Here is a 144,179-nt window from a genome sequence, read left to right as displayed (position 1 = left end):
TGGGAATAATGTCCAGGTGCAGTGGCATATACTTGAAATCTCAGAAGCTTAGGGGACTGAGGCAGAAGGATTGTGGGTTCAAAGCCACCCTCAGCAATTTAGTGAGGTCCTAAGAAATTTAGCAAAACCCTGTCTCTAAATAAAAATATTAAAAAAGGGATGAGGATGTGTCTAGGTTTAATGTTTAGTACCAAAAAAAAAAAAAGAAAGAAAATAGAAAAGAATAATGAAATAGAGAATAGGAAAACATTGATAGAATCCATGAAATCCAAATTTGATTTTTTTGAAAAGATCAGCAAAATTAACCAACCTTCACCTTGAAGCAACAAGAACAAAAGGTATGACCCAAAATATAAGATTTGAACATGGGGTCATTCTGCCTAACAGAAAGAAAAGGCATCCCAATAGAGGACTGTGAATAATTTAGATGAAAAGATTCAATTTTCTGCCAGTTAATCAGCAGGAGGCCACAGGGGAGCACAAGTTCACCTTGCACAATGAAGGCAAGGATACTGCCCTGAGCTCCTATGGCCACTAGAGGATGCCGAATCCCGCTTACTGCCCCAGGTGGTGCACAGGCCTGTGGAGCCTGGGCCTGGTTTCCTTAGAACCCAGCTCTGGAAGCTTGTCCTCCACTTGTGTAGAGGGAGCCTCATCTTTGCCAAGGAGGTGGTATTTTGGAGGCTCTGATCCCCAAGGAAGGTGCTTTTGTTCGCCGCTGCTTGTGGACGATTTCTTAAGTAGGCCATTCCCAAAGGTTTGTTCTTTCCTTCCTCACATTGCATTCAGCAGCATTTGGACGAAATGACCCATTTATTTCAGGTGGAGGCTCGTCATAGCAGAGGAGGGAGGTGAGGTTTTGTGCACATGCAGGTGGTTTCTGGGGAGAAATCCCCAGGACACATGCAGAAAAAGGGACACCTCCAATTGGGGACAGAATGGACCCAGTCCTGTAGCTGTACTGATGAGCTGTGAACATAGGACTTTCCAGGGTGAGGGGTGAGGAAGGCCAGGGGGAAGTGTCAATGGGTGGTGACCCACTTATTTTTATAATTAATTAGAGTTTATCTTGTCCCCCAGGTGAAAGCAGTTGAAAAACAAGTGGCGAATTTAAAGGGGGTCAAGTAAAACTCATGACATTTTTTTTGTTTCAATATTGCATTTATATCAAAACTATAATTCAATACAATTTTACTTTCCTGGGTTTTATGAAAGCAAATAATATGTTTTAAAAGGATACTTATTAGTTCTTCTCCTTTTCAATGGAGAGAATTATCATGTTTGACAATTGCTCATGACCCTGTGATGACTTTAAATAATTTTATTTAATTGGCACTGGGTAAAAAGCATCTTTCTCAGGACACTTCTGTGACTGTGATGCTCAAAAATAATATGTCAGAATGATTTCCAGGTGTGAAATGTATTGCACTAAGCAAAATTTGTCAATCACTTTTAGAAGATTCCCAAAATGATGGTGGTACTTTAATAACAACTATTGATATTTTATGTCAATAAAGGCCATTCATATGAAATGCTTACAGAATTTAATACAAAATCCAGTGATGGAGTATTTTGCACGAGATGTTTTTTGAATTAATTTTTTAATTATTCAATATCTGAAGATACTTTAATTTTATGTATCTCTAATGCAATGGGGGAAATTAGGATGCCTTAACATTCTTTAAAAATTTTCCGTATGCAAAAAAAAAAAAAAATTTGTTGGCTGTGGTTGTGGCTCAGGGATAGAATGCTTCCTAGCATGTGTGAGGCACTGGGTTCTATCCTTGCACCACATTAAATATAAATAAATAAATAAAGTTATTGTGTCCATCAACAACTGAAAAAAACAATATTAAAAATTAAGTTTATCTAATTTCACCATCTTTCCTGTTCCCATGCCCCCTCCCCTCCCATCATTACCCTAGGTACATGTATGACTGAACATCTGGTGTGACTCTATGTTGTGTACTAGCAGAGATATGAAAAATTGTGCTCCGTTGTGTACAATGAATCAAAATTCATTCTGTGTCATGTATAACTAAATAGAACAAATTTTTGAAAAGAAAAAATCATGTTTATCTCCCTAAATAATTGGAACTTTGAGCCTTGGATCCTACATTATCAATTTTTATTTGCATTTGTCTTTGTTCATTTTCTAATTTGGAAAGTATATTATGTCTTGTAACAGTTCTTCTTCAAACATTCTTGAAGTTACTTTCTTTTCCTGTTAGCAAAAGCCTTCTAATAAGGAATGCAGATTTATTTTTTGGAAATTATTTTGTTGTTATTGGAAAGCCTATTTGACTTCCTCTACTTTTCCCCTAAAATACCAGCCCATATTGATGAATCGCAGAAATTATTAATTTGCCCAAAGAAGGATTGGATTTGGTGTAGGGGATTTCTTCAATTGATATGTCTAATGTTATTCCATACAATTAGATGGAATTTAATATATATTTCATTTGTTTAATATATATTTCATGTATATGAGCATGGATCAGTGTTGTTAATTTTGGGGGAAATGTTTTGATTACAGTGACTGTCTCCTGGTGCCACCCAGTTGGGTAAATCCCAGCCTCTCATAATCCCTGAGCACTTTCCATCCTGTAAATCTCTACCAGATCAAGTGATTTCCTTGCACCTCCAGTCACTAAAACATGCCAGTAGAATCCCATAGAGCAGAGATCTGAGAATGAACACACAAACTCTGTCCAATTATCTTTCTGCTGTCCTCTGATGAACACAGGTGTGAACAGTCTCAATCAAGTTAAGCCTAGGATGAAAGTCAGAACCAATGCTGGAACCATCTTTTGGGGTCATGGACAGTGAACTGAAGGAGACATTCCAGTGTGGTGTGCAGCTTATCAGGAAGAGGGAGAGATGTGAGTGAATGCCCTTTTCCACAGAGTTGGGAATGGGGCAAAAGGCAGACAATGTCAGGGTACCTAGCAGAAGAAGTGCTTTATGTGGAAAAGTAGAAATGAGATAACCCTGTGTCTCCACAGCTGAGAGATCAGAGAAGTTTAGGGGAAAAAAATTTCCTCCAAGAAAGTCATGTTCCAATATTGTTTTGGTTCCAAAAGAAGGACTTCAAATACTAATTAAAGTATGAAGAGGTCATTGTTAATTTTAGGATCACAGTCACCCCTTATGCTGGAGGATCTGTTCCAACATCCTCAGTGGATGCCTGAAACAGTGCAATTCCCCCCAGTTTATCTCATGGCCTAATGGTTGTCAAGGTACTGATGGGTGGGTAGCCTATAGAGCATGAATCCATTGGACAAAGGTATGATTCACTTCATGGTCAGGATGGAGAGTGATATTGCCTGATTTCATCATTCTATTCAGAATGGTGAGCAATTTTAAAAGTATACATTGTTTATTTCTACAATCTTGAATTACATAGGTAATTCATGGATAAGTGAAAGAATAGAAAGTGAAATCACTTTTTATTTTAATTGATCTTAGATATACATGATGGTAGATTATATTTTAATATATTGTCTGCACATGGAAAAGCAAAATCTTTGATAAGAGGGAACTGGTGCACTTTAGGCTTTTCCTTGCTATGACCAAAAGACATGACATGAAAAATGGACCAGGGATATAGCTCAGTGGTAAAGAGTACCCCTGGGTTCAACACCCAGCAACAGAAAATAAAAAAGCCAATAAACATAGACCTGTATGGCATTTACCCTGCTAAATAAACTTCTTCAGTCCCTTCCAACGTTATGTGATCAAAGAGAAATGAGACTGCACTGATTTGAAAAATGCAGACTAGGCATATCCCAGGGCTACAATGATGAGGGGTTGCTGGGAGGGGAGATGGGAGTGGTTGTGGGTACCAGATTCAGGAAAATGTTCTGGAACTACATAGTGGAGATAGGTGCAGTGTTCTGAGAATGTACTTCATGCCAATAAACTGAATCTTTAACAAATAAATATTTAATTTGAAAAAGCTAATATTAAAAAAATATATAAGTAAATAATACAATAAAAAGAATGAAAAAATAAATGCCAGGAGAGGGCAAGAGCACCTCTGGCATGGGAATAGGTATAAGAGGGAGCTCAGTGGGTTTCGCTGGCGGAGGGGTCACCAGGAGCTGCTGGCCTGGAGATGACATTTCAGGCATTTCCAGCTGTAGTGCTCTCCCAGATGGTGAAAATTGGCCAGTTGTCTCCTCAGTCACCAGAAGTGGCCCTGCATGTGCAAGCAGAGTAAAAGTTGCCAACTATCCATGTTCCTTCCAGGGACAAAATGCTTTCCACTGCCTTCCTCAGAGATCCACACACAAACCCACCCCTTGAGAGTGTCCCCAGAATGCATGCAGAGAATGACAGCTCTGCTTCTCATTGTTTCTGTCCTTCCCATGTTTCTGGAAGATGTGCTCTGCATGTCCAGCCCCGTCCCATCTCCATATGCTCACAGCCACCACCCAGACCTTCTCACATTTGGCCTTTCTCTCCATGGGCTCTGGGTTTTCAATAAAGCCCAGGATGTGGTGGTCTTCACCTTCCAAGTCATGGCCTGTCACATAGACATGGCAATGGATGTTCCGAGCAGGATTATGAAGCTGCTGTAATCCAATGAGTGAGGACACCACCCTAGAGGAATGTGGGCGGGGGGAAACAGCAGCCTGAGAGGCCTGGCCTTTCTGACCATGAGGTTGATACTCTTGTCACCCCACTGTTCAAAGGAGCAGGCTGGGCTCAGAGAGGTGCAGGGCCAGTACCAGGACTCACATCTGTATATGACCCTGTCACCCTGTGCAGGGCTTACCTTCCCCACATTAAGTCCATCTCCTCTTCGGTAGAGGGACCGGAGGTGCTGGATGTGAAAGAGGAGTCATCATCTAGGCAGTCTGGCTCTAGGGTGTCCTCCAAGCTCTCTAGGGACTGTGCCTGGAACATATATAACATGCTGCTATCATCTACCTCTAGCCACCTCTCCCTTCTGGAATGGGACATGGAAGAGATGGAGAGTCAATGGCTGAAGTGTGACCCACCAGATGTATCTGGGGATGGTGTTCAGTGCAAAATCCAAAGCCCTAAGGGATTTGTCCCAGAGGGGGACAGGAGAGCCCCAGCACAACAATGGCTGGCAGAGTTCAAGTGGAATTGCTGAGGGAATAGTTGGCTACTTTAGCAGCTTCAGGCCAGTTTGTTTTATTTCAAGATGTGGCAGCTCTGTGCATTAGGAGCATTATCCCCTGAGTCCCACCAGCACATCACCTTCTGGAGGTGAGAAAACAGGCTCATCCCGGATAGTTCTTGTGTGAGGACACCCAGGACATCATTCTCTGTGATGCTGTCAAAGTGGCTCCAGGAGGGAATGAGGTCCAGGTCCCAATGCTGGGAAAGGCTGAATGGCTGTGGAAACTGAGTCTGCCTGGAAGGTGGTAAAGTGCTGGGACCCCCAACACCTGTTCTGAGACTGTGGGGTGTGTTCCTTGATACAGCAAGTGACATAGAAATGGACTAAGTAGCAAAGTTCCTCGGATGTTTTGGCTAAATGTCCCCCTACTAATCCTGTTAATGTGTAAGACTTGGAGAGTGTGTGGAAGGACAGGCAGTTCACTGCCTCCTGGACACCTGGGTCTAGGAGTTATAATCAGCTGAATGGTGGGATGTAAATCTTCAGAGAAAGGAAGTGAGAGTGTCAATGTTACTGTTGTGATGTTGTCTCTAATATGGGGACAGTGACCTTGCATGTGGCCAAGGCCAAGGCTGGCAGAGAAGGTGGGGGTGGGTGAGGAGTTGGTGCTCAGATTCCTTATGGTTCAGGACTCTGCCCCTCCACCTTCCAGCCCCACAAGGAATGTGTTCAGGGTGGTGTCTGGGCTCAGTATGGTCTTCTGTTCTTCTCTAGGCCTGGTCTGTGCAGGCCTCCCTGCTCCCACACTCACCCTGAGGCCAAGCTTGTTCCCACAGGTGCTTGGCCCTGGCACTTCCAGCACCGCTCTTGAGTGGAAGCCCCTCTTGCTGTCCTCCTTGAGAACCTGTGGAGAGCAGGTAAACAGAGAGCCTGGTAGCTGGCAGGGAGCCCCTGGTCCTGCCTAGCCTCTGTTCAGGGTGTTTCTGCCCCTAGTGGTGTTCTCCCCAAATCTCTCGCAGACCCCGTGTCCCAGAGTTCTACCTTAGGAAGACAAGAGATGGCACTGGGGGCCAGAATGAGGCCTAGACACTCCCAATACCCACCTCCATCCCTGTCCTGGGGATGACCATGACAGGACACCTGGCTCACAATCTTCCACTAGCTAATCCTGCCTCAGCTCCCTGTTCCCCCAAACTCAGGAGGAAGGCATTTCAGGATTACTCACGGTGGTGGATGGTCTCTGCTCAGCGGCCCTCGATTGTTGCATGTGGGCCTGCCTTGTCTGTTTATGCAAGGGCAGAGGTGCTGGGAGCAGGATCTTAACCAGCACCCCATTCTCACCATGATGTTTCGTCTGCGGGGCGTCCTGGGGTTGGGGTCTGGGGAAGGGGCCGTGCAGCCATAGGGAGAGCTCTGGCGGCGTGGCCTCTTAAAGAGTTGGCCTCCACAGGGGAAGCAAGAACACATCCTTTTGCATCCAAAGTATTTCACCAAATGATCTGGGGAGGAGGCTGTTGCTAGAATATGGGTGCCTGGTTACTGGGTTCCAAGTTCTGTTTGCATCTATCGCCAAGGAAGGGAGGCCATGTCTTGGGGTCCGTGGTCTGACCCCTCCTCCAGAGAAGCCCACATATGTCCCTCTGGGCTATTGTTGCCCCTCCTCTAGCCCCATGACATTTCCATATGTGTCCACAGCCATCCCCTACACTGACCCCCACATCCCTTGGAAGTTTTATTCCCACCACTCCCGCCAACCCCTGCTTTTCACCCCCCTCTGCCATGGACCAGCATCCACTTAACAGACAAAAGATTCAGACTTTGTTTTTTTTTGGGATATGTTTGGTTTACTGAGCGTGATATCCTCCAACTCTAAGTATTTACTTGCAAATACCATGATTTTATTCTCTTTTAATGCTGAGTATTATTTCATTGTGTATATTTACCACAGTTTCTTTATCCATTTATCTATTAAAGGGCATTTAAGTTGGTTTTATGAATTGTGCTGCTATAAACATTAATGTGGTTTGCTGTTTTTTAAGTCCTTTTCATATAAACCAAGCATTGTGATAGCTGGGTCAAATGGTGGTTCCATTCCAAGTTTTCTAAGGAATCTCCATAATGCTTTCCAGATTGTTTGCACTAATTTGCAGTCTCACCTGCAATGTACGAGTGTGCCTTTCCCCCAACACCCTCACCAACCCTTATTTTTGTTTGTATCCTTAATAACTGCCATTCTGACTGGAGATGAAATCTTAAGACTAGTTTTGATTTGCATTTCTCTATTTGCTAGAGATGTTGAGCATTTTTTTTCATGTATTTATAGATAGATTATATATATTCTTCTGGGAAGTGTCTGTTCAGCTCAATAAATAGAACATTTATTGGTTGGTTTATTTGTTTTTTTTTTTTTTTAGTGTTTTTGAATTCTTTATATGTTCTGGAGATTAGTGCTCTATCTGATGTGCATGTGGTAAAAATTTTCTCCCATTCTTAAGTCTCTATTTACCTTAGTGATTGTTTCTTTTGTTGAGAAGAAGTTTTTCAGTTTGAAACCATCTCATTTATTTATTCTTGATTTTATTTCTTGAACTTTAGGAGTCTTGTTAAGGTAGTAGGGGCCTAATCTGACATGATGAAGATTTGGGCCATCTTTTTTTCTAGTAGGCGTAGGGTCTCTTGTCTAATACCTAGGTTCTTGATCCACATTGAGTAGAGTTTTGTTCATGGTGAGAGATAGGGGCTAATTTCATTTTGCTGCATATGGATTTCCAGTTTTCTCAGCACCATTTGTTGAAGAAGCTATCTTTTCTCCAATACATGTTTTTGGCTCCTTTGTCTACTATGAGGTAACTGTGTTTATGTGTGTTTATCTCTGTATCCTCTATTCTGTACGATTGTGTACAAGCCTATTTTGATGCCAATACCATGCCATTATTGTTACTATTGCTGTAGTATACATAGTTTAAGGTCTAGTATTGTGAAGGAACCAGCTTCAGCCTCCTTGCTAAGGATTGCTTTGGCTATTCTGGGTCCCTCATTTTTCTGGATGAATTTCCTGACAGCTTTTTCTATTTCTATGAGGAATGTCATTGATATTTTGATTGGAATTGCATTAAATCTGTATAGTGCTTTTGGTAGTATGGTCATTTTGACAATATTAATTCTGTATATCCAAGAACAAGGGAGATCTTTCCATCTTCTAAGATCTTCTTTAATTTCTTTCTTTAGTGTTCTTTAGTTTTCATTGTAGAGATCTTTCACCTCTTTCATTAAGTTGATTCCCAAGTATTTTATTTTATTTTTTGAAGCTATTATAAATGGGATAGTTCTCATTAGTGATGTACAGAAATGCATTTGATTTATGGGTATTGACTTTATACCTTGCTAATTTGCTGAATTTATTTATTAATTCTAGAGTTTTCTGGTGGAATTTTTCAAATTGTCTAAGTATAGATTCATGTGATTAGCAAATAGTGATTTAATTTTAATTTTAATTTAATTTTTAGTTTAATTTTAATTTCTTTCATCTGTCTAATTGCTCTGGCTAGAGTTTCAAGGGCTATGTTAAATAGAAGTGGTGAATGAGGGCATCCCTGTCTTGTTCCAATTTTTAGAGAGAATGCTTTCAATTTTTTTTCCATTTGGAATGGTGTTGAACTTAGGCTTATTATTGGCTAATAGTGTCCCTGCAGGTTTCCAATACCTCTCATTTAAGGGGGAGAACAATATTAACAGATCCCAATACAAACAATATGTAGACTTAAATAGCTCCTATTAAGATTTTTATGGTTTTGTCACAATATACAGAAATGGTGAGTTCAATTATTAGCTAGAAAATAAACAGTAGGTTTGCAAAAAGATCTACAGTTTCTGATGCTGGGCAGAGACAGAACTGGGGGTGAGGTGTAGGATCAGATGTTAAGGGGGTAGGAGATGAGGATACAGAGTTATTTATTAGTTATTTTTAAATTATTATTAGTTATTTATTAGATCTTAGAAAGAGGAATCTAAAGAAGTTGGTTAATAGCAGAAGAGAGAGAAAGTGATTTGGGGGAGACAAGTAAGTGGGAAGACAATAGAGAGAGTACAAAAACCAAACATAAATGTTAGGAAAAATAAAAAAAATGTAAAAATAAAAAAATAAACATATATAGCCCAACTGTAATATACTATTCAGACATCTCAGTCCTCAGTAACCTAATCCATGAAAAATAATTGGTTTTGCAAGTGTTGGGGATGTGAGGGCAGGAGAAGAGAGAAAAAGAAAAGAACAAAAAAAAAAAAAAAAAAGAAAAGAAAGAAAACAAAAAACATCTGGAAAGAAAAATCTCATGACTGTTTCTGTTGGAGTTCATTATCTTTCTTGCTTCCCTTCTCATCCACTAGGTGGGGTTGTCTGTTGTTTGTTGGTATCTCCACCCTCAGGGTGCTGAAGGTTACTAGGGTGGGAGGGTTAGTTTTGGTGGTGGAACTCCTGGAGGTGGAGTATAGCACTTGTTGGTCCTCATTGGGAGACTGATGTCGGCGCCTGGTCTGACCTCTTTATATCACCTGTGGGCCTCACAATTCCTGGTCTTTACCCTCTAAACTGTATCACTCACCTCCTCCCTATCTACTTCCCAATCAGGAGCTGATCTTTCCAGAGGTCTTGTGGGCTGTGCTCTGAGGCCTTCACACCTGTCGCACTAGTCACAGAGCTGTTTTATATTGGACATATCTGGACCAGTCTTTGGGAGCTACTGACCAGCCACATAGCTGCAAGCACTGTTCCCAATTAGTGGCTGCGGGGGAGAGTGAAAGTTGGGGACTATAGTTAAATTGATATTGCTTCTACCACCCTGCCAGTGTTCCAAGCTGAGTGTTGCCCTGATTAAATATGGTGTCAAAGGTGTCCCAAGCTGGAGGTGGCTGGTTTCAGAGATGGGGTGTCAGGTTGGGCTGGGTGGTGGCATTGAGAGGCATTGAATATGCAGCTCTGGGTGTGCAGTGTTGTGGCTGGAAGCTATCTCCAGAACCTGTCCTGTGTCCCCAAGTGCAGGGAACTATGGCAGTGGTTGCAGTGTTCCAAAATGGAGGCTACTGGGGGAGCCCCACGCTGGTATATGGGGGTCCACGCAGAAGTGGCTGCCAGGGGCCTGCGTGAGAGTGGTGGATGGGGGTCCTGCATGGGAGAGGTGGCCAAATGTATTCTCTAATATGCAGATGCTAATTCACAATAAGTGGTTGGGGGGCTCTAGAGAAGAAGTTTTGTTTAACCTTTGATAGAGCTGAGGGTCTAAATCATGTGTCTTAGATTAGGTAGAGGAAAGTGAAGGGAGGGGAGGGGAGGGGATGTAGGGATAGGAAAGATAGTAGAACAAAACTCACATTTTTACTGTATGCATATATGTGGCTGCATGACCAATACGATTCTACAACATGTACACTGAGAAAAATGAGAAATTGTATCACATCTATGTATGATATATCAAGTGCATAAATCCATTCTACTCTCATGTATAACTAATTAAAACAAAGAAAAAATTTAAAAAAAGCCTTGGAAATCAATCTAACAAAAGAAGTGAAAGACCTCTACAATGTAAACTATAGAACACTAAGAAAAAGTATTGAATAATACCTTAGAAGATGGAAAGACCTCTCATGTTCTTGGACAGAAAGAATTAATATTGTCAAAATAGCCATACTTCCCAAAGCTTTATACAGATTCAGTGCAATTTCCATCAAAATTCCAATGATGTTCTTCATACAACTGGAAATATTAGTTATGAAATTCATTTAGAAAAATAAGAAACCAGGAATAGCCAAAGCAATCCTTAGTGAGAACAGCACAGCAGGAAGCATCACAATACAGGACCTCAAATTATGCTACAGAGCTATTATGCTACATAGTAAGAAAGAGAGACTGTCACCAAAACAGGCATGAAGACCAATGGAGTAATGACACAGAGAGAAACCCACATAAATATGATTATTGCATACTAGATAAAGATGCCAAAAACATATATTGGAAAAAAGATAGCCTTTTTAACCAAAGGTGCTGGGAACCCTGGAAATCCATATGTAGTGGAATGAAATTTAACCCCTGTCCTTCACCCTGTACAAAAAAAGTGGATCAAAGACCTAGGATTTTGACCAGAAACCCTGCAACTCTTAGAAGATAATATAGTCCCAATACTCCAACATGTATGTTTGTTCAGGAACCGAGTTCCCTAAAAGACTCTTAAAAGTGAAAAAAGGAAAATAAATAAATAAACAAATGGAATGTCATCAAATGAAAAATCTTTTTCATGGAGTTGCCAGTGTAGCTCAGTGGTAGAGTGCTTTCCTAGCACATGTGAAGCTCTGGGTTCAATCCCCAGCACCACAAGGTCTTCTGGCCAGCTATTCAGACATGTCAGTCCTCAGTAACCTAATCCATGAAACAATTAAGTGTGTGAAAAGAGAGCCAACTGGATGGGAGAAAAATTGTGCCACCTGCTTCTCAGATGGAGCATTAATATCCAGGACATACAAAGAACTCAAAAAAGTTAACACCAAAATAAAACAACAACAGCAGCAACAGGCAAATAATCCAATCAATAAATGGGCAAAAGAAGAAATGCAAAGGTCAACAAATTTATGAAGAAGTGTTCAACTTTTGTAGCAATTAGAGCACTGAAAATTAAAACTACACTGAGATACCATCTCACTCCAGTCAGAATGGCAATTATCAAGAATACAAACAACAACAAATGTTGGTGAATATGTGGGGAAAATGGTACACTCACACATTGTTCATGGGGACTGCAGAATAGCACAATCTCTTGAAAGCAGTAGGAAAAAAATAAAAAATGGAACCCCTCATATGACCCAGTTACCCTACTCCTCAGTATATATATGCAAAAAAATTTAAATCAGCATACTACAGGGAGCAGCCACACCAATGTTTATAGCAACACAATTCACAATAGCCAAGGTATGGAGCCAACCTAGGTGCCTTTCAACAGATGAATGGATAAAGAAAACATGGCATATATACACAACGGATTTTTATTCAGCCATAAAGAAGAATGACTTTGTGGTCTTTGCCAGTTAATTGATGGAACTGGAGACTATCATACCAAGGGAAATAAGTTAGTCCCCAAAAGTAAGAGGTAAAATATTCTTTTTCTGATATGCAGAAGCTAATCCAAAATAAGGAGGGCTGAAGAAAAAAATAATAATAGAAGAAAGAGCAGTGGAGTAGACAAAGGGGACTGAAGGGGAGGGCTGGGATAGGGAAAGACAGTGCGGTGAATCTGACCTAGCTTTCCTATGTTCATGTGAGATTATACCACAGTGAATCTCATTATCATGCACATGCACAGGCAGTAATTAAATAAAACTATAAATTGCAGAAATATCAGTCAAGTAGAAGGAAGGGAACATGGAGAGGGAGAAGGACAGGAGGAGAGAAGAGGAAGTACTGGGGACTGAATTAGAACAAATTATATTCCATTGCTTTCATAATTAGGTCAAAATGAATCCTATTGTCATGGATAACTGAAAAGAACCAATGAAAAAGTAATATGTATATGGAACATTTTTTGTGTACTATATAAACAATTTCAGGGAGATTTGGCATAGCACCCATAATCAAATTGATTTTATAGTAAAATATCTTAAATATGTATATACAAAACTATTAGTTTAGGTTAGGTTTTGCTTCCAAGTCAATTCAGATCATGTCAGTGTCTTCCATCAAATGAATCCCCCCATTCCACCCCACAAATGGATTTTAACACTTCTGAGATTTCAAATTATAAATAAGAGTGTATGGGTCTGCAGTTATTCACTCCACATCACGTAAAAGAATCATCTTAGGCTTTGCTGACACTGAGTCCTGGGAAAAGAATTTTCAACATCACCCTTTTTAGGCCTTAGAGTTAGCAGGTTTGTTGAAATTCAAGTCAGGGAGAACCAGAACCAAGGACTTGGCCTTGGATCAGAAGCATGTGGGAGCAAAGAGAATGCAGAGCAAAGTGTGTCTGCCATGGAGATGCAGGAGCTGGCACCATTGAGCCTTGGCTCTGAGCACTTCAACACTGGAGCTTCAGCTGGAAGATGCAGGTCTTCTTTTAAATCTGTTAGCTCCACAGGAGGCAGCTTACAGGGAGTTTCTGCATGTCAATCAAGCAACCAAAGTCTTGCTTCTCTGATTGTGAAATTTCTTCAAGAAGAGAAAGCACCATTCTGCAGTCTTCAGCAAGTCCCTGATGTGAAGTTAATAGTGGAAATTCAGTCTCGAGCTCTGGCTGTCAGCCCCAGAACTGTGCAGTGGGTGCCGCAGTCTCTGCATGCATCTCTTTTCTAAAAAGTGATTTTCTCAATCAGTCATATTGGTGCTGCTGACAGAAAGATCCTTCCCAGCTTCATGGGGTTGGAGTGGTTTCCAGAGCTCCATCCTGGTTCTCTTGGACTAAGGGTGTTGCAGGAAAAGCCTCAGTATTGGAACTCAGTGGCCCAGAGGCCTCAGCTCTCCAATCCTCGGGGACAAAGCCTCTCACAAGTTCCTTTGTTAGGAAGAAGTTTGGCTTGTTTAAGCAATTTGTAACCCCCAACCACGCTTACCACCTCCATCTTTCCTCTGAGGAGACTCTTGGGAGCTGTGTGCAGAGGCTGGATCTGGTGTAACACAACGGTGAGGAAGAGCTGGGTTGGTGGCATCACCATGCTCTTCACAGGTACTTCACCCTCTGCTGTAGCTGGAGCTTCTGGCCTCTGAAGGTGCAGCACTGGGGTAAGTAAACTTGGCCTAGATACCACTGAAGCCAAAGATTTGGAGCCTTGGGACCCAGGGTGATGCCTGCACAGATGGGAGAGGGACTCAAAGAATCCAGTTACTGAAATCTTTAAAAAAAAAAAAAGTCTTTTCCCTTGCCCACCTCCCACCAAAGCACAAATAAAAATCATATCAGAAAACATTTTATTCTCATTAAAGATCATATATTGATATTTGTAGGAGTGTTGGGGACTGGACCAGGATTTCATGCTCTGTCACTGGGCTACACTCCCATCCCTGAAACTGCCTTTTAAGTTGACAGTTTTCTGTAAAATTTCATGGCATTACTATAAATGAAGATTGATTGTTTGAACTTTCTTCAAAGAATCTTATCCCTAGTGGGGTTTTTCTAATATAACCTATTATTCAAGACAGCTGTCCCAATGATATTTTTACCCCTATAAAAATGCATTTTAAAAACAAGACTAAAGTACATCACACTACACTAATCCATGCAACAGCTTTTAGGTGTAACCATAAGACTTTTTCAAACTCAAAAATGAGGGAAAGAACACAGAGATAAGAGTGAATTCTGGATAGGATAGAATTTTGGCTCTAGTGAAGAGTCAATTTAATTTTGGGGGTGGGAGGTATATGGATATTTGATTGACTTTTTCTAAAATAAAATTATGTATTCTTAGTTTTCTCAATATTTCTAGTTGTAATTTTTTTTTAATGATTTGTAGTGCTGGTGATGGAATGAGAAGCCTTTTGCATTCTAACCAAGCACTCTAGCTCAGTGATGGAAAAATATCTGCTATAAACATATTTAGCATGGTTTAAGATTTATTCTCTCAATTGGTTAAATGATTTGAAAAATAAAATCTCATGAATGATCATAAATTATGAATAATCTAGGATTAGTTACTAAGGAAGTCTTGTAGATATTATTTCATGAAGGAATCATTAAAAGAGGTATTCAATTATTAGAAATAGTTTCAAAATGTTGTGTTTACAATAATTATAATCATTAATTCATATTAATTATGCCAAATAATGAGATTCACTATGAGATTTCCATATATGCATATAACATGCTTTGATCACATCCTCCTTCGCTATTATCTTCGGTAACCCCTTCACTGTAACCGTGGTCCTCTTCCCCTTACCTGAAGGTCCACCTACTACTTTCATGTTGTCTTCCCCGGTGCTCAGAGTCCACAGGAAAGAACATCAACACTTGTCTTTCTGCGTGTGACTTCCTTAGACATGATGATGACCAGTTCCATTCACTTTCCTGCAAATGACCTTTCGTCTTCTTAATGGATGGGGCTGGGGATATAGCTCAGTTGGTAGAGTGCTTGCCTTGCATCCACAAGGCCCTGGGTTTGTGGGTTTGATTCCCAGCACACACACACACACATACACACACACACACACACACACACACACAAAAAAAAGCCCACCTCTGGCCTGACAGTTCCTCTATCTGGCTTCCTGTGGGCTAGACCAGAAGATCTGGCTCCTCCCCTACGGCCAGGCCATGCCGAAAGTCCCAGCCACTTGCTTCTAGCCCCGCCCTGTGCCATCCTGGCCTCTGTGCTGCTGAAATGAGTTTTTTCCTGTGGAACCGCTGTGAGAGCTGGGAGTTTCTTCCTTCTACCATGGTTGCTGATGTGAAGTGTGCTCCGGTGTCCACACCCATTCCTATGGTAAATACATGGTGTGCTCATATGATGAATCCTAAAAAGTGAATGGATATTATAGCTCAAACTATTCCCATATATCCAAAAGAATGGAATTAGAATGTATACTTCCAGATGTCCAAAGAAACAGAATAGGTGTTGATAAAGCATAGGTTCCCCCTCTGGCAGGTTTGAAAAACGTCGTTTTTAGGTTTGGATCTGTGAGGAGTATGGACATTCCTGCTGCAGGAACTGGGAGGGATGGGAGGAGTAGCACAACTGTAATTATTACTGCTCATACAAATAGTGGAGTCTGGAATTGTGATACGGCAGGGGGTTTTATGTTCATAATGGTAGTAATATGATTAATTGCCCCTAGGATGGATGAAACACCTGCCCAGTGGAGTGAGAAAATAGTGAGATCTACAGAGGCTCCTGCGTGTGCAAGGTTCCCAGCTAGTGGGGGATATACTGCTCAACCGGTTCCTGGGCCTGCTTCAACTACAGAGGAGACGAGAAGGAGAAGAAATGATGGAGGTAGGAGTCAGAAGCTTATGTTATTTATTCGAGGAAATGCTATATCACGGCTACAGTGATCAGGGGTACTAGTCAGTTTCTGAACCTACCAATCATAACAGGTATAAGTATAAATAAAATTATTACGAATACATGTGCAGTTACAATTACATTATAAATTTGATCATCCCCTAGCAAGTCTTAGGGTTGACCTAGTTCACCTGGAATCAATAGACTAAGTGCTGTTCCTCCTATACCAGCTTAGGTGTCAAATAGGAAGTTAAGTGTTCTGATGTAAGGGTTTATGAACATAGGTAGGAGGTAAAATGGCTGAGCAGGCATTAGACTGTAAATCTAATGACAGAGGTTGAGCCCTCTTTTACCAAGTCCTGAGGTGAATTATCATATTGAATTGCAAGTTCAAAGGAGCAGCTTCAAAAAAAGGTGGGCTTCTCCCACCTTTTTTTCTGAAGCCAGTTGAGGTAGGCATTTAGCTGTTAACTAAATTTTTATGGGTTCAAATCCTATCAGTCTAGTGAAATGGGTTAATTAAGGGCTTAGCTTAATAAAAGTAATTGATTTGCATTTAGTTGATGTAAGATAAAGTCTTTCAGTCCTTACTGCAGGAACTTACTTATTGCTCTGAAGGCTCTTATTCTAAGTTTAACCTAAATTGCTAGCTTAAGATTGATAATAGGGGTGTAAGGGGGAGGAAGAGGGTAGATAGAATTATAAGGGTTGGTATAAAGGGGGTTGTTTTTGTACTTTCAAATTGTCATTTTATTTTAGTATTATTGGAGGATGGAAATAATGTTAGGAATGGTAAGTAGATAAGTCATCTGTAGAAATATAGATTTAGCAGGGCTGTTACTGCTGTTTATGGGTATAATAAAGTTGACTAATTTACAGCTTAATAATACTGAGTTTTCTGACCTATAAACAGAATATTTCTCCTTATAGTTTTCATTTTACTGATCCTTCACATTTTTTGAAAGATTTCTATGTATTTGGTATTGTTTGATGTTACCATAAGTAGTAATTTTTAAACTTTAATTTTGATTATTCATTGCTAGTTTATGGCAATTGATCTTGTATACTTCGCCTTCATAAACTAACTTATTCATTCTGTGTTTGTTCCAGTAGGGTTTTGTCTTGTAGATCCTATAGTATTTTCATGTCAACAATTATGTTGTACATAAATAAAAACAGCTTTTTGGTTTCTTAAAAAAATTATTATTTGATACAAGTTCCTTAATAATAACTCATTTTGGGGTGAACCCAGCTAATGGAGGAAGTCCATTAGGGATATAAGTACATTAAGAATTATTGAAATTAGTAGAGAAAATTTATATCATATATTGGAGAGTGAGAGGGTGGTAGTTTTTTAATTGTAATGGAATAACATGAATATGTTGATTATAAGCATAATATAAGTAATTAAATTAAACATAGTTAATGTGGGGTTGAATGTGATGATTGTTATTATTCAGTCTATGTGAGTGAGTGATGAACATGCTAAGATTTTTCGTAGTTGGGTCTAGTTAAGTCCTCTTCATCCTCCTGATATAAGGACAGTATCATTATTGTTATTATTAAGGAAAAATTGATAGAGGGAGCAAGTTGAATGATAATTTAAATTGGTGCATTTTTTTGTCATGTTAGTGAAATTAATCCTGAATATAAGTGTGACTTCTTAACTTCTTGGACTCATAGATGGAATGAGGTTAATCCCATTTTTATTGATAGCACTACAGCAAATATTAGGGAAGAGATTTGGTTGTTGAAGTTGATTTTAACGTTGGTAATAGTGCCTATTATTAAAATTATCTATGCTGTGGCCTGGCTTAAGAAATATTTGGTTGCAGCTTCTGTTGACCAGGGGTTCGCTTTGTTAATTAAACTGGAATAATCTCTAATATGCTTATTTCTAATCCTACTCAGATGTGTAGTCAGAGGGAACTAAATAGTGTAATAGAAATTCCTGAAAATATGGTGAGATAAATGGTAGCGAGTTAAGGGGTTAATTAGTATGGGAAGGATATAAACTAACATTATAAGGTATGGGCCCGATAGCTTATTTAACTAACTTTACTAGTAGGACATGGTGTATCAGGTAGCACAAAGAATTTTGGTGCATATCCTATGATTCTAGAAATAAGAGGATTTAATCCTCTGTTGTTTCCTCTTTCAAAGTTCCTTTTATGTTGTCACATTTCTTTAGGTTTGAAGGGTACACATGCTACAATAATGGGTGGGGAGATGTGTCACATACATAAAGCTAATGTTGGGGTAAGAAGTTTTTTGATAATAAGTGCATGAGTTGGTCGTATCAGAATCTTGGGTATGATAATTGAATTCATAAGAATATCGAAGATTAAGTTCTTTAGGGCAAAACAAAATGTAAAGATTTCAGTGATTGGTGGATTGAAGAGTGTCCCTATAAAAAAGAGTTGTAAAGCTTTTATTATAATAATATTGGTATATTCAGCTACAAAAAAATAAAGCAAAGGGGCCCATGGCATATTCTACATTGAATCCTGATACGTGTTCTGATTTTCCTTCTATCAGGTCAAAAGGAGCTTGCACTGTTTCTGCCAGTGTTGAGATAAATCATATTGTTGCTAAGGGTCACATTGGCAATATGAATGAATCATATAAATGTTGAGTTGTGGTTAGGGTTGATAGAGTAGATGATCCATGTATAAGCAGGAGTTACTTCATAGGAGATGGTTTGTGCTACAGCTCCTAGTGCTCCAATTAAGGCATATTTGGAATTAGATGTCATCCTGATTATAAAATTGCATGTCCAGCTAAGCTTGATGTTGCAAGGATAAAGAGTATTCCTCTGTTTATATTAGTGAGGGTTGTGGCATGGGTAGAGGATTCATATTGCAAATGCCAGAGTTAGGGCTAGGGAGGGAGCAATAATAAATAAAATGATGGCAGATGTTAGAGGTTTGAGTGGCTCTCTAATAAGTAATTTTACTGCATCAGCAAACATTTGAAGTAAGCCATAGGGTCCTTCAACATTTGGGCCTTTTTGAAGTTGTGTATTTTTTGTTCTGTTAGAGTTAAGAAAGCCACGGCCTCTAAGAGTGGGACAATAAGGAGGAGTAAATCTACTAAAAACATACATGGTAATGAAGTTTGAAGTCATTTGCAATTGAAAGCTGCTGTTCTAGGGCAGGGTGGATAATAATTACTAGAATTAGATTATTTCTTCTATTAAGGCGTATGTGTAGAATTGGCCTTATTTCTCTCGTCCTTTCATTCAGGGAGAAATATTATAAACCTGGATTTCTGTGGTCTGAACTTAGGACTTTAATTGTTGAACAAAGGAACCATTAATATTGGTTATACCATTTGGATGTCCTGATCCAACATCAAGGTAGTAAACCTTAACTGTGGATATGACCTCTTGACTGGGATTGCACTGTTATCTCTATGGTAATTTGTTCTGTTGATCAAATAGTTTGGGTCAATTAATGAGTTAAAATTTAGATAGGTTGGTGTCTGGATTACAATCATTCACAGGTTGATTTATACTCTGAATTCACCCTAACCAAAATTTTTGGCCCTTAGGAAGAGTTTTAGGCCTCCGAGTGGTTATTGTTGAGAGTGCTTAGGCTATTAAATTCAAGCTCCCTGAGGTCTTCTCCTCTTATTAATTCATTCCTGCCTCTTCATGGGAAGGTCAGTTTCACTGATTACAAGTAAGAGACAATTAAACCATGTCATACCATTCATACAAGTCCCTATTTAAGGAACAAGTGATTATGCTACCTTTGCAAGGTCAGGATACTTCGACAGTTAAATATATGTCACTGGGCAGGCAATGCCTTTAACAGTGTTCATGCTAGAAGTGATGTTTTTGGTAAACAGGCAGGGTTAGTGTTTGCCAATTTCCTTTTGCTTTTGTTTTATATATATATATATTTTTTTTCAATGGACTTTTATTTTATTTATATATATGTGGTGCTGAGAATTGAACCCAGGGCCTCAAACATGCTAGGAAAGTGCTCTACCACTGAGCCACAACCCCAGCCCTCCTTTTACTTTTTAAAATATTTTTCTTAAGTGCATGCCAGTATTGGGTTAACAATATAGTCAAAATGGTTGAGTTGTTTGTGTTATATAGTTGTTAATATCAGTGAATTATTTGGTCTGATATAAACTTCCGTAGGGAGAAGTTGTTTCTTGTTACTTATGTTAACATTATTTCTTCTATATATTAATAGATCAGTTCAATTTAGGGTTAGGAAGTCATTTCAAGTATTGGTATTAAGTTTGAGTTGAATTTGAGTTAAGTTTAAATTAATGCTTTTTTTAATTGATGTCTGCTTTTAGGTGAACTATAGTAGTTTAAAGTTTTACTCCCTAATTAAGGTTATTTCCTCTTCTTAAGAGCTGTCCCTCTTCAGATCATCAGTTAAATTTACATTGAGATTACTAATATTCTGGGTAAATTTAAGGTTGAACTAGTATTCTAATCTGGACAACCAGCCATCACCAGGCTTGGTAGGCTTATCACTTTTACTTATAACTTATTTCACTAGTTTGCTACATAGGAGCATTGGCTCTAACTAGCTGGTCTGGTTTCAGGGTCTTGGCTTAAATTCTTTTTCTAAAGTTATTTCTAGTTAAATCATTACACAAAAGGTGAAAATTTTAGTCTTTGCTTTTTTATACTTTTAGTTAATCTTTCTTCTTTCCCTGTATGGTACTGTCTCTATAGCTCTAGTTAACAATTTCTATCCCTGTACGTTTATTAGGTAGATATTTTATTCTATTGATACATTGTTGTTAAGGTTTTAGGCTCAGGGGCTAGCATTAATTCAAAATGTCCACAGTTAAGTGGAATCTTCTGGGTGTAAGTTGGGTGCTTTAGGTTGTTAAGCTACATTTTGGTTATTCGAAATACACTTTCCAGTATGCTTACATTTTTATGACTTATCTCTTCTCATGTTATTAGTAGAATAAAATCAGATATCATGTTATAGTTAACAGTCCTTGAAGAGGGTGACGGGAAGTGTTGGGTGGTGTCACTGTGTGTACTTTATTGCCCAGTTCAGCTAAGCTCTCCATTCTTAGCTTACTACTAAATCCTCCTTGAACTTTGAAGTTTCATAAAAGCTATTGTAAGTGTTGTTTTAGCAGATGGAAAATGTAGCCCATTTCTTTCCACTTTATAGGCTACACCTTGACCTAACATTTTTATGTAACTTTCTTGTGCTCACTATGAGGCCTTGTTAGGTTTTGCTGGAGAAGGTGGTATATAGGGTGATATTGCGAAAGGAGGTAAGGTATATCTGGGTTGGTCGACCATAGGACAGGCTCCTCTAGAAGGATATAAAGCACCACCAAGTCTTTTGAGTTTTAAGCTGTGCTGGAAGTATTCTGGTGAATAATCTCGTTTGTTGATTACTTAGGGTTAAGCATAGTGGGATATCTAATCCCAGTTTGGGCCTTAGCTGTCGTGAATTCATGTTTTAAGGCTACTTTTGTATACAATTTTTATTATCATTAGGACTTTCTACAGCTTAATAAAGGGTCAGTCTTATTTAGTTGTTTTCTTAATCATGCTTTATGCAATACTTTATTAATCGTATGACTATTTTAATCGTATGACTATTGTGGCTGTCCATGAAATTTACCCACCCTCTTATAGTATGCTTAGTCAAACATTCATTTATATACCTAATTTTAATTACTGCTGTGTCCCATGGGGGTGTGGTTGAGCAAGGCTTTGTGAGCTACATATAGTGAACCTGATACCTGCATCTTTTGATTGTATTTTGATATAGAGGACATTCTCACTGGGGTGAGGACCCTTGCATGTGTAAGTTTACCATAAGCCAATAAAAAGGCTAGGACCAAACCTCTGTGTTTATGGAGTGTGTGTGTATACACACACATACCCACACACACACACACACCCACACACACACACACACTCATCTAAGCATTTTCAGTGCTTTGCTTTATTTAAGCTACATTAACAGATCATGGGCTTGTTCTTATTTAGGGTGTGTTAAATTATTATGTAAGTAAAATTTATGTAAGAGTTGTAAGATGCTGGGAACTCTTGTCAAATTGTGTTTTGAAAGATTTTTTGTCCATCAAGCATGAATATATTAACACCTTATAGTTAATGTGCTAGATGGAAATATTGACTAATAAGTGCAGCTACAATTGAATTGACAGGGTTGGAGCCTCTGACGACCAGTGGGGAGTGAAAGCATACCCCCAAAATAAAACCACTAAAGTCATAACAGTGCAGTTATGTTGGGTCATGGGCTCATATATGGCTTTAATCCATCATGTATCTTATTTAAGGGCACTAAGTAGGCTAATTTACAAATTATGGCTCTGAGGTAGAGCCAGATGCCAGATACAGTTTCATGTTAGCTACCCCCAAGTTTTATGGGATCAGAGCAAGAAGAGGGACATGAATTGGGCAGGCTGATGATTTCATGGAGGATGGTAGGTTAAGAGACCATCATTGGAAGGGTATAGTCATTTGGACGAGGAAGGTTTATGACAGAATGGGGCACATATCACTAGTGAATTTAATGTGCCTTGCAGTACTAGAATTGCTGTTGGGTGGGGATACCCATGTTCTTGAAAGGTTGGTCATTTTTGAACTTAGATGTTATGTTTTATGTATTATGTGAGTATTGATTGCACTTGCTTATATGCATGGGTCAGGTATTAGTGTTGACTAAACACATAATGTACTGTGTACTGTTGAGGATTATTTATGGGTTGTACGTTATTAATGAGGTTGAGCATTAATGCACTGTATACATAGGAGTTATTAGATTTATAGCTGAGTGGAGAGTAGTCATGTAGGAATCAAATTTAGAGGATGTGGTCAAGTATTAATGCAAGGGGTAGTTTAAGTTAGTAATACCAGCTTTGGGAGTTGAAGGTGGAATTTGTAATATCTTCCCTGAATATTGCTCGAAGAATATTTAAGGCTTCATAAACCAGACCAAAGTAACATTTATACGATTAGGACTTTTCATTTAAGGAGTTTATTTTCAATTAAACTGATGATTGGGGAAAATAAGTAGAATAAGAGCGAAATAGAAGACAGATGCTAGTTGACCCATAATGATAAATGGTTGTTCTACTGGTTGGTTTCCAGTTCAAGTCAGAGTAAAGAGTTTGGCAACTAGGACTCAGAAGAAACGTTGGCTTAAGGGTCGGAATATTATGCTTTGTAGTTTAGATGCATGAAGGATGAGAAATAGTATGAGGATTAGGAGAGAGAATACTAGTGCCAGGACTCTGCCTGGTTTATTAGAATAGATCCGAGGATAGCATCGGCAAATAGGAAACATCACTGTGGTTTAATGTGGGGAGGAGCATTTAGGGGATTATAATTGTCAGGGTATAATTGTCAGGGTCTCCTAGGAGGTCGGGGGAGAACACTACTAGGACTGTGAAGACTAATCCTAGAGTGAGTAGGCCTGGGACATCTGTAATTGTGTAATATGGGTGGAAGGGACTTTATCGGAGTCAGAGATGAGTCCAGATGGGTTGCTGGATCCTGCTTCATAGAGAAAGAGTGAGTGGATTCTTGCTAGGACTTCGATAAGAAATGGTGGAACAAAGTGGAATGTGAAGAATCATGTAGAGTGGCTTTGTCAACTGAGAATCCCCCTCAGATTCACTCGTCTAAGCTGGTTCCAATATAGGGGATAGCAGATGGGAGGTTTGCAGTGACAGTGGCACCTCAGAAAGGTGTTTGTCTGCAGTGTAAAATGTAGCAATGAACACTGCAGCTGTGACTGCAAACAGGAGAGGGACTCCCGTAGTCCAGGTTTCAAAGTAAGCATATGATCCGTAGTAAAGGCCTTGGCCTGCAGGAAGGAATAAGCAAATGAAGAATGTGCCATTTGCATGTATGTATTGAATTAGCTTCTCCAGGTATAAGTTGCAGAGGAAAAAGCTGTTATTGTGTCAGATGTATAGTGTATGGCTAGAAAATGTCCACTGAGAATTTGGATAATAAGGAAGAGCCTTGAAGGGAGCCAAAATTTCATCATGCTGAGATGTTGGATGCTGTTGGGAGATTGATGAATGAATGGTTAACAATTTTAGTTAAGGGATGGGTTTTGTGGATAATCTTTTTATAGTTGAATTACAATGATGATTTTTCATGTTATTGGTCATGGTTAAATTCCATGTAAAAATAATGACACATATTACATATTTATTAAGTATGCTGTTTGTTTTAGGATTGTTATCACTAATAAAGAAATAAGCCTTTGTTTTTTGATGCCTTTTTGTTGACAGACTACTTAAGTTCCATATGCCAATCATTGGAACTCAGTGAGGTGAAGGTTTATTCATTAAAATTAATATATATATTAGTTGTTGGTGATACAATACCTTTATTTTATTTTTTATGTGGTGCAGAGTATTGAACAAGTGCCTCACACCTGCTAGGTGAGCACTCTACTACTGAGCCACAGCCCAGCCCTTCAACGCACTTTTGATGAGCCTCTGTCAAGTGCTAGGTGCTGTTCTAGGCACTGGGTATATGGTATAAAATAGTAAAAACTTTTCTGTCTGGAGTTTAGATTCTGATGGGGGAACTGTATACCAGGTTTCTCTCCCTGTTTTCTTGAAGGGAAAGACTTCGACCTAGGGATATGCCACAGGCCTGGTGGCATAATTTGGAAGGCAAGCCCAAGCCTTCACCCACCTCCACCAGTCATCTGCAGATAGAAGAGTATTACACAGTAGGAAAATGGTATAATTCTGTGCCAGTCTTGTTCATCTCCAATATGAATCATCACACAGGGTCACCAATGTTTTTAAAAAGGGTAGTTTTTAAATTATTTTCCTGTGATGCTGGGGATCTAACCCAGAGCCTCACATGTACTAAGCAAGCATTCTACCACTGAGGTACACCCCTGGGATTTAGGATGATTGGTGTTGAAATGACTGCTAGTCTGTCCATGGCAGGTGATCTCTTGCAGTGTGGTTTAATTCAGGAAACTTAGCAGACTCTCAAACCTCATTCAGAGAGGAGTATGATTTGTACTTTAAAAGATGCAAATATTCTCTGGAAAGGATGGATTTTCACACATGCTGTAAATAATTATTATACATTCTAGAGTAGATTTAGGATAAACATAAAAGGAACTGTAGCTTATGGGGGGAAAGTGGTAATGTTTTTATTCTCTATTTCACACTAAAACCTGAACTGATGAGTCTCCTACCATCCCATACTGTCATGTTTTTGAGGATATCCTTTAAAACTCACTTTTTTTGAGGTGGTAAAGAACACAACTGGAATTTTCAATAGGAGAAAGGAGAATTAAAACTAGAAAAAGAATTATTCTATGTGAGTAATTTGTGCAATGAATAGTCACAGGGTGTGACTGTATTGATAGTCATTTCCAAATGGATGCCTCACCCCCACACTGTGCCATTTTGAAAATGGTTTGACATTAGGATTTTTTTTAAGTACTGCCCCAACCCAGAGTGGTACATACTCTCTCTACTAGTTAGCAACTCCCCCAACCCTTACATTAGAATTTGATTATAGTCTAAAAGTTGAAGACTGGAATTTAAGGGACCATAGTTGAGATGATATAGGGCATTTGAGCCATTGAGCTAAGGAAAGGCTTCATGAAATATCACAAAGAAGGGAATACACAGGATCAAGGGAACTGTCTTGAGATAGGGTGGGGGCTGTCCTGTGAACAAGGAATCTGATGTTTCCTATAAATTTTCAAAGGACAAGAAGCAATGGATAGAGGGTGAAGGGAAAGGAGTCTCAGAATGTTCTGAGGAAGAGTTTGAAATAATGAGCCCTTGGTGTGGGCTTCAGACTGTTCAAGCACCTGGTGTAGCAGTTCCTTGGCAAGAATCCTGCAGATAGGATTAAGGAAAGATGGGCTGAATGATTTCTATGGTATTTTCATATCTAGAAAATATTTTAATTCTGTTCCAAGTACTATTGAGAACTCTGTTGTACTATTAGGAGCTTATTTGAAGGTGAGAGGGTACAGAAAGATGGCTGCCCCATAACTATTACTGTATTTAATAGATATCCAAGGTGTTGGAAGTGGATTTGCATATGCATGTGTCCAATGTCCATGTGTTAAATGCTTGGCAGAAATTTTACAGTAACGCTGTGGGACCAGTTTTCCAATTTGCATGGATGAGGGAACTCAAGCTAAGAGATCTTTAAAAACTTAGCAAGGCCTTGCTGTCAATTAAGGGGAATTAGAAGCGAAAATGCAAACATGAGTTTTGACTCATAAACCTAAATTTGTGACTTCTGAAGAAAGTCTGCTTTCTTCCTGAACCTCTACCCTTTTTGTAAACACATTGATAGATGGTATAAGATCTCTTCCCACCCAGTATTGGTGATGATGCAGTATTTCTTTCATTTACATTAACCTGTCTGCCAGATTCTCCTCCTTTGCAGATGCTGTGCTCTCTTGTAAAGCAGGAGTCAGTCACCCTTTGATGTAAAGGGCCAGGTAATATTTTTGGCTTTGTGGTTATGCCCAGTCTGCAGGTGCATCCAGGATCAATTTGTGAATGAAGGAGCATGGCTCAGATTTTGTAAAAAGTGGCTTTGGAGGGACTTGATTTGGCTCGTGGCTGTATTTGCTGATCCCTGCTTCAAAGCCATGGTAGACATCAGTGTTCCTCCTTGGTCTCTTCAGGACTTTGATCATCCCATATACATTTCTGTTTAGGGTCAAGGTTAATTGCATTGTAGTTCCACATGTTTTCTGGTTTGGAATCATGGGCTGTCCTAATTGGAAAGCCTCTTGAGGGCACTTGGCTGGAGGTATACTTCCTAGCCCTCTGGTGGGACTATCCACTGAGCTCCCTGAGACCAGATGGTTCCATGGCATGTGTGCACTTTGAGAACTCTTGCAGATGGTGACCTGTCTAAAAGTGGTGTGTTCACAGAATGCAAGACTTGGCAGCAGCTAGGAAGAACTTAGTAACTTAGCAAGGCTGTATTTTCTAACCCCGCTTGTCAAAATATATTGTTTGGTAAAAAAACAAAGTATGGATGTGTGCAATGATACATTTTTGTGCTGGAAACATTGAACGTATGTTTTGTCTATATATTTTGTAAGGGTCAGGCCTGTGAGTGCATGGAAAAGGCCTGAGGTATCCAGGAGCCCTCACTTCTGGGGGACCAGTCTGGTGTTGGGGCTGGTGATTTTTGCCTAACTATGGTGTTGAAGATCTTGACAAGGAGGATGTGTTTGCATGTTACTTGCTTAATTAAAATTTAAGAATAACAAAAAGGATCAGCTGAGTTTCAGCCTGTTTATAATCACTAGGGGCCCCAAGCAAACACTGAATGGAAGAAGTGCACTAGGCTTTCTGGGAGGGGGTCCCTTCATGGCCTGCTGGATTATTGATACTCCATGCAATGCAGCATCCTCTTTACATAATAGGGACACGCAGCCCAAAATAAATGGGATGAGAACCTCAGCTCTGACGACCTCTAGACTTTTGTCCTGCTGCCTGTCAATTGGGTGGTCACTTAACATTCCTTAAGGTTATTTTCTAGTCAGCCTCATGTTCCAGTTGAGGAAAAGGAAGATGACAAGATCAGTTTTATGCTTGACTCAGGCATCTGTGAGGCAGCTGAAAGGTCACAGGGAGGTTTATGGGAAACAGTTTTTACAGGAAAAGCTGGGTGTAGGTGGGTCACTTATTTTTTGTTTAAGGATCGATGAGTGCACATCCTTGCTCATGGCTCTGACATTTTTCTGTGTGTTAATCCAGGAGAAATTTGATGTCAGAGAATAAAAGGAGGTCATCCACAATTGACTTTAAGCAGAAAACAGTAAAGAATTGGGCTCTTGAGCTCCACCTTTCTTGTAAGTTCATCATTTATTCCCAGTGGTTGTGACAATTAGTTTAACTCCTTTGACTTATTTCCATCAATTTGGAACCCTAAAACCCAACGAACTTTCTGTTAACCCACATAAGTATGTATCTCTGTCCAACATAAAAGACACCATTATGGTGAAAACTGTTTTCCTTCAGCTGAAGTTATTTGCTATTTATAAAATATCATTTGGGAAAAAAAGCAAAAAAAAAATCCTTTGAGGTATATTTTATATCATGGCAATTCTTTATGTATATTGTATCCTTCTAGGCTCTGAGAATTAGAAAACCAAAAGGCTTTGAAGTTTTGTGTGATGCCACCTGAATTGGAAACCAAGATGAACATAATGGAAGGAGGCCTGTTGTTATTTTCAGCAAATTCTAATTCATCATGTATGGAGCTTTCAAAGAAAATTGCTGAGTGAGTTATAATTTTACCATTAAATTCTAGATGGATTATGTGATATAAATTTGACAATAAGATATGCAGTGATTGTCAAGCTTGAACACGGTTAAGTTGTAGTTCATCTATGTATCATTCACATAAATTAAAGGCTAACCTTTAGATAAAATGTCCTACCTCCCTACATATTCATCCAGCACACATTCATAAGTGCCAGAGATTGTGTTAGGTGCTTTGTGTTCATAGAATTATTTTAGTATGATGAAAAACTAAAGCATATTAGTAAATAAGAAGAGTTCACAGCTTGCACTTCAGTATAATTTTAGATGTCTATTTAATGAATATTAAACCTCTGCTCTGTATTGGGGCTTAGCAGGGAGCAGGCCAATCAACTTTCTTCTTTCTTACAAAGTTTACATTTACATTTCAGCTGCCTCTCAGATGCCTGAGTTATGCATAAAACATAAGTGCAGAGTTTTGAGAATGTACTTAATGCCTATAAATGGAATCTCATTTTAACAAAATATAAATAATTAAAATAAAAAGAATAAAAGCAATGGCAGGGTAGGGTAAGGGCAGCTCTGGGGTGCAAACAGTTGTAAAGGTGTGCTCCATGGGTGTTGCTGGAGAGGGGCCCCTAGGAGCTGCTGGCCTGGAGCTGCCATTGCAGGTGTTTCCAGCTCCAGCTCTCTCTCAGGTGGTGTAAGTGGTGGAACTTGAGCAGGAGTCTCTATAAGCACCAGAGGTGGTCCTGCATGTGCCAGAGTAAAGGTTGCCAATTATCCCTGTTCCTCCCAGGGACAAAATACTTCCCACTGCCTTTCACAGAGCTCCACCCAGGAACCCACACTTGGAAGTGTTCCCAGAATGCATGCAGACAAAGCCAGCTCTGCTTCTCATTGTTCTTGCCCTGCCCTTATTTCTGGAAGATCTGCTCTGCAAGTCCAGCCCTCCTCCTCCCCACATGCTCATATCCCGCCACTGCAGACCTCTTCCTCCTTCACTCTGGATTTTCTGTCAAGGCCGGGACCCAGTGGCCTTTGTTGTTCATGTGGGAGTCTGTGATACTGACTTGGCTGTGGATATTACCAGATGAATTTTGAAGTGAGGGCATATCAAGGAGTGAGGAGACCACCCTAGAGGGACGGGGACAGTATCATGAGAGGCCTGGCCTTTTCTACCATGAGGTGGGTTTTCTTGGCACCCCACTGTTCAGGCTGATGCTCCAAGAGGTACAGGGCCAGTTCCAGGACTCACAGCTCTATGTGACTCTGTCACCCTGGGCATGACTAACCTACCCAACACTAGGTCCAGCTCCTGTTGGATGGAGGATCTCAAGATGTTAGACATAGAAGAGGGGGTTCATAGAGAAAGGCTGGCTCCAAGGTCTCCAGTAGGCATTCCAGCGAGTTTACCTGGAACACAAACCAAATGCTGGTATCATCCACCTGTATCACCACCTCTCCCATCTGGGGTGGGACACTGAGGAGATAGAGTCAGTGCCAAACTGTGACCCACCTGAAGTGTCTGGGGATGGAATCCTGGGCAATATTGACAGCTCACAGGGGCTTGTCCCTCAGAGGGACAGGAGAGCCCAGCAGAACAACCTTAGACAAGTCATCATGTCTCTCGAGTCTTCCCATTCTCCATCACACTGGGTGGTCATCCTAGCCTTTGTTTCCTAGTGATGTCACCAGGTGAATGTGAGATAGCACTTAGAAAACCTGCTGCCTCATGTGTAATGCACAGAAGTAGAGATCAAATATAGGAACAGGTGGGATGTCACATAGTAGAGCTAAAAACAGACCTAACCTCCTTCCTTATGACATGAGTTCTCTTCATGGTCTTTTAATATCTTTTCTCCATTGTGCTTTTACCTTTAGCATCAGGAATTTTTAACATGTCATAGAATGATGTGAAAGAAAAACTCCACTAAATGTATATTTGGGCATTCATTTCAAAGCATGTAAAGGAATCATAATTTATTTCATTTTGATGTATGGATATAGTGCCACAGTCTATAGCACATAGATATTTCCAGAGGGTTTGGTACACATTTGGAGTTTCTATGCTAGTATATGCTATTCCTGTATTTTATGGTGACATAAGAGACAAATTAATCTATTTATATTCTGCCAGGTTTCATAGAATTTTATTAGAGCCTAGCACTTTTAAAATCCCATGTCTCTTGAGTGCATAATAATGTGTGTAAATAAAGCTACTTCAAAAAGATCAACAAAATTGAAATTTCATATCTGGGTGGATACTAAAAAAGACTCAGATTACTAAAATGAGAAATTAAAATATTACTGTCAGTTTTACATTAATTATAAAATGTAATCAGGTTTAATGGCACACACCTGTAGTCATGGTTACTCCAGAATCAAAGGCAGGAAGATCAGTTTAGCCCAGGAGTTCAAGGTCAGTGTATTTAATATCACTGAACTGCACCCTTAGAAATGGTAATGATGGTTAAATTTTAAAATAAGAAAATTTTAGTAAGTAAATGTCTTGGAACATAGACTGGATCCTGAAAGCTCTGCAGTTTTAGAGTTGACCTGAGTGTTTGGTTTTAGCATAAGTCCATTCTTCATATTCTTAAAAGCTTTGTACCTTGCAACAGTATCTCCTTGTCATTATGTTCAAAGAGCCACACATCTTCTTTTTTTGTAGTTGAATTGTGAGGATTTAGCAACACAGGTGTCATCACTTTCCTTCTTTTGAGAGCCTGCTCCCTTTACCTCCATGTGCAGTCAGCTTGATGGGAACCTAGAGAAGCCAGTGGACATGGAAATCAGGGGCTGCCTGCATCTCAGATGTTTGTAATGAGAGGGGCTTACGTATATGAAATCATGTCATCTGCAAACAGGGATAATTAGATCTCCTTCTAACTAGTTATGCATGACAGCAGAATGCGTTTTGATTCATTGTATACAAATGAAGCACAGCATTGCATTTCTCTGGTTTTCCACGAAATCACTCCATTTGTGCAGTATACCATTCGTGCAGTTGTCCATGTACCTAGGATAATGATACTGTCTCATTCTACTATCTTTCCTACCCCATGCCCACCTGTCCCCTCACTTTCCTCTGCCCCAATCCAAAGTTCCTCAGTTCTTCCCTTACCCACCCCCATTATGGATCAGCATCCACATATCAGAGAAAACATTTACCCTTTGGTTTTGGGGGATTGGCTTATTTGCTTAACATAAAATTCTCTAGCTTCATCCATTTACCTGCAAATGTATGGCCAGTTCTTCTAATGATATATTGAACAAGAGTTTTGTCTTGTTCCTGATCTTACAGGAAATGGTTTCACCTCTTCACCTTTCAGTGTGATATTGTTTGGGGTTTGTCATCCATTGCCTTTATTTGGTTGAGGCACATTTCTCTTATTTCTAATTTTTGAGGGTTTTCATGATAAAGGGAAGTAGAATTTTACTGAATGGTTATTCTCTAATGATTTCAATGGAGTTGTGATTTTTAGTTTGGATTCCTTTACTGCAGCATATCACCTTTTTGTATTTACGAGGTTGAAACATCTTTGCCTCCCTGGGATGAATCTCATTTGATGGTGGTGAATGATCTCTTTGGTGTGCTATTGGACTAGATTTGGTAGCATTTTGTTGAATATTTATGCATCTAGGTTCATCAGGTTTATTAGGTCTGTCGTAGTTTTTGGCTGTGGCATCAGAATAATTCTGTGCTCAGAAGATGAATTTGGAAAGATTTCCTCTTCTTCAGTATTTTAGCAGAATTTGAGAAGACTTTGTGCTCTTTGTTTTCTTTTTCTGTTTTTTTTCAGACATGGGGATTGAACCTCGGCCTTATCCATGCAAGGCCAGCACATTACCACTGAGCTACTGCCCTCTCCCTGAATACTTCTTTAAAGGGTTGTTAGAATTCAGCACAGAAACCACCAAGTCTTGACTTCGTCTTTACTAGGAGACTCTTCATTATTTATTCAGCATCTTTACTCACCATTGCACTAAGATTTTCCATTTCTTCATAATTTCCTCATGGTAGATTGGATATGTCGAGGTATGTATCCTGCTAGATTATCGATTTACTGGCACATGTTCGTGGTCTCTTCATAGGAGTTTCTTATGATTCTATTTATTTTGTGTCAGTTGCAGTGTCTCCTATTTCACTTGAATCTTCTTTCTTTGTTTTCCCCCTTCATCTAGCTAAGTGTTTGCTGATTTTATTTCTAAACACGTGGTCTGAGTTTCATTGATTTTTTTTATTGTTTCTGTAGTTTTAATTTTACTTATTTCTGCTCTGATATTTATTATTTTTGTTTAAAATCAACTCTTGGTTTAGTTTGTTCTTCTTTCTTTAGTTCCTAGAGGTGTTGCTTTAGCTTGTTGTCATCTTTGATCTGTTCTGATGTGGGTGTTCACTGCTATAAACGTCTCTCATTGACCTTATTTTGCTGCATAGTATAGGTTTTCATGCAGGGCGAGGGCACTAGGTAGGAGGCTGAGTGCTGGGGCTGCCTTCCTTGGTGGATTCTCAATTGGTGGGGCTTTTGGGGGGACCAGCAGGTTGGGTGAGCCCAAGGCCACAGAAAGGAATTATGCTGAGCTTTCTGACAAAGTTTCTGTTTTCTGTCTGAGAAACAGCATTCTAAACCCACCTTGGCTGTGCTTTGAACGGCCCAGGCTTTAATATTTTGAATTAATTGAAGGTGGAATCTAGATCTGTTTTCCAACATATGCACCAGCAGAAACTCCAGAATGCCTTCCTCCATCACCAGAGCAGCTGGCCCCAGATGGTCTCAGGTGTTCATGTTTCCTCTTGGTCAATTCTAAGTATTAGAGTTATTAACATAAAGATCCTAACATCCATTTTAGGAGGTAGGACTTTCAAAATATTAGAACTTATGGAAGTAAAGTTTAATGACAAGAAATAATTTGCAAAACACTTACATTGTCAAGTACAATAACAAATGCCTGTCTCTCTCTCTCCTTTTCTGTTTTCTTTTTGAAACAAAGTCTCAGTAAGTTCCCCAGGTCTTGCTAAGTTGTTCAGGTTGACTTTGAACTTGTGATCCTTATGTCTCAGCCTCCTGAGTCCTGGTCTTACAGGTGTGTGCCAGCATACCTAAATACATAGCTATGTCTCAGTGGTACTATTTTCTTTTAATTTTAATTTTTTATTTGTTTTAATTAGTTACACATGACAGTACAGTGATCTTGACATATCATACATTTGAATCATATGGGGTATAATTTCTCATTTTTCTGAATGTACGGGTCGCAGAATCACATTGGTCATGCAGTCACGTATATACATACAGCAATAATAATGAGTGGTACTATTTTCATTGAACAATTTGTTTTAAAGTAAAATCTCCTGAAATAATTATATTTTTCAGAAAATTGAGCATGCCTGGTGATTTTTTTCCTTTTTCTGAGGTGTAGTCAAAATCCTGATCTTGTATAAGAAGAGAAATAAGTTATGTAGTTATATATTAAATAATAGAAATGAACATAGATTACACGATCATTCTGAAAACTGTGATTATCTTATTTTGCTAGTCTGAAACAAGAAGGTAAATCTATTTGTCTTTATAATTTCTTTTACTTTGGAAAAGATGGTATATGTTTAAAATGTACAACTGAATGTTCTGTTATCCATGTACATTGTGAAACGATTACACCATCAATCTATTTTACATACATATCACCTCCATTACCAAACACTTTTTGTGTTATAAAAATTATAAATGTACACTTTAACAATGTTAGCTGCACCTTACATTATTCTTTTTTTATTTGTATATAATAGCAGAATGCATTACAATTCTTATTTTATATATATGGAGCACAACTTTTCATATCTCTGGTTGTATACATAGTATATTCACACCAATTTGTGTCTTCATACATGTACTTTGGATAATAATGATCATCACATTTCACCATCATTAATTACCCCATGCCCCCTTTCTTCCCCCTCCCACCCCTCTTACTCTATCTAGAGTTCGTCTATTCCTCCCATGCTCCCTCTCCCTATCCCACTATGAATCAGCCTCCTTATATCAGAGAAAACATTCGGCATTTGGTTTTTTGGGGTTGGATAACTTCACTTAGCATTATCTTCTGTAACTCTGACCATTTACCTGAAAATGCCATGATTTTATTCTCTTTTATTGCTGAGTAATATTCCATTGTGTATATATGCCACATATTTTTCATCCATTCATCTACTGAAGGGCATCTAGGTTGGTTCCACAGTGTAGTTATTGTGAATCGTACTGCTAAAAACATTGATGTGGCTGTGTCCCTGTAGTATGCTGTTTTTAAGTCCTTTGGGTATAGTCTGAGGAGAGGAATAGCTGGGTCAAATGGTGGTTCCATTTCCAGATTTCCACGGAATCTCCATGCTGCTTTCCATATTGGCTGCACCAATTTGCAGTCCCACCAGCAGTGGCACCGTACACCATTCTTAAGTATATTTACTTATGTAGGTTTGATCTGTTATTGAATTGTATGAGCTCCTTATATAGTTTTGGTGTTAGCCCCCATCAGATACATGCTTTGCAGATGTGACTCCCCCTGTATCTGTGGCCTTCTCATCTTGGTACTTGTTTGTTTTCCTTGCTGTGCAGAAGCTTGTCAGTGTGATGTCCTATCATTTGGTTATTCTTGCTCTCCTGAATGTGCTTTCAGAGTCATATTTATAAAGTCATTGCTCAGAGCTTTCTCCTAGTTTTTCTCTTAGAATTTAAGAAAAAATTTTTTTGCAGTTGTGTATGGACAGAATGCCTTTATTTTATGTGATGCTGAGGATCGAGCCCTGTGCCTCAGACATGCTAGGCAAGCTACACCCCCACCTTCTTAGAGTTTTTATAATTATAGCTTATAGGCTTAAATATCTCATGAATTTATTTATTCATTTATTTTTGAATTGATGCTTTATAATTACATATAAAGTTGGAATGAATTGTGACACATTCATAAATGTACTTCAATTTTCTTTCCTAGTTCTTTCCCTTTGCCTCCTGTCCTACCTCACCCTCGATTTTCTGATTCTACTCTATCACACTCTAGTCTATTTTTGTGAGATTTCCCCCTGTTTTCCTTTTTTCTCTCTATATTCCACTTATGAGAGAAACCATTTGACCCTTGACTTTCTGAGAATGGCTTATTTCACTTGACACGATGTTCTCCAGTTGTATCCCTTTACCAGCAAATGACAAAATTTTATTTTTCCTCATGGCTGAGTAGAACTCTTTTGTGTTTATACACCACATTTTCTTTATTCTTTCATCTATTGGAAGGCACCTAGGCTGGTTACATAACTTGCCTGTTGTGTATTGTGCTACTATATACTTTATTATGCATATATCTCTTTAGTATGTTGATTTTACATCTTTTGTATAAATACCAAGGAGTGGGATGGCTGATTGCAGATCCATTTCTTGTCTTTTTAGGAATCACCATACTGCTTTAGTTTGCAGTCCCATCAACAATTTATGAACCCACGTTTCCTCCCCTATCTTCACGAACAATTATCATTTGTGTGAAAATTAGTATGATAATTGTCATTCTGAGTGGGGTGAGATGAAATCTCAGTGTGGGTTTGTTTTTGTTTTGTTTTTTGTTTTTTGCACCAGAGATTAAAGCCAGAGGTTCTTAACCACTTAGACACATACTCAGCCTCTTTTTAAAGTTGTTTTTTTTTTTTTTTTGAGACAGTGTTTTTCCAAGTATCTGAGGTTGTTGTTGAACTTGCAGTCCTCCTGCAGCCTCCAAAGTCACTGGGATTATAGGTGTGTGCCTATGTGCCTGGTTTCAATTTAGTTTGATTTTCATCTCCCTGATGGCTAAGGATGTTGAACATATTTTTATATATTAGTTGACCATTTGATTTTCTTCTTTGAATTTCTTCTTCTTTCCCATTTATAGGGCTCATTAAGGTTTTTTGATTATTAATATGTAATATTTATATACTATTTTCTGATTATTAATACCCTGTTGGAAGGTTATCTGACATACATTTTCTCTGACTCTGGACTCTCTTTACACTCTTAATTGTTTTCTCTCCTGTACAGAATCTTTTTAGTTTGATTCTTTTACACTTATTAATTCTCACTTTTATTTCATGAATTTTAAGGATCTTTTCAAGGAAGTCAGTACCCCTGCAAGTGTGTTGGAATGTTTCCCGTATTCCTGTAGCAATTTGGTATTTCTGGCATAATTCCTAGGACTTTCATCCACTTTGAGTTAATTTTTTTGTGCAGAGTGAAATACAGGGATCTAGTTTCATCCTTCTACACATTGCTGTTGAGTTTTCCCTGCACCATTTGTTAAAGAGGCTCTTATTTCCCCAATGTGTGCTTTTGGCACCTTTGTCAGAAATCAGATTTATGTGGATTTGTCTCTGTCTTTAATCCATTTTTAATTCGTGTGTGTGTGTGTGTGTGTGTGTGGTGCTGGGAACTGAACCCAGGGCCTCGTACATGAGAGGCAAGCACTCTACCAACTTAGCTATGTCCTCAGCCCTAGTTCACTTGTATGTACTGTGTAAGATACACAGTATCTTCATTACTTTGCTTCATTACTTTGCATGTAAATATCCTGTTTTCCCAACACTGTACATGGATGAGACAGTCCATTCCCTATTGTAAGATCTTGGTGCCTTTTCAGTAATGCCTGGGTTTGTATCTGAGCTCTCTCCTGTGTTCCATGTTCATATGGTATCCTCTGTTCTCTTCTTTGTGTTAACTTTCATGTCAGTATCTGATTGGATTTTATTAGAGTCCTACAATATACTCTCAGTCACTTACTGTGATGCCTCTCCTTTGTCCTTTTTTGTCAGGAGGAGATGACTATTCATGACATTTTGTGGACTCATTGAATTAAAGGATTTTCTTTCTATACCAAGTAAGATTCATTGATAGATTGACAGGAATGCCACTGAATCTCTTGCTGTGGGTAACCTGGACATTTTAACAATATTTATTCTTCCATCCATAAGTGCACTGTATCTTTCCATCCATGTCTGTGTTCATTTTCTTTCATCAGTGTTTACTGATTTTCACTATGCAGATCAGTTTGCTTTCTTTGAATAATTTGGCTCAATTTGTCCCTAAGTATTTTGTTCCTTTGGGTGCTATTGTAAATGGAATATTATTATTTTTTTCTGGTAGATGATTATTAAGGACAAGGAAATGCATCTGATTTTCTCAGGTGGATTTTGTTTCCTGAACCTTGACTGAGCTTGTTAATTAGTTCTAACAGTTTTCATTGGAAAAGAGTGTAGCATTCTCTATGAAGAAGACTTGTCCTCTGCCAACAGAGGCGGCCCTTCCTTTTTCCTTCCTGGTTTGGATTCCTGTGGTTTCTTTTTCCTCACAGATTCCTCTGTCTGGGGTCTTCGGCACTACATGGAACAGACATTGCTTCAGTGTGGGCAGCCTCACCTTGGTCGTGATCTTAAGGAAAAGCTTTTTATTTTTCAGCCACTGCATACAATGTTTGATGTGGCACATCCTGTGTGACGTTTATTGTCCTGTGGTGCATTCCTTTTTACCTAATTTTTGGAGGACGTCCATCATGAAAAAGTGTTGATTTTTTTTCAGAATAATTTTTCTATTCCTATTGAGATAGTATGGTTTTTATCTTTCATTCTGTTTGTATGGTTTATCAGATTGAATTATTTATGTGTTTTACAGCATTCTTGCCCTCTGGGATGACTCTCACTTGGTCCTAGTTTATGATTTAGAATGTTCTAATGAATTTACTCTACCAGTATTTTGTTAAGGATGTTTGTGGCTACAGACATGAGGTATATTGGTCTGTACCTGTAGTTTTTGATGTGGTTTTTGTAATATTACATAAACTTTACAGTCTGGCCTATTTGAAGGTCATCTGAATTGTGTTTAGAATGCTGCTTCTCAGACAGGAAAGAGAAAGCTGAGCAGAAATCCCACCATAATTCCTTTCTGTGAACCTGAACTTGCTCTTCCTTGCTGCTCCAGGGGTGGACCCCACACATTGAGCAATCACTGTGGGAGGCCAGGCAGGCCTTAGCAATTAATCTATCTCCTGGTACCATTAGTCCTGCACCAAATCCTGTGGGAAAAAAACCACAGCAGTTCTCACTTGCATTCATTGCAGATTTACATCATTGATGTGTCCTCTATCAAATGAGGTATGAGGTACTCTATAGAGGCACCCTGAACACACCATTGTGTTCATGTAACAGCTTCCTTGACTTCTGTCCTTGTGGGTACAGATAGACCCACCTCAGCACCCACAGTGTTCCTTGGTACATGGGGAGCAGATGTGGCCATCCATCCCCTGTACATGACTCCAGTTCTGGCCATTTCCAACAGTGCTGGCAGGATAAGTACCTAGCTTTTGACATGCTGGATGAAGGAAGGGACACATGCTAAGAACTTGGAAGGGTGCTGCCAAATGATTCTGAGGAGTATCTGTGGCCACGTCTCCCAGGGGATCTGCCCAGGCCTCCATCTCCTGTATTCTCACCAGGGCTATTCAGCACCAGCCTTAAAACCTGCCCATCAATGGGGACAAAAGACATCTCAGTAATATACGTGTTGACATTCAGAGGTTGAACATCTTTGACAGTTACTCTGTGCAGTGATTCGCTTTTCAATTGCAGGGATTTGTTCTTTGTCTCCCTGAGGTTCTGTGTGTCCTTGGGATGTTAACCTTTGATTAGTCTAGAGTTTTAAGGAACACTTTGATAGTTGTGATTTGTCTTTTAAATATCTATATTCTTTTTTTTTCTCCATCAGGAGTTGGTCATATCTTATGTGACTTCTGACCCTTAGGTCAGAAGAAGATACTTTCAACTTCAATGTTATGAAAGTATTTTCTAAGAAACTCTACTTTTTACATATGAATGTAGAACTGCTAGGTGGGTGGCACATGACTACCCAAGTGACTCAGGAGGCTGAGGAAGGAGGATTCAAAGTTGGAGGCCAGTTTTCCTATCTTACATCCTCAGCAACTTAGTGAGACTCCATCTCAAAAAGAACTCGGAATGTGTCGTAGTGTTAAAGTGCTCATGGGTTCAATCTCTAGTACTTAAATAAAGAAAACAAAACAAACAAATAAAACAAAAATAAACAAATAATAGAAAACCTAAAAATCTTAGATCTATATGGGATTTACCATTCAGAGAAAATTCAAGTATAAACAGTCCCTTCTACTTTTATGTGGTCAAACAGAAGTTGGACTGCAGTGATGTGGCAAATCCCAGGGAGAGAATAATGACAATTCCCTGGAGACTAGCAGGAGGGAGAAGGGGAGGGAGTAGCAATGGGTACTAGATACAGGACAATGGGATGCAATTAAAGCTAAAAAGCTGGATTTTTTAAAAACAATATAGTCTTAAATTTTAAAATGTTAGTTTGAACAAAAATACAAAAAAATAGAAAAAAATGAAAGGTGGAGAGGGAAAGGGCAGTTCTGGGGTGGGAACAGGTGCAGGGGGCGCTCAGTGGGTGGGGCTGGCTGTGGGGCCACTAGGAGGTACAGGCCTGAAGCTGCTGTTGAAGGTGGTTCTGACCCTGGTGCTCTCTCAGGTGGTGGAGGTGGTATTGGAAGTTGAGCTGGGGTTTCTTATCTCTTCCTTTATCCTAACTTACGTGTCCGTACAGTCTACTATATGTATGTTTGTAAGTGCTTTATTATTCTTCTTGGCTTGTTGTTGGTATTACCATAAAGGATGCCTCTGTATATCTTCTGTTCTGTTCAGCACTAGTGTTGAGATTTATCTGCCTGATGACATGGAGCTGGATGTTGTTGTTTTTTCCTGTGGGATGTGTTCCCTGTTACAAAGCAAATTTATCTTTTCTCCAGCCTTTGAACTTAAGAGGTATGTGTGTGTGTATGTGTGTGTGTCTGCGTTTCCAAATAAAACTGCTTTAAGTTTTAAAAGGTTTAGGTTTAGGCCAGGCTTAGCAATGGAGCAAGCCCCTGTCCCAATGAAAAAGGAAAAGACCATGGATGTAGCTCAGTGGTAAAGTGCCCCTGGGTTCCAGCCCAGTAACAAAGAAATAAGAATAAAAACATAAAAAAATTTTTAGACCTGTATGGCATTTGCCTTTCTGAGGAAACATAATTAGTCTCTCAAAACTTTATGCAGCCCAGAAGAAATCAGACTGCACTGGTTTCAAAAATACAGACTCAGCATATTGCAGGACTAGAAGCTAAGGGGTTGCTGGGGACTAGCGGGAGAGTGGGGAGGCAGTGGTCATGGTTATCGAATTCTGGAAAATGTTCTGGAACTCGATAGTGGTGACTAGTGCACAGTTTAGAGAAGGCACTTGATGCCAAATAACTGAGTCTTTTAACAATGAAAACAAATCTTTAATTCTAAATAATAAAATAATAAACACATACAATAAAAACGAATAAACCAATGGCCTGGGAGAACAGAGGCTCAGGGTTCCTCTCAGGATGCAGTGCTGACTGAAGGGCCAGCAGGGGGTGTTGGCCTTGATGGTCCACTGCAGGTTCGTCCAGCTCCAGTTTTCTATCAGATGGTGGAGATGTTTGACCTCGAACTGGAGCTTCCACAAGCACCAGAGCTGCTAGAGGAGTAAAGGTCCACAGACTATCCATGTTAGGTCCAGGGACAGAATATTCCCTACTGCCTTTCATACAATTCCACGCACAAACCCAACACCGGGCAGTGTTCCCAGAATGTATGAAGACAATGACAGCTCTGCCTCTCATTGTTCCTGCCCCGCCCCAGTTCCTATGCAGTATGCTCTGCTTGTACCTCCCTGTCCCATTCTGACATACTCATACCCCACCTCAGTCCTCCTCACCTTCAGCCTGTTCCTCCATGGGCTCAGGGTTTTCGGTCAAGGCTGGGACCTGCTGTCCTTGGTCCTCCTCCTCGGGGCCTGTGACAGTGACCTGGCTGTGGACATTACCAAGTGGGTAGTGAGGCAAATGCAAGTGAGGGAGTGAGGAGACCACCCAAGAGGGATGGGGGGGCAACAGTATGAGAGGCCTGGCCTTTCCTACCATGAGGTCAGTGATCTTGGCACCCCACAGTTCAGAGGAGAGGGCTGAAGCTCAGAGAATCACAGGGCCAGTATCAGGACTCACAGCTGTATGTGACCCTGTCACCCTGGGCAGGGCTTACCTTCCCAACATTTGGCCCATCTCTTGTTGGGTGGAGGAACTCAAGATGTTTGAGGCCGAAGAGGATGATTGAAAGAAGAAGATGGGCTCCAGGGTCTCCTCCAGGTTCCCCAGGGAGTACGCCTGGAACACATATCCAATGCTGGTATCATCCCCTCTGTAGCCACCTTCTTGGTTGGGACATTGAAGAAACAGAGTCAGTGCCAAACTGACCCACCAGAAGTGTCTGGGGATGGAGTCCAGTGCAATAGCCAAAGCACATAGGGGCTTGTCCCACAGAGGGACAGGAGAGCTCCAGCAGAGCAATGGCTGGCAGAGTTCACAGTGGAATTGCTGAGAGGATAGTTAGAAACACAGCAGCTTCAGGCCAGTGTGTTAGCTGAGCAGAGGTGGCAGCTCTGTGCATTAGGAGCTTATCCCCTGAGTCCCACCAGCACACCACCTTCTGGAGATGGGAAAACGGGCTCATCCCAGACAGGAGGGTCCCTGTGTGAGGACACCCAGAACATCATTCTCTGTGGTGCTGTTGAAATGGCTCCAGAACGGAATGAGGTCCAGGTCCCATAGCCCTGAAAGGCTGAATGGCTGTGGAACCTGGGTCCCCCTGGAAGGTGGTCAGGTCCTGGGGGCTCAGCTCCTACTTTTCCAGTCTGTGTTCCTTGAGACAGCAAGTACCAGAGAAATGGACTAATTGGCACGAGCCTTGTGATGTTTCAGCTAAACTCATCCCTAGTAATCCTGATGATGTGTAAGACTTGGAGAGTGTGTGGAAGGACCGTCAGGCCATTGTCACCTGGACACCTGGGTGTTGGAGTTATAGTCAGTTGGGTGGCAGAGTACAAATCATCAGAGAATTAAAATGAAATAATGTCCATGTCATTGTTCTGATGTTGTCAAAATTATGGGAACAGTGACCTTGGATGAGTCCAAGAACGAGGCAGGCAGAGAGGGTGAGGAGGATGGGTGAGGATTTGTTGCTCAGATTCCTCGTGGTGGGGACTCTCCCCTCCATCTCCCAGCCCTACCAGGAAGGTGGTCTTGGTGGTGTCTTTGCTTTTATTCACTTTTATTCTGCTCTGTCCCCTGCCAGTAGAGTCCCCCCTGTCCCGCACTTACCCTGAGGCCCAGCTCCTGCCCATTGGTGCTTGGCTCTGGATATTCCTCAGTGGATGTGGGGTTGGAGCTGAAGCTGCAGCTCCAGTGCTTATTGAGGATAAACTGTGGAAAGAATGGAAGACAGTGCCTGGTAGCTGGCCGGGAGCCCCAGCCCCTGCTCGCCTCCATTCAGGGTGTTTGTGTCTCTTGTGGCCTTCTGCTCCCCCGACCTAATACAGACCCTGTGTCTCAGGTTTTACCCTGTAGGACAGGAAATGATACTGGGTGCCCAGGCCGTACCGTGGACACTTTCATTCCCCACCTTTTTCCCTGTCCTGGGGGTGACCATGATAGGACACGAGGCTCACAATCTCCCACCACCTTTTCCTGCCTCAGGTCCCTGTTCTCCCCTACTGAGGAGCAAGGTGGTGGGACTCTGCAGGGCTACTCACAGTGATGTTCTCTCGTGGATGTACCTCACCAGGGCTATCAGGTGTGGACCTAAAGCTACTCCTCCCACTTTCAGGAGTGCCAATTGGAGGAGGACCATCAGCGAGGCACAGGCAGCAGCACCTGAAGCAACTTCGCAGTTGTTTCCAAAAGTTTCTTCTTTGGGGTGTCCGGTGGATTGGGTCTGGGGAAGGGGCCGTGCAGCCATAGGGGGAGCTCTGGCGGCGGGGCCTCCTACGGAGTCGGCCTCCACAGGGGAAACAGGAAAACATGTTTTGGCTTTCAAAGTATTTCACCAAATGAGCTGGGAGGAGGCTGTTGCTAGAATGTGGGTGCCTGGTTACTGGGTTCCAAGTTCTGTTTGGCTCTATGACCAAGGAAGGGAGAGGCCATGTCTTGGGGTTCCTGGCCTAACCCATCCTCCAGATAAGCCCATGTTTGTCCCTCTGTTGGCTTTCCTCCAGCCCCTTGACTTTTTATGTGTGTACACAGCCAACCCCAACACTGGCCCCATATCCCTTGACAGGCCTGGGTGCACCAGGGTCCCAGCTCTGAGGAGACACAGCTAGGTTTCAACCCAGCTCCTCCTCCTGTCCTCTCATGGGACTTTGGACAAGTCATCATGTCTCTAAGGCTTAACCAGTGTTCCCCTGCACAGTGGTATCATCCTAGAATCTACTTCCTAGCAATATCACCAGGCATGTGTGAGATGACACAAACCATGTTGTCACATGTCTATAATGCACAAAAGTAGAGCTAAAATATGGAAACAGGTAAACTGTCACATAGAGTAGAGCCAAGAACAGGCCTAGTCTCCCACCTCATGACTTTGAAAATGCTGTTTTCCTTCCTGGCCTTCTTTCTCCGTCTGCATCTTGAGGGATTTGAAATGCGATTAGTGGGGATGTCCTCACCTCCCAGAGCCACCCACTTTGTTACCTTGTTCTCTTTGGGATGACTGAGAGTGAGCACATCCCTGGGCACCTTAGGGACCCCCAACAATGAAATTCTGGCCTTTTCCCCCTTTCCATTCTCTGTGTCCCAGTCAGGGTACATGGAGACGGACTGCCCTTATTTCATGGAAGTGCTGTCTCTCTCTTCTTTCTTCTTTTGTTTTTTGGTCTCAGGGAGTGATCCCAGGGGCGCTTAACCCCTAAGCCACATCACCAACCTGGTTTTCTGTGTTTTATTTTGAGGCAGGTTGTCACAGCGTGGCTGAGGTTAACTTTAAACTTGTGATCCTCCTTCCTCAGCCTCCCAAGCTGCTGGTATCACAGACGTGCACCACCATGCCTGGCCTCTTTCTCCTTTTCCATGTCACCTCATGGGGCCTCCATTTTCTCTAACCTACTCTCTGATCTCCACGTGTTTGCCTCTCTGTTTTTGTACCTATTGGGAGGCTGAAAAAAATACTGTCACATGGCAAAGGCAGGCAGGTGTCCCCAGGATCCTAGAAGTTCTTAATCCAAAGGAAACACTATGGGAGATGACTGAGCCCTGAGCTAGGAAGTGAGGACTCTGCCTTTTCCTCTGGAGTCTGTCCTTGTCCTAGTGTCTGGGCCAGTCCCTATGTGACACTGGGCCTCAGTTTCCCACTTGTCCAGTGAAGGGTTAGAGAGGAAGTGACACATAGGCCTTCTGGACACATAGGCCTTCTGCTGCATAGTTCCCCAGGCTGGGCAGTGTTGGGCAGGGTGGTGCTGCAGAATCCCAGGTTACTGTTTTCCCAGGTAGGTGCAGGTGTGCCCTGCTTGGTGCAGCCTGGCCTTGTGTTCCCAGCATGTATGTGCTTCCATTGGCACAGGCATGGAAACAGTGCCACGCACCACATACCTGGGTCTCTCATCCTTCCTCAAATGTGAGATCCTTTTGTCTCATCTCCCCAGAGTCAGAAAGTGTAATTAGCCTCTCTTCACTGCATGGATGTGGGGGGAGGAGTGGATCCCCAAAGCGAATGTGAGGTGCCATGACTAACAGAAGTGGGCTTGGTTGGGAGTCTGGTGAAGGCACCAGATCCACACAAATGTCTGTGACACTCTTGGTCCTGCCTCCTGATCAGACAGGAATAGGTATGTCCTAGAGGAGGGAAGGGTCTGGCCTGAGTTCACACGGTGAGTTAAGTAGATGCTGTGGCCTCAGTTGGGAGTCGATTTGCTCCCCCACTGCAGAATACCCAGCATCATGTTAGTTGGCCATTTGATTTTTTTCTTTTAAGGAATCTCCCTTTAGATTTTTTTATGACCATTTATTTGGCTCATTAAGGTTTTCCAATTGTTAGTGTATAATATTTATGTAATATTTCTGATTATTCATACCCTGTTGGAAGTGTATCTGACATACATTTTCTCTGATTCTGTAGGCTCTCTTTTACACTCTTAATTGTTTTTTCTCCTGTACAGAATATTTTACTTTGATGCTTTCACACTTATTCTCACTTTTATTTCATGAGTTTTAAGGATCTCATCAAGGAAGTCAGTACCCCTTCCAATGTGTTGGAATGTTTCCCGCATTCCTGTAGTAATTTGGTGTTTCTGGTCTAATTCCTAGGACAAGTGAAAGATAGGAATTTATTTTCATCCTTCTACACATTGCTATTGAATTTTCCCTGCCCCATTTATAAAGAGACTCTTGTTTTTCCAATGAGTGCTTTTGGCACCTTTGTCATAAATCAGATTTATGTGGATCTGTTTCTGTGTCTTTAATCCATTTTTAGTTTGTGTGTGTGTGTGCGCGCGCATCTGGTGCTAGGAATTGAACCCAGGGCCTCATGCATGCGAGGCAAGCACTCTACCAACTGAGCTATGTCCCAACCCTAGTTCAATTTTATGTACTGTGTAAGATACAGGTCCATCTTCATTCCTTTGCAAGTAAATATCCTGTTGTACCAGCACTGTACATGTAGGGTCTTGGTGCCTTTTCAGTAATGCCTGGGTTTGTATCTGAGCTCTCTCCTGTGTTCCATATTCATATGGTATCCTCTGTTCTCTTCTTGGTGTCATTTTTCATGTTAGCATCTGAGTGGATTTTATTAGAGTCCTGCAATATATTCGTAACCACTTAGTATGATGCCTCTTGTTTGTCCTTTTTTGTCAGGATGAGAGGACTATTCATGACCTTTTGTCTTATAGAATTAAAGGATTTTCTTTCTATACAAAGTAAGATTGTCATTGCTAGATTGACAGAAATGTCACTGAATCTCTTGCTTTGAGTAACCTGGACATTTTAACAATATTTATTCTTCTATCCATAAGCTCACTGTATCTTTCCATCCGTGTATGTGTTCATTTTCTTTCATCAGTGTTAACTAATTTACTCCTCTAGCAGCTCTGGTGCTTGTGGAAGCTCCCGTTCGTGGTCCACCAACTCCACCATCTGATAGAGAACTGGAGCTGGACAAACCTGCAGTGGACCATCAAGGCCAACACACCCTGCTGGCCATTCAGTCAGCATGGCATCCTGAGAGGAACCCTGAGCCTCTGTTCTTCTCCCAGGCCATTGGTTTATTTGTTTTTATTGTTTGTGTTTATTATTTTAGTATTATTTTAAATTAAAGATTTGTTTTCATTGTTAAAAGTCTCAGTCATTTGGCATCAAGTGCCTTCTCTAAACTGTGCACTAGTCACCACTATGCAGTTCCAGAACGTCTTCCGGAATTCGGTATCTATGATCACTGCCTCCCCACCCTCCTGCTAGTCCCCAGCGACCCCTTAGCTTCTAGTCCTGTGATATGCTGAGTCTGCATTTTTTAAACCAGTGCAGTCTGATTTCTTCTGGGCTGTGTAAAGTTGGAAGGGACTAATTATGTTTTCTTAGAAGGACAAATGCCATAGAGATCTATGTTTTTTATTTTTACTTTTTGTTACTGGGCTTCAGCCCAGGGGCACATTACCACTGAGTTACATCCATGGTCTTTTCCTTTTTCATTTTGTGTCAGCCTCTTGCTGGTTTACTGTGGCTTCCCTAAACTTAAACCCTTTGCCTCAAAGCAGTGTTATTTGGAAATAAAAACATACTACTACTACTACTACTACTACTGACTACTACTACTACTACTAATGTCCAATGCCTGGAGAAAACATAAATCTGCTTTGTAACAGGGACCATATCCAGCAGGCAAAACCAAAAATGTCCAGCTCCCTGTCATTAGAGTTTGTGATTCTCCACACCAGTGCTGAACAAGAGAGTATGTGGAGACATCATTTATAGTAATATCAACAAGCCAAGTAGAATAATAAAGCACTTAGAAACATACATACTTGCAGTAGATCGTAAACATAAGATAAAAGATACGAAAGTCCAGCTCATCTTGCATTACCAACTCACCACTTGAGAGACAGCTCCAGGTTCAGAAACAGATCTGTGGCTCCCAGTGGGAACACAGCCTGGACCACCGACTGAGCACCCCCATTGCACCAGCTCCCATCCCAGAACTGCCCTTTACCTCTCCTATTATTTTTTTCTTTTCTTTTTTTTTGTATTTTTATTGAAACTAATTTATTTTAAAATGTAAGATTTTTTTAAAAAAGTTCAGCTAATTGTCTTTAAGTGCATTACACTGTCCTGTGTCTGGTACCCACACCCACCCACACCTGCTCTCCCTCCTGCTTGTCTCCAGGGAACACCCTCCCTCTGATCTTTCTCTTCTGGCTTTTTCATGTCATTGTAGTCGGACTTTTGTGTTTGTCCACACAATATTGGCAGGGACTGTTAATTAATTTTCTTTGAATAGTAAATGCCATAGAGATCCAAGATTTTTAGTTTTTTTTTGTTTCATTAGTATTAGAAATTGAACCCAGGGGCATTTAGTGAGTGCCTCATCTCCAGTTTTTTTTTTTTTTCTTTATGAGATGGAGTCTCACTAAGTTCCTGAGGAGCTCCCTAGGTTGGGGAAACTGACCTCCAACTTTAAATCCTCCTTCCTCTGCCTCGTAAATCACTGGGATATCGTTATGTGCTACTCATCTAGCAGGTCTAAGTGTATATGTAAAAAGAAAGCTTCTTAGAAAATACTTTGATAACATTTAAGTTGAAAGCATTTTTTTTCTGACTCAAGGGTCAGAAGTCATAAAGGAAATGACTGACTCCTGATCAAAAAACAAAAAGAACATAGATACTTAGAAAGACAAATTACAACTAGCAAAGTGTTCCTTAAACAACCAGAGACATGAAAAATTGTGCTCTATATATGTAATAAGAATTTAATGCATTCTGCTGTGAAATATAAATAAAACTTTTTGGACCCTGCCTCCCAAAAACCTAGACTGATATAAGATTAACATCCCAGGGACACATCAAACTTCATGAGAAAATCATTTTTCTAGGGGGACAAAGAACAAATTCCTGTAATTCAAAAAGGAATCACTGCTCATAGTAACTGTGAACCTTTGAATGTTGACACACCATGGTCAACACACTTACTACTGAGAGGTTGTTTGTCCCCACTGAATGGGCAGGTTTTAAGGCTGGTGCTGAACAGCCCTGGTGAGAATACAGGAGACAGAGGCCTGGGCAGATCCCCTGAGAGATGTGACCACGGATACTCCTCAGAATCGTTTGGCAGCACCCTTCCAAGTCCTTAGCATGTGTCCCTACTTCATCCAGCATGTCCAAATCTAGGTACTTATCCTGCCAGCACTGTTGGAAATGCCCAGAATTGGAGCCCTCAGTAACTTCCATGCAGAGGGGGTAGATGGCCACATCTGCTCCCTACCCACCAAGGAACCCTGCGGCTGCTGAGGTGTGTCTATCTGTGCCACAAGGAGGGAAGTCAAGGAAGCTGTTACATAAACACATTGGTGTGTTCAGGGTGTCTCTACAGAGGACCTCATTTGATAAAGGACACATCAATGATGTAAATCTGCAATGAATGCAAGTGAGAACTGCTGTGGCTTTTCCACACAGGATTTGGTCCAGGACTAATGGTACCAGGTGACAGGCTGAGTGCTAAGGCCTAGCCTCCCACAGTGATTGCTCAATGTGTGGGTCCATCCCTGGAGCAGCAAGGAAGGGCAGGTTCAGGTTCACAGAAAGGAATTATGGTGGGATTTCTGCTCAGCTTTCTCTTTCCTGTATGAGAAGCAGCATTCTAAACACAACTTGGATGACCTTCGAATAGGCCAGACTGTAAAGTTTCTGTAATATTACAAAAACCACAACAAAAACTACAGATACAGACCAATATACCTCATGTCTGCAGCCACAAAAATCTTAACAAAATACTGGTAGAGCAAATTCAACAGAACATTCACTAAATTATATACTAGGACCAAGTGAGATTCATCCCAGAATGTCACGTTCCTCATGACTAAAACATTCAGGGTCACTCCAGGGGAACTGGGCTGCACGAAATCATCACACAAGAGACAAAGGTACCTTTTTCTTTGGGGTCCTGTGACGGCTCTTCTGACCTTAAGGGTCTGCAGGAAAAGAGAGAGAGAGAGCATGTGCTGAATGAACCTTTTTTATTAAGGAGAAGCCATTCAAATGAGGCAAGGGGTCAGGTTTCAGGGGGTTGAGTCTAGCTTCCTGATGTCAGCTGTCAGCAGGTTGACTGACATCTAGGAAGGCCACACCCAAGGGCAGAGCAAGAGAAGGGGACACACAAAGGGTGATTTCATGGAACATTCTATCCCAAACAGGGAAAAGGGGTAGTATTACAAAGCAATAGGTGAGTATAGCTCAACTCCATTGGTGACTGCCTAAGTCTGAAGACACGCCCTCAACTTCCTGGACTGGGACAATGTGAAATGCAGTGACCTGTCAAAGCCTCTTGCTTCAGGATGGAAGGCATGAATCATTCAGAGTGGCTCCCCACATATTCCCCCTTTCTTAATATTTAAAGGCAATTGGGAATTCTATCTATTAGTCACTGGATTCTTCGTACAAGGTCATTATGATCTCCTATTGAAACACAAAAGGAATTTGTAGAAAACATATCATTTCAATAACACAATCAACTTGGAAGATCCAGGTTATTATTATTACTTTGCCAAACTCTCATCAGAAGATTCTTAATCTTTTCCCAATTTTATTGGGACGCATTGCATTTGGCCATAGTAACACAGACATTTTTATTTGCCATGGCATATAAGCCTTTCCACAAACCATAGAGCAGAGGGCTCATTCACAATATTTATTACATTGTCTTTTAGAGCATTTTAACTTAGCCCCATCCTTCCATCAGCACTTATCTGACTATGAAGGATCTTTGAAGTAACTTAAGTCAAATTAAGAAAGTGTATCTGTTGTAAGTTCCACCAGGTGACCAGTACACTGGTTTCATTAAAGAGGTTCGTGGCACAGAAGTTAACTAGTGAGATCAAAATAAAACACACAGACTCAATTACCTTTTCCTATGACCAGGTCTGAGACGGCTCTCACCTCTCTGGCTCACACCTCGAACCACCCGGTGGGGCAGCAAGGCTTACTCAGGGCTCGCAGGAGAGAGAGAGAGAGCATGCCAGGGAGTGGCCTTTTATTGGGGAACAAGAAATTCAGGGAACTACAATAACAAACTGAAGTACACCATAAGATGAATGTTGATTTTGCTTTATGGAAAACTAAGTTGGGCCTATGAAATAACAAAATTCAAACACATTTTGGCTTAAGGTGGAGCCATCCTGTGAGGTATGACAAGAAGACTTCCCAGGTCTAAGAGCTATTTGGTGAACAGAATAAAGCACAGTGTGAACTGCTGGGATTGGTCTTACCAGGTGACTACTGACCTTCAATCCTCAACATCTCACTTTCAGCGTTTGTTTGTTTTTAGAGATGCAGGACTGTCAACTGTATTTTGACATACCATACATACTTGGGGTACAACCCATTATAATTTTGATCCCATTCTTGTGGTTGAATATGATGTGGAGTTACACTGGTCGTGTATTCGTATATTAGCATGGGAAAGTAATGTGTGCTTCATTCTACTGCCTTTCCTTTCCCCATCTCCCCTCTCTTCCCTTCATTTCCCTTTGCCTAATCCAGTGAACTTCTATACTTCCTGTGCCTACTGTACCTGATTATGGGTTAGCATCTACATAACAGAGAGAAGCCTTGACCTTTAGATTTTTGGGACTGGCTTACTTCACTTAGCATGATATTCTCCAGTTCTATCCATTTACCAGCAGATGCCATAATTTCATACTTCTTTATTGCTTATTAATATTCCATTGTGTATATATACCACATTTTTATTCATTTATCTGTTGAAGAGCACCTAGATTGGCTCCATAGTTTGGCTATTGTGAACTGATCTGCTATAAACATTGATGTGACTGTGTCACTGTAGTAGTCTGATTTTAAGTCCTTTGGGTATAAGCCAAGAAGTGGATAACTGGATCAAATGGTAGTTCCATTTCAACTTTTCTAAGGAATCTCCATACTGCTTTCCAGAGTGGTTGCACCAATTTGTAGTCCCTCCAGCAATGTATGAGTGTACCTGTTTTCCCACATCCTTGCAAACATTTACTGTTACTTGTATGGTTTTAGTTTAGTTTGCATTTCTCTAATTGCTAGAGATATTGAACATTTTCTCATATTTTTTATCAGATCATACTTCTTCTTTTGTGAAGTATCTGTTTAGTTCCTTTGATTATTTCCTTTTTTTTGATACTGGGAATTGAACTCAGGGGCACTCAACCACTGAGCCACATCCCCATACCTATTTTATATTTTCTTTAAAGATAGGGTCTCACTGAGTTGCTTAGCACCTTGCGGTTACTGAGGCTGGGCTTTGAACTTGTGATCCTCCCATCCCAGCCTCTCTAGATGCTGGATGCTTATTTCTTCATTGGGTTATTTTTGTTGTTGTTGTTGTTGAGTTTGTTGAGTTCTTTATGTATCCTGGAGAATAATGCTGTATTTGAGGTGCAGGTGCAAGTAAAGAGTTTTTCTGATTTTGTAGGCTCTCTCTTCATGTGCTTGATTGTTTGCTTTGCTGTGATGAAGGTTTTTAGTTTGATTCCATCCCATTTATTAATTCTTGATTTTACTCCTTGTGCTTTAGGAGTCTTGATAAGGAACTCAGTTCCTAAGCTGACATAGATTTCAGTCTCCTTTTTTCTTCTATTAGGTGTAGGGTCTCTGTTATAAAGCCTAAGTCCTTGGCCCACTTTGAGTTGAGTTTTGTGCAGGGAGAGAGGAGTTTAATTACATCTTGCATCATATGGATTTCTAGTTTTCCCAACACCATTTTTTGAAGAGGCTATCTTTTCTCCAATGTATGTTTTTGGCACCTTTGTCTAGTATGAGTAACTGTATTCTGTGGGTTTGTCTCAGAATGAGTGAATCTAACTGTATTTGGAAAAAGATCCTTGCACATGTAATTAAGGATCTCAAGATGAGATCATGATGATCATGCTGTATTATCTGAATGGGCTCTAAATCTAATGTCAAGTGTCCCTTCAAGAAGAGGAGAGGACACAGAATAAGGAGGAGGCTATGTGAAGATTGGAGGTGGAGTTTGGAGTGACACTGTCCTAAACCTGGGAAAACATAGGGCCATTAAAAATTGAAAAAGATCAGAAAGGATTGTTGTTTAGAGACTAGAGGGAACATGGCCCTGTGGCATGTTGAGATTTCTCACCTCCAGAACCATGAGAAAATAAATTTCTCTGTTTTAAGCCACAAAATTTCAGGTAATTTTGCTACAGAGTTACAAATACACATAGTTATAGATTTTTGAATATGTTCTATACCTACCTGGTATGGAGTTCTTCTCAGTGATCTTTTGAAGGGTTATTATTATTATTATTATTATTATTATTATTATTATTATTATTATTTTGATGGGACTTGAGTAGAAAGGGTGATGGAGGTGAAGGTATTCTTGCTCATTCATTTACTAAATGTGACTGTGCTTACTCTCATCCCAAAGAGAACAAGGTGGGTGGCTCTGGGAGATGAGGATATCCCCACTAATTGCATTTCAACCCCCTCAAGATGCAGACAGAGAAAGAAGGCCAGGAAGGAAAATGGCATTTTCAAAGTCAGCAGGCAGGAGACTAGGCCTGTCCTTAGCTCTATTCTATGTAAAATTTCACCTGTTTCCATATTTTATCTCTACTTTTGTGCATTACAGACATTTGACAACATCGTTTCTAAGTGTTATGTCAGATATGCCTGGTGACAGTGCTAGGAAGTAGACACTGTGCAGGGGGACACTGGGCAAGCCTTAGAGACACGGTGACTTGTCCAAGGTCACATGAGAGGACAGGAGGAGGAGCTGGGTTTAAACCTAGCTGTGTCTCCTCAGAGCTGGGACCCTGGCTGCACCCACGCCTGCCAAGGGATGTGGGGCCAGTGTTGGGGTTGGCTGTGTACACACATAAAAAGTCAAGGGGCTGGAGGAGAGCCAACAGAGGGACAAACATGGGCTTATCTGGAGGATGGGTTAGGCCAGGAACCCCAAGACATGGCCTCTCCCTTCCTTGGTCATAGAGCCAAACAGAACTTGGAACCCAGTAACCAGGCACCCACATTCTAGCAACAGCCTCCTCCCAGCTCATTTGGTGAAATACTTTGAAAGCCAAAACATGTTTTCCTGTTTCCCCTGTGGAGGCCGACTCCGTAGGAGGCCCCGCCGCCAGAGCTCCCCCTATGGCTGCACGGCCCCTTCCCCAGACCCAATCCACCGGACACCCCAAAGAAGAAACTTTTGGAAACAACTGCGAAGTTGCTTCAGGTGCTGCTGCCTGTGCCTCGCTGATGGTCCTCCTCCAATTGGCACTCCTGAAAGTGGGAGGAGTAGCTTTAGATCCACACCTGATAGCCCTGGTGAGGTACATCCAGGAGAGAACATCACTGTGAGTAGCCCTGCAGAGTCCCACCACCTTGCTCCTCAGTAGGGGAGAACAGGGACCTGAGACAGGAAAAGGTGGTGGGAGATTGTGAGCCTCGTGTCCTATCATGGTCACCCCCAGGACAGGGAAAAAGGTGGGGAATGAAAGTGTCCACGGTACGGCCTGGGCACCCAGTATCATTTCCTGTCCTACAGGGTAAAACCTGAGACACAGGGTCTGTATTAGGTCGGGGGAGCAGAAGGCCACAAGAGACACAAACACCCTGAATGGAGGCGAGCAGGGGCTGGGGCTCCCGGCCAGCTACCAGGCACTGTCTTCCATTCTTTCCACAGTTTATCCTCAATAAGCACTGGAGCTGCAGCTTCAGCTCCAACTCCACGTCCACTGAGGAATATCCAGAGCCAAGCACCAATGGGCAGGAGCTTGGCCTCAGGGTAAGTGCGGGACAGGGGGGACTCTACTGGCAGGGCACAGAGCAGAATAAAAGTGAATAAGAGCACAGACACCACCAGGACCACCTTCCTGGTAGGGATGGGAGGTGGAGGGGCAGAGTCCCCACCGTGAGGAATCTGAACAACAAATCCTCACCCATCCTCCTCACCCTCTCTGCCTGCCTCGTTCTTGGACTCATCCAAGGTCACAATTCCCATATTTGTAACAACAACAGAACAGCAACATGGACATTATTTCATTTTAATTCTCTGATGATTTGTACTCTGCCATCCAACTGACTATAACTCCTACACCCAGGTGTCCAGGTGGCAATGGCCTGACGGTCCTTCCACACTCTCTCCAAGTCTTACACATCATCAGGATTACTAGGGCTGCGTTTAGCTGAAATATCACAAGGCTCCTGCCAATTGGTCCACTTCTCTGATACTTGCTGCCTCAAGGAACACACCCCAGACTGTGGAAGCAGGAGCTGGGCCCCCAGGGCCTCACCACTTTCCAGGGGGACCCAGGTTCCACAGTCATTCAGCCTTTCAGGGCTATGGGACCTGGACCTCATTCCGTTCTGGAGCCATTTCAACAGCACCACAGAGAATGATGTTCTGGGTGTCCTCACACAGGGACCCTCCTGTCTGGGATGAGCCCGTTTTCCCATCTCCAGAAGGTGGTGTGCTGGTGGGACTCAGGGGATAAGCTCCTAATGCACAGAGCTGCCACCTCTGCTCAGATAACAAACTGGCCTGAAGCTGCTGTGTTTCTAACTATCCCCTCAGCAATTCCTCTTTGAACTCTGCCAGCCATTGCCCTGCTGGGGCTCTCCTGCCCCTCTGTGGGACAAGCCCCTATGTGCTTTGGATATTGCACTGGACTCCATCCCCAGACACTTCTGGTGGATCACTTTGGCACTGACTATATGTTTCCTCAATGTCCCAACCAAGAAGGTGGCTACAGAGGGGATGATACCAGCACTGGATATGTGTTCCAGGCGTATTCCCCAGGGGACCTGGAGGAGACCCTGGAGCCCGCCTTCTATGACTCTTTCTCTTCGGCCTCAAACATCTCGAATTCCTCCATCCAAGAGGAGATGGGCCAAATGTTGGGAAGGTAAGCCCTGCCCAGGGTGACAGGGTCACATACAGCTGTGAGTCCTGATACTGGCCCTGTGACTCTCTGAGCTTCAGCCCTCTCCTCTGAACTGTGGGGTGCCAAGATCACTGACCTCATGGTAGGAAAGTCCAGGCCTCTCATAGTGCTGGCCCCCCCCATCCCTCTTGGGTGGTCTCCTCACTCCCTCACTTGCATTTGCCTCACTACCCACTTGGTAATGTCCACAGCCAGGTCACTGTCACAGGCCCCGAGGAGGAGGACCAAGGACACCAGGTCCCAGCCTTGACAGAAAACCCTGAGCCCATGGAGGAACAGGCTGAAGGTGAGGAGGACTGAGGTGGGGTATGAGTATGTCACAATGGGACAGGGAGGGACAAGCAGAGCATACTGCACAGGAACTGGGGCGGGGCAGGAACAATGAGAGGCAGAGCTGTCATTTTCTGTGTGCATTCTGGGAACACTGCCTGGTGTTGGGTTTGTGTGGAATTGTATGAAAGGCAGTAGGGAATATTCTGTCCCTGGACCTAACGTGGATAGTCTGTGGACCTTTACTCCTCTAGCAGCTCTGGTGCTTGTGGAAGCTCCCGTTCGTGGTCCACCAACTCCACCATCTGATAGAGAACTGGAGCTGGATGAACCTGCAGTGGACCATCAAGGCCAACACACCCTGCTGGCCATTCAGTCAGCACTGTATCCTGAGAGGAACCCTGAGCCTCTGTTCTTCTTCCAGGCCATTAGTTTATTTGTTTTTATTGTTTGTGTTTATTATTTTAGTATTATTTTAAATTAAAGATTTGTTTTCATTGTTAAAAGTCTCAGTCATTTGGCATCAAGTGCCTTCTCTAAACTGTGCACTAGTCACCACTATGCAGTTCCAGAACGTCTTCCGGAATTCGGTATCTATGATCACTGCCTCCCCACCCTCCTGCTAGTCCCCAGCGACCCCTTAGCTTCTAGTCCTGTGATATGCTGAGTCTGCATTTTTTAAACCAGTGCAGTCTGATTTCTTCTGGGCTGTGTAAAGTTGGAAGGGACTAATTATGTTTTCTTAGAAGGACAAATGCCATAGAGATCTATGTTTTTTATTTTTACTTTTTGTTACTGGGCTTCAGCCCAGGGGCACATTACCACTGAGTTACATCCATGGTCTTTTCCTTTTTCATTTTGTGTCAGCCTCTTGCTGGTTTACTGTGGCTTCCCTAAACTTAAACCCTTTGCCTCAAAGCAGTGTTATTTGGAAATAAAAACATACTACTACTACTACTACTACTACTGACTACTACTACTACTACTAATGTCCAATGCCTGGAGAAAACATAAATCTGCTTTGTAACAGGGACCATATCCAGCAGGCAAAACCAAAAATGTCCAGCTCCCTGTCATTAGAGTTTGTGATTCTCCACACCAGTGCTGAACAAGAGAGTATGTGGAGACATCATTTATAGTAATATCAACAAGCCAAGTAGAATAATAAAGCACTTAGAAACATACATACTTGCAGTAGATCGTAAACATAAGATAAAAGATACGAAAGTCCAGCTCATCTTGCATTACCAACTCACCACTTGAGAGACAGCTCCAGGTTCAGAAACAGATCTGTGGCTCCCAGTGGGAACACAGCCTGGACCACCGACTGAGCACCCCCATTGCACCAGCTCCCATCCCAGAACTGCCCTTTACCTCTCCTATTATTTTTTTCTTTTCTTTTTTTTTGTATTTTTATTGAAACTAATTTATTTTAAAATGTAAGATTTTTTTAAAAAAGTTCAGCTAATTGTCTTTAAGTGCATTACACTGTCCTGTGTCTGGTACCCACACCCACCCACACCTGCTCTCCCTCCTGCTTGTCTCCAGGGAACACCCTCCCTCTGATCTTTCTCTTCTGGCTTTTTCATGTCATTGTAGTCGGACTTTTGTGTTTGTCCACACAATATTGGCAGGGACTGTTAATTAATTTTCTTTGAATAGTAAATGCCATAGAGATCCAAGATTTTTAGTTTTTTTTTTGTTTCATTAGTATTAGAAATTGAACCCAGGGGCATTTAGTGAGTGCCTCATCTCCAGTTTTTTTTTTTCTTTATGAGATGGAGTCTCACTAAGTTCCTGAGGAGCTCCCTAGGTTGGGGAAACTGACCTCCAACTTTAAATCCTCCTTCCTCTGCCTCGTAAATCACTGGGATATCGTTATGTGCTACTCATCTAGCAGGTCTAAGTGTATATGTAAAAAGAAAGCTTCTTAGAAAATACTTTGATAACATTTAAGTTGAAAGCATTTTTTTTCTGACTCAAGGGTCAGAAGTCATAAAGGAAATGACTGACTCCTGATCAAAAAACAAAAAGAACATAGATACTTAGAAAGACAAATTACAACTAGCAAAGTGTTCCTTAAACAACCAGAGACATGAAAAATTGTGCTCTATATATGTAATAAGAATTTAATGCATTCTGCTGTGAAATATAAATAAAACTTTTTGGACCCTGCCCCCCAAAAACCTAGACTGATATAAGATTAACATCCCAGGGACACATCAAACTTCATGAGAAAATCATTTTTCTAGGGGGACAAAGAACAAATTCCTGTAATTCAAAAAGGAATCACTGCTCATAGTAACTGTGAACCTTTGAATGTTGACACACCATGGTCAACACACTTACTACTGAGAGGTTGTTTGTCCCCACTGAATGGGCAGGTTTTAAGGCTGGTGCTGAACAGCCCTGGTGAGAATACAGGAGACAGAGGCCTGGGCAGATCCCCTGAGAGATGTGACCACGGATACTCCTCAGAATCGTTTGGCAGCACCCTTCCAAGTCCTTAGCATGTGTCCCTTCTTCATCCAGCATGTCCAAATCTAGGTACTTATCCTGCCAGCACTGTTGGAAATGGCCAGAACTGGAGCCTTCAATAACTTCCATGTAGAGGGGGTGGATGGCCGCATCTGCTCCCCACCCTCCAGGAAATGCTGTGGCTGCTGAGGTGGGTCTATCTGTGTCCACAAAGAGAGAAGTCAAGGAAGCTGTTACATGAACACATTGGTGTGTTCAGGGTGTCTCTACAGAGGATCTCATTTGATAAAGGACACATCAGTGATGTAAATCTGCAGTAAATGCAAATGAGAACTGCTGTGGCTTTTTCAAACAGGATTTGGTGCAGGACTAATGGTACCAGGTGACAAATTGAGTATTATGGCCTGGCCTCCCACAGCGATTGCTCAATGTGTGGGGTCCATCCCTGGAACAGCACAGAAGGGCGAGTTCAGGTTCATAGAAAGGAATTATGGTGGGGCTGTGCTTAGCTTTCTCTTTCCTATCTGAGAAGGAGGATTCTTAATACAACTTGGATGAGCTTTGAATAGGCAGATTGTAAAGTTACTGTAATATTAGCAAAACTTATAGGCACAGGGCAATATACCTCATTTCCATAGACAGAAAAATCCTTAATACTGGTAGAATAAATTCAACAGAACATGATTAAATCATACACTAGGACCAAATGAGATTTATCCCAGTTGCAAAAATGTTTCAAAGCACAAAAATAATTCAATGTGGTCAACTGTACTGACAGAATGAAAGATAAAATCATATTATCTCATTAGGTGTAGAACGATGATTCTGAAAAAAATCAACACTCTTTCATGATGGATGGACTACAAAAATTAGGTAAAAAGGAATGCACCACAGGACAATAAAGGTCACACAGGATCTACCACATCAAATGTTGTATGTAGTGGCCGAAAAATGGAAAGCTTTTCCTTAAGATCATGACCAAGGTGAGGCTGCCCACCCTGCAGCAATGTCTGTTCCATGTAGTGCTGAAGACCCCAGACAGAGGAATCTGAGAGGAAAAAGAAACCACAGGAATCCAAACCAGGAAGGAACAAGGAAGGGCCGCCTCTGTTGGCAGAGGACAAGTCCTCTTCATAGAGAATGCTACACTCTTTACCAATGAAAACTGTTAGAACTAATTAACAAGTTCAGTCAAGGTTCAGGAGACAAAATCCACCTGAGAAAAGCAGATGCATTTCTATATCCTTAATAATCATCTATCAAAAAAAACCCCAAATAGTAATATTCTTTTTACAATTGCACCAAAAAGAACAAAATACTTCGGAGCAAATTGAGCCAAATGAATTCAAAGAAAGCAAATTTACATGTATCATACAAATTATAAAACATTGATGAGAAAAACTGAAGACATACATGGATATAAAGATATAGTGTGCTTATGGATTAGAAAAATAAAGATAGTTAAGATGTCCAGGCTACCCAAAGCAAGAGATTCAGTGACGTTCCTGTCAATCTATCAATGGCAATTTTACTAGATATTGAAAGAAAATCCTTTAATTCATATGACACCACAAAAGGTAATAAATAGCCATCTCCTCCTGAGAAAAGAAGAACAAAGAAGAGGTTTTATAGTAATTATTTTCAAATATATTATAAGATTCTCATAATCCACTCAGATACTAACATGAAAACTGACACAAAGAAGAGAGTAGAGAATACCACATGAATATGGAACACAAGATAAAACTCAGATACAAACCCATGCACACATAGTCAATCACCAAAAGGCACCAAGAACTGACAATAGGGAAGGTAGAGTCTCATCCACGTATGGTGCTGGGAAAGAGGATATTTACATGCAAAGGAATGAAGCTGGACCTGTACAGTACATAAAAGTGAAAAGCTGGATCTTACACAGCACATAAAATTGAACTAGAAATGGATTAAAGGCACAGAGGAAAATCCACATTCAAAAGAGCTGGCTGCAACATCAAGCTAAGAAAATGGCAAACAGTTCATGCAACACACGACATGAGTTTCTCAGGGCCTCTAGGGTCCTCTTCCACGCTCAAAGGCAAGAGAGCACCAGGAACCCCTCTATTTATTAGGAAAAGACATTCAATGGAATATTCCAACCAAATAAGGTAGAGGATAAAATTTCAGAAGCGGGGTTGCCCAATCCCTTTGGGTAATGCTCAAGCCCAGAGCTGAAGCACTTCCCTGCAGAGCGAAGGTAAGGCCCACTTTGCTTCGCACAGTGTGTGGCTTGCGATGCCAGTTCAATACTTCATTATTCAAGGCTAAGGGGGTGTCCTTTGCTCCTGCGCAGGGTGGCCCCCGACACTGAGATTTCATACTACCACAGTCAGAATGGCAATTATCAAGAATATAAATAAGGATAATTGTTGAGGATGTGGGAGAAAAAGTATGTTAATACTTTGTTGATGGCACTGCAAACTAGTACTACCAATTTGGAAAGCAGTGTAGAGATGACTCTAAATGGAACCACATATGGTCCAGCTCTCCCACTTCTTGGTAATTATGTAAAAATCCAAAATCAGTATTCTATAGCACAATAGCCAAGTTATGAAACCAGCCTAGGTGCTGACCAATAGGATGAATGGATTAATAACATGTGATATATACACACACACAATGGAGTTCTACTCAGCCATAAAGAAAAATGAAATTATTTCATTTGCTGGTATATCAATGGAACATCATGCTAAGTTATATAAGTCAGATTCAGAAAGCAAGGATCAAATGCCTTCTCTCATAAATGTAAGTTAGGGAGACAAAAGGGAATAAAGTTGGGGGATCTTCCAAAAAATAGAAGGGACAGAAGTAGAAATAGGAAATAAAGGGTGAGGGAGGACAAGAGGCAAAGGGGAAGAATTTGGGGAATAAAGTTGATCATATTATACTATGTGCATGTGTGAATATATCACAATGCAGTCCAATTTTATATGTAACTATAATGCATCAATTAAAAGAAAATCAATGAGAGACTGGGAAGATGGTAGAGGGGAGCAAGACAGCAATTCCTGATCTCCTCACCACACAGAAAGGAGGCAGTGAAGGAAAATCAGAATTGAGAGATGAGTGACAACGGTTCAAAGACTCAGTGTTACCAAGTCTTAGTTCTGGAAATACTGGATACCACAGAAGAAAATCAGCATATGTTTCCCTGATCTGGAACCCAGGCCAGGATAGAGGAAGGGGTTAGGGGCAATAGAAAGAAAGACAGAGAGGGAGTAGAAATTTACTTAAACTCACCCACTAAAAACATTTGGAAAGGCAGATAAAAATTTAAGTGTGATGGGAACAGCAGGGCCCTTATAACATATCAAAGGTTAAAACCAAATTGTGAAAGGAAAGCTGAGCCAGGGGTTCACAGCCATCTCATGACAGGATATCTTACTATGTCCAGACAGCTGCAAATGTAACCAGAGGGAAGTCCCCTGGAGTGGGACCTCATAGGAATAGAGCCATAAAGAAGTTCTAGAGGAACCACTAGTCGCCCCCAAATCACTGAAACTCCCTCCCCCTCCCCTTCCCCCAAAAGAGGGGGAAGGGGCTGAGTGGACTGCACTGGGAAGTGCGCCTAGACCACCACTCTGCAACCCAGGCAGAGGCAGAGAAAGAAAAAAAAAACAGCAACAAGAGGAAAAAACAAACAAACAAACAAACAAACATAAAAACACTGAGCAGCATCCACTGACCCAGACAGCTTTGGCTCTGAGCAGAGGAAAATGGATCCATGAGGACCACAGCAGCACCAACCACTGACATAGAGGGGTAGCACTGTGAGAAGTTCAGGGACCATCATCTTTATAGTCCATACCAGAGGGAAGCTGTCTCAATATCCAGTGACATATCTGATTGCCAGGTGGTGGCAGCTATGGTAGAAGGCTGCTAGAACAAGTTCCCTGAATATCCCAGGAAACTTAAGCAGTAGGCACCTGCAAACATAGCCCAAGGGAGGTTAGTTAAGGTGGAAAATTGCATGATCCATGGCAATAGGGAATGTGTGCTCCCAGCCTGACCAGTGTTCACAAGTGGTGAAGGAAAAGGCATTGTTTAGACTCTGGCTGGACTTTGTATCAGTCAGAGTCAACAGAGGGAATCAATACCCTCCATTCATAACCTGGAGTAGTGGAAACTAGAACCCAAGTGAACCACCTGAGTCCCTTTACCTCAGTAACCCAGAGGGCAGCACTGGCCAGGGGGTACCTGCAGAAAATTCACATTCATGAAAAGGATCCTGTGTTGGGGAGCAGTAGACAGTGACCCATGGCAATCAGTGGGACTCTCCAGTCTGCCTCCTGAATTCCTGCTCACAATAGAAACAACTAGAACACAACACTGAACTCTCCAAGCATCAACTTCAGACCCCCGAGCTGATAAACCAGAACTGGCCAGTGGGAGGTTCACAGCAAACAGGGAAGTGGCTCCTGTGCCCCAGCAATGATGGAGGGACCCACAGCCAAAGAAGGATGCACATCTTTCATTTGGGTCTGAACTCCAATGAAACCCAAACCAAGATCCAAAAAGAATTTTTCTTCACCTTGGCATGATTTACTATAAATAACTCTAATGTCTACATTGAACTTTTTCAATTGAATAATAGTGGTTATGCTAATAGCCAAGATTCAACACATTTGACTGTTTTATCTACTGGTTTAACTGGAATCAATCTTCATATCCTTATTTGAGAGGCTCAGTTTACAGCTGCTCCTCTTACCCTTTATATTTATCTTCTTTGGTTATCTGCTACTACCTCAAACACATTCATTCATCCTTCATCCTTCCTTTTCCTTCCTTCCTCCCTCTCATCTCTTTCCCCAATCTTTCCTCTTCCCCAATTTTAGCCCTCATTTAAAATTATAGCATTTTAGTCAATTGAAAAACTAATTTTAACCTATTCCAGAACTTCACTACAGCTTAGACCTGGATTTGAGGAACTGTGGACAACAATGTCAACATTGTGTTTCTCATAAAGTTGAATAGCAGGAGGCTTGGTAATGAGTGATTATAGTAAACAGGGTTTGGTGGCATTTCTCAAAGTGGTGCTGATATTGGGATCAACAAAAGTCTCATATTGACTTAAAGTACCAATATCTGCATATTCACCCAACCGAGGGCTCACAAAGTAGTCCCTTTTAAAAAAAAAATGACAGCTATCACAACAGATGGGTAGACATACAAACAATATGAAAAGGCAAGGGAACCATCCCAAAAGCTTTAACAACCAATCCCATCAACTGATGATGCTTTAACAATTGATCCCATCAACACTGCAGTGGAGGAAATGTCAGAATAATTTAGAGAGTTCATAGTTAAATTGTTGTATGAACTAAAAGAAGATATATGGAGTAAAAGTAGAGAGAAAATATGGGAAGTAAAGTATCCCTCGAATAAAGAGATAGAGATTCTGAAAAAAAAAAAAAAGCTGAATGGAAATTCTGGAAGTGAAAGACACAATAAGCCACGTTAAAAATTCAATGGAAAACACCACCAGCAGACTAAAACACTTTGAAGACAGGTTTGAGGCCTCAAAGACAAAATAAATGATCTTGAAAATAAAGTGGACCATGAAGAAAGGATGTTCAGAGACCACGACCAAAGCAACATCACACTAACTAGAGAAGAGCTGAAATCATTTTCTGTAAGATTAGGAACAAAAGAACATGTATATTCAATATGCTTTTGAAAGTACTGGCCATAGAAATAAGAGGTGACAAGAAAATACAAGGCATCCAAACAGGAATGAAGGAGGTCTAAATATCCCTGTTTGCAGATGACATAATTTTATATACATAAACTCCCCTCATTATAAACATCTGGGCTGCAGGCAGCCCCTGATTTCCATGTCTCCTGGCTTCTCAAGGCTCCCATCAAGCTGGCTGCACATGGAGGTAACAGGAAGAGGCTCTCAAGAGACTAACTTCTTTGGGAAGGAAAGAGATGACCCCAATGTTGCTGAAACCAAAAAAATCAACCACAAATTACAGAAGACATGTGGATCTTTCAGCATAATCAAAATAATAGCAATGATCAGGTAGCACTGTTGCCAACTACCAAGCTGTTATGAATATGAATAACGTGCTGATGCAAAAACCAAACGCTCAGAATCAACTTTAGAGCTTTGAGGTCAAGTCTGTTTTCCAAGTCCTTTATTCAACATGAATTTTTAATTTTTAATTTTTTAAACTATGGGAAAAGCATGTGTTATAAAATTTAACCATCTTTATAATTTCTATGTTTTCAATAATATTAAATACATTATTGTGCAGTAACCACCTCTGCCCACCTCCAGAAACTTTCTACTTGTAAAGCTGAAATTCTGAACCAATAGTGTACAAGGGTCCCCCCTTTGATCCATAGCCATGCTAACGCTTGTTCTCTAGACTTCTTGCCAAGAGCCAGCCTAACAGGTGCTCAGTGACACCTCATTTTGGTTTTGAATCTGCATTCCCAGCCATTAGTGATGCTGAGCACCTTTTCATACCTATTGGTAACCTTTCACTTCCTTTGGGAAAATGCCAAGGCAGGCCATTTCCCCACTATTAGAGACATCTTAACTCCTGTCAGATATGCTTTGTAAATATGTCCCCCACTTTGGTCATTACCCTTTCATTTTATGGATGGATTCCTTTGCTTTTGTAGCCCTGCTTGTTTAGTTTTCTTCTGTTGCCCATCCTGTTGGTGTTATGTCCAAAAAATCATTGCTAATACCCAAATCAAGAGATTTCACCTCGGTTTTCTTCTGAGAGTTTCAGGGCTGATAAATATTTAACTCTGTCTTCCATTTCAAGTTCCTTTCTGTGTATGGAACATAAAATAAGGGTCCAATTTCATCCTTCTGTGTGTGGGTGCCCAGTCTTTCCTTGCCCTCTCATGCGCTTCTGGCCCCCAAACATGACTTGACCCCATGTGTGGGTTGAAGTCTGGGCTCTCAGCTCAGCTCTACTGGACTATGTGCCTGTTTTCTTGCCAGTCCCATGCTGTCTTGATATCCTGGCTTTTCATAGTTGAAATCAGCAAGTGTGATGCCTTGGAATTGTGTTTTCAATTTCCATTGGGATGTTACCCTTATATTCTGCAATTTTACTGAAATTATTAGTTCCAACACTTTTGTGTGACATCTTCAGGGTTTTCTACATATGTGTTATGTCTTCTGTGTTGGGACATACTTTTATTTCTTCCTTCCCCATTTGGATGCCTCAATTTCATTTTCTTTCCTTATGCTTCTGGCCAGAACTTTCAATATTATATTGAGTGGAAGGGGAAAGCAGGCATCCTGAACATTTTGCCAATTTTACCAAACAAGCTTTTACTACTAAGTATGGTGTTATCTGTGGCTTTTCATGTAATATCTTTGTTGAGGTAGTTTCCTTCTAGTTCAACTTTGTTAACCGTAATTTTTTTCTTCTTAAGGTGTTGAATGTTTTCAAACACTTCTTCTACTTTAGCAGAGATGATGATATTCCCCCTCTACTTCAGTCTGCTTATGTGGTTTATTGATTGATGGTCACATGTTGAGCTATTCCTGTGTTCCTAGAATAAACTGTACTTGGTCATATTATACAGTCACTTTAATAAGTTGCTGAATTGCACTTGCTATCATTGTGAACATTTCTGCACCAGGATTCATAAGGAATAATGATCTAGAATTTCCTTCTCCTGTCAGTTCTATGCCTGGCTTCAGTACCAGGTTATTCCTGGCCTTTCAGATGCATAAGGTGTGTTTTCTTTGAATTTTGGAAAAGTTTGGAAAAGAAAGCTGGTAATGCTTATATAAACATTTAAAAAAATTTTTTAGCTGTTGATGGTACACAATACCTTTTTTATTTATTTTTATGTGGTGTTGATACAACCCAGGGCCTCACACATGCTAGGTAAACACTCTGCCACTGAGCCACAATCCCAGCCCTTATTTAAACATTTGATAGATTTTTGTTTTTTAAATATTTATTTTTTAGTTATATGTGGACACAATCTATTTTACTTTATGTGGTGCTGAAGATCAAATTTAGTGCCTCATGCATGTTAGGTGAGTGCTCTACTTCTGAGCCACAACCCCAACCCTGATACACTTCTTTAGTGAAGTCATCTGGTTCAGAACCATCCATGTGGTTCAGAATCAACCATCTGGTACACTTGATATTCTGGTCTAGAACTTTTCATTGGAAAGTTGTTTTGGATTATTAGTTTAACCTCCTTGTGAGTTTTATGTGTATTCTCTTTTTTATCATTTCTCAAGATTTAGTCTTTAGAAGGTGATGTGTTTCTTAGAATTTCATATTTATTACCAGTTATTCAATTTATTTGAATATACTTTTTCATAGTTTTCTCTAATAATATATTTTTTTGAGTCAAGGTCCATATTGAACATGATGACCTTGAACTCCTGGGTTCAAGTGTTCTGTCTGCCTTAGATTCCTGAGTAGCTATGACTGCAACCATCCCCACTGTGCACAGATAATTTTTTTATGAATGTAAAGTGAATAGTAATGTTCTCACTTTCATAATTTAGTAATTTGAGTCTTCCTTTTTATTAAACACACAGATAAAGGACTTTCACTTTTGTTGATCTTTTTGAAAACCAATTTTGGTTCACTAGATTTATATGCATGCTCAGTATGCATTCAGAGTTGTGATATTTTAAAAATGCTAGGCTCTAACAAAATTCTTCAGTGAAATTTGGTAGAACATTAATAGATTAATTCGTTCCTTATATATCATCATAAAAATTGGAATAGCAAATCATAGCATGGAAACTTCAAAATGTGAACCAAAGCCCTTTGTAAATATTTATATGCTATAGATTATGGTATATAGCCACACACTGAAATGGAATAAATTATCAGATTCCTTTAAATATGCTCTCAAGGTATGCTTTAAAATAAATGACACAATATACATGTATTAAATTTCTTTTTTCACATCATTTTTTGGCATTTTTACAACTCCTGATGTAAAGATTAAAAATGCAATGGAGCAAGAAGTACTTCCATCGAAAATAGAAAGTTCCTTTTCTCTTTCAAATGCAAGGGTGAGATTTTGTCTGCTACAAAACTTGTTGTGCCTATGTGGTCCTGACAATGTTTAATTCCACAGGCCACAATCTTTTGGACCCTAAAGTAGAGCCCAAATTTCACTATCTTGCGGTTGAATCCACTAAGAACATCTACTGAAAAGTAGGAAAAAAACTTTGATGTGAAATAAAAGTTTCATTGTACTTTAGACTTCAGAGTATTTTTTTTTCGTAGAGAGGTTTTAATTTGCATGAATATGAAGAATATTATATGCATTTGCATATTAGCTTTGTCTTTTTAAAAATAATAGTTTTTAAAAAACTGATGTGTTTGCCTTTTGTTGTGCAGGATTAACATTCAAGAAACTCCATATTCATTTACTTGTTAATTGCATTGACAGATATTGTTATAAATGTGCCTTGGAAATGCTGGGTTACAATAGTTAGAAATGAAAATGGGTACTTGTTAATGATTATTTAGTATTTGGCTTCAAACATATTTTGATTCTCATTATTTAATAATATGTAGTAATCTATATATTCATGTCCTGTAAGTACTAAGCATTCTCTCATTTCTATCTATTATAAATAATTTTAATTTACATGGCTCTCTTCTATTTTGGGGGATGTAATATGTTGTTATTTTTAAATTTATTCTAACTATTTATACACAATGGTAGAAGGCATTTTGGACACATCATACATAGATGGAATAAAATTTCTCATTCTTCTGGTTGTACATGACAGAGTTATACCAGTTGTGTAATCATACATGCATATAGGGTAATACTGTTGCTGTTTTTAATAGGCTTCATTTGTTGGAGAAGTTTTAGGTGCACATCAAAATTGGGTAGAGATTTCCTGTACATCTCTTGGCTACCACAGGCTCCCAGTTGTCCACATCCCCCACCAAAGTGATATGTTTCTTACAACAAACATTCACTTATTTTTATCACCCAATGAAAGATTTTATTCTTGCTATCCTGCATTCAATGGGTTTGGACAAATGTATGATGATATGTATCCATTATTATTGTATCCTACAAAACAGTTTAACTGCCCCCAAAATCCTGTGCCTCACATATTTACCCCTCCCTCTGCCTAATCCTTGGCAACCACTGATCCTTTCCTTGTCCCTATACTTTTGCCTTTGATAGAATATCATATATCAGGGAACATATACTATGTATCTGTTCATATTTTATATACAGCTTGGATGTATTTGTAGATTTTTATATCACATTTAATCCAAGTAGCTTGTGAATTAACTAGTGAAAAATTAGACTTTACGACTCATATAAATTCTGTATATTTTTGTTCCTAATCATAAATTGATTTATGAATTTATGGGGTAATCTCTTATGGTTTTGTAAAGTCATTGAAGTATTATTGTCAAGAAGATGAGAAACATTTAACAGCTCATGTATCAGACAGTTTTTTATTACTAAGTGAAACATAAGTGATTGTTATCAGTTTACTTCAAGGGTCAACACGTCAGTGGGCCATAGGGGTCTCACATATTTAGAAAACCTGAGTAAGGGTGTGATTGTGAAGTTGTTTTCCATGAGAGAAACATGTGAGTCAGTAAACTAAGTAAAGCAGATTGTCCTGCCCATCAGGAGTGGTCTCATCCAATCAGTTGAAGGCCTGGATAGAGAAAAAACACTGAGTAATGGTGAACTGCTCTGCTCCTGCCCAAATGCCTTTGAGCCATGATGTGGATTTCATCTGCCTTCAGATATGAACTGGAACATCACTTCCTGGGTATCATCCAACCACCTTCTCACCTCAACTACAGTATTGGCTTTCTAGTGTTCAGGCCTTTAGGACAGGCTGGAATTCCACCATTGGTTCTCCTGAGCCACCAGCTTGCTGAAGACAGATCTTGGGACTCATCAGCTTTCAAGACCACATGAGCCAGTCCAGAGTCTATTTCTCTTCCTACAGGTACAGACCATAGTGTCCCAGGGATACAGAATTGCCAGCTCTGGGCAAGGCCTTCTCTTCTGGGAATCTGCCCCATAGTCAGAGGCACCATCCTCCTCCCTCCCTCACAGACAGGACAGTTCTTACCGATACCTTGTACCTCACAGGGTGCAAATTCAACATGTCTGGAAACAGCCCATCTGTGTGTTGCTACAGCCCCCTACCATGCACCCAGGTGACCAACTCAAGCAAGCACACTGGGAAACCTACTTGTCAATTCAAATTATGTCCCAATCCTGGACGGAGGGTCTTCTGGTAAACAATGGCAACTCCTACTTCAATGCACCTTTCACATCCCCTAGTGATTTCTATGGGTTGTACCCCATAGAGGCAATCCCTAAATAGACCAGCTTTCCTTTGTCCTTCTGCCTCATAATTTGGGCAGGTGACTGAGCCTGACTCCCATCAGTCAGGATAAAAACCAAATGCAGAGCAAACATCATGTTATTCAACCTACAAAGTTGATCTGCTTTTACCTTTTCTTAATTTCACTGCATGTGTGCTGCAGCCACCCAGAAACCAACCAGCTCTTTGCTTGTCGATCACTAGCTGTTCAAAGGGAAGAGTCCAAGTGGGGATAGAATCCCACAATTCCACAGGTTGCTCTAAAGTCAGTCCTAGGGAAAAGACCAAACTGCTCAGGAATATGTCAACTAACTCTGTCTCCTGAGAGTAGCTTTCTGCACAAGCCTTTTCATTTATTACCAGCCCTCCCCATTACACCATGCCTCCAACATCACCTAAGACATCATGCATATTTTGTGTTTCAGGGATATTTTCTGTTATTCAGTTACAGGGGCATTTTCAACTAATAGCAAGGGAGTAATTACCCTTTGAATGAACGCTCTCTTTGTCAAAGTTCTATCAGTTATCATTGGGAGGTGGCTCACAGCTTTTTGTGCAAGCACCCGGTTACACTTTACCCAGAACAATGTTATAAAGTATCTGTCCATTCCAGTACTCCAGATTCTAGCCTATGATCTTCAAATCCCATTCTCTGTGTGGACTCAAGCAATCATCTTGTTCAAATTTAGAATGTCTAATTAATATTGCTCATTACTAGATATAACAGGAACATATCTTAAGATCATGAAAGCTATCTGTGCTAAGCTCCAGGCCAACATCATTCTAAATGCAGAAAAATTGAAAGCATTTGCTCTAAAAACTGGAACAAGAAAAGGATGCCCTCTTTCACCACTTCTATTTAATATAGGTCTTGAAACACTGGCCAGAACAATTAGACATACAAAAGGAATTAAGGGATACAGAACTCAAATTAGCACTATTTCTCGACAATATGATTCTATACCTAGAAGATCCAAAAATTCCACCAGAAAACTTCTAGAACTAATAAATGAATTAGGCAAAACAGCAGGATACAAAATAAACATCCATAACTCAAAGATATTTCTGTACATTTGTGACAAATCCTCTGAAAGGGAAATGAGGAAAACTACACCATTTACAATAGCCTCAAAAAATTTAAAATACTTGGCAATCAACCTCTACAATGAAAACTACAGAATGCTAAAGAAAAAATTAAATAAGACCTTAGAAGACAGAATTATCTTCCTTCTTCCTGGATAGCCAGAATTAATATTGTCAAGATGACTGTACTACCAAAAGCACTATACAAACTTAATGCTTAATTCCAATCAAAATTCCAATGGCATTCCTCATAGAAATAGTAAAAGCAGTCATGATATTCATCTGGAAAAATAAGAAATGCAGAAAAGCTAATAAAGCAATCCTTAGCAAGAAGAGTGAAGCAGGTGGCATCATTATACAAGATCTTAACTATTCTACAGAGCAATAGTAACAAAAACAGTATGGTATTGGTACCAAAATAGGCTAGTAGAGTAATGGTACAGAATAGAAGACACAGAGACTAACCCACAAAATTACAATTATCTTATATTAGACAAAGGTGCCAAAAACATGAACTGGATAAAAGATAGCCTCTTCAATAAACAGTACTGGGAAATCTGCAAATCCATATGCAACAAAATGAAAATAAACCCCTATCTCTCACCATTCTCAAAACTCAACTCAAAGTGGATCAAGGACCTAGGAATTAAACTAGGAACTCTGCATCTAACAGAAGAAAAAGTAGGCTCAAATCTCTATCATGTCGTATTCTTAATAAGACTCCTATAGCACAAGAATTAAAATCAAGAATCAAAAATGGGATGGATTCAAACTAAAAAGCTTCTTTTCAGCAAAACAAACAATCAGTGAGGTAAATAAAAAGCCTACATCTTGGGAGCAAATATTTACCACTCATATATCAGATAGAGCACTAATCTCTAGAATACTTAAATAACTCAAAAAGCTAAACACCACAAAGCAAATAACCCAATCAGTAAATAAAAAGCCTACATCTTGGGAGCAAATATTTACCACTCACATATCAGATAGAGCACTAATCTCTAGAATACTTAAATAACCCAAAAAGCTAAACACCATAAAACAAATAACCCAATCAGTAAATGGCCCAAGGAACTGAACAGACACTTCTTAAAAGAGTATGGACAATCAATCAACAAACACATGAAAACATGTTCAACATCTCTAACAATTAGAGAAATGCAAATCAAAACTACTCTAAGATTTCATCTCACTCCAGTCAGAATGGCAGCTATTAAGAATACAGACAACAGTTAAGTGTTGGCGAGAATGTGAGGGAAAATGCCCACTCATAGATTGCTGGTGGGACGGCAATTTGGTGCAGCCAATCTGGAAAGCAATATAGAGATTCCTTGGAAAACTAGGAATGGAACCACCATTTGACACAGCTATCCCAGTTCTTGATCTATACCCAAAGGACTTAAAAACAGCATACTACATGGACACAGACACATTGATGTTTATAGCAGGACAATTCATAATACCTAAATTGTGGAATTAACCCAGATGCCTTAAAGTAGATGAATGGACACAGAAAATGTATATATATCCAATGGGATACTACTCAGCAGCAAAACAGAACAAAATCATGGCATTTGCAGGCAAATGAATGGAGTTGGAGATTAAATGAATTTAGCAAATCCCCCCAAAAAACAAATGCTGACTATTCTCTCTGACATAGGGAGGCTGATTCATCCTGCGGTTGGGAGGGGGAACATGGGAGGATTAGATGAACTCTAGATAGGGCAAAGGAATAGGAGGGAAAGGGAGAAGGCACAGGGGTACAAAAGACAGTGGAATGAGATGGACATCATTACCCTAAGTACATGTATAAAGACATGAATGGTGTGAATATACTTTGTACACAACCAGAGATATGACAAATTGTGCTCTATATGTGTAACTTGAATTGTCATGCATTCTGTTGTCATATATAAGAAATTAGAATAAAAATTTTTAAAACCACCCCATTCACAATATCCTCAAAAAAAATAAAATACTTGGGAATCAACCTAACAAAAGAGGTGAAAGATTTATACAATGAAAACTACAGAACCCTAAAGAGAGAGATAGAAGAAGATCTTAGAAGATGGAAAAATGTACCCTGTTCATGGATAGGCAGAACCAACATCATCAAAATGGCGATATTACCCAAAGTTCTCTACAGGTTCAATGCAATGCCAATCAAAATCCCAACGGCATTTCTGGTAGAAATAGATAAAGCTATCATGAAATTCATATGGAAAAACAAAAGACCCAGAATAGCAAAAGCAATTCTAAGCAGGAAGTGTGAATCGGGAGGTATAGCGATACCAGATTTCAAACTGTACTACAGAGCAATAGTAACAAAAACAGCATGGTACTGGTACCAAAACAGGAAGGTGGATCAATGGTACAGAATAGAGGACACAGAGACCAATCCACAAAATTACAACTTTCTTATATTTGATAAAGGCGCTAAAAGCATGCAATGGAGAAAGGATAGCATCTTCAACAAATGGTGCTGGGAAAACTGGAAATCCATATGCAACAAAATGAAGCTGAACCCCTTTCTCTCGCCATGCACAAAAGTAAATTCAAAATGGATCAAGGACCTAGATATCAAATCAGAGACTCTGCACCTGATAGAAGAAAAAGTTGGCTTCAATCTACACATTGTGGGGTCGGGCTCCAAATTCCTTAATAGGACGCCCATAGCACAAAAGTTAATAACTAGAATCAACAAATGGGACTTACTCAAACTAAAAAGTTTTTTCTCAGCAAGAGAAACAATAAGAGAGGTAAATAGGGAACCTACATCCTGGGAACAAATCTTTACTCCTCACACTTCAGATAGAGCCCTAATATCCAGAATATACAAAGAACTCAAAAAATTAAACAACAAGATAACAAACAACCCTATCAACAAATGGGCGAAGGACCTGAACAGACACTTCTCAGAGGAGGACATACAATCTATCAATAAGTACATGAAAAAATGCTCACCATCTCTAGCAGTCAGAGAAATGCAAATCAAAACCACCCTAAGATACCATCTCACTCCAGTAAGATTGGCAGCCATTATGAAGTCAAGCAACAATAAGTGCTGGCGAGGATGTGGGGAAAAGGGTACACTTGTACATTGCTGGTGGAACTGCAAACTGGTGCGGCCAATATGGAAAGTAGTATGGAGATTCCTAGGAAAGCTGGGAATGGAACCACCATTTGACCCAGCTATCGCCCTTCTCGGTCTATTCCCTGAGGACCTTAAAAGAGCATACTATAGGGATACTGCCACATCAATGATCATGGCAGCACAATTCACAATAACTAGACTTTGGAATCAACCCAGATGCCCTTCAATAGATGAATGGATTAAAAAACTGTGGCATTTATACACAATGGAGTATTACACAGCACTAAAAAATGACAAAATCATGGATTTTGCAGGGAAATGGATGGCATTAGAGCAGATTATGCTAAGTGAAGCTAGCCAATCCTTAAAAAACAAATGCCAAATGTCTTCCTTGATATAAAGAGAGCAACTAAGATCAGAACAGGGAAGAAGAGCATGAGGAAAAGATTAACATTAAACAGAGACGAGTGGGGGGAGAGAAAGGGAGAGAGAAGGGAAACTATGGAAATGGAAGGAGACCCTCATTGTTACACAAAATTACATATAAGAGTTTGTGAGGGGAAAGGGGAAAAAAAAACAAGGGAGAGAATTAAACAACAGCAGATGGGGTAGAGAGGGAAGATGAGAGGGAAGGGGAGGGGGGATAGTAGGGGATAGGAAAGGTAGCAGAATACAACAGTCACTAATATGGTATTATGTAAAAATGTGGATGTGTAACCGATGTGATTCTGCAACTTGTATTTGGGGTAAAAAATGGGAGTTCATAACCCACTTGAATCAAATGTATGGAAGATGATATGTCATGAGCTGTGTAATGTTTTGAACAACCAATAAAAAAAAAATTAAAAAAAAATTTTTAAAAAAGATGACACTTACCAGCTTCTGTTGTACAACACTAGTCATCTGTCCTCCCCATATCTTGAACAAATCATATCCTATGACTAGCATGTATTATAGCTTTTATAGTAAAAATACCCCTATATGGTCTACATCTTTGACTACCAAAAGCCCATGTCGAAGCTCCCATTGCTGGTTCTATAGTTTTAGCCTCTATTCTACTAAAACTTGGCGGATACGGAATGATCCGAATTTCAACTCTTCTACATCCTGTCACAAGTAATATAGCCTATCCCTTTATTATATTATCCTTATGAGGTATAATTATAACAAGTTCAATCTGCTTACGACAAACAGACCTAAAATCTCTCATCGCTTACTCGTCAGTAAGTCACATAGCATTAGTAATTGTAGCAATTATAATTCAAACCCCCTGAAGCTTTATAGGAGCCACAGCACTAATAATCGCTCACGGGTTAACATCCTCTATACTATTTTGTCTAGCAAATACTAACTATGAACGAATTCATAGTCGAACTATAACATTGGCTCGAGGCTTACAGTCTATTCTTCCCCTTATAGCAACATGATGAGTTCTAGCAACCCTAACCAATCTAGCCCTCCCACCCTCTATTAACTTAATTGGTGAATTATTTATTATTATGGCATCATTTACTTGATCAAATATTTCAATTATCTTAACTGGATTTAACATGTTAATCACAGCTCTCTACTCGCTATATATATTAATTACAACACAACGAGGAAAATTTACATATCACACATTAAATATTAACCCTTCCTTCACACGAGAAAATACACTTATATTTCTTCACCTTTTTCCACTTATCATTCTATCAACGAACCCTACCATCATTCTGGGCCACTTATACTGTAAATATAGTTTAAGCAAAACTTTAGATTGTGAATCTAACAATAGAGAATCGTAATCTCTTATTTACCAAGAAAGCATGCAAGAACTGCTAACTCATGCTACAGTGACTAAACCCACGGCTTTCTTAACTTCTATAGGATAGAAGCAATCCGTTGGTCTTAGGAACCAAAAAATTGGTGCAACTCCAAATAGAAGTAATTAATATATTCTCTTCACTTATTCTTACATCACTTATAACCCTATCATTTCCTATTTTTCTAACTATAACTAACCACTACAAGCACATTAACTTCCCAAACTACGTAAAAATCTCTATTATTTGCGCATTATCACTCTGCATCGTGCCAACACTAATATTTATTAACTCAAATTATGAACTCATTATCTCAAACTGACACTGAATAACTATTCAAACATTCACTCTCTCCATAAGCTTTAAATTAGATTACTTTTCCATACTATTTATACCTGTAGCACTATTCGTTACATGATCAATTATAGAATTCTCAATATGATATATGCACTCCGATCCCTTTATTAATCGTTTCTTTAAATATCTCCTTTTATTCCTTATCACTATAATAATCCTAGTTACATCTAATAACCTATTTCAACTATTTATTGGCTGAGAAGGAGTAGGCATTATATCTTTCTTACTAATTGGCTGATGATATGGCCGAACAGATGCTAATACAGCAGCCCTCCAAGCTATCCTATATAACCGAATTGGAGATATCGGATTTGTTCTAGCTATAGCATGATTCTTACTTAACTCAAACTCATGAGAACTACAACAACTTTTTATTATAGATGTCTCTCTATTCCCCCTACTAGGACTACTCTTAGCCGCCACAGGAAAATCTGCCCAATTTGGTCTTCATCCTTGATTACCTTCCGCCATAGAAGGTCCAACCCCTGTTTCAGCCTTACTTCACTCCAGCACGATAGTAGTAGCAGGAGTTTTCCTTCTTATCCGCTTCTACCCATTAATAGAACATAACAAGACTATCCAAATACTTACTCTTTGTCTAGGAGCTATTACCACCCTATTCACTGCTATCTGTGCTCTAACCCAAAATGACATTAAAAAAATTATCGCATTCTCTACTTCAAGTCAATTAGGATTAATAATAGTAACTATTGGAATTAATCAACCTCACTTAGCATTTCTTCATATTTGCACACACGCATTCTTCAAAGCTATATTATTCATATGCTCAGGATCAATTATTCACAACCTGAATGACGAACAAGACATTCGAAAAATAGGAGGCTTATTTAAAGCCCTTCCATTTACTTCATCTTCACTAATTATTGGCAGCCTAGCATTAACAGGAACTCCTTTTCTAACCGGGTTCTACTCTAAAGACCTAATTATTGAGTCTGCTAACACGTTGTATACCAATGCCTGAGCCCTAATTATTACTCTCCTTGCCACTTCCCTAACCGCTGTCTACAGTACACGAATTATCTTCTATGTTCTAATAGGACAACCTCGATTTTCTACACTAACTCCAATTAACGAAAATAACCCTCAACTGCTTAATTCAATTAAACGCCTTCTTATTGGCAGTATCATTGCAGGATTTGTCCTTTCATATAATATTCCACCCATAAATATTCCAGTACTAACCATACCTATTCACCTAAAACTTACAGCATTATTGGTAACCATCTTAGGGTTTGTTATTGCTATAGAACTAAACTCAATAACTCTTTACCTCCGAACCAAAATATACTCAAGCACATCAAAATTTTCAACCTTACTAGGCTATTTTCCTACTATTATTCACCGACTTAGCCCCCATCTCAACCTTATTATAAGCCAAAAACTATCATCAACCCTTTTAGACCTAATCTGACTAGAAAAAACTATCCCTAAATTTACTGCTAACCTTCATTCAATAGCCTCTACCATATCCTCTAACCAAAAAGGCCTCATCAAAGTATATTTCTTATCATATTTAATTTCAACACTCTTAGCAATTATCTCCATATTCTATTTCCACGTGTAATTTCAATCACAATAAAAATACTAACAAACAATGATCAACCAGCTACAACCATTAATCAACTTCCATAGCTGTACATGGCTGCCACCCCTATTGAATCCTCACGAATTAATCCCAACTCATCTCCCTCAAATACCATTCAATTCTCTAAATCCTTAAACTCAACTACAATCTCTACCTCATCATATAAAATTATAAGTACAATAATTGAGAACTCTACTAAAAATCCCAGCAACAAAACTCCTCAAATAACCACATTTGATCCTCATGTTTCTGGGTATTCCTCCGTTGCTATAGCCGTAGTATAACCAAACACCACCAATATTCCCCCTAAATAAATTAAAAATACTATTAAACCTAAAAAAGACCCCCCAAAATATAACACAACCCCGCATCCAATTCCCCCGCTAACAATCAACCCTAAACCTCCATAAATAGGAGAAGGCTTTGAAGAAAATCCCACGAAGCCTAAAACAAAAAGTATACTTAATAAGTACGTAATATATGTCATTATTTTTACATGGAATCTAACCATGACCAATGACATGAAAAATCATCGTTGTTATTCAACTATAAAAACACTAATGACAAACACCCGCAAAACCCATCCTCTAATTAAAATTATTAATCACTCCTTTATTGATTTACCTGCGCCCTCTAATATTTCAACATGATGAAACTTTGGGTCTCTATTAGGGCTCTGCTTAGCCATCCAAATCCTTACCGGACTATTTCTAGCAATACACTACACATCTGATACTATAACAGCCTTCTCATCAGTTACCCACATCTGTCGAGACGTGAATTACGGCTGACTTATCCGCTATATACATGCTAACGGTGCATCAATATTTTTCATCTGCCTCTTTCTTCATGTAGGTCGAGGAATATATTATGGCTCATACACCTATTTTGAAACATGAAACATTGGAGTTATTCTCCCATTTGCAGTAATAGCCACAGCTTTCATAGGCTATGTCCTCCCCTGAGGCCAAATATCATTCTGAGGAGCAACCGTAATTACCAATCTTTTATCCGCTATTCCATACATTGGCACAACCTTAGTTGAATGAATCTGAGGTGGATTCTCAGTAGACAAAGCCACTCTAACACGATTCTTTGCATTCCACTTCGTTCTCCCCTTTATCGTCGCAGGCCTAGTCATAGTTCATCTCCTTTTTCTTCATGAAACTGGATCAAACAATCCTTCAGGCCTTATCTCTGACTCAGACAAAATCCCCTTTCACCCATACTATACCATCAAGGATATCCTTGGAATTCTTCTCCTTATTCTAATTCTAATAACCCTAGTCTTATTTTCACCTGACCTTCTAGGAGATCCCGATAACTATACACCTGCAAATCCCTTAAGTACACCACCCCATATTAAACCAGAATGATATTTCCTATTCGCCTACGCTATCCTACGGTCTATTCCCAACAAACTAGGAGGCGTTTTAGCCCTAGTATTCTCAATTCTTATTTTAATACTCTTCCCACTACTCCACTTATCTAAGCAACGAAGCATAATATTCCGACCATTAAGTCAATGTATATTTTGAATTTTAGTAGCAGACCTATTTACACTGACCTGAATCGGAGGGCAACCTGTTGAATATCCATATATTATTATTGGCCAACTAGCATCAATTCTATACTTCGCTATTATTCTCTTAATTTTACCAACCATTAGTCTAATTGAAAACAAACTTCTTAAATGAAGAGCCCTAATGGTATAAACATTACTTTGGTCTTGTAAACCAAAAATGAAGCTACAATCTTCTTAGAGCAGTATATCAGGGAAGAAAATACACTTTCCACCTTCAACTCCCAAAGCTGACATTTCTCACTTAAACTATTCCCTGCACTCGACCAGTTGCTTAAATTTTGACTTCTATGTCACTATTAACTTTTATTCAATGATTCACTCCCTATGTAAATCGTGCATTTAATGCTTCTCCCCATTAAGACATTACTAATCCATGTACATAGGACATTATATGTTTAATCAACATTAATAATACTCCCACCATGCATATAAGCACGCTCATAATACTAACATAGTACATAATACAGTATCTTATAGCCTCACATTAAATGCTCGTCAATACGACCGTGGCCGCCCCATAACTCTTGCTTAAAGTACATAGCACATTACTATCACTGGCGGTACATACCACATTAAGTCATAAATCCTTCTCATTCCAAATGGCTATCCCCTACCAATTTTGGTCTCATAATCTACCATCCTCCGTGAAACCATCTACTCGCCCACTCCGTGTCCCTCTTCTTGCTCTGATCCTATGTTAACTTGGGGGTAGCTAAACATGCACTTTATCTGGCATCTGGTTCCTACCTCAGGGCCATAATCTGCATAATCGCCCACTCGTTCCCCTTAAATAAGACATCACGATGGATTAGTTCCATTCTAGCCCGTGACCCAACATAACTGCACTGTCATGCCTTTAGTGGTTTTATTTTTTGGGGGATGCAGGGACTCACCATTGGCCATCAGAGGCCTCGTTCCATTCAACTCAATTGTAGCTGGACTTATTGGTCAATATTCTCGCTTTACATAGTTACTATCTGCCATAGTCGGGCTTAATGCTCGATAGACAAAAAAAAAGTTAAAACAGAAATTCCATAGTAGATCCAAATGCAAAAATAAACGTTTAACCAATTACCTTCTTCTCCGAATCTATATTAATTCTTCTTACCTGCTTCAAATTTTATTAACTTCTTTCTCAGTAGATTGAATTTACAAATAAATTTTGATAAAATCTCCTATATAACTATTCTAATAATACTTAGATTCAACTCCGTTTACCAGATCTTATATAAGCATATCTTACCAAGATTCATATGTTAATGTAGCTTAATTTATAAAGCAAAGCACTGAAAATGCTTAGATGGGTATTTATACCCCATAAACACATAGGTTTGGTCCTGGCCTTTTCATTAGCTTATAGCTAACTTATACATGCAAGCATCCCCGTCCCAGTGAGAATGCCCTCTATATCTAATCTACTAACTGATCAAAAGGTGCAGGCATCAAGTTCACTAATCCTGGTAGCTCATAACGCCTTGCTCCACCACACCCCCACGGGAGACAGCAGTAATTAAAATTAAGCCCATAAACGAAAGTTTGACTAAGTTAAGCTAAATAAAGAGTTGGTAAATTTCGTGCCAGCCACCGCGGTCATACAATTAACTCTAGTTAATGAAACACGGCGTAAAGCGTGATTAAGAGACTAGTCAGATAAGATTAAAATAATATTAAACTGTAAAAAGTCTTGATAATTATGAAAATCAAATACGAAAGTAATCTTAAATTTTCTGAATTCACGATAGCTAAGATCCAAACTGGGATTAGATACCCCACTATGCTTAGCCCTAAACATAAACATTCAATAAACAAGAATGTTCGCCAGAGTACTACTAGCAACAGCCTGAAACTCAAAGGACTTGGCGGTGCTTTACACCCCTCTAGAGGAGCCTGTTCTATAATCGATAAACCCCGATACACCTCACCACCTTTAGCAAATATCAGCCTATATACCGCCATCTGCAGCAAACCCTAAAAAGGCCCTACAGTAAGCAAGAAAATTTTACATTAGTACGTTAGGTCAAGGTGTAGCCTATAAGGTGGAAAGAAATGGGCTACATTTTCTACCTTCCTAGAATAAACCCCACGATAGTTTTTATGAAACTCAGAGCATAAGGCGGATTTAGTAGTAAGTTAAGAATAGAGAGCCTAACTGAATGGGGCAATAAAGCACGCACACACCGCCCGTCACCCTCTTCAAATATACTTCAATACAATTCTATTAATAATTTATTTTGTTAAATATATAAGAAGAGACAAGTCGTAACAAGGTAAACATACTGGAAAGTGTGTTTGGAATAACCAAAATGTAGCTTATAATTAAAGCACCCGGCTTACACCCGAGAGATTTCACTTACTATGAACATTTTGAACTAATGCTAGCCCAACTCTTATTCCTTTCAAATATAATCCACTTAATAAATAAAACATTTACCTAAATAAAGTATAGGAGATAGAAATTTATATCTGGAGCTATAGAGAAAGTACCGCAAGGGAAAGATGAAAGAATAAATTAATAGTACTAAAAAGCAAAGATTAACTCTTTTACCTTTTGCATAATGATTTAACCAGAAAACACTTGACAAAAAGAATTTAAGCCAAACACCCCGAAACCAGACGAGCTACTTATAGGCAGCTAATAAGAGCCTATCCGTCTATGTTGCAAAATAGTGGAACGACTTATAAGTAGAGGTGAAAAGCCTACCAAGCCTGGTAATAGCTGGTTGTCCAGACTAGAATTTTAGTTCTACTTTAAATTTACCTAAAGCACAAACAAGCTAAATGTAAATTTAAATGTTATTCTAAAGAGGGACAGCTCTTTAGAGTCAAGGAATAAACCTTAATTAGAGAGTAAATCTATTAATTTCCATAGTTGGCCTAAAAGCAGCCATCAATTAAAAAAGCGTTAAAGCTTAATCTAATTATTAAAACTTAATACCTAACTCTTTCATAATCTCCTAAATTAATACTGGACTAATCTATTTTACAATAGAAGAAACTATGTTAAAATCAGTAACAAGAAAATATTCTCCCTGCATAAGCTTATATCAGATCGAATAATTCACTGATAGTTAACAACTCCATAATATTAAATAAATACAAAATCATTATTATTAACATTGTTAATCCAACACTGGTATGCATATAAGGGAAAGATTAAAAAAAGTAAAAGGAACTCGGCAAACACTAACCTCGCCTGTTTACCAAAAACATCACCTCTAGCATAAATAGTATTAGAGGCACTGCCTGCCCAGTGACACACGTTCAACGGCCACGGTATCCTGACCGTGCAAAGGTAGCATAATCACTTGTTCTTTAAATAAGGACTAGTATGAATGGCTTGACGAGGGTTTAACTGTCTCTTACTTTTAATCAGTGAAATTGACCTTCCCGTGAAGAGGCGGGAATTTCCTAATAAGACGAGAAGACCCTATGGAGCTTTAATTTAATAGTCTCACAGCCCTAATGAAATCTTAGGAGTCAAAATTATTGTATATAGACTAGAAATTTTGGTTGGGGTGACCTCGGAGTATAAACCAACCTCCGAATGATAATAATCTAGACACACATGTCCAAATTACAACTCATTAATTGACCCAAATCATTGATCAACGGAACAAGTTACCCTAGGGATAACAGCGCAATCCTACTTAAGAGTTCATATCGACAGTTAGGGTTTACGACCTCGATGTTGGATCAGGACATCCAAATGGTGTAACCGCTATTAATGGTTCGTTTGTTCAACGATTAAAGTCCTACGTGATCTGAGTTCAGACCGGAGAAATCCAGGTCGGTTTCTATCTATTATTAAATTTCTCCCAGTACGAAAGGACAAGAGAAATAAGGCCAATTAAATTTTAATGCCTTAAATTAATGGATGAAACAATCTTAATCCAGTAAAATATTTTAAATAACCTGCCCTAGAGCAGGGCTTGTTAAGATGGCAGAGCCTGGTAATTGCGTAAGACTTAAAACTTTATTTCAGAGGTTCAACTCCTCTTCTTAACATTAATGTTTATAATTAACCTCCTACTTTTAATTGTTCCAATCTTAGTAGCTATAGCCTTCCTTACCTTAATTGAACGAAAAATACTAGGATATATACAACTTCACAAAGGCCCTAATGTTGTCGGGCCTTACGGCCTACTTCAACCATTTGCTGACGCAATAAAATTATTTATTAAAGAACCCATAAAATCTTTAACATCATCAATTATATTATTTATTATTGCTCCAACCCTTGCCCTAACACTAGCATTCACCATATGAATTCCCCTGCCTATACCCCAACCCCTTATTAACATAAATTTAGGAGTCCTATTTATCTTAGCCACCTCAAGTCTAGCTGTCTACGCAATCTTATGATCTGGCTGAGCCTCCAACTCCAAATATGCCTTAATTGGAGCCCTACGAGCCCGTAGCACAAACTATCTCATATGAAGTAACGCTAGCAATTATTCTTCTCTCAGTTCTTCTAATAAACGGATCCTTCACTCTGTCAACACTTATTATTACCCAACAATTTACATGACTTCTACTTCCAACATGACCTCTAGCAATAATATGATTTATTTCAACATTAGCAGAAACTAACCGAGCTCCATTTGATTTAACAGAAGGAGAATCAGAACTTGTGTCAGGATTTAATGTTGAATATGCAGCCGGTCCCTTCGCCTTATTTTTCATAGCTGAATATACCAATATCATCATAATAAACGCATTAACAGTAACCCTCTTCATAGGAGCATTACTAAACCCTATTTCCCCTGAAATTTTTACATTAAGCTTTACTCTAAAAACACTTATACTAACCTCCATTTTTCTATGAATCCGAGCATCCTATCCTCGATTCCGTTATGACCAACTTATACATCTTCTATGAAAAAACTTTCTACCCCTAACATTAGCTTTATGCATATGACATATCTCTCTTCCAATTACAACTGCATGTGTACCACCCCAAATCTAAGAAATATGTCTGATAAAAGAGTTACTTTGATAGAGTAAATTATAGAGGTTTAAATCCTCTTATTTCTAGAACTATAGGGATTGAACCTAATCCTAAGAATTCAAAATTCTTCGTGCTACCCTTTACACCATGTCCTAAACAGTAAGGTCAGCTAAATAAGCTATCGGGCCCATACCCCGAAAATGTTGGTTTATACCCTTCCCGTACTAATTAATCCCTTAACTTCCACCGCAATCTACTTCACCCTCTTTTCTGGAACCATAATTACACTTTTCAGCTCACATTGGCTTCTAGCTTGAGTAGGCTTAGAAATAAGTATACTAGCTATTACCCCTATTCTAATCCACAAAGGAAGTCCTCGATCCACAGAAGCTGCATGTAAATATTTTCTTATTCAAGCAACCGCATCAATAATCTTAATAATAGGTACAATAATTAATTTTATAGACTCAGGTCAGTGAAACTTATCCAACTCATATAATCAAATTTCATCATTTATACTTACTATCGCCCTCTCAATAAAAATAGGACTTGCCCCATTTCACCTATGAGTTCCAGAAATTACCCAGGGGATCCCACTTAAATCAGGCTTAATCGTATTAACATGACAAAAAATTGCCCCAATCTCTATCGCATACCAAATTGCATCTTCCATAGACTCCACACTCATACTATTTATAGGAACCCTATCAATCATACTAGGAGGATGAGGAGGACTTAACCAAACCCAACTACGAAAGATCCTAGCATATTCATCAATCGCCCATATAGGATGAATAATAGCAATTATTACATATAATCCAACCCTAACAATATTCAACCTAATCATCTACATTATACTTACTATTAACATATTTATGCTTCTCCTCTATTATAAAAAAACTACTACCCTTTCCCTATCAAATTTATGAAATAAATTTCCTCTTCTAACACCCACAGTTTTAATTGTATTAATATCATTAGGAGGTTTACCTCCCCTAACAGGATTTACACCAAAATGAATTATTCTTAAAGAACTTATTTCAAATAACAACATTATTTTCTCTACACTTATAGCAATACTAGCACTCCTAAACCTATACTTCTATACTCGACTAATCTATTCAACATCCCTAACTCTATTTCCATCATTTAACAACACCAAAATAAAATGACAATTCGAAGGTGTAAAACTCACACCTCTTTTACCAATCTTTATCATTATTTCTATCCTCTCTCTCCCATTAATACCCATACTCTCACTCCTGAACTAGGAATTTAGGTTAATTTAGACCAAGGACCTTCAAAGTCCTAAGCAAGTACCCAACACTTAATTCCTGCACTAAGGACTGCAAGATTTTATCTTACATCAACTGAATGCAAATCAATCACTTTAATTAAGCTAAGCCCTTCATTTCTAGACTGATGGGATTTAAACCCATAAAATCTTAGTTAACAGCTAAACGCCTCAATCAACTGGCTTCAATCTACTTCTCCCGCCGTAAGTAAAAAGGCGGGAGAAGCCCCGGCAGAGTTGAAGCTGCTCCTTTGAATTTGCAATTCAATATGACTATTCACCTCGGGACTTGGTAAAAAGAGGACTCAACCTCTGTCTTTAGATTTACAGTCTAATGCTTACTCAGCCATTCTACCACCTACCTATGTTCATCAACCGTTGATTCTTCTCAACTAATCATAAAGATATTGGTACACTTTACCTTTTATTTGGCGCTTGAGCCGGTATAGTAGGAACTGTGCTCAGTCTTCTAATCCGAGCTGAATTAGGCCAACCTGGGACTCTACTAGGCGATGATCAAATCTACAATGTTATTGTTACCGCCCATGCATTTGTTATAATTTTCTTCATAGTTATGCCAATCATAATTGGTGGATTTGGGAACTGATTAGTACCCCTAATAATCGGAGCCCCTGATATAGCATTTCCACGTATAAATAACATAAGCTTCTGACTTCTCCCCCCTTCCTTCCTTCTCTTGCTCGCCTCTTCTATGGTTGAAGCAGGTGCAGGAACAGGTTGAACCGTTTATCCTCCACTGGCCGGAAATCTAGCTCATGCAGGGGCTTCAGTAGATCTAACTATCTTTTCCCTTCACTTAGCAGGAGTATCATCAATCCTAGGTGTAATTAATTTTATTACAACAATTATTAACATAAAACCACCTGCCATATCTCAATATCAAACCCCTCTATTTGTATGATCCATACTAGTTACAGCGGTTCTATTACTCTTATCTCTTCTAGTTCTTGCAGCAGGAATTACTATACTCCTTACAGACCGTAATCTTAATACTACATTTTTTGATCCTGCTGGAGGTGGAGATCCTATTCTATATCAACACTTATTCTGATTTTTTGGGCATCCTGAAGTTTATATCCTTATTCTTCCAGGATTTGGCATAATTTCTCATATCGTTACATACTACTCAGGTAAAAAGGAACCATTCGGTTATATAGGAATAGTCTGAGCCATAATATCTATTGGCTTTCTTGGATTTATTGTATGAGCCCACCATATGTTTACTGTTGGAATAGATGTAGATACTCGAGCTTACTTTACATCCACAACCATAATTATTGCCATTCCTACAGGAGTAAAAATCTTTAGCTGATTAGCAACCCTACACGGAGGTAATATTAAATGATCACCAGCAATACTATGAGCACTCGGTTTCATTTTTTTATTCACCGTAGGAGGCTTAACAGGAATTGTCCTAGCTAACTCTTCATTAGATATTGTTCTACACGATACATATTATGTTGTAGCTCACTTCCACTACGTAATATCAATAGGGGCCGTATTTGCCATTATAGGAGGATTCGTTCACTGATTTTCCCCTTTTTTCTGGCTATTCACTAAATGACATATGAGCAAAAATTCATTTTACTGTAATATTTGTAGGAGTAAATTTAACCTTCTTCCCTCAACATTTCCTAGGATTATCAGGTATACCACGTCGATACTCTGACTATCCAGATGCATATACAGCATGAAATACTGTATCCTCAATAGGCTCATTCATCTCTCTTACAGCTGTCATAATTATAATTTTCATAATTTGAGAAGCATTTGCATCAAAACGAGAAGTACTTACTGTAGAGTTAACACCAACTAACTTAGAGTGACTACATGGGTGCCCTCCACCCTATCACACATTTGAAGAACCTACTTATATTAAAGTTTAGATCAAGAAAGGAAAGAATCGAACTTCCTAAAACTAGTTTCAAGCTAGCCCCATAGCCACTATGACTTTCTTCATGAGATATTAGTAAAATAATTACATAACTTTGTCAAAGTTAATTTATAGGTTAAATTCCTATATATCTCTATGGCATACCCACTCGAATTAGGATTCCAAGATGCCACATCCCCCATTATAGAGGAGCTCTTACATTTTCATGACCATACTCTTATAATTGTTTTCTTAATTAGCTCTCTAGTTCTTTATATTATTTCATTAATACTAACTACAAAATTAACTCACACAAGCACTATAGATGCCCAAGAAGTAGAAACTATTTGAACCATCCTCCCTGCTATTATTCTTATCCTAATCGCTCTTCCCTCCCTACGTATTCTATATATAATAGATGAAATTAATGACCCATCCTTAACAGTAAAAACAATAGGCCACCAATGATATTGAAGCTACGAATACACAGACTATGAAGACCTTAATTTTGATTCTTACATGATTCCAACCTCAGACTTAGCCCCAGGAGGCCTACGACTTCTAGAAGTTGATAATCGAGTTGTACTTCCAATAGAACTACCCGTACGAATATTAATTTCATCTGAAGACGTACTTCACTCTTGAGCAGTCCCATCTCTTGGGTTAAAAACAGATGCAATTCCAGGCCGACTTAATCAAGCAACACTAACATCAACACGACCAGGACTATATTACGGACAGTGTTCTGAAATTTGTGGATCAAATCATAGCTTTATACCAATCGTTCTTGAACTAGTTCCGCTAAAACACTTTGAAAACTGATCCTCATCAATACTATAAATTCATTATGAAGCTATAGTAGCATCAACCTTTTAAGTTGAAGATTAGGAACCAAATTTCCTCATAATGAAATGCCCCAACTAGATACATCTACATGATTTATTACAATCTTATCAATAATTCTAGCCCTTTTCTTTATACTTCAACTCAAAATCTCAAATCACTATTATCCATCTAGTCCTTCCCCTAAAGACATTAAACTAGTCGAGCACAAGACTCCTTGAGAAGAAAAATGAACGAAAATCTATTTGCCTCTTTCATTACCCCTACATTAATAGGTTTTCCTATTGTCCTTTTTATTATTATATTTCCCAATTTACTTTTCCCCTCCCCTACTCGATTAGTAAACAACCGCCTAGTATCATTTCAACAATGGCTAATCCAACTTGTATTAAAACAAATAATGATTATACATAATCCAAAAGGACATACCTGATCCCTAATACTAATCTCGTTAATTATATTTATTGGCTCTACTAATCTTCTAGGATTACTACCCCATTCTTTTACACCAACTACCCAGCTATCAATAAATTTAGGAATAGCTGTTCCTCTATGAGCAGGAGCAGTAATTACCGGATTTCGTCACAAAACTAAAGCATCATTAGCCCACTTTCTCCCACAAGGAACCCCAATCCTACTTATTCCCATACTCATTATTATCGAAACAATCAGCCTTTTTATTCAACCTATAGCATTAGCCGTGTGACTAACAGCTAATATTACAGCCGGCCATCTTCTCATACATTTAATTGGAGGAGCAACCCTTGTATTAACATCTATTAGCCCTCCTACAGCTATTTTAACTTTTATTATTCTTGTATTACTAACAATGCTTGAATTTGCAGTTGCATTAATTCAAGCTTACGTCTTCACTCTCCTAGTAAGCTTATATTTACATGATAATACTTAATGACCCACCAAACCCACGCTTATCATATAGTTAACCCCAGCCCCTGACCCTTAACAGGAGCCCTCTCCGCCTTGCTTCTAACATCTGGCTTGGTAATATGATTCCACTTTAACTCCTCTTTTATTCTCATATTAGGCCTAACAGCTAATACCCTAACAATATACCAATGGTGACGAGATATTGTACGAGAAGGCACATTTCAAGGTCACCATACATCAATTGTCCAAAAAGGCTTACGATATGGTATAGTACTGTTTATTATCTCAGAAGTATTCTTCTTTGCCGGGTTCTTCTGAGCATTCTATCATTCTAGTCTAGCCCCAACTCCCGAACTAGGCAGCTGCTGACCTCCAGTAGGAATTAATCCACTTAATCCTCTAGAAGTACCATTATTAAATACCTCTGTCCTTTTAGCTTCAGGAGTCTCAATTACTTGAGCTCACCATAGCCTAATAGAAGGAGACCGAAAACATATAGTTCAAGCATTATCAATCACAATTGCTTTAGGACTTTACTTTACTCTCCTTCAAGCCTCTGAATACCTAGAAACATCCTTTACAATTTCAGATGGCATATATGGCTCAACATTTTTTATAGCTACAGGCTTCCATGGTCTCCATGTCATAATTGGATCAACCTTCCTCCTAGTATGTCTCATTCGTCAACTAAACTTTCACTTCACATCAAATCATCATTTTGGATTTGAAGCAGCCGCATGATACTGACATTTTGTAGATGTTGTATGACTCTTCCTCTATGTATCTATTTATTGATGAGGCTCATATTCTCTTAGTATCAATCAGTACAATTGACTTCCAATCATTTAGTTCTGGAACTAACCCAGAAGAGAATAATAAACCTTATATTAACTCTCTTTGTAAACTCTTTCATTGCTCTACTATTAATTTCCGTAGCATTTTGATTACCTCAACTAAACGTATATGCTGAAAAGGCTAGCCCCTACAAATGTGGTTTTGATCCCATAGGATCTGCTCGCTTACCATTTTCAATAAAATTTTTCCTTGTTGCAATCACATTCCTTCTATTTGATCTAGAGATTGCTCTTCTTCTCCCTCTCCCTTGAGCTTCCCAAACAAATAATCTTAACCTTATACTAACTATAGCCTTACTCTTGATCTTAATCCTTACCCTCGGATTAGCCTACGAATGAATCCAAAAAGGTTTAGAATGAATTGAATATGATAATTAGTTTAAAATAAAACAAGTGATTTCGACTCACTAAACTATGGGCTGCCATAATTATCAAAATGCCTATTATTATTCTTAATATTATCTTAGCTTACTCTACATCCCTACTAGGAATATTCATTTACCGATCCCATTTAATATCATCGCTTTTATGCTTAGAGGGTATAATACTATCAATATTTGTTTTATGCTCTCTCCTAATTATAAACTTCCACTTTTCCCTGTCATTTATAATCCCCATTACCTTATTAGTGTTTGCTGCATGTGAAGCAGCTGTAGGTTTAGCTCTTCTCGTAATAGTATCCAATACATATGGCCTAGACTACGTCCAAAACTTAAATATTCTTCAATGCTAAAAATTATTATTCCTACAATCCTACTTGCTCCCCTTATATGATTCTCAAAACCCTCTATAATTTGAATTAATCCCTCAGTTCATAGTTTAGTCATTAGCCTAATTGTTCTCCTCACATTAAATCGCCCCACAAACACAGATTTAATTTTTTCATTAGCTTTCTTCACAGACCCTTTATCTTCCCCTCTATTAATCTTAACAGCATGACTACTACCCCTCATAATCATAGCAAGCCAAAGTCACTTAACCCAAGAACCATTAATCCGAAAGAAACTATATATTCTCATATTAATCTCACTACAATCCTTTCTAATTATAACTTTTTCCGCCACTGAACTAATCATATTTTACATCCTATTTGAAGCTACCCTAATCCCTACACTTATCATTATCACTCGATGAGGAAACCAAACTGAACGATTAAATGCAGGACTATATTTTCTATTTTATACCTTAGTAGGCTCTCTACCCTTACTAGTAGCATTAATTTATATTCAAAAATCTACTGGATCTTTAAACTTTATTATTCCTCAAACAGTATCTATCTCCATAAAACACTCAGTTCAATGAAACACAATATTCTCATGAAGAATTTAAAACATTTGTTTTCATCCACAATTTTCCTTTAATTCTACCAAACCTGGCAGCTTTCTATCCTCTCATGCTAAGTATACCCTAATTAGATATTCCCCAGTGGGTTTGGTGCATGGGGATCCTGTGTGAAAGAGTCTCAGAAATATCTATTTTCAATCTTTGGACCATTTTTTCACTCTTTTGTGTACATAAGAGAACTTCTCCTTTCCATCAGGCCCTGTGCTGATCAGATGGTGGGACTATTTTCCCAGGAAACTCAGGGCCAAGTTTTCTGGATTCAAACCAACTAGGTTGGACAAAGTAGATTCTTTCTTGGGACAATCTGGGAGATCTTATGGGGCCACACAACTTCTGGGAGTCTTGTACTAAGCTTTGCTATTTACTCTATCAATATCTGATTTCTTCATCCCATTTATTAAGAACTGTTTAAAGCCTGCTGATATGACTCTCTCCTTGACTCTCTTGACTCTACTCTGTCCTTGCTTATTCTCTTGGGAATTTTCCTAGCCTTCTTATGTCTGTGAAGAAGGCTAGGAATAAAACTATGCTGAAACTTCTGTCTGTGAAGTTTAAGCATAGTTTCCCCTTTGGAGAAGATTCTGATGCTAAGAGTTGCATATAAAGTTTTCTGGAAGAGAAACAACCCACTGTAATCATCTTTCCCAAAAGGGGTTCTCAGTTAAAGGCTACAGTTTGCTTGGGTCACCATATAAGCTTGGTCTACCCCTTTATTCCACTGAAGACATGAAAAGTATCAATAACCAAAGCATTTTATATTTAACTCTTGTTCCTTTGTATTTCCTTATGCATCCAGCAGGCCAACCTCAGTTGTTGGATTTGTCAAAAGCTACTTATCTATGGAAGGATTAAATAGAGACCTACTGTGAACAGTAGAGGAAATTATAATTTACCAACACAGAATCTTCAAAAACAGAGCAATTAATAAGGAAAATAAGTAGCTATAGCTTTGATCCTACTTAAAACATAAACCTTTCATGCTGATGATAGGAGCTTTGTGGGCAGCAGTGAGGTAATTCCTGCTGCAAATCCACCAGTGCTTTTTGATCTAGAGAGTGGTGATATTCCCTGGAAACAATCCCCAAGACCTCCTAAAGAGACAGATTGCTTCTCAGCAGTGAGAAGGCACTGTCCTGCTGAATGGCTCTTTGGGTGCATCCCCTGAGAATGGCTGACCTTGTTCCATCCTTCAGCACTGGTGCCCACACCATGCAGACTCTTGGTTACTGTTTTTGTTAACACTGTTGTTGAGGTGTAATTGTGAAATTAAATTTGTATACATTGATGTACAGAACATGATGTTTGGATACACTGTGAAATGATCAGCACAAATTACTCAACTTATCTTTCAGCTCAGTCACCATTTTCTTCTGAGTGTGTGTGTGTGTGTATGTGTATGTGTGTGTGTGTGTGTGTACTGAGAATACCCAAGATCTACCCCCTTAGCAATACCCAAGATCTACCCCCTTAGCAATTTTTAAACAGCCCATATTATTAACTGTAATCACCATGCTATTCATTAACTCTTTAGAAATTCTCCATCATGTATAATATTTATAACCTTAACTAACATCACCTATCCCTTTTCCCCTATCAACAGCCCTCATGCCCACCATGGACTCTCTGCTTCTATGAGTTTGACTATTTTAGGTTTCACACAGAAGTGAGATCAAGCAGTATCTCTCTTTCTGTGTCTGCTGATCTCAGTAACATGATGTCCTCAGGAATCCATGCTGTTACAAATGAGAGGATTTTCTTTTTTAAGACTGAATAATAGCCAGGTGTTCTGGCACACTCTTATAATCCCATAAGCTTTGAAGGCTGAGGCAGGAGGATCATGAATTCAAAGCCAGCCTCAGCAACTTAGCAAGACCCTAAGTGACTTAGGGAGATCTTGACTCTAAATAAATATTTAAAAAGGACTTGGCGGGCTGGGGATGTGGCTCAAGAGGTAACGCGCTCGCCTTGTATGCGCGGGGCACTAGGTTTGATCCTCAGCACCACATAAAAATAAAATAAAGATGTGTCCACTGAAAAGTTAAAAATAAATATTAAAAAATTCTCTCTCTCTCTCTCTCTCTCTCTCTCTCTCTTACAAAAAGGGGGTGGGGAGCTTGGGAAGTGGCTAAGGGGTAAATTGCCCCTGGGATAAACCCCCATTTATGAAGGAAAAAAAAGATTGAATAATATTATCATTCTCACTCTCTCAATACCTACCCTATCATACGCGCGCGCACACACACACACACACACATACACACACACACACACACACACACACACACTCTTCACATATTCTTTATTCATTGACAAACAAATGGGGGGTTGCTAGATCAATTATATGGCAGTTCTTTCAAGTTTTTGAAAAAATTTCATAATGTTTTCCATTATGCCTTAGGAACTTCTCTAAGAGAGGAATGCACCAGGACTCATGTCCAGCCTTACAGTAGTTGCTTAAAGTCTTTATTTCTTCATATTGTTGCTGTTGTTAAGAGAACACAAACAGCAATTCAGAATATGGCTTGTTTATCCTAAATATAGAACTTCTCTTGATGGATAGTCTAGTCTATAGCAAATCCTACTTTAATACAAGCATATATTTAGCAGTTTGGTATTTGTTAATGTTTTACATATTTAAATATTTTTACTATGAAATATAATTAATTTATCATACATATCTATGTAATTCACTCATAATATTACCAATGTAACACTAAAACAATCATTAGCCCCACAGATCTTTCATTTTCTCAGTAGTATGATATCAACGTCTAAAGTATACTTCTACTCATGCATGGATCTCTCTGCATGCAAACAAATTAAATTAAGTTTGAAATGAAAATCAGATTACTGACACATTAAGTCTAACAATTCCACATGAGTCTTAAAGACAGCAGCACTGAGCTGGTGGTGTTGCTGTGTGCTGGAATGCTTAGCTATCATGTCCATGGCCCTGGGTTCCATTCTCAGCACCTCCAAAGCAAAAACCAGAATCAGTGCTGCTAAATGTCTAGGGCTGACTAATGTTCCTCCTATTCAAGACAGTTTTGCACCTTAACTATTAACCTCTGCTTACATTTTGTCCTGGTTCTAAGGTTTCATCTTGGGAGATCAAATTTTTCGTGGTGAGAGAGAGGGTTGAGCCCTGACTTTTCTACAGTTGGAAAATTCATCACAAAAGCATCAGAACCTGCAGCCAGAAATCTGCAGTGCCTTTGAGAGTAACAGGAAACATGTCTTCTTTTTCTGGAGGTCCCATGAGGCACTTGGGGACACTCTGCCTCAGGCAAGAAATCTGAGTATGTGAACAATCCTAAGAAAATGAGGAAAAGAAAGAGGGTTGTGATTCCTCCTCTCAGAATATTCAACTTGGAATACCCTCCATCAGCTCTCTGCCATCACAGATCCAAGACCTGGCCAAGCCCTCATGATGAACCTGAGCTCAGGAAGCTCATTCCCTGCTGAGGCAAGGAGGAGGCCAAGGGGAATGCTGGGTCCTTCTCAACTGCACCTTAGTATTTCAAGGTTACCTTTTTCTGGAAGCCCCTGTTCTGGCGTTACCTGCCACTTGAGTTCTGTGAGACTTCTAACAACTCATGAGATTTCCACTGCTAACTTACCTCAGGAGCTGGATTGGCTTCAGTCCCCTCCCAGACTGGCATCTTTGGTGCACTATCAAGAAGCTGCAAGTCTTAAATATCTGAGGACTGAAGGTGTCTCACTGTTGCAGCTCTGAAAAAGAATGGGAGGAAACTGGCATTGGACTCCTCTAATTCAGTGTCATGTACAGTTACTATCTTACTGATCTATTGGACTTGGGAACACTGATGGCTTACTGACAGACACATGTTCATGTATCTTTTTCCTGTTTGGAAGTATTCATGATCCTTATAACTGAAAAAAATCTATTGGTATGGTGAAATTCATGCAGTTTACAATGGGATAAGTTAAATTCATTACAAATCTCATCATAATTCATCCTTCCTAAGTCCCTGTTGGAAAAATGTGCTGTGGCAGAATCAGATTTTGGGTGTCCCCCACAAGCTCATATGTAAGATAATACAAGAAAGTTTTCAGGTGAAATGATTGGGTTATGACAGCCTTAAACAATGAGTGCATCATCAATCCCCTCATAGTGATTAACAGAGTGGTGACTGTAGGCAGATAGGGTGTGCCTGAAGAGGTGGGTCATCTGGGAGGGGAATGCCTTTGGTATATATTTTGTGAGCTGAGCATATTCTCCATGCTTCCTGATCATGTCATGAGCCACTTTTCTCAACCACACTCTTCCAACATGATGTTCTGCCTCACCTTAACTCCTAGAGAAATGGAGCCAGCCATTTATACACTGAGACCTCTGAAACTGTGACATCCAACCCCCACAAGAGAAAAAATTTTCTTCTAATTTTTCATGTCATGTCTTTTGGTCATAGTAAAGAAAAAAGTCTAAATGCACCAGTTCCCTCTCATCAAAGATTTCACTTTCCCATGAGTGAATAATATATGAAAATATAATCTACTAACATATCTAAGAAGAACTAATGAAAAATAATTTCACTTTCTATGTTTTCACTCACCCATAATTTACTCATGTAATTTAAAATCAGAGCTATAAACAATGTATAAGTTTTAAATTACTCATGATTATAAATGAATGATGAAATCAGGCAATATCACTCTCTGTCCTGACCATGAAGTGAATCATACTTTGTCCAATGGATTCATGCTCTATAGGCTACCCACCCATCAGTACCTTGACAACCATCTGGACATGAGATAAACTGGGGAGAATTGCACTGCTTGTAGATAGGGGTCAGTACTATCTGTAGTTTCAGCCACCCACTGGGGATCTTGGAACAGATCCTCCAGGATAAGGCGGTCTACTGTGTTCCTCATATTATCGATGAGCTCTCCATACTTTAGTTAGTATTTGAAGTCTTTCTCTTGGAACCAAAACAAAATTGGAACATGACTTTCTTTGAAGACAATTGTTTTTCATAATTTTCTCTGATTCCTCTCAGCTGTGGAGAGATATTTTTTTTCATTACTGCTTTTCCACATAAACCACTTCCTCTGCTGGGTACCCTGAAACTGTCTGCCTTTTACCCCATTCCCAACTCTGTGGAGAAGGACATTCACTCACATCTCTCCGTCTTCCTGATAAGCTACACACCATACTAGAATGTCTCCTTCAGTTCACTCTCCATGACTGCAGAAGATGGCTCTAGTATCGGTTCTAACTTTCATCCGAGGCCTAATTTGATTGAGTCTGTTCAAACATGTGTTCATCAGAGGACAGCAGAAAGATAGAGTTTATTGGTTCATTCTGACTTCTGCTCTGTGAGATTCTACTGGCATGTTCAGGTGTGTAAAGGTACAAGGGACTCACTTTATTGTGGCAGAATTGTACAGTATGGAGAGTGCTGAGAGACTAGGTGAGACTGGGATTTCCCCATCCATATGGCACTAGGAGACACAGTTGTAGTAATCAAAATATTTTCCCCCAAAATTAACAACATTGATCACTAAGCTCATACACATGAAATATATATTAAACATTGAGCTATTGTATGGAATATACATCAGATATATCATGCCAATTGAAAAAATTCCCCAAACCAAAATCAAATCCTTCCTTGGGGAAATAAATTAGAAACTTTCTACAACTCATAAATATGGGATGATATTTGGGAGAAAAATAGAGAAAATGAAATAGACTTTCCAATAACAACAAAATAATTTCCAAAAAATAAATCTGCATTCCATAATAGGAGGTCTTTACTCAGAAGAAAAGAAAGTAACTACAAGAATGTTTGAAGAAAAACTGTTACAAGATATGAATATACTTTCCAAATTAGAAAATGAACAAAAAAGTAAATAAAAATTAATAATGTAAGATCCAAGGATGAAAGTTTCAATTATTTGGGGAAATAAACATAATTTTTAAAATATTATTTTCTAGTTATTGATGGACATAATAACATTATTTATTTATTTGTACTGTGGTGCCTCACATGTGCTACACAAGTACTCTACCACTGAGGAACAACCTCAGCCTGCAATTTTTCTTATATAACACATTTTTAAAGAATGTTACATTGATCCTAATTTTCCCCATTGCTTTGGAGATATACAAAATTAAATATATTCAGATATTGAATAATAAAAAGGGAAAATTTAATTCAACAAACATCTCATGCAAAAACTCCACCACTGGATTTTGTGTTAAATTCTGTAGATATTTCATATAAATGGCCTTTAGCACCACAAAATATCAATAATTGTTACTAAAACATCACCATTGTTTTGGGGATCTTCTAAATGTGATTGACAAATTTTGCTCAGTGCAATAATACCCACACTTGGAAGTCACATTGACAGATTATTTTTAAACATCACCAGTCACAATACAGTCCTTTGAAAGACGATTTAGCCAATGCAAATTAATATAAAATTATTTAAGGTCTTCACTGGTCATGAGCAATGATCAAATATGAGAAGTCTCTCAGTTGAAAATGAGAAGAACTAATAAGTATCTTTTTAAATGAATGATTTGTTTTCATAAAATCCAGGAAATTACATTTGTACTGAATTCTAGTTTTGATATGCAATATTTAAACCAAAATGTCATGAGTTTTACTTGACCGCCTTTCAATTCGCCACTTGTTTTTCAACTGCTTTTACCTGAGGGTTAAAAACAATAATTACAAAAATACATGGACCACTGTTAACTGACCCTTCCCCCTGGCCTTCCTCACCCCTCACCCCTAGAAAGTCCTGTGTCCCTACCTCATCAGTACAGCTACAAGGCTTGGTCCATTCTGTCCCCAATTGTAGCTATCCCTTTCTCTGTGTGTGTCCTGATAATTTCTCCTGCAAAACCACCTGCGTCTGCACAAAACCTCATCTTCCTCCTCTGTTATGACGAGCCTCCACCTGGAATAAATGGGTCATTGTTCAAGTGTGAGGAAGGAAAGAACAAACCTTTGGGAATGGCCTACTTAACACAACGTCCAAGAGCAGCGGCAACAAAAGTGCCTTCCTCGGGCATCAGGGCCTCCAACAGACCTTCTCCTCAGCATAGATGAGGCTCCCCCTCCACCCAAGTGGAGGACAAGCTTCCAGGGCTGGGTTCTGAGGAAACCAGGCCCAGGCTTCACAGGCCTGTGCACCATCTAGGGCAGAAAGCAGGATTCGGCACCCTCTAGTGGCCTTAGGAGCTCGGGGCAGGATCCTTGTCTTCATTGTGCAAGGTGACTTTGTGCTCCCTGGTGACCTCCTACTGATTCACTGGCAAAAACTCCTGCTTTTTCATCTAGGTTATTCACTATCTTATATTGTTCAGAGTATTCTCTTGGGATGCCTTTTCTTTCTGTAAGGCAGATGACCCCATGTTCAACTCTTATAGTTTGGGTCTTACCTTTTAATTGGCTGATCTTTTTGAAAAGCCAACTTTTGGATTTTATGGATTTTACCACTGTTTTTCTATTTTGTAGTTCACTTTTTCCTTTTTTATTTTTTTGGTATGAGTGATTGAACCCAGGAGTGCTTAACCACTGAGACCCATCCCCAGTCCTTCTGTAATATTTTTATTTAGAGTCAGGGTCTTGCTGAGTTGCTGAGGCTAGATTTGAACACATGATCCTCCACAGCTACAGAGATTACAGGCATGTACCATGGCACAAGTCATTATTTTCATTCTTAATCTTTGTTATTTCCTTCTTTCATCTAATATTGTGTTTAGTTTGTAATTTTCTAGGCCATTATTCTGTAATTGCATTACTGTCATGAAGAAAATCCAGAGTCCAACAAGCAAAGAAGAAGATGAAAAACATTTTTCCATAAGGAAAATATAACTTAAAATCACAATGAGAATCAAAGGGCATAGGGGAGATACCCAGACTGCTGAAGCTGAAGGATCATTGGGGCCTAAGAGTAAGACAGGAGACGGCACAACATAGCAAGACCCCATCTCAACACGCACGCACACACACACACACACACACACACACACCCCTACTTCATACACACCTATAAATGTAGCTCAAATAAAAATACTCTCCAATTTCTGCTGCTGAAGAGGAAGAGACAGGATCACTCACACATTGCTATTGATAATGCAATTATTAGAGCCCCTGGGAAGCAGTTTGTCAGTTTCTTCAAAACAAAACACGCATGCTATACTTTAGATCTTGAATGTCCTCCAAAGGCCCAGGTGTTGAAGAGTTGGTCCCCAGCATGTGGTACTGACAGTAGCTGGTGGAAGTTGTAAGAGGTGGGGCCTATTGGAAGGATATGTCATTAGTGACATGCCTTTGAGGGGTATATTGGAACTTTGGTCCTCTTGTGAGCAGCATCAATACTAGGATGTATGCTGAGGCCCCAAAGCCACAGAACCACCAGGCACGAACTGAAAACATGAGCCAAAATAAACCATCCCTCCTTTTATGCTGATCATTTCAGGTATTTGGGCACAGAAGTGGAAAGCTTACCAACAATGCAAATAATATTAGATATGTCCATTGCACATCTGAGAATTTATGCAGAGAAATGAAGACTTTAGTGATGACATGCACATTTTTTAAAAAAAATTTTATGTAGCTGCCTTATTGCAACACCAAGAATTGAATTCATCCCAAATGACCTTTTGGAGATAATAAAACAAAAACAAACAAAAACAGTACGACATCTATATACTGGCAACTACTCTGTCATGAAAACTGATATCGGCAACAATTTGTATGCATCACCAGAAGATTATCCTGAGTGAATGATGCTAATCCCAAAATAGCAAATACTATGATTGATTTGATTTTTGTAAAATTTATGAAATTCTAGTAACGGAGGAATATAATATTGGTTACCTGTAGGAAAAGGCACAGACAGGAGGCGAAAAGTTTGGCTACAAAAAACAACTAGTGGACTCCTTCTAGTGATGGAAACATTGTATATCCTCACTATATTGAAGTAATCTTCTTGGTTGTGATAGCAAATTGTGGTTTTGCAAGATGTCATCATTGGGGGAAACTGAGTACAAGGAACAGTGCATCCATTCATTTTTACAAATGCATAAAAAATAAGATGTATACTTAGATACAGAAGCAACTGAAATATCTACCAGTCAATGATTTTTTATTTATGATGTCTATTAGATATATACATGAAATTCTCAGGGACAAGACAAAAATAGGGAAGTATAATTATATGGGATTTCTGTGTTTTATTTCACTCTTTAAATGATCACCCAGCTAAACTAGTTGTATGCAAAGCAAACAACTTATATTCACTATGCTTCTGCAAACAAATAAAATGATGTAAATACAATAGCATGAATTGAAAATACTCATAGGGAAACTGAATAACTCAATACACCATTGGTGGGAATACAAACTGATATACCACTTTGGGAAACAGTTTGAAAATGTTCTTAAAAGCAGAACTCAAAGCCAGGATTGTGGTGTGCACCTGTAATCCCAGCTACATAGACAGATGAGGCAGGAGGAGCACAAATTTCAGGCCAGCCTGGCCAATGTAGCAAGACCTTGTCTCAAAATAAAATGAAAAAGGACAGGAGATGTGGCTCAAGTTGTACAGCACTCACCTAGCATGCTGAGGCCCTGGCTTCAATCCCCAGTACCAAAAACAAAGAAAAAAGTTGAATATGTATCTACCCATATGACCAGGCATTAAATGAAGGGAAATAAAAGTGTAAGTGCTTAAACAATGTCTTTTTCATAATATCTATAGCAATTTCTTTCAAATATGCACACAAACACAGGAAACATGCAGACATCCATTAGGAGAGGAATGTATGAACAAACTGTAAACTACTATGCACTGCCATGAGAGGCTGAAGTGCAGATGTAGGAAAAGCATCGAAAAACCTGAAAATAGTTACTAGAGGTGACACAAAAGGAATGCATAGTCTATCGTTATATAAAAATGCAAATTAATCAAAAATGACAGAAAGAAGCAGCATACAGGCTTACCTCGCTCCTTGACATTATTCAGGGGAACTCTGTCCTCCTCTCCTCAGGATGCTGAATTTAGCCATGGACGCATCTGGGCCTGAGTGGACAACAATACTGTTAACTCCTGGAACAGAGAGGAAGCCCAGGTCACCATGCTGCAGGTATAAGAATGTGTGTGCAACTTACAGTGACAGAGAGCATCCAAAATAATGCATTTCTACTCAGGAATATAGACACCACCCTAAAAATCCTTTTATGAAAAGGAAAATGAAAGACAGCACAAAGGGGCAATGTGACTTACCTGGCACCCAGAGTCAGAACAGTTATGTTTCCCTGGGACCTTTCCACAGAAGCCTAATTTTACAAATCTGTTCATCCCACCGAAGCCCTCACCAAATTCTGTTGCCCTTTTCTCTAAGCTCCTAACAGAATGAATCCTCTTTGCTCTGGGTGAGGTCACAAGGTGCCTGCACAGGCTCTGGGATTTCCTCAAAGGGCAGTAAAGGGCCAACCATCTGAGTGAATGTCAGACACCTGTGTGGAGGTCCAGGCGAGGCTGGACTCTTGACAAGGCACTTGATACTCAGCAGGTAGTAAACACAGGTTGCTGGAGGGAGGGACACACACAAATTCCATGAGTTTTGGGGGGTCCAGCAGCAGCAATGCACATGGCACCCAGAAGAGAAGCTCCCAAATGGGCATGTGAACAGACAACCCCAGCCAGAGCAAAAAGGAGACTGTGCCAGGACAGGAACAGCATCCCCAGCAGAAGCAATGGTCACAAACTGTTGTTTTGGACTCCCTTTTAATACTTGTTCCAATTTCTTCTGTCTTGATAATTTTCTGGTGCCATAAATGCTTTAATATTTTTCTCAATCTATTTGAAACCCTCTCCTAGGAGGCATCTTTTAGTACCTGGCTCTGAGATGGTATGAAAAAGAAGAAAGCAGCCTAGACCTCCAGCAGTTGGCCTGTCTATCAGCGGGGACTGCTGTTGCCAGGACCAAGTTTGACACATGCAGCATGGCCCTAAATTCCTAGTGCAGCACAAGCAATTTCATAGAGCATCAACATGCACCTAATTCAATGTGAAATGAGTAATCAGGACCAAAAATGAAGTCTGATCTCTAACCATGTCTGAACACAGATGAAAGGTGAACATAGATTAATTCATAGAAGTGACCAATCATCCCTATCTTGTGAACTTAAATGACTGCTGCTTTGCCCCCAATTAATATTCACCTCCCTCTAGGCTTCCCTTTTCTGCATAAGATGTAAGAAGACCACCACCAATTGAATTTCCTGCTTCCTGACAGTGTCCACTCTAGAAAAGAGCCCCTCTTGTCCTTAAAATGTCCCTGAAGTTCCAAATCATGGTAACGCTCCTTCTTAAAATGTCCCTTAAGTTCCAAATCTTTGTAATGTTCCTTATCAAAAGTGATCCCAGTGTTCCCCTCCTGTTTTCCCTGACTGCTATAGGGACTGCACCCAAGTGGTGTTAAATAGTCATATTCTTCGGTTTGGTTTTGGTTTTATCTGCAGGGTCTGCACAGAATGTATGAAATCAGACTGAGATCTCATTGTAGGATGATGAATTTTACCAGGGAAATTGAGGAATGCAGTTATTCAATGTAGTAAGATCTGAGCTAGACTTAACAAGTGAGAAGAAGCCTTGGCCACAAAAAAATAGGTTTATTTCATAGATAAAGTTCTTGTCAGTGCCAGAGCCAGGGCCAGGAATCAAGGGCTAGAGCCAAGTCCACAGAGGCAGATGAGAATAGCCCCTGCCTGGTGCACCAGGCTGACAAGAGAGAGTAGCCAGAGCCAGGAAAAGCCCCCAGAGAAGCTCTCCTCTGCAGGCCAGCAACTCCCCTCAAGGGTGCAGTGGCTATTCCCACTGCAAAGATTGCTCTTTGTATGGACTGACCCCTGTGCTACCTGGCACACATCCAGTGGGGTCCAGCCACTGTGATCATGAGAACCAAGCTTGATATTTGTAACATGCCACAAGGTGTGGGGAGAATGTTCTCACAGAGATGACATGTTCAGATCTGCAAGATCACAAAGATAGGTGGGACACCTCAGGGCCATGCTACACTTTGCCCCTTCTCTTTCTAAGAGTCTCTGGAAAGGCTTTTTGGGATATGGGGGAAAAGAAGGATGTCACAGACGGTGCTGAGGACCCTAGATCCCCAATTCTGCCATCAACGAAGTACATCCATTTGTGAATGATTTCTTTGGAAATGCTCAGGGGCTGGGGGTGGGGGTGAGGGTACAAAATACAAAAGGATCGATTCAAAACAGAACCCAGAGGCCTGCAATCAGAGTGCAACGGATCAATGAGGGTGTTTCAGGAGAATTCATGAAACCCTGGACTGAGGAACCTGACCCTGAGGACAGAGGAGGAGCCAGACCCGACGGGGACAACAGGTGAATTTGGCAAGCCTGAGTGACCAGGCCCTAAGAGGGAGGGTCCCCTCCGGAGGGTCCCCTCCCCAGCCTCCTGCAAGACCTCCGGCACTCACTGGGGCTGGACAGGAGCACCTGGCTCCAGGGCGCTCCTGCGGTGCTCACCAGGCGGCTGACAAGGCGCTGACTGACCCCAGGGCTGGGGAACTGCCACACAGCGAGTCCTCAACGGCTTTCTGTGCACGGGCAGGTCAGTTGCCAGCCTCAGCCAATCAGCGCTCAGCCCCACCGGCTGGACCAATAGCAGTTCCATTTGCTCCCCATTCAAAATAGTGGGCGTGGGGCGCGGATGCGCGCGACTTCTCAGGCCCGAGCAGAGCCAGGGAGGAAGGGGAGAGTTCAGGGAAGGTCCCATGATCAGGGCTTTCCTCAGCTCTTCTACTCTTTGGGACTGAGGTGGGATCTTCAGAGACCCCCTCATGGCTGAGGATGGCTCATCTTCAACTCTCTCCCTGAGTTACTAAAGTAAAATTCATGTTTAATAGTCACCCTCTGTCCGTTTTGAAGGGTACAACCCAGTGTGATTTAGTAAACTTGTAACTTTGGAAAATCATCACCGCCATCTAGTCAAGAATATCCTCACCATCCCAAATGGAAACCTCGTTACCATCCAGCTGTCATCCCCACTCCCCACACCAAGTCACTGCTAATCACTAATCTGCTTGCTGTCTCTACAGGTTGGCCTATTCTGGAGATTTCATATCAATGAACTCATGCAATAAATGGCCCCTGTGCCTCTCTTTGCATAATGGTTCCAAGGTTCATCCATGTTGTAGCCAATCTGTCAGGTCCTCTTCCTTTTAGGGCTGGATAATATTCCATTATATGAATAAACTATATGAATTCTACGATCCATCAGCTCGTGGTTATCTGCCATGTCTATGTGTAGTGTGTTGCCATGAAAATTCTTGGACAAGTTTGTATAAATAGCCATTTAAATACTTTTTAAAATTAATTTATTTTAAGTTGTAGTTGGACACAATATCTTTATTTTACTTACTTATTTTTATGTGGTGCTGAGGACCAAACTCAGGATCTCACATGTGCTAGGTGAGCCCTTTACCACTGAGCCACAACCCCAACCACATTTTAAAAACATATCTTTATTTTGTTTATTTATTTATTTTTTACGTGGTGCTTAGGATCAAACCCAGTGCCTCACATGTGCGAGGCAAGTGCTCTGCCACTAAGCCACAATCCCAACCCCACATTTTAATGCTCTTTTATATATGCACATAGAAGTTGAGTTGCCAGGTCTAAGGTAATTATAGATTTGACTTGTTGAGGATCACATAGTTGAAGCATTTTACAATTCTCCAGGCATGTATGCCAACACTAGTTAATTTATGGGTTTCTTTTTTTTTTTTTTATTCCAGCCATCTTAGTGGTGGGAGGTGGTATTCCATTGTGGTTGTCATCTGCATTTCCCTAGAGACAGGAACATCTTTTCACATTTTGTTGGCCATTTTATATCTTCTTTGGAGAAATGTCTAGTTCAGTCATTTGTCCATTTTTAGTTACGTTGTCTATTCTTTGTTAAGAGTCCAACCCTCCCCTCTCTCTGTGAATATAAACTCAATATTTTATTGTCTTCATAATAAAACACAAGGTCAAACTAAGAACTGTATCATTTGATGTTAGGATGGCCTTAGGCCTGAGCCTAAGCAACTCCATTTTAAAAACTCCAGTTTTTAAAATAGAGTTTTAAACTGCAGTCTCACCAGGCACACCCACAGAGCCCTCCAGTATGGCCACAAACAAGTTACTTCCCCTCACCCTAATAAGCAGAGGGAAGACCCTGGCAGGCTGTCCTCCCCTGATAAGAGGAAAAGGAGAGAAGATCAGGGTGGAGACCACCAGACCAGATGTTTCTGACCCTAGGGTAAATGATGTCGTTAAGAAATCTAGTGGTAGCTGATAAGGATTGAAAGGAGGGGTCAAAAAATCTCCCAAATTTAGTATAAATAATGGAGCAAATGAACAGGGATTCAGCCAGCCAAAACAAGGATGCACTCCAGCTGGAGAGCCTGATGAGGACCTGACATCCCATCACTTGTCATCATTTCATGAGCCTCTGCGTGATCCTCACCACTCTCAAACTCTACCACATTGTCTGGACCTGGGTGAGAGCCGCAACTTCTTCATATGACCCTCTTCTCAACTGGTCATCCACTCCATGCCAGGAAAAGCCTGCCTTGGTTCTGGACCTGAGTGAGGTCTACGGTCTGAGTGAGTGTGCATCTGCTGGACATAAGGCCTAAAGCTTAAGACTTTTGAACTTGGCATGAAGAGGAAATATCTGTCATTAGCCGGTCATGATTAAGTGTGCTTTGCAGTCCCTAGAATTAATCTAGAATTGTTTGCTGTGAAGTGATTTTGTCTATTGCAGTACCTATCATTAAGGATTGTCATTTTCTTGATTAAAAACTTATAGAGTGAAACCTTATTGAGTAATTTGAGTGAATAAAGCATTAAAAGGCAGAAGCATGTAGACATTCTTTATTTCTCCCCTCGACTGCATATGTCACAATTTTGCCCCCTCGAGACAGTTGGTGTAGTCGGCAGTCAAGGAAAGAGACAAATAATGTCTGTGAGAATTGTCTTGTCCTGCCTGTGTGACAACCACATATAGAATTCAGAAACTTTTTCTAAACACAGTGAAACTTATAATATTTACATTGACAATTATAGCAATAAACCTAATAGGACATTACACCTTCTGCAAAGACATATACCAAATTGGTAATAACACCACACAGATACACCATCATATAGCAAACTACACAATCTGCCTCCTAGACAGATACATACAATAACACGTGAACTGCATGAAAAAGTGCATCCACAGACATCTAGAAAATCAAATTGCATAAGCACTAAAGCAGATAGACACAAACACATCTTTTATGTGGTATTGTAGGAAAAAGTATATTAAATTGATCTATAGCATATTGACAAAATAAAGAAATTACAGAACATCTTTAAAAAGAAAGTAAGTAACCAGGAAGTTAGCTCTGCTAGTCCCTGGAGAGAATTAGAGAACAGTGCAAGGGAAACTGCCAGGATTTAACAAGGGAACTAAAGGAATTGATATCCCCCTATCCCACCCAGAGGTAGTTCAGCCAATCATTGCTAGAGCCACTCCAAAAGAAATCCCAGGATTGCTAGTTAAAACTATTAATGACATAGATGAAGATAGAACCAAAGGTTAAAACTTTAGTAAGAAAGGCCCTAGAAAGGCAAAAAAGTCACCCAGATAATCGTGAAGTTTTATAGGTAACTACACAAAAGGTGACCAAAATGCCAAGGAAAAAGGGGTCAGAAGATAGTGATAATGAAGAGGAAGTGGAAACGAGACCTTTTAGTAGAATAGAGCTGCAGCAGTTAAGGAATGAATTTGCCCAGAAAGTGGAGCAAGATGTAGAATTTTTATTAAGACTGTGGGAACATGGAGCCCATGCCATCAGAGTTCATGGAGATGAAATGCATACAATAAGATCTATACTAGAAAATGAATCTATATATGAGGCTTTAGTGGCTGAAACTAGTGAGAAAAGACTGCAGAAACACACTGTTCTGTAATGGGTAGCATTAGCTTAGGAGAGGGCATTTCCTGTGATATATATAAGCAGTTTTAAATCACAGGTACAATGGACTACATATCAACAGGCTATTAAATTAACTAGAAAATTACAATATACAATATACACACATGTAACACGCCATTACAGGCAGAGCTGTTACCTCGGATGAAAAGACTAATAATTAGTCAGATTAACTGTAACATTAGCATTACAAGGTATGCATACACTACAAGATGTGGTTACTTATTGTAAAGAAGACAAAGAGCTGGATGGTGCTAGATCTTTTTCTTTCCCAATTCAACCCTCACCACACCAGTTTAGTTTTCCTCCTCAGTTCTCACAAAACCACATCAGATTCCCTAATTATAACAACAGACAGCAAAGGCAGCCTTGGGTAAACATGGAGCCTCCCAGATGAAGGGCCCCATCAGGATGGAATTCCACACCCAGGAGGCCCAGGAGCAGTACACCATTCAGAGGACAAGGACAGATATGCCAATCAGGAGGCAGATTTCATTCAAACAGACGACCCACAGCAAACAACAACAAAAAAGAACACAAAACAACAACTTCCCCAAACACAACAGCAACTTCAGGCACACAAACAACTTACAACAAGAACATGACATTCAACAGACAAGGAAACTCAGAAGTCAGACAGCATTTTCAATATTAGGGATAATAGAATATATATAGATTAACCTTTAATACTCTCAGAAAAAAAGCAGGAAAAATAGAAATACATAAATTCCTAATAGATACAGGAAACCAAGTAATTATTTTGGGAATAACATATAATACTATGCAAAGTGATCATAAGATCATAGGAATAGGGAACATAGAAACTAATGCAAAATGGAAAAATGTAACTATCCATTTATGGGACAGAGAAATCACTAAAACCAAGATACTTTTAGCTGAAACTCCTTTTAAGGTCCTAGAAATGGAGCTGATACCTGAAATTTTTCATCATAGATAACTTATAAAAAGTTTAAAAATAATATGACCAAGTCTCAGACACACTTAGTTTCTTTACTAATGGACCCCATAGTCCTACCTAAAATTAAATATAACTTCACAAAGCAATACCCAATAACAGGAGGGCACACTGAAATAACTAATAAAATTGAAGAATTATTGAGGGAAGACATCACATAAAGAACTATCTCATTTGACTATAATAGCCCAGTTTGACCTATCTTAAAACCTAATGGTAAATGGAGATTTAAAGTAGACTACAGAGCAGTCAATGCACTGACACCATAGATGCCAGGAGACTTGCCAGATATTACCACAATCTTACAACAAATACCCTCCACCAATTTTAAATTTTTTGTAACTATAGATTTGTCAGATATGTTCTTTGCTATCCCCATAGCAGAAGAATCCAGAGAGGTTACCACAATTATGTGGAATTCCATGCAGTATAGCTTCAAAAGAAGCCACTAATAGCACATATTGCACTATCAGAATCCCTTAAGATCTTAAAATTAAAGATGTCTCAATATATACATATGTAGATGATATACTAATAGCTGGATATGATAAACAACATCTGCACGAAATGTCAAAGAAAGTAATTAAACATCTGACAGCAAAACGATGGACAATCAAAAGAGAGAAAGTATAGGGACCAGATCAAACAGTAAAATTTTTAGGAGTTATGATCACAGTAGAAGGAAGGCAAGTCCCAGATTGAATTATGGATAGAATATTGGGACTACAACTTCCTACCAATAAGAAAGAAGCACAACAATTGATAGGAATATTAGCATATTGGTGCAACCATATACCATATTTAAATCTTATTTTACAACCAATACATGCAATAACAAGGAAATCACAGGATTTTTCTAGTAATCACATCATCAAAAAGCTTTATTTATATTAAAACAATATATAACAGAATTTAGAAAATTGCATAACCTCCAAGGAACTATGATTGTGGACATCATTTTCACACAGGACTATTGTATATGGGGACTTTATAATAACAAAACTAAGTCCCAACCAATAGTATTCTTTTGTAAAAGATTTCCATATGCATCCAATTGATATTCATCATTTGAAAAATTGGCATGGGTTGCCTTTGAGGCACTAAAACAAGCTAAAACTATGGCCAATGATCACATTATATTAAGAACTCCAATTTCACTTAAAGACTGGTGTAAACTCACCCCCAAAGAGACACAAAATATTGGATGGGAAAAGAAAGTTCTGATGTGGCAATGATACTACAACAATTTCTACAAGAGGAGGATTAAAAAGTAGGCACATATAAAATCACAGAAGAAGTAGCAAAGCTACCATTTTTACCAGTGCCTGATATCCCAACACAACCCACACTGAAAAATATAGGCACATGGGGACCTGCATACAATGAAAATATACAAAATGCATGGCTTACAGGTGGATCAAGTACAGTAGTGAAAGGAGTTGCTAAGAGGAAACCAGCAGCATAGAACCCTAAAACAGGGAAGATCTTGACAGAGCAAGGAGAACACAAATCAGTACAACATGCAGAACTAATAGCAGTTGTATTAGTCTTTAGAGAGGACTTGTTAACAAAATGCAAAGATATATATATTTATACAGATTCATGGTGTGTTGCAAATGGCATAGCACCATGGTCGGGGAAATGGGCTTCTTCAGACTTCCATATCAATGGAAAACCTTTATGGTCAAGAGATATATGGAAAGAACTATATGAACCCAGTACAAAAATTAACATAAAACTTACACATGTAGATGCACATACAAACAGGGACACAGACACCAGTACACTTAACAACACAGTAGACAAATTATCAAAAATAGCCACTATCAAGCTACAAAGGAATTGGGAACTAAAACCCACCAAAGATCCTTTTAAATTTAAATTTAAAGGAACATGGAAAAACATCTAACCTGATAATACAATAGTAAACATTATTGAACATGACATTATAAAGTTACATGAGCAATTATGTCATATAGGAGTACATGCATTATATGACTAGTTCCAAAGGCAGAACTTAGATGTAACATGGAATGCCATCAAAACTGTTTTACGCAGGTGCACCACATGCCCAAAAATGAAATTGAGATTTAATCTACATAAAATTCCCCAACCAGATTTAGAATATAAAATCTTTAATTATAGAATACAAATTTATTTCATAGGACCTCTTAAGGATTTTCAGAAAAATTATGTTGCCACATGTATAGGTATTGGGATGACACTTTCAGCTGACAAACCAACACAACACATCAGTATAGAACTTATCCTACGTTGGATAGCAGCTTATGGCATACCCACTATCACAGAATCTGATCAGGGAACCCATTTCACAGGAAAACTAGTCAAACACCTAATAACAACTCTTGATATACAATGGAATTATCATCTGGCATACAATACAACAGCAGCAGGGAATATAGAAAGATGAAATGGATTACTTAAAAATGAACTGCTTTCCCACAAAGGGGAACCCTTACAGAAAGCCCTACAAGAAGCTACAATGAATTTAAACAGTAAACCTAGGAGAAACAGACTTTCCCCAGTTGAGGAAGTTATAGCTAGACAAGATATTCCCCTCACTTTCAATACACAGGATAACCCCATATTATTACCATACAAAATAAACAGGAGAGATAGGAAAAGTTTTAGCACTGCACCAGGAGAAATCATAGCACAAGGCACAGAAAATACTGTGTGGACAACATCAGGAAAAGGAGAGTTAAAACTCACCAAATAGCATTGACCTGTGGCGCGCTCCGCGGTTCCTAAGCCTGAAGTTTTAGTCGCGGTGGAGGCAGTCGGAAAACAGTAAGATGTCATTGGTCAGAGTGAACCGTTACTGTCCCCGGGGAAGTGGAAGAAAAACACTGAAAGTGAAGAAGAAGAAAACTTCAGTGAAGCAAGAATGGGATAATACTGTGAATGATCTAACAGTTCATCGGGCAACTCCTGAAGATCTGGTACGTCGTCATGAAATACATAAATCGAAGAATAGAGCTTTAGTGCACTGGGAACTCCAAGAAAAAGCTTTGAAGAGAAAATGGAGGAAGCAGAAACTAGAATCTTCAAGTCTTGAGAAAAGAAGATTGTCTATCATGAGAGAGGTAATGCTAAAATGCATTACCTTTAGAATTAGAGGAAAGAGATAAATAGGTTTCTTTTTCCCTCAACTTGATTGATATTATAGAGACTAGTTATTACTATATCTATAGATCTACATGTAGATTTTTAAGGTAGCAGCAAATGATGATTTGGCAGTTTGAATTCTTGGTCCACAACTTACTAGCTGTGTAACTTTAAGCAATTTATTTACTTTCTTAGCCTGAATTTTCTCATCTATAAAATGCCTTCTTTTGAGATTTTAATGATATAATACTTATATAGTGATCAGCACAGTCCTTGGTAAATAATTAGTTCCTTTTATATGTAAACTGGTATAGTTATTTTTCTCAGTTCAACAGCAGTGCTGTTAAGTTACTTAGCAAAACAACAAAAAATGAATGCTGTGTCCTTTATGGTTAGTAAACTACAAACCTGTGTGATTCCACACAGGTATTTGGCTTAACCTTTTGCCCAATATAGGGTTTTTGGACAAGTAATCAGATAATATATGGATAAACAATGTGGGAAATAAGAGGAGACTATAACCATAATTTTTTTTCTTTTAAATTTGAGCTGAAATCATTGTAAAGAAATGTATATTGTGCTTCTTGTTCAGATTAGAGTCTCTGACACTTAGCTGTCTGGGTAATCTTTCATTGCAGGTGTAAATCACACTGTTTTTTTCAGAAATTGATTAGGGTTTTTAATGAAAAAAGGAAGTCTTCGTTTTATACATCATCAGGAAAAATTATACCTACCAAATAAATGTTTCTTGTCCTTGAGAAAAGAACAGTGAATTGAAAAGAGAATGCTCCTTTCCAGATAAATATATTTTGGTGATTTTGGTCAAGTTCACACACATTTAAATGTTATATGCTAATTCTCTTCAAAAGTCCTAAAAATACACATCTGACCAGGAAAGAAACCCAGTCCCCCTGAAATGCATCAGACCCTGAGCTTTTGTTTTCCTTCTCCAGTGGCTCCTGCTCATGTCCTGAATTTCTCATATAAGTAATAGATGTGGTAGAAGTAAGGTATTGGAAGTTGAGTGGTGAGAGGATGAATAAGGTTGCTCTGCCTTCTTTTGGTAGTGCAGCTTCCTTCAGTTCTAGTGTAGTGGTTCTGCACATTAGAATTACCACGGTTGAGAAGCTCCATTAAAAAATTATTGCTGTACCTAGAGGCTGAAGTTGTAGTTTAGTGGAAGAGTGCTTGCTTAGAATGTGTGAGGCAGTGGGTTCGATTCTTAGCATTATATATAAATAAATAAAATAAAGATCCATCAACAACTAAAAAATGTTTAAAAAAAATTATTACTGTATCTGGACCTTTTACCCAGAGTGTCTGATTTAGTTGACTTGGAGTGTGATTCCACACAGATATTTTCTAGACAGTTTCCTGTGTGATTTTAATGCGCTGGAGGGGTTGAAAACCTTTGCTCTTAATGGGATTCACTTGTTTCTCTTCTCTTTAACAATGTATTTTGGAATTTATTTCATGTTAATACTTAGAAATCAACCTTTTCTGTGTGTGTGTGTGTGTGTGTGTGTGTGTGTGTGTGTTGCTGAGGATTAAATCTAGGGCCTTGTGCATGCTAGGTAAGCACTCTTCCATGGAGCTACAAAGAGAGCCCTCTAATTTTTCTTTTTAACTCCCAGTAGTGTATAAATATACTAAAGCTTATTTATCATGCTTTTTTGGTGGACACTTAGGTTTTATATTATAATGCAGTGTAAATTTCTGGAACAAAAATCCTCAAAACATAGTCATTTAAACCAAATAAAGATTTATTTCTCTTTTATAAAATAGTTCATTTGTAAATGGTATTTGGTGGGAGACCTGTAGTCCTTCATTACATGACTTCTGTCTTGAGTATAGAATGACTGTTGCAGCTTTCTTCAGTTGTATGCAAGCCAGCAAAGAGAGGAAAAGACAATGTACTCCTTTTACATACCATCCAGAAATGTTAGTATCTGTCCTGGTGGCCAGAAAGTCATTGCATGACCATTCTCACTTGCAAAGATGGTTGGAAATCTACCTATATACTTGCTAAAACTTGGGAGTCCTGCTGTTAAAGCACAAAGCAGAAGAAAGGGTATTAGTGGATAAGTAGCAATGTATGCCACCCACAGATTGCTTCCTACCTTGCTACTATAAATAATGTAATGAATATTCTTAAGTATGTTTTTGGATATATATATATATATATATATATATATATATATATATATATATATATTTGTAAGATAAATTATTAAGAATTGCTGAGTCAAAGGATAAGTGTATCTTTTATTTCAGTGTTACTAAATTTGGAATGTCTATGTTTAAGGGATGTCATAATATTAAAAAAATTCTCAATAAGAATATTCATGTAGGCTTAATCATTATACACTGAAGCTCTCAGGACTCATCCCCCTGAAACTGGACTCCTAGGTTAATATAAATCAAGAGGAAAGCTCTTTGGCCAGTATAATCTTAGATTTCATTTACTGTATGATATAATAGGCCATAGGAATCAAGCACAATTAAGGTTCAAATTTAAGAGGAAGGGAGCCTTTCATAAAGCCTTTTACAAATTCCGAAAGTGTAATAAGTTCCTAAGTATCTTTGTAATTTCTCAATTTCATCTGGTTTCTGTTACCATGCAATAAAAGGGCTAGGATGAGGAGTTTCCAATAATGTTTTTTCTGGGCTCCTGACTGATCCTTTGAAAATCTAAGATGTACACCACTACTTATAAGTTTAATTTTTTGCTCTGCAAATCCATATGGAGTATAAATATATACAGATGGGTTTACAGAGATCAGTTTACCTATCAAGAGAATTGTTTTGTGAGAGGAGTGATAAATCTCCAAAGAGCAAAGAAAATCGAGCACATAGATCTTTGGTCACTCAAACCATGTACCCAAGGAGCCTGGTCAGAGGCTAGAAGAAGGGGGTAGAGCAGTAGCTTTACTTGAGACCTCAATTATAACTAGTATCAGTTACATCTCTGTAATTTCCTTCTGTTTCTTGGTTTTGTTAGATCAGTACTCTCTTTTAAAAAAAATGTAGTGAACTCTTAAAAACTTCCATTAGGATTTGATTCCTATCACCACAAAAATAAATAAACAACAACAATAACAAAAAATCTCTTGTCATTAAGAGATAAATTTTTATAATTTTTTCTAGTGTAGTGATAGATTAATAGATCACATTCTTTCCTAAGCTTTTAATTGCATGCACTTGTAAGAGGACTCATCAGTGATAGAAATTTGGTTTATAGGATAATATAATTTACATCATAACAGTAGCTAAAGCTTCTCTAGAGTGCTGCATAAGTTTCCAGTGTGTCTACATCCTTGTAGCATCTCTGTAGGATTGAGGAGGTGTTTGCAACTTGGGAAATTAAGTTTAAAGAGGTTGGATTTTGCTTAGCATTTTTTTGTCTGGGCCTAGAACTCCAGTCTTCCAGCTCCAAATGTGCTCTTGATCTTACCCTTCCGAAGCTTACTCTTTGTGGAAGGAATAAATTCAGGACTTCATTCTTATCAACTGAGCTAGCTGACCTGCTTGGCCACAGCAAGTGAAGAAGGGGAAAAGTAACTTATTTTTCTTTCTGTATCCTAAAACTACAACTGAGGTTATATTGTGTAATTATTTCCATGATACAGAAAAATTCTGGTAGGAATATTTGTTACCAGATGTTTTGACTTGAGTCAGTGTTGGAAACTAGGTAGCTTCTTAATTTTGAAACTCCTTTCAATTTAAGAATGCCATCTGGTGGTGGTAGATGGGAGTTGACTCGTTTTTGGCCTGTGGCTTTGCTTGTAATTATGAAAGTTCTGTCCTGGAAAAGCGTGTAATCAGAAGGAGGAATGTAATGTGATTTTTTTTTTTTTAGTTTCCAAATCTTTGGGATTAAAAAAACAACTTTTTTAAAACACAGAGACATCACCTTTTTGTTTAATTCTAACACTCATTTTTTTTTTTTTTTATGTAACTCATGACCCAGTGTAGATTATGAAATCATTTTGAAACACCTCTGAGTTTATGGCTCAAAGATTTTTATATTTGATCTTTTTTTTCAAATTGTGGATGATAATTTGTTAATGGATTATGAAGTTGAGTTAGTATCTTGTTACCATCATTAAAAAATAGAAGTGAAAAAGAAAATATAATAGTACTTTTTAATGCAGAAAGTTTGTTAAATAAACTTTTGTTTCATATACATTTACATGTATGTGAGTGTTCTGGGTTACAATTTTAATATGTATTACTTTGGATTGCAGCCAACCATTTGCAAACTACTAATTATTGTGATAGCCCCATCTACTGGTACTAAAGGATATTGTAACTGAAGGATTTTAGGTGGTGGTTTATGGTTTATGCTCTGTGCCTTTGTATAGTCTTTTCCTTTGTGATTTGAAGAGTATATATATATATATATTTTTTTTTTCTGAGTAATATTTGTTATTAACACATGTCTAGATTCTTTCTGATCAATACCAGATGCAGGATGTTTTGGAGAAATCTGATCATTTGTTGGCTGCAGCAAAAAATCTGTTTGATGTTCCTCGTAAACGCACAGGTAAATAGTTAATTAAAATAAAGCTTCTTTTTCTTATTAAAAAAAAAACTCACCAAATAAAAGACATATACCAATAAGCACCCATACTATGGTAAATTTGACTTGCTACGAGGACATCAGTTTTTAAGATAGATAATGACTCATTTCCAACAGCTGAGACACGGCATTAGGTACACAAACACATAAATACCCTATAATTATTGCAGATCCCATACCTCAGCCTTAAAAAATGGTGAAACAAATTTGGCCATCTCCAAAACAGGGATACCTATATTGGGATTATCTTTACTTCAAAACAATGTTCATTGACAGGTACACTGCACAGTTTCTACCCTCACACACCCCTGATGTACAGCCTTACACAAGAGAAACCTCACAAGCATTCTTAGAGTACTCTTGCTTTAACTACAATCATAAGAATTTAACTATGTACAGAACATAAAAACAAACAATGTTGGAGGTATACTTCAATCTATAGACACCAAATATAATTTCTTAAGAAAAATAGCACAAGATACCACCTTCACACATTTCCATAATTTCACACATTATGCTAATAAATCATATCTTTGCAAGGATAAGAAGGAAAACTATACATTAGAATCAGCATGTATAGGGTGGGTCCAAGATGGAGGAGTAGAGGAGATACCAGTTATGGCTGTTCTGTGCATAAATCCAAGAAAGCTATTCTAACCACAGCATGAGGACATCCCAGCTCCCCCTGCCCAGTTCACCAGAGACCCCATTGTGGAAAACAGACCAACTCCATCTTGGAAATCCTTTCTTGCCATCTTTTGGTGAGCATGGCTACCAGCGAGGATCTGCGACTGAACAAGTGATGTATTATTGATATTGGGAACTGTCAACATTGTCCTTCCCCACAAAGGAGGTATCTTGGAACTATACAAGAGCACTACAAATCTGTAGGATAAAAACAAAAATACACCATTCCCACAGAGCAGGAAAGAAATGCGAGCAACATAAAAAGACAAAGGAAGAAAGTACCACAAACAATTCAAGACAACACATCATTAGAAGAATTAGCAGAAAAAGTGACAGAGAAAGATTTCAGGATTTACATGATTCAGACATTTTGGAATCTCAAAAACATTAGACAATAAATACAGACAGTGAATGATCACTTTGACAATGAGCTACATAAACAAATCCAAGAAGCAAAAGATCAGCTCTACAGGGAGATAGAGGTTTAAAAAAATAAACAGAAATACTTGAAATGAAAAAAATAATAAACCTAATTAAAACCACAAATGAGAGCATCACCAGCAGAGTAGATAGCTTAGAAGATAGGACATCAGACAATGAAGAAAAGTATATCATCTTGAAGAGAACATATACAGCACCAAAAAAATGATTAAAAAACTAGAGCAGAACATCCAAACAATTTGGGATAGCATAGAAAGACCAAATTTAAGAGTTATTTGGATAGAGGAAGGCATAGAGGTCCAAACCAAAGAAATGAGCAAACTGTTCAATGAAATAATATCAGAAAACTTTCTAGACATGAAGAATGAAATGGAAATGCAAATCCAAGAAGCCTACAGGATGCCAAATGTGGAAAATCACAACAGATCCACCCACACACAGAATAAGGAGAGAATTTTAAAAGCCACAAGAGAAACTAATCAGATTACATAGAGGGGTAAACCAGTTAGGATAATGGCGGATTTTTCAACACAGACTCTGAAAGCTAGAAGATCCTAGAACAACATATTTCAACCTCTGAAAGATAATGGGTTCCGACCAAGAATCTTGTATCCAGCAAAACTATGCTTCAGATTAGAAGATGAAATAAAAACCTTCCATGATAAACAAAAGATAAAAGAATTTACAGCTAGAAAACTGGCACTACAAAACATCCTTGGCAAAATATTCATGAAGAGGAAAGGAAAAACAACAATGAAAACCAGCAGAGGGAGGTAGCAGACTAAAGGAAAAACTAATCAAAGAGGAATACCAAGTCAAGTTAAAAAAAAATTTGGCTGCAAATATAAATCATGTATCAATAGTAACCCTAAATGTTAATGGATTGAGCTCAACAATGAAAAAACATAGGCTAGCAGATTGGATTTTTTAAAAAAAGAGCCAGCAATATGCTGCCTACAGGAGACTCATCTGATAGGAAAAGACACACAGACTGAAGGTGAAAGGTTGGGAAAAATCATACCACTTGGACTGCTGAAGCAAACAGGGGATTCCATACTCATATCAAATAAAGTAGACTTTAAGCCAAAGTTAATCAAAAAGAATAAAGATGGACATTACATACTGCTCAAGGGAACCATACCCAACAAGACATAACAATCATAAATATATATACCTCAAACAATGGTGCAGATATGTTCATCAAACAAACTCTTCTCAAGTTCAAGAGTCAAATTGACCACAACACAATAAACTTGTGTAACTTTAACACATCTCTCTCACCACTGGACGGGTCTTCCAAACAAAAGTTGAATAAAGAAACTATAGAGCTCAATAACACAAATAATAACTTAGACTTAACTGACATATATAGGATATATCAATCAGCATCAAGCAGATACACTTTCTTCTCAGCAGCACATAGATGCATCTCAAAAATAGATCATATACTATGCCAAAAAGCAACTCTCAGCAAATACAAAGGAGTAGAGATACTACCATGCATTTTATCTGATCATAATGGAACGAAATTGGAAATCAATGACAAAATAAAAAATAAAAAATTCTGCATCATTTTAAGACTGAACAATATGCTACTAAATGAACAATGGTTTACAGAAGACATCAAAGAGGAGATTAAAAAATTCTTAGTGGTAAATGAAAACACAGACACAACACATTGAAATCTCTGGGACAGTATGAAAGCAGTACTAAGAGCAAAATTCATTGCATGGAGTTCATTCCTAAAAAGAAGAAAAAGCCAACAAATAAATGACCTTACCCTACATCTCAATGCCCTAGGGAAAAAAAGAACAAATCAGCAGCAAAAGCAGTAGAAGGGAAGGAATAATTAAAATCAGAGCTGAAATCAATGAAATCAAAACAAAAGAAACGTTGAAAAAATAGACAAAAGTAAAAGTTGTTTTTTTGAAAAAATAAATAAAATTGACAGATCCTTAGCCAGGCTAATGAAGAGGAGAGAGAGAACTCAAATTACCAGCATATGCGATGAAAAAGGGAATATCACAACAGACACTACAGAAATACAAAAGATAATTAGAAATTATTTTGAAACCATATACTCCAATAAAATAGAAGATAGTGAAGGCATCGATAAACTTCTTAAGTCATATGATCTGCCCAGATTGAGTCAGGAACAAATACACAACTTAAACAGACCAATATCAAGTGAGAAAATAGAAGAAGCCATCAAAAGACTACCAACCAAGAAAAGCCCAGGACTGGATGGATACGCAGCCAAGTTTTGCAAGACCTTTAAAGAAGAACTAATACCAATACTCTTCAATTTATTTCAGGAAATAGAAAAAGAGAGAGTACTTCCAAACTCACTCTATGAGGCCAATATCACCCTGATTTCAAAACCACACAAAGACACTTCAAAGAAAGAAAACTTCAGACCAATAACTCTAATGCACATAGATGCAAAAATCCACAAAAAAATTCTGGCAGATCAAATACAAAAGCATATCAAAAAGATTTTGTACCATGATTAAGTAGAATTCATCCCAGGGATGCAAGGTTGCTTCAAAATACAGAAATCAATAAATGTAATTCATCATATCAATAGACTTAAAGATATGAATCATATGATCATCACAATAGACACAGAAAAAGCATTTGACAAAATACAGCACCCCTTTATGTTCAAAACACTAGAAAAACTAGGGATAACAGGAACATATCTTAACATTGTAAAGGCTATCTACAATAAGCCTCAGGTCAATATCATTCTAAATGGAGAAAAATTGAAGACATTCCCTCTAAAAACTGGAACAAGACAGGGATGTGCTCTCTCACCACTTCTATTCAACATAGCTCTTGAAACACTGGCCAGAGCAATTAGACAGATGAAAGAAATTAAAGGAATAAGTGTAAGAAAAGAAGAACTAAACTAGCACTATTTGCTGATGATATGATTCTATACCTAAAAGACCCACAAAACTCCACCAGAAAACTTCTAGAACGACTAAATCAATTCAGCAAAGTAGCAGGATATAAAATCAACACCCATAAATCAAAGGCATTTCTGTATATCAGTGTGTAATCCTCTGAGAAGAAAATGAGGAAAACTACCCCATTCACAATATCCTCAAAAAAAAGATACTTGGGAATCAACTTAACAAAAGTGGTAAAAGATTTATATAATGAAAGCTACAGAACCCTAAAGAGAGAAATCAAAAAAGAGCTTAGAAGATGGAAAGATCTACCTTGCTCATGGATAGGCAGAATTAATATTATCAAAATGACCATACTACCAAAAGCACTATACAGGTTTAATGCAATACTGATCAAAGTCCCAATGGCATTTCTCATAGAAATAGAAAAAGCTGTCATGAAATTCATCTGAAAAAATAAGAGACCCAGAATAGCTAAAGCAATTCTAAGCATGAAGAGCAAAGCAGGAGGTGTCTCTATACTAGACCGTAAACTATCCTACAGAGCAATATTAACAAAATCAGCATGGTATTGGCATCAAAACAGGCACCAAAACCATACCAGAATAGAGGACACAGAGACTAACCCACAAACTTACAATTATCTTATATTAGACAAAGGTGCCAAAAACATGCACTAGAGAAAAGATAGCATTTTCAACAAATGGTGCTGGGAAAACTGGAAACCCATATGCAACAAAATGAAATTAAATCCCTATCTCTCCATGCACAAAACTTAACTTAAAATGGATCAAGGACCTAGGAATTAAATCAGAGACTCTGAGTCTAATAGAAGAAAAAGTAGGCCCTAATCTTCTTCATGTGGGATTAGGCCCCAACTTCCTTAATAAGACTCCTATAGCACAAGAATTAAAACCAAGAATCAAAAAATGGGATTGATTCAAACTAAAAAGTTTTTTCTCAGCAAAAGAAACAATCTGTGAAGTGAACAGAGAGGCTACATCCTGGGAGCAAAGTTTTACCCCTCACATCAGATAGAGCACTAATCTCTAGGGTATATAAATAACTCAAGAAGCTAAGCACCCAAAAAAACAAATAACCCAATCAACAAATGCCCCAAGAACCTGAACAGACACTTCTCAGAAGAGGATATACAATCAATCAACAAATATATGAAAAAATGCTCATCATCTCTAGCAATCAGAGAAATGCAAATCAAAACTACTCTAAGATCATCTCACTCCAGTCAGAATGGCAGCCATTATGAAGACAAACAACAATAAGTGTTTCTGAGCATGTGGGGAAAAAGGTACACTCATACATTGCTTGTGGGACTGCAAATTGGTGCAGCCAATTTGGAAAGCAATATGCAGATTCCTTAGAAAGCTGGGAATGGAACCACCATTTGACCCAGCTATCCCTCTCCATGGGACAATACCCAAAGGACATTAAAACAGCATACTACAGGGACCACAGCCACATCAATGTTTATAGCAGCTCAATTCACAATAGCTAAACTGTGGAGCTAAACTAGATGTCCTTCAGTAGAAGAATGGATAGATAAGTGTGGCAGTTATAAATAATGGAATATTACTCAGCACTATAAAAGAACAGAATCATGGCATTTGAAGGTAAATGGATGGCATTGGAGAAGATAATGCTAAGTGAAGACAGCCAATCTCAAAAAATAAATGCAGTCTGTTTTCCTGATATAAGGGTTGACTCATAGTGGGTAGGGATGGAGACCATGGAAGGATTATAATTGGAAGGATTATAATTCTAGATATGAAAGAGGGGTGGGAGGTAAAGGGAGGGGGAAGGGGATTAGTGAGTATGGTGGAATATGATGATAAACATTATACAAAGTACATGTATGAAGACTTGAATTGGGTATCAACATATCTTATATATAAACAGAGATATGAAAAATTGTGGTATATATGTGTATTAAGAATTGTAATGCAAAAAAGAGTACACGTATAATGGCATAAATAGATGTGAACATACTTTATATACAGAGATACAAAAAATTGTGCTCTATATGTGTAATAAGGATTGTAATGCATTCCACTGTTGTCATGTATTTAAAAAAATAATAAAATCAATAAAAAACAGGAAAAAATAAAACCACACACATAAAAAATCAGCATGTATAAATTAAATTTAATAAACTATACAACAGGAGAACACTTAAATTACAATGTTTCAGGGAATTGGACACACACATGGACACACAATGATACACACTGGGACTCACCTAAGCCAAATTCCATGCTTCTACAAAAGAGTCTCGTAGCATTCTTTGACTATACAGTACGTTCTAATGCATCACTCATAACACCATATAGCCCACAATATGACCCCCAAACAGAAACCCAGACACATAACAAAATGGTAGTCATGTCTCTACAAGAACTAATAAAAGTAAAAAGACTTATGAATACATCCCATAGTATAGATGACAATAAATGCATATCCAGATTATCTGTATTCTTCATGTGTGACCAAATGGCTGCAATACATATGGACAACACATTAGATTTTGAAATTCCATTAGACATAAAAAGAGACAACCAACGATGCATAATACCATACCCCAACAAAGGATCAGACCATAAACTTAACATAAGTGGAGCTGTATGGAGAGAAGATTATGTATCACCAGACACACTGATGGAATCTCTACAATGGGGTGAATGTAAAAATGAATATACCTACTTCTACCCCAGGTATGAGATAAAAGCAGCAGATAAAATGCCTTTATCATGGTGGAAAACAGCAGGCATGAATTTTGATAGGGTAGTACAATATAGAGTAGATCATACTAATATTCCATACTATTTCTATGTGCTACTACCACAATGGAACAAGCCATGGGAATTAATTCAATATTATTTTGTGGCTCACGTACCTCTATTTAACAGATCTGTAATTACAAAAAGATCATAGCAGGGACAGGAACATGTATTTGTATTACCTATGTCCTTTGAAAGATGTTCCATTAAGGAATACCTCCAACCATGTATTATTGATAGAGGAGGTATTAATGCCACACATAAACTATTTATAGCACATTACTCATCAGGAGTGAAATTATATGGAGAAAGTCCAAGATTAACCACAATCACCAGAGCACCTTATGTAATACCAAGTATACAAATTCCTCTACAAATAATTGTAAACCCCATAATTCAGAGGATCACATTAACTATTGACACAGAAATATGTGCTAAGGAGTTATATAGGAGATGCCCTCAGAAACCAACATGGCACACTCCAACAATACAGAGACAACACATTAGGAGAACAAGGGAGATTTTAGAATGGATACTTATTGCTGGACTAGCATTAGGAGAAATTGTTAATGCAAAACATATAGAGGACTTGGATGTTAGAATTACAGCCCTGGAACACATTAGAGACAAAGAAATTCATGGACTAAAATGATTTCTAAATCTGTATACACAATCACAGAAATCATACATGAAGCTGAACTATAGAGGCAAACTATAGTTCAGACACTAATAGCCCAAAAGGAATATTATGATGCTTTTATACAGAAAATGGATAAAAATGAACATAATAGCATCCAAATATGAATGTACACAATTGGAACTGTGAGGATTATTATTATTATTAATCTGAATATCCTGACACAAATACGTGTTTTGGTGAATGTAAAACAACCCATGAAGCAGGATGCCATTTGAGATTGGCTATCTTCACTTAGCATTATCTTCTCCAATGTCATTCATTTACCTTCAAATGCCATGATTTTGTTCTTTTATAATGCTAAGTAATATTCCATTGTTTATAACAGGATGCCATGGTATCCAACACATGGAAGTTGACATCACACACTAAATCAGGTAAAAATATGACAGCATTCTCAAACCAATGGATACAGATGAAACACACATTACAAACTAATATGGTATTGGTTGAAGATGAGGATAAACCAGACATACAATTGAAATATATGAAGCAACTTCAAAACCAGATTAAACATAATATCGAACAACTACAAAGACAGGATGCCCAAATAACACTGGATATAAGAACACCTTAACAACACAAATCACATTGTCTCACAGATAGTACATGTAATGGAAACAGATTCTTTAGCATACAAACATAATGTAGTCAATAGACAATGCTCTTGGGCAGATTCATTCTATAGGCTCCTCAAGTTTGACACCATATGCTTGCACATCCCAAATTGGTTCCAGACATAGGATAAATTATCCATTATGCACTGCTAATACTCATATTCATGAGAGCCTTAAAAATTTCAGGATGCATTGTTGGGGACCGCAAATCATGTCAAGATGGTTCCTGGCAGTTTGCCAGGAGGAGTGGTTTGTGAGGCAACACCACCGAGCCATTTAGATGATGGGGATTCCTTATTGGCTGACTGATGTATCTAGATGATGCTAATTGAGTCAAGCTGTGCGTAATCAGTTAGGTATATATACCTCTGCTGTTCCGCAATAAGGCGGCTCCCGCTAGCTTGGGTGCCTGCTACTTTGAGTTCCTGCTCAGTTCCCGCTGAGTTTCCTTGCAATAAAGCAGTTCCTGCTTCAACCTTCAAGTTGCTTGTCACCTCCCGGTTATGTTGCCCAGCCGGACTGCGGCAATGCATGCTAAATGGAATAAAGAAATTAAAACCAGACAGGAAGAACTTAAAACACATGTAGGTAATATTAGATGGCTGTGTGACCACTCTACAATCACCACTGATTATGGAGAAGTGGACATAACATATATGAATATTGCCTGCACCTTACAGCTCACTTGGATACCATTGGACTCACTTATCTGTGTTAACACTACCTGGACTTCCTGAGAAACAGACTGTGGAACTCAGAATATCATTTTATAACATTGATTGAAAATTGCTTCCACCTTCCACCTCATGCAAACATTTTGACTTATATTGATTGTAACAAATCTTTTGATTCTTGCAAAATTGTTGTAAGTAATCTTAAATTTAGGTTTAAGATTTTGCTGTGTTGTATCAGATTTGAAGTACTATATAGACACACCTTAATTGAGTTGCTGTGGCAGACAATTTGTAACAGACTCACTAGAAAATTAAGATATTTGGGATTTAAGAGGAGCTGAAAACAATGAAAAGCAAGACCATATTTCAGGATTTGACAGATGTTTTAATGAAAAATGTAAAGAAAGTTCATGTCATTGTACCTCATATACAACACTGTACTTATTTGGTGTGTAATTCGGAGCTATACTTGCTGTTAGACCCTTGGATTACACAAAGCTTATGCTGGTGGGGGGGAACATACCCAAATAAACTACCACCCCTTTTGGGATGCTTTTAAAAGTCAAATAACCCATCTATTCATTTTTAATTTTTATGCCTCCCATTTTAATATAGAATCTTGCCAGAATATAGGAAATATAGATAATATAGTGTTATTAGAACATAATAGATTGCCACTGCTGAAAATGCTCCACAAAAAGTTAATCTTGTGTCTTATTCCTTTTATAATCTTACCCACAATTTAGCTGTCCTGATGCTCCCTGACCCAACTAATAACATAGACTCATCCCTTCTCATTAGACATAAGATTGCAAATTGCAACTCTTTCAGATATGTACTTTTTATGAATGAAGCATATTATTCAGAAGAAATACTACAGGGCATAATACCTAAACAGGCTGCAATACTGACCTTAATAGTAGGACCAAAGCCCATATTACCATACCCAGGTCAATTCACACATCTTACAGACAAGTTTTAAAAGGACACAATGTGGGAACAAACTAGAAAAAATAAAATTAGAACCTAATCCTTTAAGGATAATTTCCCTTACTCTACAATATATGCATGTGCAAACCTATGGTATTACATTGACCCAGATCTCTGAGAGCTCCATAGGATTTTGATCTACAGGAATGTGTACAAGCAGGGTGGATTCAGGAAAAACCAGGCTCTGTTTTCCAAGATGGAAGTTTGTATTTTTATGAATACAGACAGATGGAAGTTGGAATTGCAATGCCATTGTATGTACACCCTCATTCTTGTATTTTAGTCAATATTTAGATTCAATATGTCTCAGAGCATTTGACAGCCTCATAGTGACTATTAGGATCAACTGGGACAATGTAGCAGAATTAGTCCATTGGGACTTACATACAAGACAAACTTACCAGCGGAGCACAACAGACACTAGTATGGCAATATGTAAATCAATGAATGTGTAACTGATGTGATTCTGCAATCTGTGTATGGGGTGAAGGTGGGAGTTCATAACCCACTTGAATCAAAGTGTGGAATATGATATGTCAAGAAATTTGTAATGTTTTGAACAACCAACAATAAAAAATTAAAAAAAAAAAGACAAACTTACAAATGTCTCAATCCTATCATACCACCTCGTTTTGATTATATTATAATTGCAATCCTAGGATAGGGACCTAAATGAGGGCCCAGGCCAGGTGTCTGCTGCCAGGTGTCAAGGTTTGGATGCAAAGGGGCCCCAGGCAAGGGCTAGGGCTGTGGTTTTTATAGGGAGCCTTCAAGGCACAGAGGCCAACCAATTCCACTCCTCAACCCCAGGTGAGTAGTTCCTCAGAGAGAGACAGGGACCAAAGCAGGGCACTGGGAGGGGATAGTTTTGTTCTGGGTTTGGGGGGGGGCTGGGGAGCCAGGACCCAATTGAGGAGCCCAGGCAATGGAAAAGGAGGAGGTGGGGAGGGTCTGGGCAGTGCCAGGATAACACAGTATAAGGGGAACAGAGGGAAGGCACATGAAGATGCCAGAACTAGGTGCCTGAAAATAAGGGACAGGTCCTTGACCAGGGCAGTGGGGGCTCCAGCAAGGAGCCAGGCCCAGGAATGGAGAGCCAAGTGCCAGGACCTGGGCCTGGGTGCCATGAAAACAGATAGGGCTGGGGATGGAAGGGAGGAGAGAAAGGTGAGCAGGTAGCTCAGGGAGAGGAGGGCTCAAGGTCCAGGTTCACTGCTGGGTGTCAGGGTTGGGGAGTAGGGCCCAGGCTGAGGGAGGCCAAGGGCCTAGGTATGGGGCAGGGATACCTTTTCCCATCTGAAGCCCTTGGGCCAATCACTCAGGACCAGTCCCCTGGCCCTGGTGAGCATCGTGGGAAAAGGATCTGGAAAAGGGACCAGCATGGACAGGATGACAGAAGAGCTGAAAGAGGGCACAGTGTGAAGGGCCAGAAGAAGGGTGCTGGTGGGGTGGTGTCCAAGAACCCAGAAAGGAGCCAAGGATAGGGACCTAAAGGAGGGCCCAGGCCAGGTGAGAGAATAAACAGGCAGGACAGTGCAGGCTGGCCGCTCTAGGGTTCTGAGGTGCAGGGAAGCCAAAAGGAGCAGGGAAGCAACCCAAGGGAGGGGCCTGCAGTCCAAGCCCATGGACACACGGTTCAAGAAGGGCCACCAGAAGCTCATTCAAGAAGCCAGGCCAGGGAATGGAGAGCAAGGGACAGAGGTGGGGCAGGGTCTTAGTTTTGTAGGGACAAACCAGGCAAGGCAACAAAGATAGAAGGAAACAATTTTATTTGGCTGACATCAGGTTCAGAGGGCACAGCTTTTGCTGTAATCAATTAATCCCCTGAACCCCGAGTTCAGGTGGTTTCAGAGTTTTATACCCAGCATGTAAGGGGAGGGGCTCAGAAGTTCACAATCTACAAAAGTTCACATAAAAGCAGCTTTTTCTTTCACTGTTCTGGGCATGTTAACTTTTCAAGGACAACACCCAAGAAGGAGAAAACTTCTTCTCCCCTTTCTATTCTCCCCCTGCCAGCTGTTACCATAGAGCCCAGTTGGCAACTTCTCTTATCTTAAAAATGTAGACATCTCTGTGAAGCCCAGCTCAAGGCCAAAGGCCTTGTTTTCACATTTCTACAAAGTACTATACTGGATATGTTTGTGAAAAACTAGTAAGGGGGTGTCCAGCACCTGGAGTGCTGGTATCTTCCCTGCCAGTGGGCAACTAAACAGGGCAACACAAAAATAGGAAGTTTATCTACATTGAACTCTTTTGCAGAGACTCTTTTGCTGACAGTCCTAACCTAAAATCAGTCTGGGTGAAGAGGCCCAGTTAAGACTTCAGTGGAGAAAGGGGTTGCCACTTCATTAGGACAGTGGACATGGCTGTGGAGGGAGGAGAGAAATGGGAGTGGGTAGTGCAGAGAGAGGAGGGCTCAAGGCCCAGGTTTACTGCTGGGTGTCAGGGTTGGGGAGCAGGGCCTGGGCTGAGGGAGGCCAAAGGGCCTAGGTATGGGACAGGGCTACATTTTCCCAAAAGGAGCCCGAAGTACCACACCCCCAGGTCCAGTGCCCTGGCCCTGGTGACCATCATGGGAATGGGATCTGGAAAAAAGGCCTGACAGGGACAGGAACAACAGAAGAGCCGAAAGAGTGCACAGCATGAATGGCCAGAGGAAGGGTGTTGGTGGGGTGGGGGCCAGGATCCCAGAAAGGAGCCCAGGATAGGGACCTAAAGGAGGGCCCAGGTCAGGGGAGAGAATGGAAGGACAGGGCCATGCAGGCGGGCGGCACTAGGGATCTGAGGTGCAGGGAAGCCAATAAGAGTGGGGAAGCGGCCCAATGGAGAGGCCTGCAGTCCAAGCCCATGGACACATGAAGCAAGAAGGGCCACCAGAGTCTCATTTGAGGAGCCAGGCAAGGGAATGGCAAGCCAAGGGTCAGCGCTGGGGCAGGGGGTTCAGTACACTGGCCCTGTTTCAGCCACACAGGAGGGACTGGCTGATCAATGCATGGTGAAAGATAAACTTCCCACCAGGACTAATTAACTCTTTCAACCTTTAAGATAGTTCTTATACTATAATCCATTGTCACCCCTTGTTTATATATATATATATATATATATATATATATATATATATATATATATATATATATATATATATATATTTCTCTGTTTTTTTGCTACTGGTTTGATAACTAACTCCTACTGACTGGACACTGGGTAACAAAAAATCATTTATCCTTTTTTGTTAATCTTGCTTATATAAATTTTCTAGGATTTGTTTGGTGTTATTAGTTTGGATTTGTTAATTTATGCTGTTTTTTATATTTATTTTCTAGTTATAGGTAGACACAATGTCTTTGTTTTATTTTTATGTGGTGCTGAGGATCAAACCCAGTGCTTCACGCATGCTAGGCGAGCGCTCTACCTCTGAGCCACAACCCCAGCCCCAATTTATGTTGTTTAACCTATGCTAACTGAAATGTTAGTCTATTATTTAGTTTAGTTTTCTTTGATAACCTTAAGTGGTTCTGACCTACTCCTATTCCAACCAAGGAGATCATGTGAACCATATGTCAAGACAATCTGCTATATGGGGTTCTGACCTACTCCTATTCCAACCATGGAGATCACGTGAACCATATGTCAAGACAATATGGTAAAACACATTTTGAGGACCTGTCCTGCTAGAGGAATGCTATAGATGGATGACTGTTTGGAAAGACGAAAGAGGTCCATTGGGAAGAAACTTGATTTAGGAGGTCACCAATCTTGGGGTGAAGATAACTGGCCACCCCAGAGGATTATTGCCACTTACGGTCTGGCTACCTGGGCACAAAATGGCAGTTGGAGTTAAAGAAATCCTATTTACCTGTTAAACAGGATTATTCACTTACAAGCTGTACTAGAAATTATTATTAATCAGACTGCCACTGCCTTTGGCCTCCTAGCCACACAACAGACCAGATGTGAGTGGCTGACTATCAAAAACGCTTGGCATTAGATTACCTACTGGCTGAGGAAAGAGAAATATGTGGAAAGAGCAACAGCTCAGATTGTTGCATTCAAATGGATGGCAATAGACAAACAGTTATATAGCCAACAGCACAAGAGAACTAGCACATATGGAGTTCATATCTAGAAGGGCATAAAAGTCTGGGTCCCAAACATGCTTTTGGGAGATGGTTGTCAACCCTAGATTTAAAAGCTTAACTGATATAGTGGGTTTTCTGCTGTTAACCTGTTTATTGTTGCCATATTTGGCTCCACTGTGCATTAAAACTATTGGGTACACTATAGAAGCTGCTGTTGAATGGATGACAACAACTCTGGTTTTTACCTTGTAGAAGGCTTTAAGCCAACATAATGGTAATGGTACTCTTAAATTTAAAGGATTAAATCATGGAGACCATCATTAAAGGGGGTAATTGAAGTGGCACCCCCTTTCTCCACAGAAAAGTCTTAACTGCGATTCTCCAGAAATCTTCACCATGCTTGATTTCAGGACTGTCAGCAATAGAGCCTCTGCCAAAGAGTTCTAGGTAGATTCCTATTTTCCTGTAGCCCTGTTTTACTTGGCCACTGGCAGAGAAGATACCAGCACTCCAGGTGCTGCAACCCACTTACTAGTTTTTCACACACATATCCACTATAGTGGTTTGTAGAAATGTGCAAACAAGGCTTTTGGCCTTGAGCTGGGCTTCACAGAGATGTTTACATTTTTAAGATAAGTTACCAACTAGACTCCGTGGTAACAACTGGCAGGGAAGGAAAAAAGGAGAAAAGAAACTCTCCCCTTCTCAGGTGTTGTCCTTGAAGAGTAAACTTGTCCAAAACAGTGAAAGAAAAGGCTGCTTTATGTGAACTTCTGCAGACTGTGAACTTCTGAGCCCCTCCCCTTACATGCTGGGTATAAAATTCTGAAACTGCCTGAACTCAAGGTTCAGGGGACTGATTGGTCACTGCCAAAGCTGTGCCCTCTGAACCTGGCTGCAGTCAAATAAAAATGTTTCCTGCTATCTTTGGTGCCTTGCCTTGTTTGTCTCTACAACAATACTGTGGTATCCCAGCACAGCCATGACTCTTCACTTCCCCTGCTTTTCCCTAGCCTAGGCTCCCCGAAGGGGTCCTGACTCCACACCAACCCCCACCCCCCAATTCTGGAAAAAAGGTATCCCCTCACAGTGCCCTCCTTTGGTCCTCCTTTGGTCCCTGTCTCTCTCTGAGGTTCTACTCACCTGGGGCAGAGGAGTAGAATTGGCTGGCCTCTGTGCCCTGAAGGCTCCTTATGGGAAACACAGCCCTGCCCCTCCCCTGGGCCCCCATCGCTGCCCGAATCTTGACACCTGGCAGTGGACATGGACATAGCGCTGACCTTGCCCTGTGCAATCCCCTCACTTCCCTCCCCTGCTCTCTCACCTTGCATGCTGCCCCTACCCCAACCCAGCCCTCCTAACCCTGACCCTTTGTGCTCCAGTCCCTGGGCCTGGCTGTTCACCTGCACCCCTGACCACATTCCTGGTGTTGTGTAGCTTTGTGTGGTGTCTCTTGGTGTCAGGTCTGACCTGGGGCCTCTTGCTTGGGCCCCATACTGTGTTCCCCTCCTTACCCTTTGCACCAGCCTCTTTTTCCTCATCCTAGCACCACCCTTCCTATCCTTCCGCTAGCCCTTTCCCCTGGAGTTCTGGTATCCTGCTCCTTGGATTCCTAATCCTCTTTTGGCTGGTCATTCCCTTGCCAGGGCTCCTTGCTTGGGTCCTGGCTCTTGCCCCTCTCTGCACCAACTGCACCAACAGCGACCCTGTGCCATGTCCTCCTGTCGCCATTCTCCAGGCCCTTGTCCCCTGCCAGGTCCCCTTGACCCCATCTCTGGCCCTTGATTCTCATCTGGGCCAGAGTGCCTTATGGAAAACAGAGACCTGCCCCTCACCTGGGCCCCTTGCTCTCCCTGGGCCCTTGGTCCTACACCCAGAACCCTGACACCTGGCCATGGTGATGGCACTCAAGCCTGCATCCACCCTGGGGGATCCCCTGCCTTCCCTCCTCAGCCCTGTTCACTGTCCTGAGTCCCCTGCCCCAGTCCTGGCTCTTGGCTCTCCGATCTCTGGCCTGGCTCCTCACTTGAGCCTCTTGTGGCCCTTCTTACTCTGTGCTTGGACTGCGGGCCCCTCGCTTGAGCCACTTCCCTGCTCCCCTTGACTTCCCTGCATTGCAGAACCCTAGTGCTGCCCTCCTGCCCAGGCCCGCCCTTCCCTTCTCTCTGCTGGCATGGGCCCTCCTCTAGGTCCCTAGCCTGGGCTCCTTGTGGGTTCTTTGTCCCTGCCAGGCCCCTTTTCCTGATCCCTTTCCCAGAATTACCAGGGCCAGGGGACTGGAACAGTCCTTTTGGATCTCTGGGCTCCCTTTGGGAAAAGGTAACCCTGCCCCTACCTGAGCCTTTGGCCTTTCTCAGCCTAGGTCCTGCTCCACAACACTGACACCCAGCAGTGGACCTGGGCCTTGAGACCTCCAATTCCTTTGCCACCTCTCTCCCCCCATCTCCTTCTGAGCCCTGTCCCTTTTCATGCAACACTGGCCAGGGCCAAGGCACTTGGCTCTCTATTCCTGGGCCTGATTCCTAGCTGGAGCCCCCAGCTGTCCTTCTTGAGGACCTTGTCCCAGTCCCTTGATTTCAGGCTCCAATTTCAAGCCTGTGCCTCCCCTCAGTTCCCCTTGTTCTGTGGTATCCTGGACCCTCCACTCCCTCTGCTTCTCCCTAGCCTGGGCTCCTCGAATTTGTCCTGGCTCCCCCCAACCACCCCCAATTCTGGAAGCAACGGATTCCTTCATAGTGCCCTATTTCGGCCCTCCTTTGGTCTGGTCTCCCTCTGAGGATCTACTCACCTGGGGCAGAGGAGTGGAATTGGCTGGCCTCTGTGCCCTGAAGGCTTCCTATGGGAAACACAGCCCTGCCCCACTTCTGGGCCCCCTTCACTGCCAGAACCTGGACACCTGGCAGTGGACATGGCCTAGGGCTGACCTTGACTTTCACAATCCCCTCCCTTCCATCCCCTGCCCTCTAGCCTTTCATGCTGCCCCTATCCCAACCCAGCCCGCCCTAACCCTGACCTCTCATGCTCCAGTCCCTGTGCCTGGCCACTCACCTGGGCCCGTGATCCAGTTCCTGGTGTCGCATGGCTTTGCGAGTTGTCTCTTGGTGTCAGGTCTGACCTGAGGGCCTTTTGCTTGGGCCCCCTAGAGCTCTCCCCTGCCTGCCCTTTGCGCCGCCCTCTATCTCCTCATCATAGCACTGCCCCTTCCTCTCCTTCCCCTCTTGCTTTCCCCTGGAGCACAGGCCTCCTGCTCCTTGGGTCCCCAGTCCTCTGTGTGTCTGGTGTGCCCCTTACCTGGGCTCTTTGCTTGGGTTCTGGCTCTTGCCCCACTCCACACCCACCATAACCCCATGCCATGCCCTCCCGTCACCAACTTCCTGGCCCTGTCCCATGCCAGGTTCCCTTGGCCTGGTTCCTGAACCTTGATTCTTATCTGGGCCAGGGAGCATTATGGGAACCAGAGCCCTGCCCCTTGCCTTGGCCCCTTGCTCTCCTTGGGCCCTTGGTTCTGCACCCAGAACTCTGACACCTGGCAGTATTGCTGGCACTCGAGCCTATTTTCCCCCTGCGGGATTCCCTGCCTTCCCTCCTCAGCCCTGTCCACTATCATGAGCCCCCTGGCCCAGCCCTTGCCCTGGGCTCTCTATTCTCTGTCCTGGCTCCTCGCTAGAGCCTCTGGTGGATCATCCTGCTCTGTGCATCCCTGGTCTTGCACTGCAAGCCCCTCGCTTGAGTCGCTTCCCTGCACTGCAGAACCCCAGTGCCTCTCTCCTGCCTGGGCCACCATTCACTGCTCTGCCCTGGCCTGGGCCCTCCTCTAGGTCACTAGCCTGGGCTCCTTGCAGGGGTCCTGGCCACCACCTCACTAACACCGATCCTTGGGCCCTTCATGCTGTACCTTTCTTTGGCCCTCATGTTGTCCCTGTCCCTGCCTTTTCCTGATCCCTTTCCCTGGATTCTCACCAGGGCCAGGGACCTGGACCTGGCCTTTTGGACCTGCGGGATCCCTTTGGGAAAATATAGCCCTGCCCTTGCCTGGGCCCTTGGGCCTTTCTCAGCCTGGGCCCTGCTCCTCAATTCTGACACCCTGCAGTGTACCTGGACCTTCAGCCTTCCTCCCTGTGTGCTACCTTCTCCTCTCTCTCCCCTCCCTCCCCACCCTAGCCCTGCTGAGGCCCTGGCACTTGACCCTCAGTTCCTGGAAGTGTCTCCTTGCTTGAGCCCTCAGCCGTTCTTCTTGAGGACCCTGTTTTTGTCCCTGTGTCTCGGTTTCTGGGCCCTTGCTCGCACCCCTTCCTGTGCCTCCCCTCTGTTCCCTTGTGTTTTGGTATCCTGGCACTGCCCAGACCCTCCACTCACCCTGCTTCTACCTAGCCTGGGCTCTTCCAGTGGGTCCTGGCTTCCCATCTACCCCTCCCCCACCTCCACTCATAAGGTATCCCCTCACAGTGCCCTCTTTTGGCACCCCTTTGTTCCATGTCCCTCTCTGAAGATCTACTGACCTGGGGCAGAGGAGTGGAATTGGCTGGCCTCTGCACCCTGAATGCTCCCTATGGGAAACTCAGCCTTACCCCTTCCCTGTGTCCCCTTCATCACCCAAACCTCTACTCCTGGTAGTGGAGGTGGGAATTGCTCCAACCTATCCCTGAGTGATCCCATTTGTTCCCTCCCCTGCCCCCTCACAGTGCCCTCTTTTGGCTCTCCTTTGGTCCAGGTCCCTCTGTGAGGATCTACTCACCTGGAGCAGAGGAGTGGAATTGGCTGGCCTCTGTGCCCTGAATGCTCCCTATAGGAAACACAGCCCTGCCCCTCATCTGGGTTCTCTTTGCTACCTGAACCTTGGTGCCTGGCAGTGGAGGTGGGACTTCTGCTTCCCTATCCCCGAGTGTCCCCCGCCCTTCCAGACCCTGCATTCCTGCCTTGCATGCTGCCCCTATCCCAACCCAGCCCTCCCTAACCCTGAGCCTTTAAGCTCCAGTAGCCGGGCCTGGCCACTTGCCTGAGCCCCTGAATGCGTTCTTCCTGTCGCATGTCATAGCATTGTGTCACTTAGTGTCTGGTCTGACCAGGGATCCCCTTGCTTGGGCCCCCCTAGCGTACTCCCCTCGGTGCCCTTTGTGCCTCCATCTGTCTCCTGGTCCTCGTGCAGCCCCTATCTCTCCTTTCCCTCGAATTTCCCCTGGTGCTCACAGGTCTCCTGCTCCTTGGGACCCTCATCCTCAGTCGGTCAGGCCGTTCACTTGCTGGGGCTCCTGGCTTGGGTCCTGGCTCTCGCCCATCTCCACACCACCTGTACTCTCCTGTCACCCTTCCCATGGCCCCTTCCCTTTCCAGGCCCCATTTGCCTGGTTCCTGCTTCTGGATTCTCATCTTGGCCAGGATGCATTATGGGAAACAGAGCCCTGCCCCTTGCTTGAGCCCCTTGCTCTCCCTGGGCCCTTGGTCCTGCACCCAGAACCCTGAAACCTGGCAGTGTTCCTGAGCCTGGAGCCTAGCTCCCTGCTGCCGCATCCCCTGCCTTCCCTCCCCAGCCTTGTCCACTTTCCTGAGCCCCCTGCCCCAGCACTGGCCCTTGGCTCTCCATTCCCCTGCCTGGCTCCTCACTTGAGCTTCTGGAGGCCTTTCTTGCTCCATGTGAGTCCCTGGGCTTTGACAGCGGGCCCCTTGCTGAGGCCTCTTCCCTGATCCCCTTGGGTTCCCTGTCCTGCAGTACCCTAGCGCAGCCCCACCTTCCTGGCCCCGCCCTTCCCTGCTCTCCCCTGACAGGGGCCCTCCTCTAGGTTCCTAACATGGGCTCCTTGCTGAGGTCTTGGCACCCACCCCACCCACACCCATTTTCTGGCCCTTCAGGCTGTGCCCTTCTTAGGCCCTTCCACAGTCCCTGTCCCTGCCAGGGCCCTTTTTCAGATCCCTTTCCCAGGATTCTCACTGTGGCCAGGGGACTGGACCTGGCCTCTTGGCCTTGAGGGCTCCCTTGGGGAAAACATAGCCAGACCCCTTGCCTGGGCGCTTTGGCCTCCCTCAGCCCAGGTCCTGCTTCCGAACCCTGACACCCTGAAGTGGACCTGGTTCTTGAGCTTATCTCTCTTTGTGCCACTGGCTCTCCATTCTCCCCTTCCTCCCCTCCCCAGCCCTGTCAGTTTTCATGCACCCTGGCCCAGCCTTTCACACTTGGCTCTCCATTCCTGGGCCTGGCTCCTTGTTTGGGCCCCTGGCCATACTTCTGGAGGACTCTGTCCCTGACTCTTGATTTCAGGTCCCTTTTTCCAGCCCCCTCCTGTGCCTCCCCTCTGTTCCCCTTGTGCTGTGGTATCCTGGCACTTCCAGGACCCTCTGCTCCCCCTGCTTCTCCCTAGCTTGGAGTCCTCCAGTGGGTCCTGGCTCCCGACCAACACTCCCCCACCTCCACATGCCAGGTATCCCCTCACAGTGCCCTCTTTTGGCCCTCCTCTGATCCAGGTCCCTCTATGAGGATCTACTCACCTGGAGCAGAGAAGTGGAAATGACTGGCCTCTGCACCCTGAATGCTCCCTATGGAAAACACAGCCCTGACCCTCACCTGGGTCCCCTTTGATGCCCAAACCTGATGCCTGGCAGTGGAGGTGGTACTTGCACTGACCTAGCCCTGAACAATCTCCTCCCTTCCCTTCCCTGCTCTCTCACCTTGCATGCTGCCCCTACCCCAACCCAGCCCTCCCTAACCCTCACCCTTTGCTCTCCTGTACCTGGGCTGGGCTGCTCTCCTGAGCCACTGACAGCATTCCTTGGGTCGCATGAAGTAGCATGGAGTCGTTTCATGTCGGGTCTGACCTGAGGGCACCTTGCTTGGCCCCCTAGTGGGCTCCCCTCAGTGCCCCTTGTGCCTCCCTGTCTCCTGGTACTTGTACAGCCCCTTTCTCTCCTTCCCCTTGCACTTTCCCCTGGCACTTATGGTTCTCCTACTCCTTGTTCCCCCATCCTCAGTTTGTAGGGTTGGACCCATGCCTTGGCTCCTGGCTTCCATCCTTGTTCTAGCCCCTCTCCACACCAACAGAGAGCCCCAGCTGTGCCCTACAGTCATCCTCCTCCTGGGCCCCTTCCCTTTCCAGGCCCCACTTGCCCAGTCTCTGCTTCTGGATTCTCATCTGGGCCAGGATGCATTATGGGAAATAGAATCCTGTCCCTCACCTGAGCCCCTTGCTCTCCCTGGGTCCTTTGTCCTGCACCTGGAACCCTGAAACCTGGCAGTGGCCCTGAGCCTAGAGCCTAGCTCCCCCCATGCTGCATCCCCTGCCTTCCCTCCTCAGCCTTGACCACTTTCCTGAGCTCCATGTGAGTCCCTGGACTTTGAAAGCAGGCCCATTGCTAAGGCCTCTTCCCTGCTCCCTAGGCTTCCCTGTCCTGCAGTACCCTAGTGCAGCCCTGCCTTCCCGGCCCCGCCCTTCCCTGCTCTCCCCTGGCATGGGCCCTACTCTAGGACTCTAACCTGGGCTCCTTGGTGAGGTCTTGACCCCCACACCACCCACACTCATTTTCTGGCCCTCCAGGCTGTACCCTCCTTAGGCCCTCCGATTGTCCCTGTCCCTACCAGGGCCCTTTTCTTGATCCCCTTCCCAGGATACTCAGGCCATCCACAGGACTGAACCTGCCCTCTTGGCCTTGCAGGCTCCCTTGGGGAAAACATAACCCTGCCCTTTGCCTGGGCCCTTTGGCCTCCCTCAGCCTGAGCCCTGCTCAGAAACCCTGACACCTGGCAGGGGACCTGGTTCTTGAGCCTTCCTCCCTTTGCTCCACCAGCTGCTCATTCTCCCCTAAGTCCCCTTCCTAGCCCTGCCTGTTTTCAAACACCATGGCCCAGGCCCTCACACTTGACTCTCCATTCCTGGGCCTGGCTCCTTGCTTGGGCCCCTGGCCGCACTTCTGGAGGACCCTATCCCTGTCTTTTGATTTTAGGTCCCTTTATCTGGCCCCCTCCTGTGCCTCCCCTCTGGTCCCCTTGTGCTGTAGTTTTCTGGCACTACCTGGACCCTCCATTCCCACTGCTTCTCCCCATTCTGGGCTCCTCCAGTGGGTCCTGGCTCCCCACTTCCCCGCCAAACTCCGCATACTAGGTATACCCTACAGTGCCCTCTTTTGGCACTCCTTTGGTCCAGGTCCCTCTCTGAGGATCTACTCACCTGGGGCAGAGGAGTGGAATTGGCTGGCCTCTGCACCCTGAAAGTTCCCTATGGGAAACACAGCCCTTCCCCTCACCTGAGTCCCCTTCCTTGCTGGAACCTTGATGCCTGGAAGTGGAGGTGGGATTTGTTCTGATCTAGCCTTGAACCATCCCCTCCCTTCCCTTCCCTGCCTTCTCACCTTGCATGCTGCCCCTACCTCACCCCAGCCCTCCCAACCCTGAAGCTTACTCTCAGGTCCCCAGCCTGGGTCACTCTCCTGAGCCCCTGACAGTGTTCCTTGTGTTGCATGGAGTAGCATGGCATTGCTCCTGTCGGGTCTTACCAGAGGGCACCTTGCTTGGCCCCCCAACGCTCCCCTAGGTGCCCCTTGTGCCTCCCTCTGTCTCCTGGTCCTCACACAGCCCCTTTCTCTCCTTCCCCTTGCACTTTTTTCCTTGCACTCACGATTCTCCTGCTCCTTGAGTCCCTCATCTTCAGTTGGTTGGCTTGGTCCCTTGCCTGGGCTCCTGGCTTTGATTCTAGCCCCTCTCCTCACCCACCATGACCCCCAGCCTTTCCCTCCGGTCCAACTCCTCCTTGCCCCCTTACCTTTCCAGGCCCCATTTGCCTGGTCTCTGCTTCTGTATTCTCATCTGAGCTAGCGCACATTATGGGAAACAGAGCCCTGCCACTCTCCTGAGCCTCTTGTTCTCCCTGGGCCCTTGGTCCTTCACCCAGAACCCTGAAACCTTGCAGTGTCCCTGAGCCTGGAGCCTAGCTCCCCCTGCTGCATTCCCTGCCTTCCCTCCTCACTTTCCTGAGCCATCTGCCCCAGCGTTGGCCCTTGGCTCCCCATTCTCTTGCCTGGCTCCTCACTTGAGCTTCTGGTGGCCCTTCTTGCTCCATGTGAGTCCCTGGGCTTTGACAGCAGGCCCCTTGCTGAGGCCTCTTCCCTGCCCATCTTGGCTACCCTAGTGCAGCCCTGCCTTCCCGGCCCCACCCTTCCATGCTCTTCCCTGGCATGGGCCCTTCTCTAGGACCCTAATCTGGGCTCCTTGCTGAGGTCTTCACCCCCACCCCACCCACACCTGTTTTCTGGCCCTTCAGATGGTTCCCTTCTTAGGCCCTTCCACAGTCCCTGTTCCTGCCAGGGCCCTTTTTCAGATCCCCTTCCCAGGATTCTCACCTGGCCAGGGGACTGGACCTGGCCTCTTGGCCCTGAGGGCTTCCTTGGGGAAAACATAGCCTGGCCCCTTGCCTGGGCCCTTTGGCCTCCCTCATCCCGGGCCTTGCTTCCGAACCCTGACACCCTGCAGTAGACCTAGTTCTTGAGCCTTCCTCCCTTTGTGCCACACGCTCCAATTCTCCCTTCTCTCCCCTTCCTAGCCCTGTCAGTTTTCATGCACCTTGGCCCAGGCCCTCGCATTTTGCTCTCCATTCCTGGGCCTGGCTCCTTGCTTGGGCCCTTGGCCACACTTCTGGAGGAACCAGTCCCTGTCTCTTGATTTCAGGTCCCTTTTTCCAGCACCCTCCTATGCCTCCCCTCTGTTCCCCTTGTTCTTGGTATCCTGGCACTGCCCGGACCCTCTGCTCCTCCTGCTTCTCCCTAGCTTGTGGTGCTCCAATGAGTCCTGGCTCCCAACTGACACCCCCCCATCTACGCATGCCAGGTATCCCCTCACAGTGCCCTCTTTTGGCTCTCCTTTGGTCCATGTCCCTCTGTGAGGATCTACTCTCCTGAGACAGAGGAGTGGAATTGGCTTGCCTCTGTGTCCTGAATGCTCCCTATGGGAAAGAGAGCCCTGCCCCTCATCTGGGTCCCCTTCTTTGCCTGAACCTTGATGCCTGGCAGTGGAGGTGGGATTTGTGCTGACCTAGCCCTGAAGCGATCCCCTCCTTTCCCTTCCCTGCCCTGTCGCCTTGCATGCTGCCCCTATCCCAACCCAGCCCTCCCTAACCCTGACCCTTTGCTCTTCAGTCTCCAGGCTCGGCTGGTCTCCTGAGCCCCTGACAGCATTCCTGGTGTCGTGTGGAGTAGCATGGCAACGCTTCCTGTCAGGTCTGACCTGAGGGCACCTTTCTTGACCCCATGCTCCCCTTGGTGCCCCTTGTGCCTCCCTCTGTCTCCTGGTCCTCGCACAGGTTGTTCTGTGCCCTTCAGGTTGTTTCCCTCTTAGGCCCTCCTACAGTCTCTGCCCCTGCCAGGGCCCTTTTTCAGATCCCTTTCCCAGGATTCTCATTGTGGCCAGGGGACTGGACCTGGCCTCTTGGCCCTCCAGGCTCCCTTGGAGAAAACGTAGCCCTGCCACATTCCTGGGCCCTTTGGCCTCCCTCAGCTCCTGAACCCTGACACACCCTGCAGTGGACCTGGTTCTTGAGCCTTCCTCCCTTTGTGCCACCCACTCCCCATTCTCCCCTCACTCCCCTCCCCAGCCCTGTTTTCATGCACCCTGGTTCAGACCCTTGCACTTCTCTCTCCATTCCTGGCCCTGGCTCCTTGCTTGGGCCTTTGGCCACACTTCTGGAGTTCCCTGTCCCTGTCTCTTGATTTCAGGCCCCTTTAATCAGCCCCACCCTGTTCCTCCCCTCTGTTCCCCTTGTGCTATGGTATCCTGGTACTGCCTGGACCCCCTGCTTCTCCCTAGACTGAGCTCTTCGAATGGGTTCTGGATCCCCACGGACCCCCCACCAAAGGTATCCCCTCACAGTGTTCTCCTTTTGTCCCCGTCTCTCTCTGAAGAACTACTCACCTGGGGCAGAGGAGTGGCATTGGCTTTCCTCTGCGCCATGAAGGCTCCCTATTAAAAACAGAGCCCTAGCCCTTGCCTGGACCCCCATTGGGTCCAAACCTTGACACCTGGAAGTGGACTTGGGCCTATTGCCAACTTTGCCCTAGGGCAATCCCCTCCCCTGTTCTTTGGGCTTGCTTGCTGCCCCTACCCCAACCCAGCCCTCTCTAATCCTGGCCCTTCTGTCTCCATTCCCTGGGCCTGGCTACTGTCTGAGCCCCTGAACAGGTAAAGACACAAAGAGTGTCTCATGGCTTCTTGTGGTGTCTCTTCCTTTTAGGCCTGACCTGGGGGTCCCTTGCTTTGCCCCCCTAGTGCACTTTCCTTGGTGCCTTTTGCACCACCCTGTGTCTTCTCATCCTAGTGCAGCTCCTTCCTCACCTTCCCATAAATCTTTCACCTGGAGCATTGGGCCTCCTGCTCATTAGGTCCCTAATCCTCTTTAGGTCAAGTCCATCCCTTGCCTGGCTCCTTGCTTGGGTCCTGGCTCTTGCCTCTCTCTGCACCCACTATGACCTTGCACCATGCCCTCCCGTCACCAACCTCCTGGCCCCCATCCCTTGCCGGGCCCCATTGGCCTGTGATCCCTGGCCCTTGATTCTCATAGGGGCCAGGGTGCCTTATGGGAAACAGAGCTCTGCCCTTCACCTGGGCTCCTTGCTCTCCCTGAGCCCTTGGTCCTGCACCCAGAACCCTGACACCTGGCAGTGGTGCTGGGCCTCAAACCTGCTGCCCCCTGTGCTGGATCCCCTGCCTTCTCTCCTCAGCCCTGTCCACTGTCCTGAGCCCCCTGCCCCAGTTCTGGACCTTGGCTCTCCATTCCCCAGCCTGGCTCCTCACTTGAGCATCTGGTGGCCCTTCTTGCTCCGAGCATACCTGCACTTGAACTGCAGGCCCCTCCATTGGGCCACTTCCCCACTCCTGTTGGCTTCCCTCCACCTCAGAAGTCTAGTGCCACCCACCTGCAGGGCCCTGCCCTTCCATTCTCTCCCCTGGCCTGGGCTCTCATTTAGGTTCTTATCCTGAGATTGTAATTATATTATAATCAAAATCAGGTGGTATGATAGGATTGAGCCATTTATAAGTTTGTCTTGTATGTAAGTCTTAATGGACTAATTCTGTTACATTGTCCCAGTTGACCCTAATAGTCACTATAAGGCTGTCAAATGCTCTGAGACATATTGAATCTAAATGTTGACTAAAATACAATCATGAGGGTGGTTCCTCTGGTTGTAACATACATAGGCATTGCAATTCCAACTTCCCTCTCTCTATGTTCATAAAAATACAAACTTCCATCTTGGAAAACAGAGCCTGGCTTTACCTGAATCCACCCTGGTTCTACCCATTCCTAAAGATCAAAATTCTTATGGAGCTCTCTGAGATATAGGTCAAAGTATTGCCGTAGGTTTGCACAAGCATATACTGTAGAGTAAGGGAAAGGATCCTAAAAAGATTGGATTCTAATTTTATTTTTTCTGGTTTGTTCCCATATTATGTCCTTTTTAAACTTGTCTGTAAGATGTGGGGATTGACCTGGGTATGGTGATATGGGCTTTGGTCCTTCTATTAATATCAGTGTTGCAGCCTGTTTAGGTATTATGCCCTGTAGTATTTCTTCTGGATAATATGCTTTATTCATAAAAAGTACATATCTGAAAGAGTTGCAATTTGGGATCTTGTATCTAATGAGAAGGGATGAGTCTATGTTATTAGTTGGGTCAGGGAGCAGCAGGACAGCTACATTGTGGGTAAGATTATAAAAGGAATCAGACTCAAGCTTAAGCTTTTGTGGAGCAATGTGAGCATTGGCAATCTAGTATGTTTTAATAGCACTATATTATCTATATTTCCTATATTCTGACAAGATTCTATATTAAAATGGGAATCATGAAAATTAGAAATGAATAGATGGGTTATTTGACTTTTAAAAGCATCCCCAAAGGGGTGGTAGTTTATTTGGGTATGTCTCCCCCCAGAATAAGCTTTATGTGAAATCCAAGGGGTCTAGCAACAAGCATAGCTCTGAAGTACACACCAAATAACTACAGTATTGTATATGAGATACAATGATATGACCTGTCTTTACATTTTTCATTAAAACATCTGTCAAATCCTGAAAAATGGTCTGGCTTTCCATTGTCTCCAGCTCCTCTTAAATCCTAAATATCTTAATTTTCTAGTGAATCTGTTACAAATTATCTGCCATAGCAACTCAACTAAAGCTGTGTCTATACCAGACATATCTGGTAGCACACAGAAAAGTCTTAAACCTAAATTTAAGATTACTTACAACAATTTTTCAAGAGTCATAAGGTTTGTTACAATCAATAGAAGTCAAGTGGAAGGTGGGAGCGATTTTCGATCAATGTCATAAAATGATATTCTGAGTTCCACGGTCTGTTTCTCAGGAAGTCCAGGTAGTGTTAACACAGATAAGTGAGTCCAATGGTATCCAAGTGAGCCATAAAGTACAGGCAATATTCATATATGTTACGTCCACTTCTCCATAACAGAGGTGATTGTAGAGTGGTCACACAGCCATCTAATATTACCTACATGTGTTTTAAGTTCTTCTTGTCTGGTTTTAATTTCTTTATTTCATTTAGCATGCATCCTGAAATTTTTAAGACTATCATGAATATGAGTATTAGCAGTGCATAATGGATAATTTATCTTATGTCCTGGAACCAATTTGGGATGTGCCAGCATGTGGTGTCAAACTTGAGGAGCCTACAGAATGAATCTGCCCAAGAGCATTGTCTATTGACTACATTATGTTTGTATGCTAAAGAATCTGTTTCCATTACATGTACTATCTGTGAGACAATGTGATTTGTGTTGTTAAGGTGTTCTTATATCCAGTGTTATTTGGGCATTCTGTCTTTGTAGTTGTTCTATATTATATTTAATCTGGTTTTGAAGTTGCTTCATATGTTCCAATTGTATGTCCGGTTTATCCTCATCTTCATCCAAAACCATATTAGTTTGTAATGTGTGATTCATCTGTATCCATTGGTTTGAGAATGCTGTTATATTTTTACCTGATTTAGTGTGTAATGTCAACTTCCATGTGTTGGATACCATATGGGATCCTGCTTCATGGGTTGTTTTACATTCACCAAAACACATATTGGTGTCAGGATATTCAGAGTAATAATAATAATAATCCTCACTGTGGGAGGTGCTGTCAGATGTGTCTTGTGTGGTTGTCATTGTTTGTGTTGCAGGCCATATGTGTTTACATGGATAAATTATGCTAAAAGTGTTAGGTGAACAGACTGCAAAAAATTTATTCCCCAATGGTATTACTTCTTCTTGTGGGTCAATTATAGTGACCTTAGATGTGTGTAACTCATGAGGGTTTATATATCCTAAGTATAGGTAAGTCAATGTACCAATTGGTATCACTGACTCTTCTGTGGTTTTATGAAAGTGTTTCCTATTTTTCTGTATAGTGTGCATCCATGATATGCTGTGTATGTGTCTGTGAACAGAATTTTTAGTAAA

This window comes from Marmota flaviventris, chromosome 17 (assembly GCF_047511675.1).
Source record: "Marmota flaviventris isolate mMarFla1 chromosome 17, mMarFla1.hap1, whole genome shotgun sequence".
In the NCBI taxonomy this organism is placed as follows: domain Eukaryota; kingdom Metazoa; phylum Chordata; class Mammalia; order Rodentia; family Sciuridae; genus Marmota; species Marmota flaviventris.
Note: the sequence above shows the minus strand (reverse complement) of the source record.